This window comes from Perna viridis, chromosome 4, assembly GCF_037379345.1.
Source record: "Perna viridis isolate PV_CMFRI_1.1 ecotype Kerala chromosome 4, ASM3737934v1, whole genome shotgun sequence".
Lineage (NCBI taxonomy): Eukaryota > Metazoa > Mollusca > Bivalvia > Mytilida > Mytilidae > Perna > Perna viridis.
Genome location: NC_142448.1, coordinates 37,298,999 through 37,435,343, shown reverse-complemented (window position 1 = coordinate 37,435,343; position 136,345 = coordinate 37,298,999). Strand labels below are relative to the sequence as shown.

The window sequence follows — 136,345 nt, the reverse complement described above, 5'->3', positions numbered from 1 at the left end:
AATAGTGTCAGAGGAGAAAAGTTTTTAAAAATTGTTAATGATGACAACAGACTATGACTGATGCCGGGTGATGGCAATAGCTCACATGGCCTTCAGTCAGGTGAGCTTGAAATGACTAGCAATAAAAAAAAATCCAGCTCCAGATAGTTGATTAGCCATTCAAGCAGGATTGAGAGTTTAATACATGTACATGTATAATAATTTATTCAATATGGCCTTAAAGTAAGTGACTCTATGTTCTTTTTAAATCAAAATTTCCTCCCATTTAGAAGATTAGTTTGCTATACTCCCACACAAAAGACAAAGGCAAAAATAGTTCAGTTAAAATTTGATAAATTTTACACAATTTATATTGCATAAAACTTTTGCTTAAATAAACTTTGAGGAAAATTGGTATGAAATAAACAGAATTTGTTTGTAAATTTCATAGAATCAACATTTGAGCAATATTGATTATATTGTAAGGGATAAGACCTAAATATTGACATGAAAAAGTCTTACTTAAATATCTTATCAACAAATATTGGACTGGTTCAATGTATTGCAAAATCTCACTTTTTGGTGAAATTTTAAAATAATTGTGAGTATATATAAGATTTTTATATATAATCAAGTTATATATTTTCCAAGATATTGCATATATTCACACAAAACCTATTTGTAATGACGAACATTCATAGCAATGTTTCATCACTATTAAAAAAAAATAATTAAAATCAGAATAATTTTTTTTAGTCCAATAAGTCCATCAAAATGGAATGTTACCAAAATCTGATTTTAATATAAATTTGATGAGTTTATAAAAATTGATTGTGACTTACCCACACAGTTTGCATGTAAAAAAATCCACAGACTTGTATATCGTCAAAGTAGTTTCAACATCAACCTGAATAATGTAGAATATTTGACCTCATAGTTACACCACCTGCCTATTGTGTATCAAACATCTGTCCTTCTATCCCAATACACAATGGTCATTTAGGTCAGAGAAAAATAATTCAAAATCATATCAGAAATAAAAAATTATAAGAGGCAATAATTTCAACATACCTCCACACTCAAAAGTTAAAATAGTCTGGCACAGGAAATGGTTAATTACAGTGGCTGATACACATAAACTTTCGTTGATTCTTCCGCAGAAATCCGTCCACTTCCATGAGGTGTCAAGGAAATCTATAATAAACCATGGGATCAAATTACCATTTAAAACTGATAACTCCGCTAGCCTCCCATCCTCCCATCATCTTCAACATACTCCATACTAAGTTTGATGATGGAAGTAATTGCTTTTATATATTGATTTCCTGTGTAAAATTGTTGAAGTCAAAATCAGTAGAAAATTTTTCTGACGATAATTAGTGGTGGCCTCTTATTGAGTACTGACCCCAATCCTAGACAGAATCTCTTACACTTGACCAATTTTGATATACAACATCTTGGGCCTTGTACAAAGGGGCCACAAAAGGGTAAACCTGAAATACTTAACAATAAATTCAAGGGGAGTCAACCGTCTACACAAAGGTAGACAAATAATGCCTTGTATCCATTAATAAGGATGGCCCCTGAAAATTGATCGAACATCAAAAAGGCTAAAAGCATGTCACATTAACAATGAAAGTGTATGTGGATATAAAGTTCTTTATGATTCTTTAACAGTTATATAACTAGTGCTTCAATTATTAAAAGACCTCTTAAATTGTGCAACCTATCACCTGAAAGAAATATCAATTTATGAAAACAAAGAAGTGACAATTAAAAGCACGGCTAACAATTCATACATGTATGAATAAATTCAGTGTATGGGAAGTGCAATTAAACCATTTTTAATATTTTTTTCAGTTACTTCGATTTTACAGCAGATATTTGAATTATGGAGAACTTATGATGGAGAAAGCATAAGTGCTCTGTCAATTTCTCAATGACAATTCAAATTAGCATGGTCCAAACTACCACCTGGGACATGTATATAGCATGTAATACTGACAATTTTTCAATGTAGGACTACACAAAACCTTGCCTTTGTCAGTCAAAGTACTAACAGGATAATTTCCTTTGTCAGTCCAAATTTTGACAGGAACATTCCCTTTGTCAATCCAATCTCAGATAGGAATATTTCATCTGTCAGTTCTATTACTGACAGAACAGCATTCAGAAATAATTTTCTTTTGAGACTTGACAACATAGTACATTTTTCAGTTCCATTTGCTGACAGAACAGGAATTAAAAAGAAATAATTTCAAAAACTGCAATGAACATTTCCATTATCAGCACAGTTTCCAACAAATTCATAATGTAAACAGAATTTCTGTGTAACTGATAGGAATAGTTCCATTGACTAACTTATAAAAATATTTTTTGACAGAAATATGAACTTAATCAGAAAGGTACCAGAAAGCAGTATTATGAATGAACAAGGTAAAAGAGGTAATGACCACTTACAGGGATCAAATTAGAGGTGGAACAAGGTTTAACACCCTTAATATCTGACCTTCAACCTTTGAAATTTCATTGGCTTATGTCCAGGATCTTCAACCATTTTCATTAACACTTTTTGAGAACTTTTGATTTTACTAAGCGGACCATTTTTTTTCAAGCTTGGAAAAGACCAAAACTGTTCACTTTTTAGAGTAAATCTGAAGCACTCACTACCCTTCTGGGCCCCTTGACACAATGTTCTCAAGAGACCAGTATCATTATGATTACAAGAATAGCAGATTGGAACTAAAATAAACATAATATCAACCTATATATAACCACCTGTAAAAATCTCATTAATTCCCCCACAGAGCCTGTTATTCTGAGAGGTTCTAGTTATTGCCATGTAATTATGACGGGAATAATCCAAAGCTGTAGAAGATTTGTCAAAATAATCATTTTAATGGACATAATATTTATAATGGAAAAAAATCCTAAGAAAAAACATTTATGGAAGAGACTGATTTAGAACAAAATAGAGCATAGCATTGATAAATTGGTATCCTTTGCAAACTTTAATGTGTAATTCTTATGACTTATTAGAGTAATAACAGCAATTTTTTTCTCAGAAGTTGAGTCTGAGTAAGAAAATTGTCATGAAAAAAAGGGGGGAAAGAGGATTGGTTAAAACATGACTTGACAAAAAACTGATATTTCCTGCTAGTAATTAAAGGAATGATTCAAAATTAACAATCTGTAACCCAATCCTTATCAATTATTAATCTACCCAACTTAAACAAATAGAAGTAATGTCATTCATAATTTGAATTAATTTTGACCATATATATGAATTGTACAATATTAAGGTTTAAAATTGCATTCAGGCTCAACTACATCTGGATTCATGAATGAAACACTTCATCAATACTTCAGACTATGAATGAGTCAGTTATTAATTGATTAATAAGCTGTTAATGATGATGATGCATATTTTAATTACAATAATTATTTATAGAGTAATTCCCTACTTGAAGATAGCATAAGGGTATTATCATCATATTTCATGAGCCAAATTTTTATAATCATCATCTGTAATTAAGACTACATGAAATTTGAACCATCGTTACAAATTACCAGAATCTTGGTTCAAAGTCCTACCACAAGTGTATAGTCAAGGCAATGCATGAATCAGTAGACAAGATATGATGCCAATAGACAAAGCAAGGACAGAAGTACAGACATACAGACTGAAATGGAGATTCTAAAGCTCCACAACGGTTGGACAAAACGGAACAATTATTGGTTACATTCAGGTTATTTTCTGTAAAATAAACTTTCATTTTCTGTTTTAAGACTGACTGAAAGGAGATGAGTTAGAAGGCAAGGTGGTTTTCTGTTGTTTGGGTTAAATGTTTAAACCTCCTGCACTGCCAGTGCTGAGCAGAAGCAAGTTAACTACAGAATATCCCAGTTGTCCATCAATAACCCCGAGCAAAATCATTGCCTTTTACCTGCATTATGACTAAACAAGTACTATCTTCAAAAAATGATAGCCGACACGGTAAATTCTTGTTCTTTCTACTTATAATTTTCTACATTTCATTCAAGAAATAACATATGGAACACTATTTCAATACAGTTTTTTCAAACGCCACTAAGTTCTCAGTATTTGGCCAATTGGGAAACAGAACTGCGATCAGGTGACTAATGCCTTTCCATGGAAGAGCATTTTTAAGGTCAAAGGGTAAAAAGCAAAACTATACCGAATGCATCAGAAAAATTGGCATTGGTCTACAAGGACATCGTGGATCAGTTACCTGTCAACGACCTTGACCAAAATCCAGGACTTCATCTGCATTTTGGCTAAAAAATTGACATGGTCTGCTTTACATGAAACTAACCAAAACAATTAGAACCTGCCAAAACTTGAGAGTACGCAGTAAACAAATACAACTCCCAGAATGAGTCTTAGTCACTGAAATAGAGAGTTCAAGTGAACTGATGTGATACAAAATTGCAGCATAAATTTAAAAGTCACAGAAAGTTTAAGTAAGGAGATTGCTTGATTGATTGATGTGTAAACATCTTTATGGTAGATACTTTATAGTTAACCCAGCATTATACTACAAGAAGTCTACAGATTTACCTAGATTAGCTAGACCTTTTAAAATGTTAACAGAAGAAGCAACAACAAGCAGCAGGGAATGATTTTCTACCCAACAAAATATTTCCAGTCAACAAATGTCTGACTTAAGTTCGTATTTGTTACAGACAACGGCAGAGATTAGTAACTTCCAATCTAACAAGACCCTTACATGTCTGGACCTATATCACAATCATATGTTTGTCTAAAAGCTAAAAGACTGATTGTTTACTTAGTATAGTAACCACAAATCACTACGGTCCCCATTTTAGGCAGGTCAGCAGACCCTCCCTCTTTTATGAACTTCAGAATCTGCTGTGACAGTTGTGGCAATTCCAAGCATAAAAAAATCTAGCTTTAATATCACCATGAACTTCTATGAGCAAAATATCTGACAAAAACTGATCACTTCTGAAATGAATGATCAATTAAGACAGAACAATTCATCATACAAACACCTCAACCTACAAAATGGGAGGAATGACCCCTCATTTATATATATTTAACATTTTTGTCTGAAATAACCCAAACAATTTAGAGGAGGTAAGAGGAAGATGGATACTGGATGGTAATAAATAACCTTTAATTTACAGTAAATTAGTAGCACAATCGATGCCATAATGATTGCTATAGATCCTTTTAATATACAACATACCAGTACAAAGATTCCAAGTGAGAGCCAAATTTTATCAGTAAATAGAATTAGCCAGTAGATGCCTACCTCACTGAAGATAGAAGATTGAAGATGGAAAATTGCACAGCATTTTTTAATGTATATGTCTAGAAGTATTATGGTTTAGGGGCGAAAATCTTGAAAAGGCTGTCAACTAACTGGAGAATGATGTTTAGTATAGGGGCAAAACTTCCACACAAGGTTGGCAAAAAACTGGAGAATGATGTTTAGTATAGGGGCAAAACTTCCACACAAGGTTGGCAACAAACTGGAGAATGATGTTTAGTATAGGGGCAAAACTTCCACACAAGGTTGGCAACAAACTGAAGAATGATGTTTAGTATAGGGGCAAAACTTCCACACAAGGTTGGCAACAAACTGGAGAATGATGTTTAGAATAGGGGCAAAACTTCCACACAAGGTTGGCAACAAACTGGAAGATCAGGTTGGGAACAAAACGGAATATGTCCTGGTCTAGGGATGAAATATAAACAGAAATCTAGCAACCAACTTCAGGATGTCATGGTCTTTCAGGTGAAAGTTTGTGACTGGTATGAAGAATTGGACATCAAAATGAGGATTAGGCAGACTCAAGTCACCCATAGACAGATAACCAGAATTGACAGGAAGCTCAGAATTTCACCTGATAGTTTATTTCATGACATTTCTGCCGAAGGATTAAAGATTCATTAATTAGTAGAAAAGAATGGTAACCTCTAGCTTGGCTAACAAAGTCCAAAATTAATTTGGACCTGAGATCAAAGGTAGCCTTATTGGTCCATGGAAGATAAGAATATTCTCAGAATTAATTATATTTAACTTTTGTGGCACCAGGGCCTGGTTTACATACACAAATATTCAGACATTTAGATAAATTTTTCTATAATGCAATAGGGTATTGGTTTTACAGTATCTTAACAGAAGTGTACAAAGAATATGAGATTATCCACATTATAATAGAGGCTGTGATTGACAGGGATGGATGTTCTAATCCAAATGTCCCAATTCAAGGCCATAAAAATGCCTGGTAACCACCAAAGCTGGCCATTGCCCAAGTTCACCACCATGACCTATCTCTTTTATAAGAAAGTACCTATAAATTATCCTCATAAATTGCTGAGTTGACCAATGAGATGGCAATTCTCCAGATTTCAGCCTTTATTGTATCAAATCTTTATCATGAATGTAGATAATTTGTTATATATTACTTTTTCAAAGGTTTGAACTTAATGAATAGTCCCATCTTAACTATTAAACCACTCCAATATGCAGGTATAAGTTATAACAAGTCCATGTTCCTGGTGACTCAACTTTTCAATTTTGGCTCAAACTTTGAAATACATATAATTAACATTCCTTGAAGTCTGGAAAAAGTTTATTTTGCTAGCTACGAGGCTAATGAAATATAAACCTACAGGGTCATCAACCATTGAATGTCCTTGTACCTAAGCTCTTGCCAAAATAATTTTCAATTAAAAGTTAAATCCATTTTTTTTTGGTTAAAATAAAGCACAGTTATGAGAAAAAGCCCAGAGTCTACGGCCCTGACATTTCAAACCCAATACGAAATACAATCTAACAGATCCTGCTTTGTACTAGTCCAGCATGCTGAGCCAGATTTTTAATATGCCAGCACACAGAAGCCACAGCCCACAGCTAGGCAAGCCACCCCACTCAGACACATTATACTGACTCCTGACCAACCAGTCGTCACTCTATTACATGTACCTAAAATACTGCGCACTTGGTGGAGCATCAGTGACTACCTAATTCAAAAGACTTTGGTAAAACTCGGTTGGGGATCAAATCCAGGGGATCTCTGGTACTTGAAGCATGCAACCTTGAGACCAACATAGGAGGTTCTATTTTGGGCAACCTAGCTTATACTTAACTTTGTATACTGTAAACATATTAATTTTTGTGGTTTACTTATTAATGCATTTTGCAATGACTAATAGAAATGAACATCGGCAATTCCAATAAGGAAAATGAAGCTACATGTAGAACTAAACTTTCAAACCATATTGTACAATTCTCATATAGGTTGACAGATAGGTTTCTCTTCTTTTCCAGTACTTGCAATTGGCTTTTGTCAAAGGTTATTGGGTCAATGATTTGGAACTAATTTTTGGTTTGTATTTGAATCTATTTTTGCCTCTGTGATATAGATACAATTTCTTAGTTTAATGTTCATAATTTTGAATTTGTGCTCATTGATTTTATAATTCCTCCCGGTGCACCTGGTCTATGCTCCCAGTTTTTAGTGGAGTCCGAGTTGCTCATTTACTTTTGTTACTTTGTATGTATGATTTTAGTTACTTTATGTTCTTTGTTGTGAATGTCTGTTTTCCATGAAAATAATCAGACACAACATCTTTAATATTTAAATTTGGGCTATCGTTTAACAGGAACTTACAACAGTTGGTTCTGTAGCAAATTGACCACATTCATCTTGATGCAGAATACTGGTTCAAATCACTGGTCTCTTCTAAGGAAGCTCTTTTACCAGTTACCCAATGTTACTGCAACAATCTTCTCGGTGATTTTTTTCTTGCAACCACTGTTAAAGTTGTCAGGTTACACCTATCTGTTAAAAATCTCTGTTGTTATCTATACCTGTAAAATATATTGAAAATCTGCAACAGTTATTGAAAAAAAAAGGATCCTTTATCAGTAATAGATGTTTGGGTTATGGCTCATTACAGCGTAGAAGCCGGAAGTAAGGGTGTCAATGAGTGGTACAACTCATGTGGGAAAAGTTTTGTCTTGAGCTCAAATTATCTGCATCTAAATGGAGAAAAAAAAGCAACAAATTGCTCCAATCTGCTTTTTTTTATGAATCGGCATCAAATGATCACTGATAATTGCAAAAGCAATCAAGGCATGTGGGAATAGGTACATGTTCATTGATCTTCGCCATGGTTTTCTTTGGCAGCCTAAACTATTTTAACAGGTTGCTCTCCTCTGAACAAATTGAGTGACATACTGTCTGACCTATATATGATATATAAAAATAATTGGTCTATAATGAACCACATCCTGCAATAAAAATGTTTTTCTTCAACAACTTTACAGCAAATCAAATAGTTAACTTCACAGAATAAAATTGTTCCTCCCTTGATAGAATGACCAGAACCTGATGACACTTGTGTAGTTAACTGGACAATTAACAAGTAGATTTAAACTTTTTATCATTGCATAGGTACTTTAAACTAAATTTTGAAAGAAAGTTCAAATATCTTTGTCTGTTGTCTAGTTAATTTCCCAAGGTTGCTTACCAGATGATAGTCATTTAATCAAAGGGTATAACAACTCCATTCCCTGAAGTTAACAATATGATTCACTGTAAAGTTGTTAAAAAAAATACAATTTCATAGCTTTTTTTAATGCAATGAAAATCAGTATACTTATTGAAGCTAGGGCAATGTCCTATATTGTTACCTTTTTAATTATCTTCATATGAGAATCTTTGGATTTTTATCCTGCTGAGTTGTATATGAAAGTGTTAAAACATCTATTTTAAGTAACAGTGACCATGTTCTTCTGACTCAATAAATTCACCAGATGCATTTCAGCGTTACCCTGTCTTTTTAATGTTATTAAAATAAGTTTTAATTCATACTGGAAAATGCCATCACAAAAAATTCTCCAATGTTAAAATTCTACATGAAAATTCATTTCACAGTCACACAGTATAAAACATAAAGTTCTATCTGATACATATTCAGCAGGAATGGAATCAGTTATATATCATAAATTGCTTATCTTGTAAACAGTCAAGGGTCAACAGTTTCAGTTATGAAGAAATAATGACTGATGCAGAACTATTTTTGGATATAAATGGTGAAAAAATTAAGATTAATCATGGTATACTAAATCACACTTTAAATGGGGTGTGAGGGGTAACATATGATGAGTCAACCCCTTAAATTTGTTCCTAAGCGCATTTAATAAAATGTAATTCCAAAATCTGATTAGAGAGGATGGGTTGAAACACATTGTAAAATATTCATTTTAAAAGTAGCAAAATTACCATACAGTGAAATCTGTCCAAATGAAACCCCTTCTGGGCTTTCAAATTTGTATGGTATAGACAGGTATTTAGTTTCTCAAGGTTCAAACACCTTTATATTGATATAAGGGATTTTAAGAAGTGCCTGGAGAATAGACAGGTTTTGGGGCAATTCAAGGTTTGTTTAGGAAGGTTTCATTGTATGGAGTTCTGGAATACTCAGGTGTCATATTTTACAGATTCCACTTTTGGAATGGCTAAGTCTCATATTAAAATGATACTTTTAACCTACAAAAGATACTAGTCATGAAGGTCCAAACCTTTTGAAAGAGTAATCAAGGGAATCAATGTTATAGTGGTAATCAAAAGAATGTAATCCAGGGACAAAGACCAGACATGGAAAACAGACATACACAACAAAGAACATAGAGTAACTAAAATCATACATACATGTAGCATCAGCAAAATGTAGTCAAACAGTTCTTTTATTTAAAAGTTGGCTATGATAAAAATGTTGTCTATTGAAAAATAACATAAATTTTCCATGTGCATATTGTTTATTACACGAATTATATATTTACAGTATTTATCTCAAATTAATTTATTTTTAAGTAAAGACAACAGAACCTATTTTTACACTAATTAAAACATGCAATTGTCATAATTAGTATGCATTTCCTTAGACCATGTTTTGCGAACTTCATACAAAATAGGAATTGACACTTGTTTTAAAATTGGCCTACATAACCCATCTGTATCTATATGAAATGAACACATGGCATCAGGCCTTATATCTATAAAGATATGTGTTGTGGTGTTGACACTGCTTATTTCAGACTACATAATTTGACTCTAAACATGTCCCTTCTATATTTCATTTCAGACTACAGAATTTGACACCTAAACATGTCCCTTCCATATCTCTAAGGGCAACTACAAACGAAATTCTATATCTTAAAAGTCACCAACAAATGTAAACATAGCATCAGGCCTTTAGTCAGTTGTATTTTTTTAAGATATGTGTTGTGGTGTTGACATTACTAATTTCATACTATAGAAGCTGACACCCAATATGCCCCTTCTATATCTGGGCAACTACAAAAGAAATTCTATATCTTAAAACTCACCCACAAATGAAAACATGACATCAGGCATTGTAGATAGGTATTTGCTTAGAATTTGTGTGGTTGACACCATTAAGACTAGGAGTTGATGGATGTTAACATACAGCCTTTTGCTTGTCATGTTAGTAATGAATCATTAAATGTTTTATACTCCCAAAATAAACAGGTCAGTCTACACCCACTTGTCACAATACTTTGATCTTAACACCTTTCATTGGTGTTCCCTGTAGTCCTTTCATTTCTCAGGTAGCAGATTATATAAAACTGGTTATGGTAAAATATAGTATTGAATGTCAAATTACTAGGGTTTTATCTAGATATGGTTGAGAATTGCATGAAACTTGAGCATGGATTAAAAGTGAGGACAGCAATGAATATCTCTTGAAAACTTGACCCTAAAGAAACAACCCATCACTTGAAAATATCAAGAATGAACCTTAAAAAACTCTAGCCTAAAATTCATACTTTATGCACATAGAAATTGATCTTCCAGTTAACAAGTCTTTGAAGATATATGATAATCCATCAAAAAATGCCAACCGTCATGCATATGTACAACTGTTTCGGATGAAAACAATATAATCATGAATGGAGTACCATTCCAAATAAGAATCGTGCAGTAACCTAAAATATTAACCATGAACTGGCAGTTCATGAAAAACCAATCTACAAAACAAATCATTAGTTGAAATAAACCATCAGTAGACAAGTTGAAACTAGAAATAAACCATCAGTAGACAACTTGAAACTAGAAATACACCATCAGTGGACAACTTGAAACTGGAAATAAACCATCAGTAGACAACTTGAAACTAGAAATACACCATCAGTGGACAACTTGGAACTAGAAATAAACCATCAGTAGACAAGTTGAAACTGGAAATAAACCATCAGTAGACAAGTTGAAACTAGAAATAAACCAACAGTAGACCAGTTGGAACTAGAAATAAACCATCCGTAGACAAGTTGGAACTAGAAAAAAACCATCAGTAGACAAGTTGAAACTACAAATAAACCATCAGTAGACAACCTGAAACTAGAAATAAACCATTAGTAGACAACTTGAAACTAGAAATAAACCATCAGTAGACCAGTTGAAACTAGAAATAAACCATCAGTAGACAAGTTGAAACTAGAAATAAACCATCAGTAGACAACCTGAAACTAGAAATAAACCATTAGTAGACAACTTTAAACTAGAAATAAACCATCAGTAGACAAGTTTAAACTAGAAATAAACCATCAGTAGACAAGTTGGAACTAGAAATAAACCATCAGTAGACAAGTTAAAACTGGAAATAAACCATTAGTAGACAACTTTAAACTAGAAATAAACCATCAGTAGACAAGTTGGAACTAGAAAAAAACCATCAGTAGACAAGTTGAAACTAGAAATAAACCATCAGTAGACAAGTTGAAACTAGAAATAAACCATCAGTAGACAACTTGAAACTAGAAATAAACCATCAGTAGACCAGTTGAAACTAGAAATAAACCATCAGTAGACAAGTTGAAACTAGAAATAAACCATCAGTAGACAACCTGAAACTAGAAATAAACCATTAGTAGACAACTTTAAACTAGAAATAAACCATCAGTAGACAAGTTTAAACTAGAAATAAACCATCAGTAGACAAGTTGGAACTAGAAATAAACCATCAGCAGACAAGTTGAAACTGGAAATAAACCATCAGTAGACAAGTTGAAACTAGAAATAAACCATTAGTAGACAACTTTAAACTAGAAATAAACCATCAGTAGACAAGTTGGAACTAGAAAAAAACCATCAGTAGACAAGTTGAAACTAGAAATAAACCATCAGTAGACAACCTGAAACTAGAAATAATGTGAGAAAGCTTATAAGAAGTGCCACCAGGACTCTGGAGTCTGGATATGTAAATCTTAGTTTGGTTTCCTTTATTTGTAAATTATCACCATCTGATGTCTTACTTTCTTTAAAGTCTGATCAAATTGAGGAGTTGCACTTTAAATTTATGGATGGACAGAGTAGTGTTTGTTTTACACTCCAACCTTGGAAACTTTGGAAACTGTTTGATTGTGGGGGGGGGGGGTGTAATTTATAATTGCTATGTGGATACCAGACGGGTTACAGATTGAACAATGCTCCATACAGGAAAACAAAACAAAGCCAAAAATGAAGACAGGAAACAACAAACAAACATTACATACAGAAACCCATAAGTTAATCATTAAAGCAACTAGTTGAATGTGGAAATTTTCGTGTAGGGGAAAATTTTGCCAACTAAGGATCAAGAAATTTTAAAGAAAATAACCCCTATGTGAAAACTTCATCTTTGAATTTGGTATATAATTGCACACATCTAACAATGAAATTAACCCCCACAGAAAAAAAAAAAATCATGATTTCAACATGGACCGTTCAATTTATAAATCAAAAGAGTGACAAGCCATCCTCCGCATGATTTTTATGAAGGCCAGTTTCATTTGTTATTTATCAACTTGTATGAATGATGCACTAAGACAAGATAATTTCTGGATCCTTTAGACAGTTCAAAAGCTAGCTGCATGCATAAAGGGATGTGCTGAATATAATTGCTGTCAATTGATTTTCTAGCATTGGTAACGATTTTTGAAAATACAACTGAGGAAAGTACTATTTTGAACAGTGGCAAAACATTAATTGAACAATTAGGCAAATGTTTAATTATTTACTCACGTAATTACAAGTACTATTAGCTACTAAATTGATAATGCATTGATCCTGTGAATAGTAAAAAAAAATATCTTCTAAGAAACACGAGATATGCCTATACAAAATACATGTACATGTACTTTCAGTTTTACAGCTTTGCTAAATTAAGCACATCCTGACATGAAAAGTCATGCAGTCCCCCATTTTTCAGCATTTGTGCATATAGTTCATAATTAGGAAACAAAAATTCAGAAAACAACAGAAAATAAGCTTATCGCACAATGAAGACCAAAACTGTTATTACCCCTATAAGTATTTTTGATTTATTTGAAATATTGTAGAATTTGTACAAGGTTATGGCTAATGGGTTGGCAAAACTGATAGATGGGACAGGATAGAGAGATGAAAGGCTGGCAGTATATATGTAGCAAAAATAATAAAAAAAAAAAAAAACCCACCTTACTCAAAAGCACAAGATATTTGCTTTCATTTTACTTAATATGGTCTAGAATCAAAATATGTTTTCCTTGTCAAGTCAGCATCTATGGTAAGCATGGTTACAACCATATTCAAAAACTCGAAAGTAGAGAAACGTAAATGAAGCTATATGAAAAAGAAATTGAAAGAAGTAGACCCAGGGCAAGGGATACAGCTCTTACAAATCTTAGGAACATTCTTTTTCACATTTTACATCAGTCTCATGGAAGCATCAAAGTAACTTGGACTGATTTCATTCAGTTTCAAAGGAAAGCTTGAAAGGCTTTGGTAAATTGAACATGATACAAATATATCACTGATTTCAAGAGTTATGTCCCTTACCATAGGTCTACCTCCTGAAGTATAGAACTATTAAATCTACAGTAAATTGCAATGTCATTAAACCTGGTTGAGGTTGTGTTTAGGTCTACCAAGCCCAGGATACTACTTACTTAATTTCATAGGAATAGGATGTGTAAGGCTTAAAATAAGCATATACATTACAATTCATCATGACTTAGCTACATACCAGATACCACATCATTTTTCTCAGTAAGGAGTTCTTGGAAGATATCAATATTGCAGTCCTATATCATTTTTCACAAAGGTCTGTAAAAAGTACTATTTTTAATGCATATTTAACAAAGTTGCTTGATCTCCAACTAAGGGGGAGACTTCAATGGCCATTCAGGAGAAAATGTCCTTTTCATTTTAAATGCTAAATATAAGATGTTTGCAAAGGGAGATAATTCAACTAAGATGTTTGTATGTTGAGAGTCCAGGTGGGATGGGGGAAGGTTGGATCCCTATTAAACAAGAAGCTGAGGGTATAAATTTCTTCTTTGCTTTGTGGAATTCACTCTCATAAAATAAATTGTGTAACATTCATTTAGCAGAAAAATCTCAAATGAATTTCCAAAAGCTCAAAAACATCTTTGAGTACCGAATTTTGCAACCAAACTTCACCAAAATATTTGCGGGTATACCTTTTTAAATGACCCCTCTTACAGACCCCAAATATTGCTGCCCGGATGTTAAACCCCAACAAACAAACAAACAAACATCTTACAGACCTACTTCTTCTACTGTAACTCTACCTCTGTTTAAATGTATTTGTCTCCACGGTTGAAATCAAGGGTGATTCTTATGTTTTTAATATACTGTGAAAGTTTTTTTTAATTTGTTGGAAGCAATTTTTGTGGTTTAGAAAAAAATATGTCAGTTCATAGATTCTTGATTTCATGAATTGATAATTCTATCATGCAAAAAAATAGGAAATTACTTTTTCATTGCGAACCAAATTTCGTGTTTTATCAAACCCATGAAAAATTACAAACCTTGGTACCTCAGGAACAATAACTCTTTCAAAGTAAAATTAAATTCTAAAAGGTTTGCTTAATTTGACAAAACCTAGGAGGCTGAAGGCTAGCACTGTGTGTCCCCTAGTGATAATTTAGACATTTAATTTATTTATACTACTTGATTACTTGCCTTATAAACATTCTACCTATGTTTTAGCTTCACTAGGGATTTGTTGACATCACAAATATCTCGGCATATTTGTTTAGTATTAGAAGATATAAGCATAGCTGAGAAAATCATAAAGGTTACTTTCACTTTATCTATGTTCATCCACGCCCCCCCCCCTCCCCCCCCCTTAAAATCCCTTACAGCTAATATTATTAAGTCTATTTTCATAAGTTTTATGGTCGTTATCATGAACTCGTGGATTGTTATGGTGTATCCATCAGCACCATGAAAACTGATTTATTGAACGGGTCATAGTTTTCCTTTCCTCGTTTGTCTACCCCGGACTTGACTTTTTATGAGCAACTCGGCGGGTGTTTCTAGAAAAGCAGAGGACGCTTACCCTATCGGTGCACAAGGTCCATGCTCCCAGTTTTTAGTGGAGTCTGAGTTGCTCATTTACTTTTGTTACTTTGTATGTATGATTTTAGTTACTTTATGTTCTTTGTTGTGTATGTCTGTTTTCCATGTCTGGTTTTTGTCCCTGGATTACATTCTTTTGATTACCGCTATAACCTTGGTTCCCTTGATTACTTTCATGAATGTTCAACATCATGATTTTGTCTGATATCGAGGCAATCATTTTTAGTGGACAGGAACATTTGGTTACAAAGCTGTATTTTTCCATTCCTATGGAAAGATATCTAAGAAAAGAACTTCATGGAAATTTGCAACTAAAATGTACACCAGTGGCTAATTAAAACACATTTGTGGATGTGTTTGCTAAATGTGAATAATGAGCACAGTAAGAGGAAGTCAAGCTGTCTGTACCTGACATAAGCCTTGACTATTAAGGCAACTTAATTTACAAAATGTATACAATGTAATTGAATCTGGAATAGAGCACTAGCAGAGCTCGTGAAACAATGTCTGAATGGTCAGTAGGAAGACCTGATAAGCATATTTTGGGACGGTCATACTTCTGCTGCATCAGTTCACGTAGAACCAATGTATGACAGAATTAAAATACCTGTTACATTGTTTTAAAATCAACTTTGGATCTGACAGAACAATTCATTTTGTCATATTTCAGACTGACAGAACATTTCATTTTGTCAGACCTCAGACTGAGAGAACATTTAATTTTGTCAGACCTCAGACTGACAGCATTGGAAATGCTTTCTGCACTTTAAGCAGGAGAGACAAAATTCAAAGATAATTTTTACTGTCAAGGAATTATGTTTGCTAATCATATTTCCTCTTTTAAATTTTCTTTTAAAAATAATAAAAAAAATAATAAATTTGTAAAAAAAAAAATCAATTGAACATTTGATGTAATAAAAATACTGTTATACAGAAAAAGAAAAACATAAATAATAATTTAAGATTAATTTAATTAACTCGCCTGTAACCAATTTCTTCTTAAGATTAAAAAAAAAACTTGAGAAAAATACATGTTTAATTTTTAACTGACTCAACACTAAACAGATTCTGAGAAAACAGCTATGAATGAAAATGATATTTTACCTGATTTCAAAAAACAAACCCAGTCTTTCCCTGGCAATTCCCGTCTTTAACTCCTACATACAAACGACACAGGTAAATATCATGTACTAGTGACATAAATACTTAACATTCTTCCTTTTACAACATGAACTAAATTTTATCATTCATCCAGATATATAGAGAGAGAAATTTTTAGAGAGTTTTAATTGCTTTTATTGTTGACATTAAAATTAGAAATATAAATATTTTCAAAATATTACCTGGTCTCTGAAGTAATCAATTTAATTTTAATTAAGCTAGCAGAATATTTGAATGTGACTTAACCCTTTGATAAAGGTCACACTGTCCTACTGAGTGTTTGTTTAAGTTTGACCTTAAAGTGACATTTTAGGTAGCTCTATCATAAAAATTTACTTATGTAATACAATAAAACCTGGAGAAGGTGAAATGATTTCTGAACATTTTGGTAAACATTGCGTTGTTTATTTTTCAAAAAAGCATCATCCAACTAATAAATTAACAAAATGACCATAAACATTTTACCAAGCCAAAATGGAAGATAACTTTTTTGCAGTTGGACTATTTCAGTTTTAAAAAGCTTTTCAATGTGTAAATAATTTGCAGAATTTTACTTCTTTTTTTACCTTCAATAATTAAATCAAACCAAACTTTTCACTCAGAACAATTTTCCCTGATAAAAAGGATATGTAGGTCAAATTATCTCCCGTTGTTATTAAAATCAAAATGTCATGGAAACCTTGCTGTTTCATAAACATATAAACAGACTTTCAATAACTACAGCTCAGCATGGACATGGAGTAAAACCACAAATATGTGACGTGTGTATATGAATATTTTATTGGATAACTTCAATAGAAAATTGTTCAGTTTTGCATAGGTCCTCTCAAGCATAAATAGAAGAATAAAATAAGTAAAATTTTATCAATGGACGTCATATTTATCAATGAAATTTATGCAAAACATTGAAATATATGTGCAATATTTATGAATGAAATAATGGCTTCAAACTTTTCGCTTTTCGTTCCATTCACTGAGAAAATCATAGTGAGATTATTTTTCAAGATTATGTTTTGTCATCAAAGGACATGAATAGTCATTCAAAAATAGCCTTTATGGGCTACAAAAAATGTCTTTTCCTATGTCTATTTTCACAAGGATCTTGTGGTTTACCCAAAGACATTAAAAGGTAACAAAATCGCACATCATCTACCAATTTCTTTTGAGTTAAAATATAAAATTAAGAAGATCCATTCACAAGTATCTTATTACGGACAGACAGTAATTTTCCTTAAGGTATATTGGGGTCAGTTTCCCAGGCTATATTTCGGTGAAAAATGGAGAGATTTTCCTTCAATTTATATGTAAATAGTTATTTAAATGTACAATAAAGGGTTTTCATCAATGTAAAGAAATTTTATACCTCACAACCCAGACTGACCTCACAAGAACTAAAAAAAAAATTGTGAATGAAGTTTTCATATATATATATATCACAGATGTTAAAACCAGCCCATATTCTTAAAAAAATCCTGACAAAAAATAAGAAAATTAAAAGACTGTGTTTTCTCTCTTTCCATCTAATCTAAGATATGAAGTGACTTAAGAATCTTGAAATATCAACAAGTCCATACAGTTACATGCACAACACAGTGAAGAAGCCGAAAAATGTAACATTTCGAATAAAGTAAACAAGTGAACAGTATTAATACCCATAATGCATTGTAATAACCCAGTTTTGCAGTGATGCTTTCCTGTTAATTGTTTCTGCACTTTCCATTACTTTCATGTAGGATTACATGATGTTGTTGGTTCATTTGGAAACTCTTTAACCCCGATCAATAATCCAGGGTGATTTCCAACTTGATCTGGCAAAATTGCAAACAAAATATACCTCAACAAAAACATGCCGAAAACAATGCATAAACTTGAGTATATTTCAATATATTTTTCAAATGAATGTAGACAGGACACACCCAAAGGAATTCTATGAATGAAAATAACGAGGGTTGCAGACCCTGATATTTGACATAAAGCACTGCACCTTAACAATAAAACATGTGCACCACTGCTGCAACAAGTGCATTGAAATACCCTATAATTACATTGGGCAGGTATTGATTCAGTGGATTCACACTATTGTCATGTTATAATTGCTGTTAACCACCGAAAAGCAACTTTCAACCTCCTGAGTAAAAAACAACTGTTGCGGTCCAACAATCTTTTTTAAAATATAAACTGATGAAATTTATGGAATTTGCAAAACATCAACTCACTGATGATTCACCAGATCACTTATTACAACAATATTCATCATCAGGGATATTCTTACTTCAGTTCAATTTCAGTGACTAAATTTTGTTTAGATATAATGAAAATTAGAAAAATTGTGATACCCAACCCCCCTTCCATTCCAAACCAAGAAGAAACCAATCGTAAAAAAATCCTAAATCTAAAATTTACAATATCATGGAGATCCAAACAAATGTTCAGAAAAATGTAAAATACTTGTTTTTGGCCTTTTTTCAGTCGCTAATTCCAAAGAAGTTTTTGTCAACTTAAGTCCCCAAAATCTATTCCAGTCTGACCTTTGTGATATATATATAAATCTACAATATAATGGAGTTCATTACACTTATATTTGAGTTGTAGTTACATTCTATAAAATGCTTGCTTTGGGTCCATTTTTTGGCCCCTAATTCCAAAACAATTAAGGCCATCATCCTACTTTCTTTATGATTTGTTAAAAAAATTTATCAATATCCATCAACTTATCCCATGATAACTGTGTGTCAAAAGACAAGGACAACACAGGACATCAACCGCGCCATACCATTAAATGACCATAATGTTTATTGCGGTTGTACCACAATCACTCTCAAGAAACAGACGAGGAACAAAATTAACCCATAATATTTGGTTTATATAAAAATTATCTTAACCACAATGTCTCTGAAGCAACAAGATTAACTCATATGTCTAGAAATCTAAAACCTGGAGCAAACTATGATTCTGCCATATAAACAGTTTCAGACATAATTTTAAGATTTTATTTTATAATTACATCCTGCAGACAACAATGACAAAATTCCTTCAATTTTTTTTCCTTTTATTTGGAAATTTAGATTTAAATAATTTGCCATTTGCTGGTCATATTTAATTTAAAAGAGCACACTTACAGGAAAGAAAATATAATAACAAAAAGGGTATAAAATTATTGAATTAAATGTGATTTTTTTTTATATATATAACTATCATGCGAGTGACTGGGACACATATTTCAGTCAAAATTCTAAAAATTGACATATTTTTTAAAAAGTTTGACTTGTCTTAAATCCAGGCCTCCTACAATTCATTTAGAGTAAACCTTAATCTTCTAGAAATCTAAGCAACAACAAACAAGAGGCCCCCAGGAGCGTGAATCACCCACCTCATTCAATTTTGCCTTTCAAAGGCAATAAATTTAACAAGAAGTTGTCCAACAATTTTGACTCAAGAAGTCTTTGGTAGGGCTTATCATAAGGATTATTTCAACAAATGAAAGTGTCTTTTAATCTATCACTGTTTCCAAGATATTGACTGTAAACTTAAAAAAAAGTCATTTTTTCCCTTTCAAGGGCAATAACTCTTACAAGGAGTCAGGTCTCACTAACCATTTCTGGATCAAATGGCCATCCCTACTATGTAGTACCAAAAACACACTGAACCTAGAAATATGCATTGAAAGTGCATTATTTGTGTGTATTCTGAAAAAAGTAGTTAAAATAAAGCTGAGAATGTGTACTTTACAATCATATTTGTAATTTACTACAAAAGTGTATGAATATTGTTTACATGTGTGAGTAATTTGCCTCCATGCTGTCAGTTAGCAGAAAAGGTAAAAATGTTGATTTTCAGTATTTTTTATTCAAGTAAATTTTGTGAAGAATTTCTACGGTCATCGTACCATTAGAATAATGATTTTGAAAGCCTTATTTCCAACTTTCGCAATGGTACGTAACTTTCAGGTGTCCTTTGTCCTGGGAATTCACAGTGAAACATTGAAAATTACTTGTTCAACATGTAAAGTAATGGAAATTTTAGACGTGGTCTTAGACAAGGTTAGTGAGACTTCATCTGACAACTTTTATCCCTTAAGACTTTTGTAGTCCTAATAATAAGGATCATTTCAGCTATTGAAAGAATTTGGCTAAACCTAATGGTTTTGGAGTTAGTTATATGCGAAAAAAATCGTTTGACTCATACACTGTATGTTCTATTTTTAGTAATGACTGCCATGTTTCTTTGACGGATCAATAATCCCCACACCAGTTCTATGCAGGGTACACCAAGAAACATTCATACCAAGTTTGGTTCCAATTGATCGAATAATGTCAGAGGAGAAGATTTTTGAAAGAAATAACATTAAAAGTAGCAAAATCGTTGAAAAAGGGCAATAACTCCAACATGGCTTTACAGATAAAAACCAAAATTTGACAAGAGATTGATCTTATCATGCTGAACACTTTTACCCACGTCAGAATTTAGTTATACCAAATGGTTTTGGAGATATATGTGAAAAACTACAGTCTGACCCTATGTTCTGTTTTTAGTAACAGCTGCCATGTTTTTCGACAAATCAAAAATCCCCACCTCAGTTCTATGCAGAATACCGCAATGAACATTTATACCAAGTTTGGTTCTAATCAGTCAAGTAGTTTCAGTTTGTTTGTTTGTTTGTTGGGGTTTAACGTCCGAGCAGCAATATTTCAGCTATATTCGAGGAGAGTTTTGTATAATTGTTAATGATGACGACGAGGGACGCCAAATGATGGCAATAGCTCACATGGCCTTTGGCCAGGTGAGCTAAATATAATTTTCTGTGGCCTTATTCAGACAGATAATAACCAAAAAACAATTGAAGCATGAATTTAACAAACCCAAACAAAAATCTGCATTAAAAATAAACATTGCCAAAAAATGTATTTCAGAAAATTTAATGTAAAGCCACAATTTTAGTTTCCCATAGAGTCCAAATAACATGAAACCACTATTTCAGTTTCTCACCAAGTCATAATTGAGAATCACAAATAATTCACAAAGTATTCAGCAACAGTTCAAACTTTTGGCAAAAAAACAAATTCCTTTCATAAATTTTCAAATTAGGGTATAAAAATTCATTGGAATTCACATCTGCAATACAACTGATCCCATCAAACAAATTTGAAGCTGTGTATCATATGTTTCCTTAAAATTATTACAAAAACTACAAGTTGAATATAAATAGCTAAAGAAACACACTAAAAATAATAGATACGCTTAAAGTATGTCTTTCAGTAGAAGATACAGTGAATCCTGTCCAAGCCAAACTTTTGTTAGACTTTAAAATCGGTTTGGTTTAGACAGGTGTTTAGTTTACAATTGTTCAAAATAAATTTAGATTTATAAATATGCAAGGCAAATTTTTGGTTGTTCCCACCACAGGACTCGAACTTGCAGTGTTGAATAACCCATAGCAACATCATCTACACAAAGTCCAGCGCCCTAGAACACTTGACCTTCCCAGGGAGAACAAAATCAAGGTCACAACTTTATATACACGTTAATACTATCGTAAGGATATCTTAATCATAGTCTTTTAAGATTTATGGTTATGGTTTGAAAAAAAAAGGTGGAGCCTAAGACAGGTTTGAATGTAAAGGGACTTAAAAAAATGTGCTTGGTTTAGACAGGTTTCACTGTATTATAACACAACAAGAAAGGGTACTGTTAATTTGTAAATATTTAAGCAGAACTCCAGGTAAGAATCATGCAAAATGTGATTCATGGTTGAAGAGCCTACATGTTTTTATTCTAAAATGTTATAGTAAACAGAAATTAACAAGTGGCTTTTCATATAACCTATGCTCTTAGGAGAAAAAAGTTATCTAGAATGCACTGTAGAATTAAAAAAATAAGGGAGGCAACTCTGTAAATGACACTAAAATACAATAGAAACTGTTGGATTTTCAATGTGGATTATCTCCGAAGGGCAGACAGATTGGAATGAATAATTATAAATTTCATCATATAGACCTATAAAGCAACTTAATAACAAAAATAAAAGATGTATAGCCTTTTTTGGCATGTACCACATATAACAGAATTTGCATGAATCTTACAAAGACTGCTATTTAAACTCATTGGTTTTGCAAGATACTGGAAATTTGAACTTTTGGAAATTTAAATCTGTGGTTAGACCAGACCACAAAAACCACAAAAATTGAACCCCTACTTAAAGTAGTACAGTTCTTCCAAAGAATTATAGGTGTTAAATTTAAAAGGAGCAACTGTCAAGCAAGCCCCCATCTCCAATATCCCTATGAAATAAGATAGTAATATCTTTTTTGCATAAATTCAATTGTTCAGTTCACTCCCAATGGAAGTCCATCAGTTGACTGTCATTCATGAAAGTGATGTTCAACTCTATCATCCCCAGAAGTTTTATTACTGGCTGTAAATGAATTTTTCTTTTAAGCCTTGTACAACCTGACACAATAGCCTGACAGTTTGAATCTTGTGAAAGAAAAGCCATGACTTTTGACCTAGTGGTAATTAATACATGTACCATATATATATTTCTATTATTTATAGAAGGAGAAAACAGACTAATGAAGATAGATAGCATTAGGGCACCTAAAATAGGCAACATTGACACAACCACATTTCCCTTCACATGATCCATATATAATCAATCTTTTTGTGTAGTGGTGGCTAGCTTCTATTCACCTGTAGATGTGAATAATATGGTCATGTAGCTTGAGGGGCACCAAAACTATTTTGGGTCAGAATTTAATTTTTTACTAATAGTCTATTGTTTTTGTAACAGCAACATTTCTAAGTAACAAAGTAAAATATTTTAGGTTTTAGGAAATGAATTTACAATCATTTTTACAACGCATGCATTGCTAAGGATGCAAGTTAAATATTTTTTGTTACTTCAATAACCTTTACCTTTAGCCTTGTATGCATGGTGAACCCCATCAGTAGAGGTTCATTAGTAATATACAGTAAAACACATTTAAGGAGGTTGATCTAGGATAAGTGACACAACTCTTATAAATCATCGGAATGTTTGTATTCTGCAGTTTACATCAATGTCATGTAAACATCAAAGTAACTTGGACTGATTTCATTCTGTTTCAAATGGAAGCTTGATAGGTGAATTTGAATATGATACAAACATATCACCAATTACATGAGTTATGTCTCTTACTCCAGGTCTAATCTTTTAAAAAACCCCATTCAGGTCAATTCTAGTGTAATCTAAACCTGCATAATCCAAATATCTGCATTAACCATACAAAAGTTTCAGCCTGTAAGGATTTCAGTTAATACAGGTTTCACTTTATTTTGTAACTTCTTTTCCCAAATGCAAAATTAGTTTATTGTTTCTTTTCTCTTTTCCTCAAAAAATGAAATTTTTTATTATGTTTATAATTCTGGAAGAGTAATCAAGGGAACCAAGGTTATAGCGGTAATCAAAAGAATGCAATCCAGGGACAAAGACCAGATATGAAAAACAGGCATACACAACAAAGAACATAAAGCAACCAAAACCAAACATACAAAGCAACAAAAGCAAATAAGCAACTCGGACTCCATTAAAAACTGGGAGCATGGACCAGGTGCACTGGTAGAGTAAGTATCCTATGCTTTTCTAGAAACACCTGCTGAGTTGCTCATAAAAAGTTAAGTACAGGGTAATCGAAAGAGAAAATAAAAACTATGACACATTGAACAAATTAGTTTTTATAACGCAGATGGAAACACCAAAACGATCCATAAGTTCATGATAAGAACCATAAAACTTCTGTAGTGATGACTTCAATCTTGTTGCAAAATAACCCTGTTCCAGAAGCCTATTTGTTGGAATTCTAGCGTGATAAGAAAAATCCGCGTAGTTTCGGCAAACTCTGGCATAATGTATGAGTTGTGATATGAGCACTCCATACACAGGTGCTGAAGGGATTTTGCCACAGATGAAAGGAAATTTGACAATTCTGAATGAAAAGTCATCACGTTTGTCGCAAAGTTTGGTCAATAGTTTTCCTTTCCTGTCGATTTCTAAGTGTAGGTCAAAATATGAGGCTGACTTCACAGTGTCTGTACTATCCTTTATCTCAAGTTCTTTGGAGTAGAAATCATACATTTCAATAGAATAAAAATCTGGTTCTTGGCATATTTAAGTTTAACTGATCTAACAACAATGTTTCCACCATATTTTTACTCATAGCCTTTATGTCAGGTGGGAGGGGGGGGGGGAAACATAAAATATACAATGATTGGCCAAAACATGTCAAGAAGTATAGTTTAAAGATTTATTACTTCACTGAGGGGTTTACCAAAGCAATAAGATTAAAAGAGCACCCCAAAGAATATCTGTCAATCTGTCCTCAGATCATAAAAAAACAGTTTCAGTCTACAAAAAATACATAACCTGTCAGACCTAATGTTTGATTAAAAACTGATGTCTAAAACATAAAAAAATTACAAGGTCTGGAGCGATAAAATTGGACCACCTTATAATAGGCACCTAACAGACCAAATGACGGACAGACTGCAAAAAAAAAAGAATACTTTTTGACTTGATAAAGCCAATCATAGTATATTGTATGTTCCCCCCACCAGCTATGGACAAAATTTTGATGAAACATTGATTTCAGCTCAGTACAAACTCAAGAACAACATAACAATTCAGAATTCACTGATGCAAGTGTGAACTAAACCAAGGACAAACAAAATGTTTGTTTCCTGCTACCCTATCTACCCTTAGTTGTGCCTACTCTAAACATTTTATACCATTTTGGCTCAAGCACTATTTAAGTCTAGATAGTTTCCCAAATTAACTCAGTGTAGAATGAGTAAAGAAAATAAAATAATTTCTCTACCTACCCTATTTGTTTGTTGATGGTAGCAAGAAACAAGACTATTCTTTTTTTTGGCCTAAACATAACCAAGACAAACTCATTTGAATTGCAAAACACTTGGGTTATATGATGTAGATCATGCTTTCTAAACATACATCAATCTGTTGACTAATGGTACTAATATACAGTACCACGCTACAAGTGGTCCCCATATATCAAAATTAGGCCAAGCTTAGGTAATTCTTTGTTTCTTTGGTAAAGATCTGGTTGTTAATTTTCTGAAATTTCTGTTGTTTGGAAACAATAAAGACAAACTCAGCAGATATTTTACTGAGTATTAAGACTTTTTTTATGTGTGCATTTTTCAAAAGTCTTTTTTTAGGAAGAAATTAGTTCTCTATTGAAAGTTGTTGGTTGACTGAAATTATTAGTCTAAGCTTAATATTTTTGGAAGAATATGAACCTACTAGTAAATAAACAATAATGGCTACAGTTTTTGTTGAAGCAATTAAGTAGTACTCCAGCTAAGAACCATGCAAAATGTGATTCATGGGTTAAAAGCCTACATATTTTTATTTCTGATATTTTATTTGAATTACCATAGTAAACAGAAATAAATATTCAATTTTTCATATAACCTGTGTTCTTAGGAGATAAAATTTCAAAATTAAGGGCGATAACTCTGTAAATGACACTCAAATGCAATAGAATCTATTGCATTTTTAATGTTGATTATCTCCTGCAATTACACTGATACAAGTAACAATATGTATACATTTTAATATAAATGTGAGTAAGTTTTAATAAACATATAAACCATTCGTTTATTAATCTCAAATCATATATCATATAATAAATAAAATACAATACATAAATATATATAAAGAGTAACATTAAATGAATATTATATCCACAGTCAATTCCTGGTTAAATTCCACTCTGCCACAAAAGCAGGCAGATTTGAATGAATTATTACACATTTCATAGTATAGACCCATATAACAACTTAATTACAAAAATAAAAATAAGTAGCCTTATTTGGGGTGTATCACATTTTTCAGATTTTGCATGATCCTTACAAAGACAGTTACTTATTTTGTAAAAAAATTTTAAAATCATAATTGCAAAAGTAAATGCATGCAAAAAATTGTAATTTATGATAAAAGAAACTTTTTTCCAGATTAAGAGTGCAGCTGAGGTAATGCAAATATTTTACTTACCATTATATATAGCAGAATATAAAATGTCACTGAGCTATTTCTTCCTAGATGAACATAGTATAGTCAGTATACTCATAGACCCTCCTCCGTCCTGTAACAAATTATTTCAGAATTTTAACAATGTTTCATCACCATGTCGACATAACAATGCAAATTAGTTTGTAAATTATAAAGGAATTTTACAATTGTCACCTGAAATACCAAGTTGAGCAAGATGAATTGTTTTAAAGCACTCACGGACAATAGGAAAATAGGATGAATGTCTTTTTATGGTGCGGCTGATCTTTAATCTAGGTCAACCTATGTCAAACCAATAATTTGATGTGTGGGACTTGGGTTTTATAATAAACGCACATTCCATCTTTTGTTCACTTAAAGGTACCAGTTCATTCATAATCTATATGATAAAAAATTTGCGGCTATCATTTTTAAAAACCTTCAAATATTTGCTTATTAAGCAGTACATATATAATTATGTCACTAATTCTTTTGCCTACCAATGAAGTGGGGTATAAGCTTTATTACTGTTTGTTACACAAATATTTTAACGTAAATTATATTTGAATAATGCCGTAAGACTTTGGTCTACAAGAAACCCCCATAGGCCAAACCACAATTGCAACATATAACATTTTGCATAATTTTAAGACTTTGGTACACAGCTAGAAGATATTAACCTTATTTATTATTCAGTCAGCAATTTTATTATCAATAACTAAAGAATCCAAATAAAGATTAATTTCTTTTGACTAGATGCATATGTTAACAATTAAATTATATAGGGTATATTATCTATAAAATTGTGCAATTATCTATGTTCATGAAACAATTTTAACTAAACTGTATTTAATTGTTCAATTTAAAATTTGACAGTTTTGATTCCTTCATGGTTCATAAAAATTTAATTTCAAGAGTGTAGTCATTCCTCCATTATCTAAGATTTTGAGTCCTTCCTCAAAGGATGAAAAAGGACTAAAAATTTGGACTCTGGAGAATGGATTAATAAGCCAAATCAGAATTTAATGTCCATTTCATTATAAGGATACACTATTTTGTAAAGTTCTGAAGTATTTCAGGCCACAAAAAGTAAGACTTCAAAGTTTCCGAATATAGTAATACCTTAAGCATTTTTAAGAAAACAAAATTCTGAAAACAAAATTTTGACCTAAAAAATACACATGAACTACTTCCATTTCTATGTTTTACATACATTTCTTGTATTTTTAAGATTAGCTTAAAAGAAGACTTTACCAATATACAGGCATATGACATGCAGAAATACAGGGATAGGACATGCAGAAATATAGGGATAGGACATGAAGAAATACAGGGATATAACATGCAGAAATACAGGGATAGGACATGTAGAAATACAGGGATATAACATGCAGAAATACAGGGATAGGACATGTAGAAATACAGGGATAAGAAATGAAGAAATACAGGGATAGGACATGTAGAAATACAGGGATAGGACATGTAGAAATACAGGGATAGGAATGCAGAAATACAGGCAGAAATACAGGGATATGACATGCAGAAATACAGGGATAGGACATGCAGAAATACAGGGATATGACATGCAGAAATACAGGGATATGACTTGAGAAGTAGAGGAAATTGGTTAAATCAGAAGAATATTCGCAGAAAAACAAAAAAATCACAACAGTAAAGAACAGAAATCCGCAAATCCACCGATAAATCACATCCTTAAATATTTTTGATATATTTTACAAGTTGAGGGATGTCAAGTAAGTTCAATATGCAAACATAATATTTTAGTCTAATAAAGTGCAGATACTGAAACACATCTCTGAATATTGAAATTTACTGAAATTTTTTTAGTATCCTAGGCTTTGTAACCATAAACAATTATTAGAGAGAAAATTAATTTACATTATTGATGTTGCTTGTTTTTTTTTAAATTGCAATTTTTAAATTACGAAATATATTAATATGAATAAAAGTAATACTGAACAATTATAAATTAATACAACTAACCACAGCTGTCGTTAGAGACGGGTACTCATTGAGATGTTGCGCTCTGTCCATTACGAATGTTGTTAAAAAAATAGAGCCAAAATTTGTTGCGATAACTGAACGTAACGAATCATGTGACTAAAGTCATGACCTACAGTGCATGTATCAAAAGGTCAGTTAAACTATAAATATCCCTTACTATTTTATGAAATTCCGAACTTGGACAACATAATAATTGAACATGCATCAATTCATAATTACATGTGTGTGGTCCACATACTAATCAGGATTATAGAAAAGTCCAACCCTGCACATTGTAATTTGACACAACACAGAGCCTCATTTTATAATCCACATTCATTCAGCATTGACGTGGTGGTTTGAAATTGACCAAAGAATTTCTATAATATGGTCTAATCTACTAATCCACTTTTCTGGTTTATCATATTAGACTAAAGAATTTCTGTAAATGAAGACTCTCAAGAATGCTTTGTTTCCACCAAAAATATCTGTCATAGCGTCTTTTATAATCTGATTCCACTTATTTTTTGTCTAAATCCCTACTCAGCAATATAGCTATCTTTAATAAAGAAACTGACCTTACTATATAATAAATCCTAAAATTTCTTTCCTTAGCCTTAATTTTTTCCTTTGATGTAATGAAAATTTTTAGTTTTGCATAAGGGGAATTTGTTCCCAAGTAAGAATGTTATTTTATGTAAAATATTTTGGACCAAACTCAAGAATGACTTGAAGTTTCTTTGTTTTAAGCCTATGAACATAGATTTAGGGATTTTTCTTTTGATGTTTTTCCAATGTTTACATTTTAATCAGCTGTTTTTACAGTTGACTTGGGGATCAATGAGGTACAAGCGATGATACAACAATTAGAGTCACTGACCAGGACTCTCTGGAAATAAGTCCAACACAATGATGTAAGTTCAAGTAACAAAATTTGGAGAATTTTAATATTTAAACTTTATGAAGTACACTACATGTAGTGTATTCCAGTCAATTTATTTACTTTAAGAGTAAAGGAATTGAAAGGTAACAAGATTTTAGACTTTATGCGATGATTACCAACATCTGAAATGATTTTAATTTTCCAAGTGTGGAGAATAACTCCCAGTAGTTGATACAGAAATTCCAAAAAGAAAAAGAGGGGGGGGGGGTCGGAACAGTGATCACAGTTTTTTCTATGTAATCAACTATTTATTTTGTTGTAGCATAAAAGATGCAGCTGGCAGAACTGAAGACATTCTACTCTAGAGACAACCAATTAGAAATGAGTTCAATCTGCATTTGTTAATATAAATAATGGATTTATTTCCTCACCTAAAATGATGCACATTAACTTAATTACAACTATTCCATATGCATTTTTTACACAGAAAACACCCATGCACATTTATTAACAGAAAAAAATCTCAATTCAATATCATAAAATGACATTTACTCAACTTGATTCAAGGTGTGTTCCAATTCACTTTTACATGCAACATGCATGCCATAATGTAATACATACAAGGTAACCAGAGGGTATAAAACCATGGCAAATAATCACTTTTCCCATGAGTCAATGTCAAATGCATTATAGTTATCCTTGAAATGACTTGAATGCAAATATCAGTAATCCTCTTTTATCTCATTAATACAATGCATTGCATGGCATGGCATGTCAATTCAGAAATCATTGGGTGCGTTTATTTTTTTTCTGATTTTCTTGCAAGTTGCAATTATTCAATTTGTAGAAAGAAAACTTTTTCTGGGTTAAGTTTGGAAATTTTTATTTTGAGACTAATGCATATTTCAATTATTTAAAAAAACAATTACACAATTACAATCATTTCTAGAATGTTAATTTTTCAAGGGATTTTACCATATATGTATGAAATCATTTATCTGGATTGGCTACCATGGGAGTTAGGATACCCAGTGAGTGCCATACCAATTTAATTTTTTGTATATACTTGTACATTTTTTTAAACTTTAACTACCTACATACAAGTTGTTAGTTCTAATGCTGTAGATCAGAGGCTTCTGCTTGAAATACTTTAAAAGCATACAGAAATTTGCAATATTTATATGACTGGTATTTTTGAATAACAATTGGTTCTCAGGGAATTTTTCATGAAATCATTTAAAATCATTCAGGGAGTGAGGCATTACAACCAGTAAAAATTATTAGGGAGGTGATTTATTTTATTTTATTTATAGGGTAATAAAAATAGGTAATGAGGCAGTCATTAGCGCCCAGGTTTCATAGAAATTCTCATACTGAGATTTTCCTTTCTCAACTCTAATTTCCACCAATCAGATCACATGAAATCAAAGATTTGAGAAAATTCTCATATGAGATTCTTTTTTTTTTTTGTGAAACCCAGGCTAAACTTCATTCCTCAATTCTTTCCTCAATCCAAATTGCTGGAAATTGGCCCTAAACTTTTTAGGTGGGATGAAGATTTTTAGCATAATTTGAGGAAATTTTCAAGTTGAAATTTTTAATGATACACAGGCCAGGTAGGGTCTCAGAACCATCAAATACTATTGGTTTGCCATTAACTGGCACTATGTAACTTTCACCATGACTAAGCATAAGGGACAGAAAAGTTTAGCACTTCCTTTGAATTTCTGGGTTATTTTCTCTGGCGTTATTCTTCATAATCATCATGCCCTTTCAAATTATAATGATTATTAAACCATAATTTGTTTTTGTCCATTAAGGAAATATCCAGAAATGAGAGTCGTTCCTTCAGTAATTATGATACTTAGAACGGGAAGGATGCAATCATGCCCATGTGAAATACGATTCCATAATATGACGTAAGAGATTGTAGGAAGTGGTAGATAATTTGTGAATGTTACTGGATCCCTGTTCATATAATAGGCTCTATTGATTAATGATAAACTTCCTCCATAAAATTAACCTAATACACTTTGATAATGCATGGTCTTTGATTTTTGTTTTGAGTATAATTGAGAAATATAAGAAACAAGGTTTCATTAAGTTGAATTCACAGACTTTAATATAGTTAAAGAGAAAACACTATTGTTCGTTGGGTACCAATTTTTGCGGTTTTCGTGGATAGGCCAAACCACAAAATTTGGTTCCCAATGAAAAGGAGAATCCCATTGATGTGTATACTGAAAACCTCAAAACCACAAATTCAAGAATCTATGAACTTGTGTTTATTTCCAAATCCATGAAAATTGGTATCCACGAATTAAAGTACTTTCACAGTACTACAAAATTATGCAAAATTCCAAAATTTAACATGTACAGACATTTTACTAAATCCAAGAGCCCAATTCACTTGCTAAAACCTTAAAGAGGTGGTGTCACAAATCAACAAGAAAGGTTATCAGTTTTAACTATAAACGAAAATGGAAAATTTTCACTGAAAATCAGTCATATTTCATAACATTTTCTGTCAATTGTACTTGATCTAAAATATGATTACTGAGGTAGAAGTTATACCAAAACAATAAAAAAATAGCACCTTTTGCCAAGAGAATGAAATTGTTTAAAAACAGTTATGTGGCCAAAAGCCAACAGGGAAAAACCAGTGAATCAGAAAGGAGAGTCTGAATGCATGATTAACAAGTTGGATTTCACAACTTTATATCATACTTTGACCCTTTCTCACTACATTTGTACTTTTGTTTGGCAAAAACCATGACAATTCCTCTCTCAAATGTTTTATTGAAGATAGCTAAAAATCTTCATCCCACCTAAAAGTTAAGGGCCAAAACAGACCTGCAAACAACCTCTCAAATCATGTTCATCATTATTAATTGTAGGACTGTTTTTAGGGAGGGTTACTTTTTGCACAGATTATTCAAAGATAAGGTCAGACACACACAAGTATTTCTTTCTAACATTTAAGAGGCTGTCCATGTAAAAATCAGGCAGATTCTATAATATGAGTGGCACAGGGTAAATTCTATCCAACTATTTTTTTTTGTTTCAATGTAATGTACATGTACATACCATATGTATATCAAAAAGTATAATGTTTGTTTTGAATCAACAATGGATGGCTCAGACAATGATTCTAATGCTTTTATAGGGCATTAAAAAGACTATTATTAGGTTGTCTTCACGAAAAACTGTCATTTTTGTGACAACCCCTACTTCTGAATGAAATTTGTACATCTTGTAATTACGACTCTTCTTCCATATCAAATCTAAAAACATGAAGTTGCATGTGTTTTTATGCTCATACAGGATGCTGATATTCAACAGCAACCAAAATAGCTAACGATGTATGTCCTACCTATATAAAACCAAATTTAAAATAAATCCACCCATTTGGAGTCACGATTTTCTTAATACAAAATGAATCACAATCATTCCATGTAGTAAAAAATGGCAAATACCTATGAAGCAGGAAGTTAATATCAGAAAGCACCCATGTACTAGTATGCACCATCTACAGAAAGAGTATCAAGGGAACCAAGGTTATAGCAGTAATCAAAAGAATGTAATCCATGGACAAAGACCAGACATGAAAAACAGACATACACAACAAAGAGCATAAAGTAACTAAAATAAAACATACAAAGTAACAAAAATAAATGAGCAACTCAGACTACACTAAAAACTGGGAGCATGGACCAGGTACACTGGTAGGGTAAGTGTCCTCTGTTTTTCTAGAAACACCTGCAGAGTTGCTCATTAAAAAAGAAAGCCACACACCAAATTTCAAACCAATCCATCAATTGGCAGCTGCGATAACTGTTACAGAATTCAAAATAATAGAAAGGACAGACAGGCATTATTTATTGATTCCAATAAACCATCCACTTATTGAATGGAGGTATAGAAATGAAAAAGTCTAAAAGAAAAAGGGCCATAATTCTTGTACAGAAAATGTGAAATACTACAATTATAAAATTGGACTTTGATTTGATAGTTCAAAGAATTGTATTGAAAGATTATATCATTCAGAAAAAAAGACGTCAGGTTCTTAACAATGTAGGGGACACTATATACCTCTTATTTTTTTAGCTAGGGTACAAAAACAAAAAACAAAAAAAACATTATTTAACCATATACTTCAAATCTAAACAATATTAAGTTTTTTTTACCATTTCACTTTTCATGAGATTTTTTGTAAAAACTTTCATAACTTGATTTTTCAAAATTTTGCCTTTCAAAAATTCATTTCAAAAACTAAAAAAAAATCATATACAACATGACAATCATATACAGAAATTTTAAACATACCTGAAAGTAGAAAAATGTTCCCAATTCTCCAAAATGGTCTGGATCACAAATCCAATCATCCCAACAATCTCACAGTACAACTGAAATAATAGCAAATTAATTGGTAAGTCAATATAAATATGTAGTACATTCCAAGTGATCACCAATTACCCAGTGGTAGTAAGGATTTAATGATCATTAAAATGGTGTATAATTAGGGTAATTTTTACTTGCTACTTGAGGGTTATAGGAAAAGGAAGAATTAGTTTTATAAATTTCCAGTGGGAATGACGCAGTTCTGACCATACTGGTGTAATAAACGTTTGGTCTGAAATGAACTTATGTGAAAAAAAATTCTGGCAAATATTTACCATAGTATTTTGTGAGTTTATCTTCCTTCCTTGTTAAATACTTCATGTAGGGAACAGAATATTTTCTTTTTAACGGGAAGGGGGACCAGGATCTTTTGTTCAGTGACGACAAAAAAATGTTTTCCAGCTACGATTCAGGGTTAATTTTTTTTTTAAATAAACACTGCAAAAATAATGGATAAAATAGTGAATCATATTTTTTTTTTAATTTCTGTTCATTGCTTAGTAAAAAATATTTTGTTTGCCAAAAATGTAGAATAATTTTTTGTTGCTGGTGCCAATAAGACCAGTATCTACTGAAAAGACTTTTCAACAAAAATATTTATCAAATTGTCTAATAAACAAAAGTTTCAGGAGTAAAATCTGCCATATAAGGAAGTCAAATGCATTATTTGATCATATTTAATGAAAAAGATATATTTTAAACACAAAAAGGGTTTTGAAGCATTTATGGTAAGTGAACTTTTATTCAAACAAGATCTTTGTAGCTCACAATATGTGACTATATCGGTTAAGACCAGCATCCAGTTAAGTCTAAGACCTTCCTAACAGAAACTGCATTTATTTACACTGGCAGCCTCAATAACAAGTTCTGAATTGAAGAAAGTTGTAATCAGAAAAAATAAAATAATACTGATTCAAAAAGAACGTAATGAGAATTTCAATTTGAAAAAGTAAGATGATATTTATCTACTGTTAAACTCCTTTTAGCTGTCTGGGTTTCAAATTAGTGGTTGTCTGAGGTCCAGTCAAATTTTAACTTTGGACCTTTGAAATTTAATTTCGATCTTTTCAAATAAGGGTAAAAACAAAATTACACAACACTAATACTATTCATAATCAAGACAAGTCCAAAATAAATCTGGCGAAATATATACAACACCACTGGAGCAGCTAGTACCACAATTATGGTCCTGACTTGGTACAGGCATTTCAAATGAAATGACGAGTGAAATCTAGGTTTTACTGCATGCTAAACCTCCCTGTTCTATTGCTGCGTGACTATACCACTGGTGATTAAACAGCATTTGCATGCTATTATCATAATCGGTAAATCAGTGGTCACATCAGCACCAAAAAAAAAAAACAAATCGTTACGCATTATTTTAGAACCAAGGACTGATATCTAAAAAAGAATTCAGTAAGAGCAGAGTTAGAAATAGTACCCTGTCCACCAGCCCGAGGCTATTTTTTGGCAGGGCTGGCTAATTATAGCAAAAATTTATACAGCCATATAGTAAATATATTGAAAAATTGTATTCAGGACTAGTTAGAATTTAAGTGAGTTTCCTACCCTGGTAAGAGACCTTTTAAGATGCATTTCCTAATACCCCTGATGCAGGAGTCATTTTATTGTAGCCTCTGGTTTTCTTAAGGTGGTAGACCTAGGGTAAGGGACAGAACTCTTGAAATCAGTGATATGTTTGTATCATATTCAATTTCACCAAAGCCTCTCAAGCTTTTGTTTGAAGCTGAATAAAATCAATCCAAGTTAATTAGATGCTTACTTAAAATGGATGTAAAATGCTGCATACAAATGTTCCAATGATTTTTAAGAGTTGTGTCCCTTACCCTAGGTCTACCTCCTTAAATCAGATCTTTGACTTGAAACTTGCAAAAGTCCAGGAACATCCACCCTTAAAAGTAAATTCGAAGCCTGTGGCTATCTGTGACATTGTGTCTGTCTGCAGTAGCATTTTGTACATATTTCATTATAAGAGATGTATGAGAATTTATCAGAATGAAAATGGCAAAACAGGAAGTTGTCAATTTCTGTTACAGAAATTGACTCTATATAAACCATATGGTAACGCTTTGACAAAATATGCCAAGAATGAAAACAAATAACAGTTAACTGCAAGGTTATACTAAACGATGAACTGTGTATCCCTGACAAAATATAATAAAACATGAACAAACGAAAATGAAGAAAAGAAAGTACAGTAAAACTTGTCTTAACCAAACTCTGAATAAAATGAAATCCTGTCTAAATCACACCCAGAGTAAACTGAAATCCTGTCTAAATCACACCCTGAGTAAACCGAAATCCTGTCTAAATCACAACCTGAGTAAACTGAGATCCAGTCTAAATCCCACCCTGAGTAAACGGAAATCCTGTCTAAATCGTACCCTGAATAAACTGAATTCCTGTCTAAATCACACCCAGAGTAAAATGAAATCCTGTCTAATTCACACCCTGAGTAAACAGAAATCCTGTCTAAATCACACCCTGAGTAAACTGAGATCCAGTCTAAATCCCACCCTGAGTAAACCGAAATTCTGTCTAAATCACACCCTGAGTAAACTGAAATCTTGTCTAAATCACACCCTGAGTAAACTGAGATCCAGTCTAAATTCCACCCTGAGTAAACCGAAATCCTGTCTAAATCACACCCTGAGTAAACTGAGATCCAGTCTAAATCACACCCTGAGTAAACCGAAATTCTGTCTAAATCACACCCTGAGTAAACTGAAATCTTGTCTAAATCATACCCTGAGTAAACCGAAATCCAGTCTAAATCACACCCTGAGTAAATCGAAATCCTGTCTTAATCACACCCTGATGAAATTGAAATCCTGTCTAAATCGCAACATGAGTAAACTGAAATCCAGTCTAAATCCCACCCTGAGAAAATGGAAATCCTGTCTAAATCGCACCCTGAGTAAACGGAAATCCTGTCTAAATCACACCCTGAGTAAACCGAAATCCTGTCTAAATGGCACCCTGAGTAAACCAAAATCTTGTCTAAATAGCACCATGAGTACCGGTAAACTGAAATCCTGTCTAAATAGCACCCTGGGTAACCGAAATCCTGTCGAAACCACACCCTGAGTAAACTGAAATCTTGTCTAAATCGCACCCTGAGTAAACTGAAATCCTGTCTAAATGGCACCCTGAGTAAACTGAAATCTTGTCTTAATCGAACCCTGAGTAAACTGAAATGCTGCCTAAACCCCAAAGTCATAATTAATTGAAGCCCTGCCTAAACCCAAGCTCTGAATTAACTGAAGCCTTGTCTAATCTGAGCACTGAATTAATTGAAATCCTGTCTAACCTGTGCACACAAGTATGACAGCACTCTCTTTAAATATCTATGAAATTTGAATCTGTTTAAACCAAACACCTGTCTAAACTGAACACATTTTTCAGTCCCAAAGAGGTTTGATTTAGACAGGTCTTGCAGAAGATATTTTATTACTTCATCAAGAAAATAAAGAAGCATACCAGTTGGGTCAAATCAAATTTAAATGAGGGAAATAGGGAACCTAACAGAAGATGGCAATGGACAGGCAGAAGTGGCATACCTTTATCGTCACCCAAAATGTCATTTGGCATAATGGTGCATGTAAATGAGTAAACCACATGCAAGTGAACATGGTAAAAGTTGTTGTACTATATGTTTCTACTAATTCTAAGTTTCATGAAAAAAGAAATTGCCATCAATATTCACTGAACTGTAGGTCATACAATGTATAGAGAAAAGAGAGATCCTACTTGCATTTGTGTAATTGTTTCACTACCATATCAAATACTTGGGAAGTACTTTAATTCATGGGTACCAATATTTGTGGTTTGGGGAAAAACGATCTGTTCGTAGATTCTTGAATTTGTGGATTTGACAACTTTACAATACAAACGAATGGGAAATTTTCTTTTCCTTCGGAACCAAAATTCATAGTTAAACAAACCCACAGAAACCATGAAAATTGGTCCCCACTGAACAAAAATACATTCACAGTATATAATTACTATTGATTTCTTTTTGACATGATCACTATTTCTTTTTTGGAGCTTCATTCTTCTCTTTATTAGCTTCAATTGCTCTTATGGTGAACAATTTTTTTATCACAATTCCTCCGTCAAGAAGACCTATTGGTCGAAAATTTTGAAATATGTACCACAGTTTGCCTTTCTAATTTTTATGTTTTGTTTAAACATTATTTAATGTGATATTTACCTTTTCAATGTGATACCATTTCCCAAGTTGCTTTTGTATCTCATATATTTACACTTATCTTGCTTTAGAAAAAGTCTCCATTTCATTCCCCTATCTTACCTAACCCATCTTATCAAGTTACAAGGAGAATTTCCGTTTATTTTCAAACTTCCTTTCACAAACTCTACTATTCTTTAGTATCTAAGTGTAGGAGGCATCTAGCTATCGGAAAAAAGTTCTAATATTGATTCCAAAAAGAGCATGTTTACGACATTAGTCGTTAAAACATCTGAATCAGTATGATGTTTGATCTGAATCAATAATAGGAAATGTTACTTAGTTCAAACATCTCAATTTGACTTCATAGCTTTGTACTTTAGGATTTGCTTTACAACTTGGGAGTTATTCTCAAGTCGTATCAAGTCTGCACCTCAGATGCAGACATCATCTATATACTGCATGAATCAAATAAAGATGGATTAAAGACATAGAAAAATAGAAATTTAATAGTAGACATTGTTTAATATTTGTGTTCACACCAAGAAAATGTGATTGGAATATCAAGCTTGTTACCCTAAGCTTCAGGAACGAATAGATGCACTATAGAGTTGAATAAAATGAAGTTTAAGTGATCCATCCTTCCTAGATATTTATTCCTAAATTTCCCGCAAAGTCTTACATCCAGTTCAGAATTTAAGTTCAAAGGGATGAAAGATTAATATTAAGTTTCTTCACTTACTACTATATTTTTAATTCTAAGCATCACCTGATACCCTGTAACCAAAAATTCAAGGCACATACTTAAAACTAACAGGACAAACTAGATGTCTTGACCTAAGCCAATCACTGTTATAGATATGTCAGCACATTAATATCTCCAATATCCACTAAGCAAGATAAAAAACTACTTATGACAGTATTCACTGTTGAAAAATGGGAAAGTTAAATAGGTTGAAGTTCATATTATATTTTTTTTATCAAAATTGTCTAAAATAGGTTGTAAAATATTTATTTCTGTTAACCTTGGAACAGTTCATGTGGGAGATTCTTCCACTTTGAAATTGTATCATGCAGGATATTTTAACATTAAACCAAATTTATGAAATAAAAATTTAATCATTTAATATTTTTCACAGAACAAAATTTCTACCCAAAACTTCACACAAATCTTACAATACTGTTTATTTCATTAATTTTATTGGATACCCTCCCCACCTCCCCTCAAATGATGGAGGGTTAACATGTATGAATATCGTCAACAATATCGTGTATAAAATGGTTTATAACTGTGACAATCTGTTCAAATAGTGATTGTAACCTAAGGAAAAGTACTCATGGACGTACTTAAGTACTTGAAAAATAAAACACAGGGAAGAACCTACTTTCATTGATATATCAAATAACTTAAGTACTTGGGTTAACCAAAAGATGTAAAAATGTGTTGCTTGCAAAACCTAATGTATTATTATCAGTAAGGTATCTTTATCCTATCAAACTTTATCAAATCAAATTTATTCTTCAAAGTTGTAGGTTACATAAATTATGATAACATGATGGAAATATATTAGTACCTGTTTAAAGTATTAAGAGGGTGTCCAGGCAAAAACCAGGCAGAGTGTGACACATGACAAATTTTGTTTTCAAACATTTTTAACCAAATTCATAACACAAATGCGTCCTTTCTCAAAGTGCCCTAGATTAATCCTACAAGAAGGAATGACCCGGCCAGCGAAAGCTACATTTCATATAGCCTAGCTGGCTGAGTGGTCTAGGGCACTGGACTTAGTGCAGGCAGTATGAGTTCGAGTTCCGCGGAGGGAACAACCAAAATTTGACACTTCTAACATCGTTGCCAATTTTTCAGACCCTTCTATATACATTTTATATAAACATCACAAAAGAACAAAACATTCCATAAGATAAAATTTACCCTGTGCAACTCAAATCACAGGATCTGCCCGATTTTTACATGGAAATTCTCTTAAAACATGATTTATAAGAAATTTTGGCTGATAAACTAAGCAGAAAAGTTTAAATTTGATAAATTGATTGATAGATGATACATTTAAAATAGTTGCAAAATATTTTTATTTTTACATCCACATATTTTAATCTTTCAATAATTATTTTTCAAGTGCATAAGTAATACAGGCCTGAAATAAATGATGAAGTCTATTCTGTAATACATGTACTGACTTTTTGACCCATGAGTTAAGAAATAAGGTTTAACAAGATCCCAGTGGGAACCTAAAATAGAATACTAATTACCATGGAAAGTAAAAAAGTTGAATTCTATATATTGAACAACTGAAAGTGTCATACATTTTTTTTCTACTCTAATTTATTGAAGTATTTAAATATTGACCTATTTTCAATTTATCCTCCCTTACAGAGATAGAATAATACAAGGGGGTACTTTTATAATAAAAAGGGAGGTATATAAGAAATTAAAAGTCAAAGTTTAATTACCAGTAGCTGGTATTCATGGAGTAACCTTAAGTATTGTTTAAATTGATTATTGTGACAATTGTAGCACTAAGAGGCCACATTCTATCAAAATACCACTTGATAAAGAAAATAATTAAATTTTTCCTGTGTAATGAACCAAAAATATCAATAAATCTTGTAAAAAGTTTGTAAGTTTAATAATCAATTCTATTTCGATAATCAAATCATTTACATACTCACAGAAATTCTTTCCAAATCATTGACCTGTCAGAGAACCCAATACACAACACTGGGAGGCAATACACATCACAGATGATAGAAAATTACCTCAGGAATGTGTATTCAATTGTATTCTTTTTTCTTCTTACACATTCCATTTCCACATGGCTGAACAGCTTCCAAATAGTTCCTATCTATGTGTTTATTCAGATAAGGTTTACTAAACATTTAACATCTACCTAGGTCAAATAAATTACCCAATATAAACAATAGAACAGTTACTTTTAACTCTGTTAAAATGAACTTAACAGACCTGAACGTGAGAAAATTTTTAACTATTACTTATGAAATGGTTTTAACACTAAAAAGATTTCCTTCTCCTTCATTACAAAAGGGTGTGAAAATTTTATTAGATAATATTTTGCAACTATTACTTTAAAAGTGTTAAATACTAGTTGCCTTTTAATAAATATAGCTTGCTATGCATTATGCTGATCTAAAAAAGTGAGGGTGTCTAGATTACCAAGTCTGTAAAGGAGTGAGATTACTCTCCTATTTATTATTTATTATTATTATTATTATTAATAAACACAACCATAGACTTGTTTGTTCTGATTGTAATCCCTAGAAAAAGGCAGAAATTGAAACTATCAAGCAAAATCCAAACTGACCTCATTTTTGGACAAGCTTCAATCAAGCTGTATACTATAGTGTAAATCTATATATTTCTTTCATAGATAGGAAATTAGATAGTATTCAAACAATTTAAATTGTATTTTAGTCATACTAAATAGTTAGTGCAACATTCCTTTGTCAAAAAAGGATTTTAAAAGAAGAACAAATAAACCACACATTTAAAAATAATTTTTAATGGGATTTATTTCAAATTTAGTACTTCTAAAAATTTACAATGATACAGCTTTGGGAAGCAATAGGAAGTGATATTTGCATCTTCAGAGAGAAAACCGACCTCTTTCATGTTTAAATACAATAAATAAGATCTGTAAGAATTCCCTTTTGAAATTTTAATATCTATGTTGAGCTAAAAATTGTCTAACCAATTTTTTTCCCTTTTTGATACCATAAATATGCATTGCAGACTAAAAGAATCTCAACTTACTGAACTCAGATGTACAGATGAGGCTCAGAACCTCTGGGAAATGTGAGGCTCCCTGAGTTAGCTAAATCTTTTGTTATTAGGCCAAGTAAAAAAATATATGTGTTTCCTATTATCCTACCCATCCAATTTTTCCAGTTTAAAATGATGTACCCTGAATTTTTTTTGTTGCCTTTGTTTTAATTTTTAAAGCATTGTTAAAATCAGGATGTTTCTCCCAAAGACTCAATGTTAAAAAATTATAACAATAAAAAAGTCCACACTCGATGTTTGTTAATGGAAACATGCACATTTTTTTGTTTGGCCTTATTGTTTTGACATGGCAATATAGACACAATTTAGAAAATAACCTGGGCAAGTTCAAAGCAAGTGATACTCAGGCAACTTCAAAGCAAGTGATACCCAAGCAACTTCAAAGCAAGTAATACTAGGGCCACCTCAAAGCAAGTGATACCCGGGCCATTTCAAAGCAAGTAATACCCGGACAACTTCAAACCAAGTGATACCAGGACCACTTCCAAATAAGTGATACCTGGGCAACTTCAAAGCAAATGAAACCAGGGCAACTTCAAAGTAAGTGATACCCAGGCAACTTCAAAAAGACTGCTCAAATTGAAGTGCTGCAGTATGAGTGGCATGGACAAATGCAGAGAAGTCAGGTTAACACAACAATGTCAACTAATAGTACAATCTGAGAAAAACATATCAAAATAATAGCCACTACTTGAGGTAAGGATTCAGCACCAACTCCCCTTATTTTTTTTTTACAATTTTTTCCCTTTTTCATTATCCTGTGTTCCATATCTGGATACTAAACTGTAAAAGTATTAATTTTCGTTATATTCGCCATGAACAGAAAAGCATAAAAAAATTATTTTTAACACTTTTGAATGCTTATCATTTTCTGAAACCAAGAAAATTGATACCCGCAAATATGTTTACTTGACAGATCCCATGAAAATTAGTAAACACAAAAATTAATAGGTTTTACAGCATCACTTTTAATCAACATTACAAAAAAAATGAACTTGAACTGTATATAAACTGAAAACCTCTGAGGAAAATAAAAATTAAGTATGTTTATTTTTTTCTGGTTTTGTTGAAAATAAGTTATTATGGTCATTAAGAAGATATTTATGTTTTAACTACCTCTATATTAGCAACTGTAATTGGAAAAAATAAGACGGAATACTCATTATTTTACCAGAGGAGGATTGGACAGTTATGTACAGGTAAAAAATACAGCAGGGTTTATAAAAACAACAGTCCTAAAATGAACCTTTTAAAATGCCATTATCTGCCATCCTGACTATCTGGAAAATTTTATCATTCTGTAGAAAATTCTCAAGTTTAGGCAGATAAAATTGGAATCAGTCCACCAAAATGGCTACAATTTATGGTAGTACATTCTTTGATTGCAAAAACTGCTATAGATAGTCGAAAATAACCAAAATATACTTTTTGGTTGGAAATAAATAATTTACAGGGGGATCAATGATTGAAATGAAACCAAACACGAGAGCTGGACTCACCTACACACAACTGCCATCAAGTTGTCTTCTTTTTTCGTTTTTGGTAAATGGGTCAATCAGCTGTTACTCAAAAAACAAAAATACATGATCAATTGAACTCATCTCAATAATTCATATTACAATGATAGATTTTGTAAAGCAATATTGAGTTTCAGTTTTCATTTTTTATATAATTTGTATATATATCACTTTAAATGGGGTAAAATTCAGGGGAATAAATAAACTAGGGGGGTAACAATTTAATTGTTAAGTTGGGTAGTATCAAAGGATAATGAGGTAAAATTTAAAAAATAATTCTTGACACAAAATTAGATCCTAGCACACATGCCAATACAAACCAAATGGTTATTTCCTAAATTATTTCCAGTTTTATGTTATACATGTAGCATGAAGAAACATAATTTATCTAAATTAAGAACTGAGATTTTACTAATTACACATGTGCCACCTTTTTTCCAATATCAGAAGTCCCATAAGCATGAGGAAGCTTCCATTGAAGACAAACAGTACCAAACATTTTGTGTGTTATTTAGTATTGGAAATTGTTTGACATCTAAGGGATAAAAGAAAAAACTGAGGGACAGACAGACAGACAGACAGGTACATAAGTATACTACAACTAAAAGAAAATAGGACAAGTCATGGACTCACTTCAACTGAGAACTGAAAAGTAGGAAGAGTAATATTCTGGTGTGTTGGCAATTGGAATCAAGGGGAGGGTTTAAAAGTTTCGTAATTTTAAAGAAAACACTGTAAATTGATTGGGTGGGTCTCCCTTAGGCCAGTAAGAGCCTCCCCTTTTCTAAGTTAATGGATTGGCCACTGGCTCGAATGTACATGCCATATGCAATCTTTCCAAAGTAATAGGATCAATAGTCATGTGATACAGAGCTTTCAATAAATTGTCATCATTTCAAATTCTCAGGTTTTCAATTTTCTGAAAAGAAACAAGTTTTGCATTTAACGACATCTGAGGTATCAGGTATGCAATGAAAAACTAGGAGTTCAAATCTGGTAATGAATACAAGATCAAACTGATATGCAAGAATGTGTCTCCTGTAGCCATTAAATATAATAAATTTAAACCTATTCACAAAAGGAAAATACAGTGTCCTGGCATACCCCACATTAAAAGACTTGAAGTATCAGCCTGTTTAAAAATCAGGCAGTGGTTAATCACTAATACTTATCCATCACAAACTCATATACTTGTAGCTTAATAAGGTTAATAAGGGGGTCGCAGGGGGTTGGCATTTTTATTGGAAAATTTGTCATAATCAACAACAAAAAATGGTAGACAATGTCCTAGCATCCCCTTTTTTTGAGGAACCCTGGCTGGCACCCCTCCTTTTCAAAGTGTCTGGGTCTAACCCTGAACTATACCCTCTTGGTACATTGGCAGATCTAAAATTTGATAAAAAATGTGATAAGACAAAAGTCTTGAGGAAGTATAAATACAATAGCAGTGTAATATACACTGCCTTTTATATAATGTAAAATGCATATGGGCACCAATTTTGAATTACTGTGAAAGTACTTAAATTCGTGGATACCAATTTTCGTGGGTTAGGGAAGAAACACAAGTCCGTGGATTCTTGAATTCATGGTTTTGAGGCTTTCAGAATATACATCAATGGAAATCTCCTTTTCGATGGGAACCAAATTTTGTGGGTTGGCCCTCCCACGAAAACCACGAAGATTGGTACACCATAAACAATAGTCCCTTCACAGTAAATGTATCATTCTTTCTCCCATTCTAAGCTGGTGAATAAGAAGTTATTAAATCTCTACAAGAGTTTTCCAACCATTTAAATTTTCCAAGGTTTCTACAGATTTCTTTAAATAAAGAAATCTATTTTTCTAAGCCTTCTCTTGATTTAAATTACTTCTCCACTCTCTATAGTTACATTAAGATTATAACATGCTTGCTAAAGGTTGCATGTTGAAAATCTTAATTTTACTACTGTGAAAGTATTATTGTTCGTGGGGTACTAATTTATGTGGTTTCATGGGTAGGCTAAACCAGGAAATTTGGATACCAACGTAAAGAAGATTTCCATTTATGTGTATACTTAAAACGTCAAAACCATAAATTTGTGTTTCTTCCCTAATCCACGAAAACTGGTACCCACGAATAAAAGTACTTTCACAGTATCTTGAGCAGTTGGAGAAATGATCAAATCGACTAATTCCTGAAGGAAAATCCATATTTATTAAATAAAGCAAATATCTTGTATTAACCTGTTCCTTTTCCCAATACCAAAAAAGAAAAAAAAAATCCTTAAAAAACCAATTTCTCCACATTCTAAACCACTTGAACTTTTAAGAGGCTGTCCATGTTTAAATCAGGCAGATCTTATTATATGGGTGGCATAGGGTAAATTTTATCTCAAAGAATTTTTTGTTCCAATGTAATATTTATATCATTTACAATGAATATATCCAATAGTACTAAGATTTTATTAAATCAATAATGGATGGCTCAGAAAACATTTTTATGTTTCCTTAGAAAGCAACAAAATTTTGCACAAAATGAAGAGTTATTTCTCTTTTTCAATGAATTTCAGTGCTTTCTATGAAATTTATTTCTCCAAAACTGTTCCAGTTACTGGTAACCAAAAACCAACATTCAACTTTGAGAAAGGATGCATCTTGATATAAAATGGGTGAAAATTGTTTTAAACAAAATTTGACCTATGCCACCCACTGCCTGGTTTTTGCATGGACTCCTTCTTAATTATACAAAGTTCAAGAATAATCACTTTGATTTCTTACTTATATTCCCTTACAGTACAACTGTTAAATCTTGGACCAGCAAGACTGACATCACCTTTCTAACTTTTACCTTGTTAGGTGGTTTTGTGGTATCATTTTTGTCTAAGGTATGAAAGATCATGGGGTGATTATCCCACTAAGTCATCACAAAATTATAAAATTGGTACTAACAGCTTCTCTGCCAAGCATGTGGCATAAAGGACAAGAGAATGACCACTGATTTGTTTGAGTAAAAAAAAAAATAATGTGTCTTAGTGAGGTCAAATGCTTTCCTTTGGAATGTTGCTGACAAATAGAATACATGTGGTACTCAAATCGACATAAGATAAACATATATCACTGAAATAATTTCTCAGCTAACATCAAATATTTGCCCAAGTTTGAACCACAAAACATATTTCTCATCTTCATATGCAACAAGATTGCTATGCGTCATCCATCATAAAAAAAGTTTGAATTGCAAAAGCCTCATAACTCATGTAAAACTTAAAATTTATCAAATCAAAATTGCGGGGAATATATTCAACTACATATGTTGACTAACAATCCTACAAAATTTTAGCAAAACCTGTTAAATGGTTTCAGAGAAATTACGTCCACAAAGCGTTCCAGTAGTGAAGATTGTACAAATTCAACAAAGTCCCATAACTCCAGAAAAATATGTCAAGTCAAAATGGCCATGCAATATGACAACTATATATGGTGACTAACAATCCTACAAAATTTGAACATAATACATTAAAAGGTTTCAGAGGAGCTGCGTCCATGAAAGTGACTGGACGGCCACCAGTATTTCTGTCCCCTTACAGAAAGCAACATGGAACAAAAAAATATCAGCTAAAGGTCGAAACAACACCAGCCAACCAACCAACCAATCAATCAATCAATCTATCAATCAAACAAACAAACAAACTTCCACATTATCTAGAAGATTAATACACCCACATTGTACATTTAATATCTAATAAGCAGGCTTTTAAACTTTAACTTTTTAAAGTCTCATGAGTTTTGCCTAATTCTTACCAATACCTGTATCTGTGTTGAATAAATATTTTATTTCATCTCTTTAATCCTATTATTCTTTTCAACATTCTTAATCAATTTAAAAAGAAATGCATCTACTTGATCCATATATGGCATCACTGTAGAACAAAATTATTTTAAAAATGCCTGCAACAACAGGACTTTGTACACAAAAGCAGTTTAATATATAGTTTGAAATCTTATGACCTAAATTTGTATTTTCAAATAGATTTATGTAAAAAATTCTGAAAGAATTTTGTTTAAATCAATGTTAACTAAATTTGTCTGAGGGCCCAATATAAACTTACTTGCACAAAAGAAATACAATTAAAATCATAAGAACAGGTTTTAACATCTCTGGATGTTTTAAAGCAATACCTTTTTTCATTAAAAAACTTGCTGAATCAGCATTATTTATAGAAGCTTTCCAAACATAGGTCTATGTATATAGATGTAGTACTATCACTTGAAATGAAAATTATTCAAGATTTAACAACAATTTCTAAATATATAAATAATTAATTTTCAAGGTTTCAATAAAAGAATATGCATGTATGGCAGCAAGATCATGATTAGAACAAAAAAAATGGCATTTTTGATCCAGGGACGAAGACTAGACCAAGATTTAACAGACCATAAAAACACCAATTAATTATAAGAATATGTTCAACAATTACAGAATTAATGAGCAAACAAGATAAGACTAAAATTTGGGATTATGAACTAGGTGCACCGATAGGGCAAGAAATCTCTGCTTATCTTGACACATCCACAGAGTTGTTGATAATGTCAAATCAGAAGTCTGAAATAATGGATGAATTTGTCATACTGTATACTTGAAACGTTTACATTTCCCATTCTAGTGTACATACATCAATTAACATGCCTTCGCTGAGTGTTTTGCGTGTGCTAAAACTAACAATAAACATACAAAAGAAACATTCGTTAAAATGCACGATAGAAGCGTTCTTTTAAACCCATTATAGCAGTCATATAAATGCACGATAAAAGCGCTTGTTTAAAGTTTGTTTTAAAGTTGGAAGCATTTTTTATTTTTGTAATCTCATTATTTGCATTTTGTTATTATTTAAAATTTTTTACTATTAATTTTCAGTATTATTTATATATATTTTTTTATTTTCACTTTCTTCATCAATTGTAAGTATTATTATTTTTCCTCGTTTGTCTATTGTGCATTTAAATGCATCCTAAGATTGTTCATTTAAACATACGCTGGCCACATTCATTTATCATGCCTTTAAACACACTGCAGGATCATTCCTTTATACGCACAATAGCATTCATTTATCATGCGTTTGGTAAGCGTTTTGCATGCAATTAGTTATTGTGCGGGAAACCTAAATGACTAAAGGATTGTAACATTTAGTGTTTGTGCCATGCCTTTCATGAAAACTTTATTAATCTACTCAAATTAACAGAATCCATTGAGATCTGCATCATAGATTTAATCAACTATAGTGCTTCCAATAGCTAAACCATGTTTTTCGAGTTCAAACATCAAGAAAACAGCCCTTAGATGGACGTCACAGGGTAAAAGGCCGACCTAATACCAAATGGTGAAAGACTGTTGAAATTGAGATAAAAAATTTGAAATGACATTGGGCAAGCTGAGGTGTTGGCAAAGATTCATGCTGAATGGCAAAGTCTTGTGTTGACTTTATGCTCCAACAGGAGCAGACAGGATAGGTAGGATTTATTACAAGAACATATAAATGGACAGAATACCTCTTAGATTTGCACTGAAGTATGTTATTCTAAAGATACAACTTCAGTGTTCTAACTTACAGTGACATCACAGCAGAAAGGGCACAAGTCTCCATATTCAAGATATCCATTTTTGGCTTCAAAGTAACAAGTTATCCCTCATTTTTATAAATGCCACATACTATGCTACTATACAATGCCTGTATACACCAAATTTTAAGTTGCACTCCAGCAAAGAATCATGCAAAATGTGATTCATGGCTGGAAAGCCTACATATTTTTATCTTTTATATTTTGTTTAAAATGTTAAACTAAACAGAAATTAACATGTTGCTTTTCTTATAAATCCTGTATATAGGTTATAAAATCTAAAGAATGTACAGTAGAATACAATATCAAGGGAGTTAACTCTGTAAATGACACTAAAATACAATAGAAATTGTTAGATTTCCACTGTGGATTGTCTCCTAAGAGCAGACAGATTAGAATGAATTAGTATAATGCAACTTTATAAAAAAAATGAAAATAAGTAACTTTTTTTGGGGGTGTATCACATATTACAGAATTTGAATGATTATAACAAAGACTACTACTTAAGTCCTTTTTGCAGTTTTTTTTTTTTGACTGATTAAATTCATACAAGAGATATTTAATATGTAAAAGCAGGAGAATGTTTTGTCAAACTTGTGTAATAAATGTACTTCAAATATCTAAAGAATAAAACTGATTTGTTTTAAGATGACTTTCAGTAGAGTTGAATATTTCACAAGGGAGGAAAAAGGGGTATCCGCATGTGGAGAGGATGCTCTATTCTATTTAAAAAACAATGAAAAAACATATATATTTGACTTTTTTGCAATATTATGTACAAAGTAATAACTAGACTACATATTGCCAGCTTGCTCAGAATCATTATCAAGATCTCAGGTTACTAGGATTTGAAAATTCCATATAGAATTAATAAAAGTTGTTCTTGAAATTTTAAACTTCTTTAAAAAATCTTTTTAATTTTGCCAAATTAAGGACAAGTGCACTATTGCACACATAAAATGTATGCCTACCTATCATACACTTACCTATGGAAAGTTTTCACCTTGTAAAATATCTGCACCGTGTGGAGCCCTGTTCACTGTAATGTATATGAAATCATAAAGAGCCAACTTTTCACTGTAATACGGTAAAATATGCATACTGATTTCTTGTTCCATAAATTAACAGAAAAAAAAAGCAGAGAATTGAAAGACAGGGCTAATAATTAAAATTCCATGCAATTTTGACCTAGATAATGACTGACCTAGATTTAAAATGTTAAAATTTGGTTTCATTCATGTAAAATGCTATAGTAACATTCTTTTCCCAGAGGAAAAATGCATCTTTGTATAAAGCACTTCCTGTGCAGGAGATATTTTGTGAATTAGCTTGACAGATGGAATGTTTTATTGAAAACGTAACAGATTTAATCAATTGAAACACGAGTACACCAGTACACGTAAATTGATTTTTTTTGTTGTCATGCAAAGTACATTTAGTGGTGTAGTCAAATACCAGTACAAAATTTAAAACCTTTTAAAATGTACTATTAGTACATATTTCACTTTAAAAAAAAGACATGAAGAATTGAACAAATACCAGAAATCATTATAACATTTTCACAAGAAAAAGAAATACATGAAAAAATTGTATATGTTAAAACATCCAATTTTGGTGGATGACATCTTTTTCCTTTGCAAAATAGCAAATATCTGATTTCTTGGTGGCTTATCAGAACTGTAAACATCATCAAATAACACTTCACTTTAAAAATAGCCACAAACATTGATTTTTAACACAAATAGTTTACAAATGTACTGGTATGTACTTGACAGAAAGAAGCCATAAACAAATAAAAATCTAACTAGAAATACTGTTAGCAAGCTCACAAAGAGAATCCCCGCTTCAAATATGAAGTTAAATATATAAACTGTAGTTCAATTATTTCCCACTGAAATCTTCGGACAGAATCTATATTCCTTCATGCAAATCTAAGTACCAAACTTCCTACAAAATGTCATAAAATTCCCAGGAGCAGTTAAAGAGGAGTTGTGCTTAAGACATTATAACATGTAAAACCCTTACACCAGATTATGTCCCTTTGGAGTTCTACAAGAATAACCTTATTCCTTTGTGCACACCTACATATAATGGCCTACCTTCCTATACAATTTCATAAAATCGCTTGAGCAGTTTTAGCGGAGTTGTGCCTACACGGTTTAAACATAAAAAACCATTAAGTCAGATTATCTCCCTTAAAAGTTATCTGACAGTAACTATATTCCTTCATGCACATCTTCATATGATGCAAACTTTCCTACAATATCTCATTGAAATCCTTTTGGTGACAAAGTTTATACATGTAAACCCTTCAGTTATATTATCTCCCTTTAGAGTCCCTTTTTTCATGCACATGTACAAATGAAGCCCAACCTCAGTAATAAACTTCATAAAAATCCCTTCATGCTGACAAGGTTTAAACATGTAAAACCTTTAAGTTGGATTATCTCCCTTTGGAGTTCTCCAAAATTAACTATATTCCTTCGTGCAGATTGATATTCATATGATGCCCAACCTTCCTATAAAATTTCATCATAATATCTTAAGCAGTTTAGGAGGAGTTGCACTGACAAGGTTAAAACATGAAAAATCTTTAAGTCAGTTCATCTCCCTTTTGACCTTTTGAGTCCTCCAACAGTCAAAATATTCCTTCATGCACATCTACATATGATGCCAACAATCCTACAGAACTTCATCATAATTCCTTGAGTGGTTTAGGAGGAGATGCTGACAACATTTTAACATGTAAAACCCTTCAGTTATATTACATCTCTCTTGAGAGTCCTCTGACAGGAACTATATTCTTTCATCCACATCTACATACGATGCCCAATCTTCCTCAAAACTTCATCTTCATTGAAATCCCTTCAGTGGTTTTGGAGTTGAATTGACAAGAAATGTGGACAGACAGACGGACGGATGGACAAACAGACAGGTTGATTCCTATACACCTACCCCATACTTTTTTTCAAGCGTGTTCAACTGTAAGAATTAAACATAGTTCACATGATAATAATAACTCTCTTTCTTATAGCAATTACATTATTCAACTGGGAGTGAGATTATATTAATTACAAGTTTGTGTCCACTTCACTATCTTACACAGTATATACCCTGTACATAAAACCATGAATACTGCTACTAAGTGAGTTAAAAACAAACAGATAGTTACATAATGAACATCAGGATATCTGTCAAAAAAGATTTGGCCAAGACAAGCTGCCTCTCTAGATAACAGGAAGCAAACATCTCCTAGCAATCCCATGTGAATTAATAAAGTAAGCAGAAAACAACTTCATAAACAAGGCAACTATAAATTCCAAACCACCCTTACATTTTTAGTGTTCAGATCAGAAATTTTTTAAAGGGAGATAATTCAACTTAATTTTTTTTCATTAAATTTTTTGTGAATTTATTAATGCATGTTAAGAAATATTATGAGGGAACTCTAAATAAATTACCAATACAGAAGTTCTTTGTCAAACTAAAGAGTTTGATTAAAATGGAAAGTTGTACACTTGACTTCCCATTGTCTTTCACCATTTTGTACCCAGCTAGACTTCTTAAAATAAGGTTTCTGAAACAGTGTTATGTTGCTACAAAATAACAATCATCCATACAAAAGTTTTTTTGGTAGTTATCATAAATGTTGATCATTATGGCACTAGAGTATCCTTCTGAACCATAAGAGCTGACTTATTCACCTTGTCTGAGTTTTCAGTTTTCCTTTTTCATTGGCCCCGTGCAGGTACGGGTGTTAAAAGAATAGGCCTGCAGCAGCGCTAAGCTTGTCATAAAAGGCAACTAAATAGTGCTCAGAACCCTAGCGGGGTTCATTCTATCATCAATTTCATTTTCATCTTCTGAATATAGCTGAAATATTGCTGCTCAGACGTTAAACCCCAACAAACAAACAAACAAACCTTTTTCATTGCCCCTTGTGGGTTTGGGTGTGGAAAGAATAGGACCACAACAGCACTATGCTTGTTGTAAAGGTGACTAAATAGTGCTCAGAACACTGGCCAGCGGCTAGAGCACTCTGCCCAGATAGCAATTGGGTTGTGTGTTCCAGGTGGTAGGATTGGTTACCCCTGGCATGTTACATGCTGGGGTCGTCAGGCCACAATATTGAAAATCCTGACCTCAAACCCTATTGGTGCAACCTGTTGGGAAAGATGCCACATTCCTTTGTTAAAGAACTCTTCTGTGGTATTCTGTCAGAGAAGGAACCATTGTGTTCAACCTAAGACAAAAATTATGAAGACTTGGTGACTGTTTGTAGAAAAGCAGATGACTCTCCCTACCTGTGCATCTGGTCTATGTTCCCTGTTTTAAGTGGAGCCTTTGTGGCATGTGTCTTTTTTCCCTGTCTAATCATTATCCTTAGGTTATATTCTTTTTTGAATCCTGGTTCCCCTTGATTTCTGCTGAATGGTCAATTTAGAAAACCATGTCCACATTAAAGAAACAATTTTATATTTTCACACATGATATACTATGTCATAATAAATATATTTACTGCTTCTTGGGTGTGGACACTATTTCTTTCCCAGAAATAAGACTAAAGAGTGACCAAAAATCAAAATAAACACTTAATCCTTTTTTATGTAAAGAATTTTAAGAAATCCTTATGTTTGATTCAAGTCTCATTTGTATTATGTGAATGAGGAGTTGGCAAAATTTAAGCCATTTTAGAGATATCTCCCTTACTAAATATACTTTCCTTTAGTCGAAATTTTACATGCATTGCACATTTCCAGACATGATATAAAATGATTTTCTTTTTATAGCATGTTTATCTTGACAAATTATTTCCCAATTATATATACCTTTAAGGCAGCATGTGTCAATAAACCTGTATAGACATGTACATGTACAAAAAGACTATCCTGCATACAATCAAGTCTTAAAACTCAAAAGTAATTGCGAGAATTTAAACATTACAACCTTGTGTACATAGAGAAACAATATTGTAAGATGTAGATTATTTAGAGACTTACAAAATAATAAAGACTCCTTCATTGGATTAAAGAGGTGTTACAGTAAAATATATGTATACATTTTCAGACTTATACGGGAATATACGTTTTCAGCATACATAAGAACACGGACTTGTATCACACTGAGGAATTTGTGTTCATAGATAACACAATAAGGTATGTTTAGAGGCAGGAAGCACCGAGGAGTGATATAAGATATGCAATTGTTGTCAAATAATTCAGGTTGTTTTTTTTTTTTTTATATAGTTGTTATACATATAATTGTAGGTAATAAGTTGATCTAAAATTCAACTTGACAAGAATGCAAACCATAGAAAATTAGATCATTAATATCAAAATAAGTATTTTGTCATGAGAAATTCTTAACATCACATGACAGGGTCTTCATACATTGGAAGAATTTCCCGTCTTTGATTCATTCTGACATTATGCAAAAATTAGACCAATACATGTCTGGACTTGGGCACAATCATATATTTGTCAATGTCTTCAATATGTATATAAAAACTAAGCATTTTTTTAAAAATACAGCATAGGTTACTAATCCCATGCATAATGTCCAAATGATAGCATACAATGTACTGCTGAAAAAAAATGGCCAAATTCAACATGATAAAAATGTAGGAAAAATTAATCTAATTTCTCCATAATAGGAAAGAGTAATCAAGGCAACCGAGGTTATAGCGATAATCAAAAGAATGTTATCCAGGGACAAAGACATGGAAAACAGACATACACAACAAAGAACATAAAGTAACTAAAATCATACATACAAAGTAACAAAAGCAAATGAGCAACTCAGACTCCACTTAAAACTGAGATCATGGACCAGGTGCACCGGTATGGTAAGCGTTCTCTGCTTTTCTAGAAACACCCGCCGAATTGCTCATAAAAAGTCAAGTCCAGGGTAGACAAATGAGGAAAGGAAAACAATGACCCTTTGAATAAATCAGTTTTCATGGTGCAGATGGATACACCATAACGATCAATGAGTTCATGATGACCACCATAAAACTTCTGTAGCGATGACTTAAATCTCGTAGCAACATAACCCTGTTCCAGAAGCCTAGCGTGATACAAAAAGTCTGTGTAATTTCGGCAAGCTCTGGAATAACATATGAGTTGTGATATGAACACTCCTTATGCAGGTGCTGAAGGGATGTTGCAACAGATGAAAGGAAAGTTGACAATTCTGAATGAAAAGTCATCACGTTTGTCGTAAAGTTTGGTCAATAGTTTTCCTTTACCATTGATTTCTAAATGTAGGTAAGATATGAGGCTGACTTCACAGTGTCTGTAGTATCCTTTATTTCGAGTTCTTTGGGGTAGATGCGATTTATCAAATCCCCGAAATTAGGATTGTTTAAAGATAATATGTCATCTATATAGCAGAAACTGAGATTAAAGGATCTAGCTAAACGATATTCTTTCTTTCGGATCAGATCAGCTATAAAGTCAGCCTCATAAGAGTGAAGGAATAGGTCAGCAAGTAAAGGAGCACAATTTGTTCCCATTGGAATGCCGACCTTTTGTTGAAAAACACGTCCACCAAACTGGAAAACATGTTGTCGATTAAAAATTCCAGCATTTTGTAAATATCTTCCTCTGTATATTTGGAAGATTCGGAATTATTTCTTACAAAGTATGAGGAATCTCTACCAAGAACTATATATTTGTATCTAGGTGTACCATCTTTTTTGGAAAAAACAACAATGTATAATGTTTTTAGTCGGGATTTTAACTGAGTATGGGGAATAGAAGTATTCAGTGTTGAAAAATCATAGGTTTTAATGCTATTATATTCAGATAATAGTCTTGAACTGATTGTCTCCAAAAATTCTTTCGATTTTTTTTCAGGATCCACATTGAATTAATACCACTACGGGAGTAACAAGTGTTGTGGTAGGACTGCAGACCCTCTTTGACAGTTGTGAGTATAGAAGTTAAGAATTTTGAAAGAGGTTTGGTGGTACATTTTGCAGATCCAGCTATGAAATGTTGTTTGTATGGATTCTTGTGGAGTTTATGTATCCAGTACATAGATGGTAAATTACAATTATCGTCATTGGTAGAGAGACCAAAAGAGGATAGCACAGATTTATGGTTTTCCACAATCTCTTCTTTGGAGAGTCTGGTAGCAGTATAGGTCTTATCACTGCTATTATTTTGTACGTCTACCTCTGACAATAAACATTGGATGGAAAACATTTTGCAGACAAAACCATATGGTTTTGGGCTTTGTCTGCTGGTACGACAACATATTCGTCATGTATAGTAGGAGCTGCACATCTACAATATGTTAAATGTATATAATAACTAAGAAAAGTTTTTGAGTTACACCTGACACAAAGTGAGTACTCATTAATGTGACAGATGGATGTACGGACATAAGCAAACAGCAAAACAGACATAAGGGTGCACTATACAGTTACATTACGGCACACTATTTTGCACACCAAGTTACCCCCGTCAAATTTTGTAAAACTTAAAATCAAAAGTTGATATTTGGTGGATATATTGTTTAAATGCAATTAAGCATTTATACATAGACAGATGTAATATATGTAATGGTAAACAGGTGCAATTTAAATGAAGAATGGGATCTGGAATATTTCAGTCCCCTGCCGTATTAATGTAGGTTCTCTCCTCAGCATCAGATGGCTGATCTTCAAAATATCTTATTTTGCACAAACTTTTGGAACTAAAATTGTGAGAGAAAGAATCGAAAAGGGCTTTATTATTTTCATCCTTTTTCCACCTACTCCATGTATGCTTTCATCCTGTGGTAGTGTCTAAGTACCTGATATTTTATATATCATAGTTTTTGGCTGATAGTTTTGGAAAGGCATCCCAGATCTGACACTAATCACTAAATTACTCATAAATGACTTGAACCTCCATACAACAAGGATTTTAAAAATATGCACTTTTTATGACAAAACACTAGAAATTTCTGTGCAGACTGCCTCAAAACAGCTTTCTTTCAACAAAATGAGAACAAATTTTCAGAAATGACTTAACTGTACTGTAGTACCAAAAGGCTTAATTTTGGAGGAATAATCCAGCAGGGATCCAAGGATATGCACCCCCACCCCCACTAAAAAAGAGAAAAAAAAAATGCATGAAACTCTTTTTTTTTCTGAAATTCTATACCCAAAAATGTTCTTGTTTGCCTTAGTGTGGACTTTCATTCAATTAAAATTCTCCATAACCTAAAATTCTTGATCTGCCCCTGATAATTTAGATAGTTGTTATGATTGTTACCACATACAAGCAGTACCAGGTTCCTGCATCAACTGCCTTCCAATGGAAGATTATATTCACACCAAAGACTGACTTAGGTGTATGAGTACTTGAAGAGTCAGTCCAATTGATTTTCCTAAAACTGAACAAAGAAATAGAAATCAACAATTTAAAAACATAAATGCAACAAAAAAAGAATAGAATAAGATGTTGCATGCTACATTGTGCTTAGAATGTCTATGGTAAACAGGTAATAGATTAACAGCAAACTTGAAAAGGGGGGGGCATGTAACAAGTCATATCATGCAAAAGCAACATACCAAATATCAAAAACTTTCCTCAAAAAGAAAGGGAGAAATCTGTTACAAAAAATTTCCAAAATTATTTATCTAATTAATTAATAAACAGAATATATAATTTGTACCATTATTAACTGAGTATATCAGAGATTTTCACAAAACTGCCCATGTCTATCATTTTGGAGAAAATCTGCATCATTCAATAGGAATTGGGAAACATTGATATATTTTTTGAAAGTATTTAAGACTTGCTTATCTGACAACATTTCAAAACTAATAGTTTAATACAAAGTTGAAAAAGTTTTACACCTTAATAAATTATTTGAACATTATTTTTTAACAAAGTGGGAAACTTTCACTAGGGAAAACAGCCTAATATTTGGCAGTAATTAAAATCAAACAATATCTACTTGTATCTATCTGTATAAATGTATATATTTTATGGTTAATGCGTTGGTCCTGTTAGCACTGGTGGTTTATGATTCTAACGAAAATTGTAGCATGAACAAACTTTCAAAGATTACATAATGAAAAACAAAACTGAAATCATAGATTTATTTTTCCCATATTACTTAGAACTGTTTTTTTCCCAAAATGTAGTAACTGAATGCCAATCTTTACTACTGATTTTTGAAGTATGAACTGTAATGAATAGATCAACAGTATCCAACTTTACTCACATTTAAAAATTCTGTTGCGTTTCACCCTTTTCCCAAACTTTTAAAACCTGTCAGAAAGTGAATTGCATTTGCCTTCAAAAACTATTTAGACTGAGTATTTATCCCACACTGTAATTATTCTCAAATAAAGATTCGCAAAACTAGACACTTTTTTACCAATTTGAATTCTCATGCCAGTTTTACTTGGATAAAATCACTCCTCTTCACTTCCTGTTTAATAATCATAAAATATTAATGATAGGACAGAGATTTTGACTGATATTAAATGGGACATTCTTAAAACATTTAGTGTTTCTTGACACATCACTCCAAGAACTAAATTCCCTAAATGCTAATTTATTACTAAATACATCTTCGAAGGCCAAAAAGGAGTGCTTCAAATCTTTAGTTGATTTGAAGGCTAGATCTTAAATTTATTTTGCAGAAATAATAGAATATTATTGAGCTGGACAATTGCCAGAAACGTATTTACTGGTTATAAAGGAGATATTGATTGATGTTAAAGGAATTACAATAGGACTACTTTTTTGTATAGAGTTCAGAAATAGTAGGGAAAGTTCCAGGCATATACATGTACTGTTGACATACATGTACAAGTAAGGTATTTTGATCCTGAAGGACAAAAAAAAAAACAAAAAAGATCTGGCAATGGTGTAAAGCTCTTTTTTTCATATTGCATACACAAGTAAAAAACCCAACAGATGGACAGACATAAAGATTGTACAATGCCTTGTCTTTTCAATTTGGGAGCAATGGCTAGAATGGCAAGTATAGATAGATCATCCACTTTAGTCTACACATTTATAAAGTTACTTTAATACAGGACTTACAGTTATAGATGGCTGAACGCTTAGAATGTGTAGAATTTAAACAATCCTATTTGTCTACATTAGTAAACATACACAAATTTAAACAGGAACTGACTTGATTATTTATCTTTAAGCCCATTTGAGTGCATTTGTGGGGGGGGGGGGGTCTGGTCTGGGTGTTAGAACATTATTTAAGGGGTAAAACATGTAGCTTGGAACTCATACTCTGTTGTAGCTTCTTTACCATGTTTGCAATTTCTTTTTTCTTTTTTTTTTTTTTTTTTTTTGGGGGGGGGGGGGGGGGGGGGGGTTGGTGGTCTGAACGTAAGAATATTTTAAGGGGTTAAACATGTAGCTCTGATTTGCTACTTTACAAATATTTAGAGCCAATTTACTCAAAGATATAGTGTGGCAGGTTGCAATAATGTCCCTCAGTAAAACTGAGTAGGCACGCATGTATTGAGACAATAAAAAATTGGAAAAGCAGTGAACAAACTGCAATTAATTAACAAACATACTAAATCAGTTAGAAATGCTGTTGTATATTAGCAGTTTTATTTTATATATTTGTATAATTCTGCTCTGAGCTCTGAACTCTTTCTAACCAAGCGGATCCAAGGAAAAGACGCGTTACGAGTACACTTGGAACCCTAAATATTGAGAAACAATATTTTGCCAGGAAATCTTGATTTTTCATGAAATATTTTGGTGAAAAAGTGGAGTGCAATGCTTGGGAAAGAGTTATATTTATATAACTTTCAGGGCCTAATCCACACATAAAAGACAAGGAGAAGTGTTAGTAAATTCTGTTTGAAAAATAATAATATTGACATGTTTGTCTTATGTAATCTATTACACAAACTTCATAGTCAAAACCAAATGTGAAGTGCATGAGCACAAACATAAGAAGAAATTTTTGCTCATTTCCCCCTCTGGCTGGTTAGGTCCCATAATTAAGAGACTGGAGAATTAATTTGTTAACATTTTTCTTAATATCACATTTGATAGAGGCTCAAATGAGCAAAAATCTGTCTCTGCAGATAATATGTGCTTGTTGCATGCAGCATATATATATACATTCTATCAAGGATTTATATATAGCTCAATATTTAACTCCTTGATTCTATGCAGGCAAGTTAGAAAGCCCATTATATCAAAGGAAGAGCATGTCATTTGCACAAGAAGCATTTACATATGTAAGAGGGTGTTCATGGAAGACCCAGACCCCCAGAATGCCAGATCCAGGCAGATTGTGAGTGGGTGGCAATGGGTGGCGCATATCAAATTTTGAGTTAATCGCAATTATTTTCATCCATTTGATGTCACTAACTCATGCTTTCTAAAAAAAAATGGTATTGTTTTGTAATACACTGAAATAATAAACATGAAATATATACATAGATTTAAAATAAAGGGAAATAACTCTTTGATATTGATTGAAAAACCCAGCTCTTCCTGTCATCATTAAGAATGTTATATTAGGGATTTTATATTACACTCCCTGATTAGAACAAATGGTGGGATAAAATTTACCCACTGCCTCCCATTGTGCCACCCATAAAAAAAATCCTGATCTGCCTGGTTTCTACATGTAACATGGACAGTCTCAGTTATATTGCATGCTAACACTGGCTAAATAAATTTAAAATATTGTTTACCCGTTCTTCTATAAAATGTTAGCCTATAGACTTGTGTATCATGTTCATTTTGCATGATGACCATCGAGCTAAATTATAAGCCTCAGGACTCCATGTCCCTCGTGCCATCAAGTTCACAATTAGTGGGGAAAGGGAAGTAATCCAATATTTATTTCGATGCCCGTTGTGATTGGTTGAATAAATCAGACAGCCATTGACCGCAATAGAAGATAATACACTAACATTTATACGCTTAAATTTCAGGTTACAGCGTTAAAATATTAGTTTTGTAAGTATAACAGGTATTAATACAAAGTGTTCTTTACTTTTCAGACCGGTTCCCGATCATTTGTTTGAGCACTATTGAGAAACTCGGTGGTCGCATTTGCGCTGTAATCGAGACTCGATAGAATCAGAAACATGGTCGTTTTTTAGGAGAAAACTAATGTTTCAATTTAGTTTGTGATATTTTCAGGAGTTTTGACCAACGACACATGAGAAATTGGTAGAACCATGTTCCAATACGTACTGCCTCGCACGTTGTTGCTTGGTGAAAATCCAGAATGGCGGCAGATATTTAACCTTGACCCCGATTTATACTTAGATTTAACAGTAATATTAAGTTCCTTGACTGTCTGATTAGATATTTGCATATTGAAGTATGGTAAAGATTAAGAATTATATATGCACGTGTATACATGTATATGGAATAGTAGCTTTTTTCAATTCAAATTAAGAAACAGACATTTTTACATAAAATTTCTTGTGTATATATGTATACTGTATTTCTAATGTCCATATATAATTGCTAGGTATACAGTATTTCTAATGTCCATATAGAATTGCTAGGTATACGGTACATGAAACTCTTTCTCAACTCTAAAGCTTTCTGTCAGATTTGAAGGAGAACCTTGCTGATTATCTGACAAAAGTTATATATACATGCACAATGATATGTATATGTACACATTCATTATGGAATACCTTTACTTCTCTCCCTAATAATCAGATTTTTGTCCATTAACTATTAAAGTGTGGCACATGACCAAAAAGAAACAGATTTTTTTTATTATCCAAGTATTTATGCCAAGTAACCATTACAGTGTTAGGATATTGACAAGACAAACTTGCTTGAAATATTGTTTTGGAAAAGTGGTGGAAATATTTCCCCCACTTTTCTACCATTAGCAGTAAAAAAATATCTACATCTTAGATGCTACATAATAGATTTAATTATCTTGTAATTTGGGTGATTTTCTAGATATTTATTGGTTATATTTTCGGCAAAAAAGACCAAATGTAGAGAAAATGATGTGCCACTCATAGTCCAATTCTAACCAGAATGGTAATTGCTTACAAAAATGAAGCATTTTAGATATATATATATACACATACAAAAAAACACAGATTAATTGTAAAAATGATTATAGATTGAATAATCATTTTTACAATTTGTCTTTTTTTTTTGTTGTTTTTTGTTCTTTTCATAAACAATTTTAAAAAGGTCAAGGTTTCTTTTCAAAATAATTTCATTCATGCACATGTACAAAATCTGAGAAAGATGTCAGAATTTTATCTTGACAAACAAAAACAAAACATTCCTATCATATTGTAATTTCAATGAATAGTTCATTGAGTTTATGAATCTTTAAAGAAAAGATTCTTAAAAATCCAACTTTCAAATTATTTTGACTCCTTCCTATAGTACATATGAACCCTAGGAATTTTCAGAATGTCTCCATGTTAGTAAGCACTTTAGGAAAGCAAGTGCAGTAGAAAAATTATTTTTTAATAATTTTTTGAAAGATTTACAAAACCCAAACAGACTATAGTATTATATTTCCTTTTTTTTCAGTGTTGGAAGAGCTATTTGAATATCCAGGGACATACAATGTTACTAAATCATGTGACTTAGAATCAAATGTCAATATTGATCTCACTTAAATGACATCTGCTAATATTCATATTGAATTCTTGAAGCAACCTTCTTTTGCTCAGTAACATTACATGAATTTGTGTTTATATTTACAGCCAATATTCAAGTAACTATTCCAACACTCGAACAGGCATGTATAAACTTTGAAGTTACACAGATTGTTTCTAAGGTCTGTTGAGATATTATTCTGAAAATATATCTCGGAGTTTGTAAGCAATATATGCATTTTTTAAGAATTATTTTTTTTTCAAAATTAGTTATACTTGAGTAGACCTGTTGGCCCCTTTTTGCAGAAAGTGTTGTGTGAATCTTAATTAGGCTAATACAAATAAAAAGATAAAAAATTTCATGGGAATTCCAAATTTTCCCATTAGAAATAAATTGGTTTATAGTTTCACAATAAAAAAGGCTGAGGTAGTGTTGAAAAATGCAAACAATATTCTCTGATGTTCCAACTCCTGGAATCCTCGAAAAATAGTTTTTCATTCTTTATATAGCCGTATATATATTTGTTAAAAATAGTTCATTTTAGAGCCTTTATTTCCCTGAAAAAGATAATGTACCTTCATGTACTTACTTCAATCAAGTTGTGTATAGAAAAGTAATAAAAAAAAAATATTTTTAAGATTGCATGGCTAAAATTTAATCTGATAAGTGTTTCACTATATTTAGTTCACCTGAAATGCAGAATCACATTTTACATGTAATGAAGAAACATGATTTGCAACTTCATTTTTGATTTTAAAAAAATACATGTATTATACAGGTTTAAAAAATCATTTAAGTACATCAACACACACAACAAGGCACACTTAGGAGTAGTTTTGGTATTCCTTGCCATTAAATGTCATAATAAGTCCAGTTTAAAATGACATAAATATACCTTAAATGTAACTGCGTTAGGCACTGGCCAAATTTTAATATGATAATATATATTTTTACCTAAAATCTGAAATATAAAACTTTGATATTTTATATATGTACAGAGGTTCAACGACTTCTTGACTTCCATGTTAATCTTAATTTTCATAAACTTGTTAGATAGTCTAACAGGTTTAAAGTGGTGTCTTTCCTTTTACTAAGTAGTATTAGATGTGTGATTGCTTTCTACATAGTTATGTTGAAAGGGAGATAACTCAATGTTTAAAATTAAAATCGCAATTTCCCCATTACATGATACACTTAGTAGTACAAGCTTTTTTCATTTTATCTGTTTTAAAGAGTACATAAATGTAAACAAACAAAAAACTAAAAAAACAAAAAGTTTGACATGGATTAAAATATTGAAATCTTGGTTATGATTCCTTCCTTTGTAGTCATTGCAAACTGTGTTTGACTGAAAGCAATGTCAGACCAAATTTCATTCAGTCTGGCAGAAATTTTCAGATTTGTTGAACATAGTGGGGGCAAAATAAAAGAAAATACCATTTGATCAGACAGCTCATTGTCACTACATGTACATGTATGTCTGGTATTGTATAAACTTGAATACATCATGTGGAAAGGGCTTATGTAACTGTGGCACATCCCTTGGTAGAAAATGTTTGCATACACTATCACCATAAAATAAATATTAATAGTACAAATGAAGTTTTGATATTTGCTGCATGGATGGACCCAGAAATTTATGAAAAAAATTAAAGATTGAATCCAAAAACTTGTGAAGATTTTGGGGTTCCAAAACTTACTTATTTTGTTTCCCAAATTTTGCACAAAACAATCATGCCATCAGAAGGAGGATATACATGTGTAGCCTCCTGGTTTCGTTATGTACAGTCCCAAGGTTTACTATTGCAACAGTAGATGTATTCTAAAACTGGAACTTAATCCTTTATTTATAGCTGAAAACAAGTTTTTCTTGTTTTTTTTTCCAATCCAGTCATGATAATCTTGTATAAAGGGGAATAACTCAATATTATTTGTAGTAAATTCAATTGAATGAACGATTCAAAGACCAAGCTAAAATTGTCACTTCATAATTACCTATTGTTCAGATATGAAGGATTTTCGCACTGTGTCATGTGATAAAATGGACTACTGTTTATGATTTGCTTCATTTTGTTGTCTTTTTTTTTTCTCTCTCACTGATACTCTTAACAATAGTTGTTTGTAGAACCAGGATTTCAGGTTAGGACAGATATTAATTAGATGAGTTGACCAGTTGTTGGAGGCATGAAATTTGATGGAAAATCAACATGGAATATATGCATTCATGTGACTGAAGCTTCACATGGAATTCACTTTACAGATTTTCATGTGAATTGTCACAAAATATGTTTGCTGAATTCAGGTGAAAATTATAAAAGAATCCTTTCTTATGTGTATAATTTGTGTAAAATTTTGATCAAAAATATTTCCATTTTTAACCTTATTCTTGGGAGGGGGCACAGTCGGTGTTGTTGGGCTTATGCCTGGCATGCCTCCTTTTGAGAATGTGTCTGATTGTGGTACTTCTAAACTACTGTTTTGAATATACAAGTGGCCCATTTGGTAGTATTCCATTTTGAAAAATTGGAAAGTTTTGGGAGATGATCACTGCAGTCTTTCACTTGCTCTTCCAAAGACTTGAGATACATTTGCACAGTATTTCTTTGTAATACTAGAAACTTTTTTTATCTTTGGTTAACTTAATGGTTAAGTGCAAGTATTTGAAAGAATCGGGCAAAATATGAAAAATCAGAAACATGCATGTCAAAACACGACTGATCTGACAATGTAATATCACTCGAGAATATTTTCTCAGTTTGAATAGACAATTATTTGATCTCTGCATCACTGACTTTGTGCAGAAATTTTTCAATAGAATTTTAGAAAAATGAAGTTTTTGACAGAGTTATCTGCCCTTGAAATGTTCATTTTCAGTGCATTTCAGTGAAATTGTAACTTAATGGTCCAGCATGATATGGAAAACCTTGTCGAATTTCCTCGATACTGATGGTGCAAATTGTCAAATTACACTGTCAAAAGTTTATTCATACCATGTTTCACGGACAGTTAGTTACCAACAAGTATTTCTTTTATCTTGAATTAAGTAGTAGTCTTCGTAAGAATCATGCAAATTTTGTAATATGTAATACACCCCAAAAAATGCTACACATTTTTATTTTTTTTTTACTTTATAGGTCTTTATGAAGAAATGTATAATTATTCATTCCAATCTGTCTGCTCTTAATCCACATTGAAAATCCAACATTTTCTATTGTATTTTAGTGTCATTTATAGAGTTACATTTTGTGTCTCCCTTAATTTTGAATTCTACTGTGCATTCTTTGTAATATTTATTGCTTAAAAACAATATTTACTAGTATATGATAAGCCACATGTTAATTTCTGTTTACTATAACATTTTAAACAAAATATCAAAAATTAATATATGTAGAATTTCCAACCATGAATCACATTTTGCATGATTCTTATCAGGAGTGCTACTTAAGTCCTGTATCACTTTAATAGTGCCTAATTTCTAAAAGTAAAAATCTCATTTTGACCATACATGTACATGTAACTTTAAAATGTTCGAGGTCATTTCAATAAGCAATTATTGTCAATTGGGTCCAGCCCATGCTAATCTTATTCCTGTTTATAGAGAATTAATGACCCTGCTATACAATGCCCCATCCAAAACAAGCTGAAATTCAAAATAGGTACTGTACAGTGAAATCTCTCTTAATCAAACCACTTGTGGACTGAAAGATTTGTTCCATGAATGCATATGTACTGTTTACACAGGTTAAAAAGGTACTGAAACTAATACCAATGGACTTCAAAAGAAGTCTGGTTTGCACAGGTTACTAGGGTCCAGTTTTAAAACTATACAAAAGATGGTTTCAAGCAGGGCTATGAAACTGCCCTTTGAATCAACCATTGGTCAATATCCTTTCAGTTATGTACTTTTGTCTCTGACTATACTGCATGTATTTGTTGGTCTTCTTATGACATACTGACCATTACTAGCAACATCTGTAGTCTATGTATAGAGCCTCATGTTTCTATGAATTATCCTTGCAGACTGATAATTAGTACTCACAAAGTTTACCTAATGAAAAAAGGTTTTATATTGGGTTCAAATTAAGGAAGGTCTAAAGTCAGGGACCTTCAATTTCTGATCTTGGAAACATTTATCTAGGTCATTGACCTTCAAACCTATTATTGACACTTAAATGTGGGCTTCGATTTTTCCTCTAGTGGATATCTGATTTCAGATTTCGAAAGATCTAGGACTTTCCACTCTTTAGAAGTTAATTTTAATCCCAGGTTGTATTTTTGTCAAGATTCTGAGGGAACAAATAGTTGAAATATATTGGTGGAGATTGTAGAGGGCTATTAAGCTAGGGTTAAACATGCATAGAAAACACTGAAGATTCATGACCAAGTACAAATCCATTTAAGAATCATGAAAATAATGACAAAAAATTTAATTATATTGGTGGGGACTGTAGAGGGGTATTAAGCTATGGTCAAACATGAATAGAAAACACTGAAGATTCATGACCAAGTACAAATCCATTTAAGAATCATGAAAATAATGGAAAAAAAATTGCTACATCGATAATTTTTGTCAGCTTCCTTGACTACTTTTCAGAAAGTCACATATTGATGACAGTACTATCTCATGGTGGAAAAGTCAGTCAATATAGTTTCTCCCTTAGATTTGTTAGTCAGAGTAGAATGATTTGATCCCCATTCATACATGGTAATCCTTCCACATTGGGGGAGAGGGGGGGGGGGAGACTCCCACAAAATTAATTTGAAAAATTAGAATCTCCCACATAGAAATATTATGAGAGGTTTATGGTTAAAATTACAATATTACTATATTTTCTGTGAAAAATACTAATTAAATTTTTAATGCCAAACATTTGTTTTTATGTAAAATGGTTTAAAATCTCCCTCTTGAGACAGTGACAGGGGCAGAGTCTCCCACAGCTGTTCCAATTGTTAACAGGTATGCCAGTTCAACCAAATAGTTTTTCCCTGAACTTACCAGTCATAGGAGTTTTGGTATTTCCAACATCAAAGTTAATGTATTTGTTTTCTTTTTTCCTGTCCTTAAATCCCTATGACACTTTTAAGAAAGATGTTACAGATGACTCCTTTGTGGTTGACATACTTATCGTGTGTGTCCTTGGGTGGATTTTAACATGACATAAAATGAGTTGTACGAAAACAATTAGATTAAAGACCAAAAAAATATTTACATTTACCAGTATTGTATGGCAAAAGCTACATGCAACATAATACAGTTAATTCACATGACTTCTCATGACATTCCCAAAAGTGTAGCACACTCAAATTACATTGTAATAATTTTTAAATAAAAAAAGGTCTTGCCAAATGGTGTATAGCTGTAAGAACCTCTCTATAGACCCTGAAGCTAAGCAATTTTTCATCTCCAGTGAGGTTTTTTGTCTATCAGGAATCAAGCTAGCATTAGATTAAATCATGGTGCTGAAAAGCATATGATTGCTTTATTGACTTATATGTGAAGGACATAAGCTGCAGCAATAATGAAAGTTAGATGGATTATTGTTGATTGTTTTTAATGACTAGGGCTAGCAAGCCATGCTTTAGTTAGATAGGCAAAACAAAACAAAAAGCATCATAACTACTCAAGTCACTCTGATTCAAAACTACCATTTTAGTAGCAGTCTTTATCAAAATCAGACAGAAGGTGATTCATGCATATCAAAAACCCACCAAATTCATTTTATTTCTTGTTCAAAAACAGTTATTGTTCACATAACCAATTTTAGTTTTTCATTTGGTTGTTGCACTTTTGAGATATAAATTATGTGGATAGTACATTTTTGCAAGAGTTATTGTTCTTGATTCAGTTTGATTTTAGGGGGAGATGAATGTATGATATTCTAAAAAGTGCAGATCTGAATGCAGAAATGATTATTGCATGTGAATGTATAGCATATGTGAACTGAAAAAGCAATTTTACACCATGAGTCACTTTACCATTGGTAGTGTCTGAATTTTATGTGGACTTGTACTTAAATAAACACAAAAGGAAATATAAGTGAAAAATAAAAGTAGTCCATTAAAGATATTCAAACTTAAAATTTGGTTACTTCTACTACAGAAAAAGTACTGGAAAATTTCCTGCCTGAATTTTTACACTATAACCATTCAAAAAATATTTCAAGATAAGTAACAGATTTAAGGACATAGGGAGAGTTGTTTTTAGGATCTCACAAATGTATTTATACAGTTTCAATGATTAACATAAGATATGATGAATCACCCCATGCCTGTTTTTTTAGGCAGAACCTTATTTAACTTATATTTATTTTCTTTCAGTATTATCAGTTAACAAAATTATGGCTACAAATTGTTCCAACTTACACAATTGTTAGGCCTTATTTTGATAAGATTGTATATAATTGAAAAATGTATTACTTATATGTTATCATCAGATCCTCTAACATAGACTCTTTTGTTTATTTTTTGGCAGCCACATTGTTAGAGTCCTGTTTTAGAAAAAGTCTTGAATAAATTTTGCAAATTGCCCATTAAATTGATACCTTTAAATTACATTTCACTTAAGTACATCGGACAATACATAATCATTTTTTATCCATGCATTTTTGACATTCTCTTTTGCTTCTAATTGCAGCTGCACATAATGTGTCAATTGGAACTTGTCAGCAGTTTTTGCTATGCTCTTTTGTGTAACAAGAATAGCTGAGTAGTTCAAATTGTACAATGTATTTGAAATAAAGCCAGAGTTATCTCCTTTGTTTACTAGTCCCCTTTTTCATATATTTTCAGAATGATGAGAACAGGCCATGCAGGTGTAGGATCTAGACACCAGAATGGATTTTAATATCCCAAAGATCAAGAGAGTTGAAACAAAGGGTATTTTAATTACTGCATTTTATGATGTGATCCAGTTAGAAAATTAGGGCAAAAGCACACGTGTGTGGAATAAACAGATTTTTTTCCTTCTCTGCTAAATTAAAAAGGGGCAAATTTTGTTAAATTTATGTATAATACTTGTCAGTAAATATTAGTCTACTGTACATGTGTATTAACTACTTTGGGATCAGAATTTCAAAACAGTATTTTTATTTAAAAAAGGAAGAAATTCAGTACTTAAGTATTTATATCAAAGTCCTTGTTCAAGATTGGTGAACTGTTTTAGTTTTCTAAGATATTGTTGTAAATACTTTGATATTTGTTGTACCATATTTCAAAAAGAGAATAATGTCAACAATTTGCATTTCCAAGTTTTTACTAATTTTGAATAGATTGAATTGAAACATGAAATCAAAACAAATTGCATAAATAAATACAATTTAGCAGTGATTGTTAGCAGCATCCATAGGACAGCATAGCTCACTATCATTTTTATATTTCAGATAATTTACGAAATGTAGCCTTGAAAGGAAGAGATTCCCAGGATGTTCTTGATATTGCCCAGAGGTCATTCTTGGACCGAAATTTTAAAACAGGATGGGAGGTCACAGCAGTACACTTGGTGGAAAACAAAACATTGGAAGAAGCTTATAGGTGTTGTATTAGGGTGTTTTTCTTGTATATTTTGGAAATATAAGGCTAAAAAGTTCTGTAAAACGGAATCACCATAAAACTAGGCAAAATGTGACACCAAATTCACCAAATACCTAGACTAAAAAGTAACACCAAACTAACCACAAAGCAGAGATAAGAGGTCACACCAACTTCATCATAAAACAAGGCTGAAAAAATACTGCCAGTGACAAAATTCACTAAAAAAAATTTTGGCTGAAAAGTCATACCTGATTTTTTGGTACAAATTGATATAATTCAACAAAATATGATTTTCTGTTGATGGTGTTTCTTTTTTTTTTTTTTTAATTTAGACTTCAGTGACAAATTTCACCATAAATAATCTTGGCTGAAAAGTAACACCATGTTCACCATAAAACTAGGTTGAAAAAAAAACGCATCAATGACAAAATACACTAAAAAAATCTGGTTGAAAGGCATCACTAAATTCACTAAGGATTTACACTTGAAAGAAATACCAAAATCTAGGATAAAAAGGTCACCATTGACAAAATCACCATGTAATTATACCTTGTTTTTGATACAGTTGGAGAAGTACCAACAACAACACTGTTTCCTTTAAGTGTTAGTCCCTGTAAGAATCAGGCAGTGGTAGGAACATGGGATGGAAAAAACGTCATTTTGATAGTGTAATTTGACTATTTGCACCATCAGAATCAAGGAAAATGGACAAGGTTTTCCATATCATGCTGGACCAATGAGTTATAATTTCATTGCAATGCACTGGAAATAAACATTTCAAGAGCAGATAATTATGTCTAAAATCTCATTTTTCTAAGATTCTATTGAAAAATTTCCACGCAAAGCGAGTAATGCAGAGATCAAATAATGGTCTTTTTAAATAGAGAAAGTATCCTTGAGTGACCTTACAATGTCATTGGTGGAGTTTTGACATGCATGTTTCTGATTTTTACCATTTTGCCTGATTCTTACAAACACTTACACTTAACTTTGTATGTGGATGTATTTGTACTAAAAAAACACCAATGTTTCTTTACTGTACTTCAGAACAAAGAAAATTGAGATGAAAGAAGATGGACGACATGCTAGAGAGTTAACAGAACAATATGCTTATCTGAACATGAAAGACCAGAAGATATCACAAAAAGTGGCTCAAGATGGACTGAAAACTAGAGAGCTCAGTTGTAATTCATTAGGTAAAAACAGTTACCATTCAGGTAAAGTAATGGGTTATTGTATTTATGGCTACCACTGATACAAATTGACTAAGAAAGCACCAAGGCTATTTGGGGCTTGAAAACCAGTGATTCCCCATTTAATAAAATAATTAGGAGGTGGCAGGATGTCAACTACTTTAGACTTCTGTCACTTGATTGATACTTAACATCCAAAGAGTTAACATTTACCTACAAAGATTATTTACACCTACTTTGGGTATATAGTGATAAGGGTGTCCATCCTTCTTTCCTTCCATTTTACAGAGGGGTACTCATCTTGTATTCTTCACCACTCCGACAGCATTGCATGGAATTTAATGAAACTTTTACAGAATCTCTATTACATTTTCCCATTGTGCATCTCCTGTTTTAGAATTTACTCCAAATCAATTTGGAGGTCAATAGTTTCATGTTATCAAATGGGGAGTTGGGGTATGAAGTTTTTGAGCTTTCTAGTTTTTTGTTGGATTCTTGATTTCCTGGTTTCATACAACCCAGGATAACATCATTTTGGAGCTTTTTTTTTTATTCACAGAAGTTGCACAATGTAGGCTTAAACAAGAGCTTAGATTTAAAATTGATTAGGTACAAAGCTTAAGTTTCTTATTCACAAAAAGACCGTCTGTAACAGAAGAAAGCTCAATTTTATTTCCTGTGGATCATATATATCGAAAGTAAAATGTGTTTAAAGATACAGAGTTTCTTAAACCATAGTATCTCACAGATTGAAGCAAAAAATGAGATAGGTATGAATTTGTGATAGTAAAATTTCCTCTAAACCAAATAAACTATATAATACAAGTTGAGAACAGGCTTAAAAATCTGAAAGATCTTTACATAAATAAACCTAACAATTCACTTGCATCAATAGACAAAATTTTGTAGCCTAAGTAATTACCAGGACTTATTATCCAATTCGAAAAAAATTAACTTGAAAAACTGTTCTTCCATTTTGCTTTTTTGTTCTGAGAAATCCCTAACAAATCATAGTCAAATTTTGTCATGATTTCATGTAACACAGGCATGTTAAATTTCATTATAAAAGAAAATACTATTGTCAAACAATATTTTGACTCCATATCTGAAAAATTGCTTGATTATAAAATTGTTTTTGAGAAAGGGGAGCTAATTCAATATATTTTTTTCTGTTAGCCTTGCCATACCAAAGACTGATGTTCAAATTTTTGATATTTTAATGTATGAATTCTAGAATTATACCGCTTAAGTAGTTTTGTTAGTGCATAGAAGAATCTTTCTGAATGTCCATTTATCTGTCCACATATCTTGTAAGTGCTTCCAAAATTGCTCACTGGATTTTGATGAAATTTTGTAGGAAAGTTCGGCAGCATATGCAGATGTGCATGAGGGAAGAAACTACTGTGCTTTGCCTGCAGGGTATAATTCACTTAAGCATTTTGCATCCATTAAACCACTCAATAGTTATTTTTCGATACCTTTTAAGGATGAAATTTGAACTTACGGATTTATATGTTTTAAAAAGTCTTGTAAATTCTACTCCTACTAACCTGGCCCACGTTTCATAAAAAAATCTCAAACTGTGATTTTCCTCACTTCCTTCCTCAATTCAAATTATGACCAATCAGATCCCTTGAAATTGAAGATTTGAGGGAATTATCAACTTGAGATTTATTTATGACACCCAGACTCATTTAATGGAAATTTATGAAACTCTATTGGAAGGTTGTGTGTTATATGTAAATATGCATGAATGAAAATAACTAATGTCAGATCACTATTTGAGGAGATATTCAACTTAAAGATTTGACATGACTATAGTCACTTGAAGCTGGTGTGTTCTCTCGGTGAGCTTTCTAACAGTTTTTTTAGTTTTATAAGAAACATGTTAAAAACCCATTTTATTTCCTCATTGTATATTAATTAGATTTTTATTCAATAAGAATGTTAACAAAAACTATTCATTTTGTGTATAATTCATTTAAAGGAGTTAATTTGAGTGTCAAATCCCTGAAATATTTATTAGAATAAGAAGAAAGAAGAAATGATGAGAGTTAAAGCTTTATTTCTATTACTGAACATTCAAGTGATTTAAATGCAGTTCAACATCAGTTTTTTAAGTCTAAAACAGAAAATATCGTAGTGAGCCAGTGATTGAATATGATTTAATCAACTTCAGCATTTTGTGAGCACATAACTTTTGAATTACAGGACTGTGATTAAATTTATGTGAGAGATTTCCTGCCATTTTACATTTTTCAATTTTTCTACAGATTTCATTGGAAAAACGGATTCTCCTTCAGTCTTTTCTGATTAAAAACATTTCTCCACTATATGAGAAATAATTAAAACCAATCACAACTGAATTAGATTCTATATTTATCAAGCAATTGCATTAAACAGCTGTTTGTTTAAATCCTTTGATGTATACATTTTCTAGTGATTGTACACTAGCGGTTGCTTCAAGTTTTCCAACAGAAAGAGCATGCCTCGGTAGCTGTCTTTGAGAACTTATAGTCATATTCTTAAAATTTGACCTTTTCAGGTCATGAAGAGATTTTGATAAAGGCATTGATTTAGTTCTGTTATGTCTGACTGGGAAATCTAGTGTTGCTGATGAAAAGGGCTCATCTGTTCTTGTTAAAAACTCTTCATTTCCTTCTACAAAACCTGCATTGTCCCTGCCAGAAAAATCTTCAACTGTCCAGATTGGATTCTGATTGGTTGATCGATGTACTTCTTCATTTTCACTTCCTAATGATACATTATCACCATTTTCATTCAGATATTCAGTTCTGGTGACTGTTTCAGTTTCATCTTTGCTTGTGTTTTTTTTGTTGCAAGAGCAGCATGATATGCCCACACACTTGTATCGAAGGTGTAACACACAGTCACAGCAAGGAAGACACAACAGACAACTGCAAACATGAATCCCCAACTGTCTAAAGAGACTTTGGCAATCTTCAGGTCCTTCTGAACAACAGGCATCCGATTCTTTACTATTTTCGTCTTGTAAATTTTCGTTTGACCTAAAATATTTAAATAATTTGGCATTATTGACTTGAAATACTAATGCAACATCATATGTATCTTTAATTTTGTGTATAATGTTATAAATTTTAGGGCATGTGATATGTTTGTTGGGAACCAATTATCATGGTTTTCCTGGGTTTAACACAGGTTTGGATTCAGAATTGCATTCAATAGAATTTTCAATGTATGATGGAGGTTGTTAACTTTATGAATTTATGAATCTGGAAACAGTCCTTTTTCCCCTATTACTGATACAGTATTTCATTATTGACTCCTTTAAATTGTCATGCATACACAGATATATTTTTTAAAAGACTTTTCACGTCATTTTCACAGATATATTATCACAGATATACAGCACACGGTATTGCATTTGAAAATTTATTGTCATCAATCTTGATTTGATGATCTCTAATAACCATTTACAGGCTCAACTAAACTCAACCATTAAATATTGGATTTTGCACTTGTATGTACAAATTTGCCACTTATGGCTAATCTTGTGTAAATTTGTTTATGGTTTATACCAGACAAAGAAAGGATATTGAATTTGAGGCTTCAAGAACAGTAATAGTTCATGGTAATAAGCATCTGAACATAAAAAAATATCTAAAATGCTTCTGTTATACATGTATATGCAGTATTTAAAAATTCTTTGTAGTAATTGAATTTAGTCTCTTTTCCTTTGGCTTCCATTAGAGTGTCTCCATATCCTTGACACTTTTCATACATAATCCAAAACAGAATGCATGGTCATACCTGATTTTCCTCTACAAATTGATATGATTTAGCAAAATATAATAAACCTTACACTAGAACAAAAAATTCAGATTGGTAAAGTTTACCCTGTGCCACCCATATCATAGGATCTGCCTGATTTTTACTTGGGCAGTTCTTTTTACTGTTTATTGCTTCTCATTTTGTCAACTAAGACCTTTTTTAATCCTTTTAGAAGAGTAATATGAGCTAAATGTCAAGCAACATTTGTTACTCTTTTATACAACTTTTCTGTTTGATAAAAAAAATCTTTTACTATGGTATTGTTTTGTCTTCAAAATATTCTTAACATAATGTAATGATAACTGTGATATGTTTAAATTTCCTATAGTAACAAGTGCTTTTTACTTCCTGGTTTCATTTTGTTTTTTTCTGCAAGTAATTCTGACACCCCTCTTCAGTAGGGACATTGTTATATTACATTTTCTCACTGAAAAGATGAGAATATTTCTATTTTTAGCCGTGTGAGATTTCCTGATCTCACTTGCAGATGAGATTAGTACACGTAACATTTGTGACCTTACAATAAAACCTTTTATTTTGTATTGTAAATTCAAATGAATTTCAGCAAGCAGGGCAATCTGAATTTGGCATATTAATAACAATATAGATTTTTTAAAGTAGGAAAAAGAATATAACACTGCCAGAAATTGCAAAACTAGAAAATCTCAGACACACTCAGGAAAGGTTTTGATGTTCTTCGACCTTGGGTGTCTGAGATTTCTCTGTCTTGCACTCTCAGTAGTGTCAGAATCTTAATATCTAGCAGTGGCAGAGGGGGATGCAGGGGATTGGCACCTCCTCTTTTTATTGGAAAGATTGCCATTTCATGTGTTAAATTAACAAAAAATGGCAAATAATATCCTAGAACCCCTCTTTTAGCTCACTTGGCCGAAAGCCATGTGAGCTATTGCCATCACCTGGTGTCTGTTGTTGTTGTCGTCCGTTAACAATTTTTCAAAAATCTTCTCCTCTGGAAGCGGGATTATATGAAACTTTGAACATATGTTCCTTCGGGTCTCTTGCACAAAAGTTGTGTTTAGATTTTTGGTCCGTCGAAAAACATGGCCGCTGTTACTAAAATATGACATAGGGGTCAGACTAGTTTTTCACATATATCTCCAATACATTAGGTTTAGCCAAATTTTGTCATGGGTAAAAGTGTATAGCATGATGAGATCTATCTGTGGTCAAATTTTCATTTTAATCTATCAAGTCATTTAGGAGTAATTTCCCTTTTTGAGTTTTCTTGCTATTTTTAATGTTATTTCTTTCAAAAATCTTCTCCTCTGACACTACTTGACCAATTGGAACCAAACTTGGTATGAATGTTCCTTAGGGTATATTGCTCAAAAGTTGTGTTTAGTTTTTTGATCTGTCAAAAACATGGCTGCCATTACTAAAAATTGAACATAGGGATCAGACTGCAGTTTTTGGCATATATCTCCAAAACCATTAGGTTTAGCCAAATTCTGACATAGGGTAATAGTGTTCAGCATGAGGAGATCTATCTGAGGTCAAATTTTCATTTTGATCTGTTAAGCCATGTAATGGTCCTAATGATAAGTCCTGCCAAAGTCTTCTTGAGTCAAAATTATTAGACAACTTCCTGTTAAATTCATTGAAAGACAAAATTTAACCAGGTGAGTGATTCAGGCTTCTGGGAGTCCCTTGTTTCAGAGGAACCCGGGCTGGCATCCCTCCTTTTCAAAGTCTGGATCCGCCTCTGTCTTGTAGGTTAAAGTTTCTTCTTACTAAATCTTTACATGCAACATCATGTGTAGTGTGCATTTAGCTGGCTAATTTTTTTTGTCTGAAGGTTGTAATGGATGATAATGAAACTATAGTGTTTTACACAGTGAATAACATTTTGAAATATTGAGGAATCTCTCTGTTGTGCTTGCTCACAGTGTACAGTGGTAGATCCAGAAATTCGGAAGGGGCTGACTGGTCAAAAAAAGGCCTGCTGTTTTTTTATGTAATGCAGGATCCCCCTCAAATCACCCTATGGCTTGTGTTAGTATTGACAATACCATTCATCATGTAATAAAATTGCTTATCAGTTAAATGTTTTGTGATTTTCTAAAATTTAAGGGCGTGTAATTTTCTCTGATATTTTAATAAAAGTGATATTGAATAACTTGTCTAAACCAAGCCCAGGTTAAACAAAAAAACTGTTCAAACCAAACCCAGGTTAAATCTAAAACCTGTCTAAACCAAACCCAGGTTAAACCTAAATCCTGCCTAAACCAAACCCAGGTTAAACCTAAAACTCTGTCTAAACCAAACCCAAACTAAACCTAGAACATGTCTAAACCAATTTACACTAAACATAAAACCTTTCTAAATCAAAAAGTCATTTTAATCATGAACCTCTGTAAACAGAATGGCTTACTAAACAGAACATGCCCTTCAGTCCAGAAGGTGCTTTTTTATTTAGGTAAAATCTTCAATACTATGGAGAAAACAAGTACACATACATGTTCATATAACCTTTATGTTGCTACAGAAGTTTTATGTTCGTCATCATGATCTCGTGGATCGTTATGGTGTATCCATCTGCACCATGAAAACTGATTTATTCAACGGGTCATAGTTTTCCTTTCCTCGTTTGTCTACCCTGGACTTGACTTTTTATGAGCAACTCGGCGGGTGTTTCTAGAAAAGCAGAGGACGCTTACCCTACCAGTGCACTTGCTCCATGTTCCCAGTTTTTAGTGGAGTCTGAGTTGCTCATTTGCTTTTGTTACTTTGTATGTATGATTTTAGTTACTGTATGTTCTTTGTTGTGTATGTCTGTTTTCCATGTCTGGTCTTTGTCCCTGGATTACATTCTTTGATTACAGCTATAACCTTGGTTCCCTTGATAACTCCTTCATGTAGTGTTTTTTTTAGCTGAGGATTGACATGAAACCAGGGTTTAACAACTAAGGTCAAATTTAATACAATTACATGTACATGTAATCTGTACATGGCTTAAGTGTGACAATAATCTGGTCCTTACAAGGTCAATTAAATTGAAATATTGATATTTAGCTAAAACCTTTCAGAATGATAATAATTACATGTAAATCTTAAGTCTTACTTACATCTTTAAACAGAGCTTTCCATCCTTGTAAAACTCACAGTTACAATTCTTGCTAGCGTTAGTACAATTTATGAAGTACATGATGTGTACTTATAAAAACAAAAAAATGTGAAATGAATCATTTGATGGAGGAATTGACCACTTAAGTATTTCTCTTGTGAAAAACGTCACTACGGAAGTATTGTAAATTTTAACAGTATTAAATTTTGTCAATTTTTAAAAAAAGAATAAGGATCTATTTAATTTATAGATGATTTGACATTTTTGTAGGTTATTAAAAAGGAAAAGTTAAGTAGCTGTCTTCATAAGAATCATGCAAAGTCTGAAAAATGTGATACACACCAAAAAAGGCCACATATTTTTATTTTTGTAATTAAGTTGTTTTATGGGTCTATACTATGAAATGTGTAATTATTCATTCAAATCTGCCTGCTTTCAGGAGATAACCAACATTGAAAATCCAATAGATTCTATTGTATTTGAGTGTCATTTACAGAATTATCTCCCTTAATTTTGAAATCTACGGTGCATTCTATATAATTTTTATCTCCTAAGAACACAGTTTATATGAAAAACTGAATGATAATTTCTGTCTACAATGGCAATTCAAACAAAATATCAAAAATAAAAATATGTAGGCTTTTACCCACATTGAATCACATTTTGAATGATTCTTAGCTGGAGTGCTACTTAAATATTTATTACAATATTTCCTGTTTTTACCTTGTGTCAATTTATAATATTCAATATATTTTGATAAAGCTAAAATGAATTTTGAACTTGTTACCAGTATTTGTTAAGAAAATTCTTCCCTGACAACAAATAATGGATTTCATAATTTTGAATCTTGACCAAAAAGCTGGTTTTGACTTCTTTAGGGACTGCATCCAAACTCAACTCAGCAAGTTAGGGGAAGTGGGAATATAGAAATCATCTGTCATTCTGTCCTTCCATTGGCTTGTTCAAAAATATTGTAAACACATATTTTCCTTACTTACTCAAGAGATTTTGATAAAATTTTGATAAAATTTTATAAGATAAGCATCATAAGTCGATGTGCATAATGGAATATAGTTATTTTCTAATGCCTTCAGAGTTAGGTAAGCCATCTTAAGGATTTAGCTATTGGAAGCTGGAGGGATATTTTTTTTTGTGAACTTGCTCAAAGTTTTTTTTTTAACCATGTAATTATTTTACGAATGATTAAAGACCAATTCCTACTTCCATAGTTTAAATTCTTTCATTCATGAAAACTTTCTTCAAAAATGCAAATTTGTCATTGATTCTAGAAAAAAAAACACTAAGCGGTGGATCCATGACTTTTCAGATGGAGTTAACATCTTTGAAATCTTTGAGAATGACTGGGGTTGCCACAAATTTGTTCAAAATGCGAAAAATATTGTAAAGCAATGGTGAATACCTGCTAATCAAATTTTTCAATTTTCTTCTTGACTTTAGTGCATAAAGTATTTTATCTTATTACAAGCCAAACCATTGTAAAGGAAACAAATACATATTTGCATCATATCAAGAGGCAGATTCAAGAAGGGGGTGGGGTTGCAGGTGGCAACATAGAAAATAATCAGAAAACAACAAAGTTGAAAAACAATCCAGTAACTTTGTTATCTAGCTATGAAATATATGAATATAACGCTTTTTTCAAGAATATTTCTTGAGGAAAATTTGGGTACATGTGTTAGCCCTTCCTTTTTTATGAATCTGTAGATCTGCCACTGGATTTCTGCTATTTCAAGCATTTGTGATGTTTGCCAAGTATATGACTGATTTATAGCTGCAATAATTAAAGCTGGCATAAGAAATTTTTTACTTTATTGATGTGGAATTTTTCTAATAACTGCAAAAATTAATATTCTTAGCAAAAACTGAAAAAAAAAATGCAATGTTTAATGCTTGCAGTGGTTTCTGAATTTACAATAAAATGAATTTTTGGGTCGTTAAAATTATACTGAGTGTAAATCCAATTCAAATTTCTTATGATCTATTTTTAGAAAGAAAGGAAGTCATAAGTTTATGAAGATTAACTTATAAATGAACTATTCTCTCCCTTACATTTATAAGTTGTCAATTTTTAGTTTATCAATTACAAAAATGTTGTGCTTGTGCTTGTTAGCTGTCAATAAAATGTTTTGCTAAGGTACATTAGAAAAAAAACTACTAGAACACTCATGAAAAGGACAACCTTGTTTCACTTGGGTTTTAACATGTAAAACTCTCAAGTTGGATTATGAAGCATAAAAATAGTTTCTTTGTGCAAATCTATATTAAGTGATTAACCTTTTTGTTAAAATCCACTGAGTGTTTAAGGAGGAGTTTGTGAACAATCAGACTACCGATAACTGACTGTCTTGGTGATACACTCCTGAGCTTTATTTAAGGCAGGAAAACATGACTAAACTAGGAAATTTTCAGTGCAGTTTATCACATTAGTATCTCTTGGTCCTGCTAAAATAGTGACATCTTTAATGTCTGAAGAGATTCTAATCTGCATGTTACATCATAAAGTCTATTGCAATGGATACATGCACGAAACTTGTCTGAACCCAATCATAAATAATCCCAAAAGCTTGGCCTAACATATATAATATATAAAACAAATTATGTACTTTGAACCTCAGGGTTCAGTTTATTGAGGTTTTACTGTATTAAAGCCTCACTCAATGAGTGGATAATATATTGGAAACATTGTTCGATTCCATCACTATTATCTTGACTACTAATGGATGAATTATTTTTTTAATTGTGTGGCCTTATATAGATTGGGCATATGTTGTAAGAAATTCTGGTTGCTATCCAGTACATGTATCAACTTCCTTTATGAATGGAGTTTTGCAACTTCATGTTACTAAATGTAGTGGACCATCAATCTGTCCTTTAATCCACACAACCTTTGATACAAGTTATCTTTATGGAAAGCTCAAGTTGTTGTTTTTACATTATTTTTGGTTTCCATGTTATTGAATTTTAAACATCAAAAAAAGGGACAGGCAACCTACCCGAACAAAGCTGTTTATTATTAATTTCATTGTGTAGCATTCAGTCTTAACTAATGGCAGCTATTTTTGCAACCTGTATCTCTCTTGTTACTATGGTAACATATGTAATTTTGATATTTTAGGTAACAGTAAACAAGGGATTTATCTCTGTAAGCATGCTGATGTACAGTTACGTCTGTTTGACATGTCGGCGCAGGACAGCTGTCAACTCATGGTGTTTAAGGTATAAAGTTCAGTCTCAATATCATTTTTGTAAGGAGGAAATTTCTTTTGAGGTGTCAATCATAAATATTTCATCAGTATTTTATAAAGGTTTTAATTTGAAATTTGTTTGACCAAATGTGACAACTTTGCAGGGAAAGAACTTAACATTTCAATTTTCACCATATACTTATTTGCACTGTTTTTGTGCTTAGCATAACATGAATAAAATAGTTTCAGCAAAAATCAGTTAGCATACAGTAGTTAGTTTTACACTTTGATTGATGATTGATTGGTAGCATTGAAAAGTATCTTTTGTATAAGAATTCTTTTGTATTTTTACCTTATTGTTTTATGCTTAGATATTTCTCAGGATTTTACCATTTATTTTTTTTTGTTATTTGACAGATTGTATTGGGGAGGAGTAAAGTTATGAGTGTTCAGCCGACCATGTCGGTTGATCCTACCCCAAATTATGATTGTCACATTAGTCAGTTGAAGCCATCTCCTACAGATCTTCTCAGTCTCCAAGTCACTAGGTCACATGTAAGTCACATAACATAGGCAGATCCAAAAGGGGGTTGGGACAGGCCTTCTCTTATGCTGCAAATAAGTCAGTAAGTAGACCCAAACCTTGTTTTTTGGAATTTTTGTATCTGATACTGTATTAACTCTTCAGCCTTGAAGTCACTAGAACACATGTAAGTCATATGTGACAAATATTAATTTTTCTTGGGCTACATGTATGTTGTTCTTGCCATGGATACAAAAAAAAACAGGTAAAGTACTGTATGATACAATATTACTAGATTTATCTTTCTTTAGACAACAACAGAGTTCACGACAACAGAGTTCACTCTGTGATGCTATTTAAAATTTGATCAAATATTACTCAACATGTATGATTTCTACATGCTATTCAAATGGTTTAATTAATGTTTTGAACTTGTGAAAGCATGCTTTACATAGAAAGCCCTAGTAGTTAAATAGATATTTTCAGTTGATGAAATGATTTTTATGGTAAGGCCTGCAAAAGTCTCTATTGATTCCAAGTTTGAAGACTACTTCTTATTAGAGTTGCCTTTGAAAGGCCAGAAATGACATTATTGTCAATTTTTGTAAAAAAGTCTTTATTAATCCAAGTTTTAAGACTACTCTTTACTAGAGTTGCCTTTTAAAGACCAAAAATGACATTATTTTCAATTTTTATATAAAAAAAATAAAATTAAAAGGAATTGATTTTAGGTGTGTATAAGCTCAAACCAGAAATGAGCTTTATCCTGTCTGGACAAAATCTTGAGTAAATGAAAGGATCTCTGTGAAATTGTATCACACTGTGTCAGGCTTCGATTGACTAATAGGTGTAGTGACTGGAACCATTTAGGAATCAGAGTGGAGAAGGGGACCACAAACAAACATTTTCCTGGTTTTTAAGCAGTTGATACATGTATGTACCTGGCCACTCAATTTGAAATTTTTCAAGATACTGACAGATATTCAGGCTCTGTAGAACCTCTTTGGTTAAATTTCACTTTGATGTGTAATGATTTTATTAAACATTGATCACTTCAAGTTTGAATTTAATAATTACAGCATATTTCAAGACTACATTGTTTTTTTCTTTGTACTTCTATGTCTAAGAATCAGGCAAAATATGTACATAAGGTGTGGCACATAAAGAAACGAAATGAGATCTAAGTATTTTTACATCATAACGCCCAGAAATAACAATAAAAGTGTTTTTAAGTTTGCCTTCATTAAATTTGATTCATCAAGTTTAGTTGAAATGTACTATGAAAAATGGCAGGAAAATTTTCTTGCACTTTTTCCCTATATTAATATCTATGTCACAGATGCTTTGGGATAAATTTAAATAGCTTATCAGTTGTTTTCTAGATGTACTAAATATATTTTAGGCAAAAATTATGTGCCACTCATTGCCAGATTCTTGCACAGAATGGTACTTAAAGACTTTCTTATATATTTTTCAGCTGTACCTCTATGAGTATGATGATGACACATGTGAGCCAGTCCAAAGGCCACGCCAGTGTTTACCCTATGCCGTTATTACATACAGGAAGAGTAAAGAAGTAGCCCAGAATACCTCTGGGGGTATGTCATATAGCTACAACAGGCCTGCAAAACCATTGGAAGTTAAGGAAGCTAGTGATATCCATGGGCTTGGTAGTCGTAGCAAAACCGATACTTCCATGATTAAAGGTGCAACACGTCGACCTCTCACTAAACAAGAGAGGAGGGAGTTATTTGAAAGACAACATGCTGATGCATTAAGAAGACAAGCCTTGCAAGAGGCAAGGCCAATAGAAGCCAATACAGACCCTGCTAAAATATATGTTGCCAATACTGCATTTACAAAAACACAGACGCGTCATGACCCCAGAGTAAAACATGCTCCACCGTTTATACCTCCCCAGCCAGCTAGTATTGGAAGCCAGAAATCAGTAGTTCAAGGGGTTGACCCTCGCAGATTATCACAGGAAAAACAAACTCATGGGATGCGATATCAGAAACAATTATCTGTGAATATCCCACGTCAGCGACGTTTTTCTGGAAGTACAGGAAGTCCATCACCAGATGGTGACACTTCAATAAGTGATGCACTGACTGATCTCATCGTGAAAAACCAAATTAGGGTTGATGCATCTGGTCGACCTGTTCTTCCCCCTACTGTAAGAACTGAGGAAGAAAGGGTTCAATCAATTAACCAGAAATTTGCTGACGAAATTCAAAAACATTTACAAATGACTGGAGTTGTTGACTTGCCAAGACAACCATTGAGTGTAAGTTCTGAAAAATGCCAAGAACAGTTGGTTGAAGATTACACACCTCAACCAATGGAAATTGAACCAATGGAAATTGAACCAATGGAAACTGAATCAACAGGAAGTTATGACAACATTGAAAAAGGTGATGAGCTTGAATTCGACAGTAAAATATCTGAATTGTTGAATCAGGCTAGTATGAAACCTATGGACAATCTTTGCATTTCTGAATCCTCTAGCAGTGGGCAAGTAAATGTTCAATCTGAACTTGGAAAGCTTGGTACTGACATAAAGAAAAATGCAGTTGACGGAAATAAAAAGAAAATGGTTGAAATGAGTAGTACAGAAACTTCTACCAAAAAGCCTGAGATTGAAGATGAAGAAGATGACGATGATGATAAATTGGTTATAGCTGATATGGATATTGAAAGTAAGAAGGCTGAGGAAGTTGAAAAATTGAGAAAGATCAAAGAGAGTTCCCTTGAAAGAGATCTATTGACTTATGTTAGTAGGGATGACATCAAGAAAAAGGATACTGATAAAAGTGAAACAGATGAAAATGAAAGTAGGAATACTGAAGAGCCTATAAATATTGTTGTTGTCAAGGAAGAAACAATGAATAAGAATGAACAGTTGAAGATGAGGAGGGAAAAAATCCTCAAAGAAGTACAACATTTGTTAGAAAAATCAAAAGAAAAGTCATTTGATAGTGACACTGATTCTTCTAAAGATAACAATGCCAGCTCTCCATCAACAGGAGAAAAACAAATATCAGAAAGTAAACAAAGACAGCAAGAACCTTCTCCTGTAAAAATGCCTTTACCAATGCCACACACCAGTGAATATGAATTTGAAAGTCGGTTCAGTTCTGATTCTGAGGCTGAAAGTGATGATGGTCGATATGAACACCAAAGTACTCCAGTTTACCATAGACCTGTATCTAGACCAAATTTCCACGAAACCCCTGAGAAAGTGGATCCAAGAGGTCCATATGATGTTCAAACTAATCCCCAGATAGTACAGTCCAAGTCTGACACTTGGGTTCAGAAAGATTTGTTCAATGCGTATTCTGATAATAATGTTCCACCAAGTAGGCCATTGCCTCATGGTCACAATCAATGGCCTCAGCAACAATTGCCTCAAGGATATCCTTCTCAGAGTCTTGATCATCCTCAACATAATCAAGGTCATCAGCCATACATGCCTAGTCACATGAACCAACAACCACATCCTCATCAAGCTCCTCCTCCTCAACAGAACATGCAGTATCCTCCTCAGGTGCAAAATCCTCCCAACCCAGGAGCACCACCTCCACCTGGACCAGTGTTGAATTCTCCTTTTGAGCCACATCTATATCCTCCAAGAAATGATGGAGGAGGATATCCTTCATCTTTCCCTGCACAGTCAAGGTCAGACTCAGATGTGAGATATCAAAACCAATCACAACACTCTGGACCTCCCTATGTTCAAGACCAGGATTATAGACGAAGGCCAACTCCAATGGACTTTTTACATGTACAGAACTTGGACCATCGACAGCAGGCCTTGATTGATGTCAACCCTGAAACTGGAGATGTTGACTATCGTAGACTGAACCCTGTTAAACCTATTCAGAATCAATCTCAAATGGCAGAACAGTTTCCACAGTCTGGTAGGCAAGCACCTTATTTGCCTTCTTTGAATATTCCACCACCCATGCTCAACCAAAATAATGGCCCACCAGGTCCAAACCAGCAAGGAATGCTAAATCCTAACATGTTGAGTCCCACAGGAGCTGGGGCGAATTGGGGTAAATCTGACACAATTGGTCACACCTCACCATCAAAGGACAAAAAAATATCATATAAAGATTACAAAGCCAGGAGAAAAAATAGCCCTATCAGAGGTGAAGGGTCACAAGGGTCATTTGAAAATGCATTACAAACTGCAGATCTAGATGTCAGCAATCTTAAGAACATTTTGGAGACAGTTAATGTCGTATCAGCTCTTAGTCATGACTTTGCCGAAGGTGAAGAACCTACTCAATATATTGATGACATCACCAAGGGCAGTTCTCAGCCACCCATCAAGCACACAGGAAAACTGGCTTTTCTCAATGATGTTAAAGATGATGAGGGTCTTTTCAATTGCTATGGAGGTGAAAAAATTCCTGGCATTGGTGATCTAGCCCCACAAGCCATCACTACAGAGAAAATCAGCCTGTCTTCCATCCTTGGGACAAAGATAGACATGAAGAAATTTGAGGACACAGATTTGAGACAGGAACAGGACAGACCTGAAATTCTTGATGCACAAGGAAACCCCATAGAGGTAAGACCAAATTAATTTTCCGTCTGTGTAAAAATCAGGAAGTGGATGAAACATGGTATGGAATATAATCTTCCACTTTGACAATGTAATATGACTACAATTATTTGTATTATAAAAAGAAAGGAATACTCACAAGATATTCAACATTATATCGGTAAAATGAGTATAGTTTCATTGAAACACACTGGAAATTAACATTTCAAGGGCAGATAACTGTCAAAAACATCAATTTTCTAACATTACAATGAAAAATTTCAAAACACATCTAGTTATTGGTCGATCAAATAGTGGTCATTTCAAATAGAGAAGACTTCTTTGAATGATGCTTTATTGACAGATTGGTTGGTTTGACATACATGTTTCAGATTGACAGATCGGTTAGTTTGACAAATACATTTCAGATTGACAGATTGGTTGGTTTGACATACATGTTTCAGATTTGTTCCATTTTGCCTGATTCTTACAAAGACAATTTAAGGAGGTAGACCTAGGGTAAGGGACATAACTCTTGAAATCAGTGATATGTTTGTATCATATTCAATTTCACCAAAGTCTATCAAGCTTTTATTTGAAACAGAATGAAATCAATCCTTGTTACTTTGATGCTTACATGAGATTGATATAATATGCAGAATACAAACGTTCTTATGATTTACAAGAGTTCTGTCCCTTACCCTAGGTCTACCTCCTTAAAAAGTAGAAATATTCATGATGTTGTTACCATCTATACTTTTGGCCTTTGATGTTATTGCTAGATAATTACTGATGCATTTATAAATTTGTTTAAAAAATGTTTTATCTTTTAAAATTTCTGATGTTGTAATGTAGCACTGAAGTTTTTTTTATTCTATAAAATATCATTCTGTAGAAGTTTACTTATATTTTATTGTAAGCAATAAAAAAAGCAATAAATTTGAATTTTCAAAGAATAGTAAAGATATAAAGAGAATAATGTTTTGGAAATCATCTGATAAATTGCATTTAATTTGAGAGATTTGTTGCATGCTTTATTTTGCACATGTTAGCTTCAAAGATAATTTACATGCAATTTCATTTCTTATTGCATTCAGATATTAAATTTCTTGTACCCAATTTATTCCAATTTAGTAAGTATTTGTATTTTCTATCCCTGGTACAGGATTACCCCCCTTTGTGCATAGACATATAACACTTCTAAAATAGTGGTGCTGTCAACAACATCTATAATGTTCTGTCAAATTTAAAAAGTGTCATTTTTGCAAAATTTTGGTTAAGTTGTCACTATCAGATGAAAAAATAATTTAAATTTATACAAACCATATTAATTGCTAAGTAAGTGATAAATATATGGGACTGTGTGAGATCAGCTGTTGTAAATTGGGCAGATTTCAGATTTGTGTTTTTCATTTGCGGAGTTAAATTTTTTTTTTTCTTACACAATTTTATTTTTTTCAATTTGTTTGTTTCATTAAAATAATATGGTTTGTAACAGAGTCTCGTAATTTGGAATCACATGACATGTTTTTTTTTTGGTACTTGATCAATCAGAAATTATTTATTAATTGAAATTGACACAAACTTTTTGAGTAAATGTCTCATATTTTTTAGTTCAAAGCCTTTGGAATAAATTATTTTTTTTAACAATGATAAGTTACTCGTAGCCTAAAATTATCTTGGTGCTGGTATGATGTACAATATTGATTAGATGAAGTTATTATAAATACTGAAGTTGTAATCAACTTTTATTTCTTTTAGGAAAGGTATAAAATTTAACTTTATAAACTTATATTGAACTTGAAGTAATCATTGCAAAAAATGTATTACAAAAATTAACTGCATTGAATATGTCAACAATTTAAAGGTTTATAACAAATGTATCTACATTTATTAGAAATTTGTGGATATAGTGAATGGCTTGTATCAGTAGAAGCTTCTAATGTATTCTTGTTTTTGTACATTGTTGTTGCTTTTCAGAGAATTCATGGCAAATATCCTTGGGAGGAGTTGCATGTATGTAAACCATCACTTGTATTAAATTTGCTCAAAAATCTCATCAAATGTATCATTTAAGGAATGAGTTTTCACTTGGAAGTTTTCTATCATGTGATTTTTAGAAAAATCATATTAGTTCCTTCTTATATATTTAGCACCATTTCAGTGGTGTATGCTTGTAACTTCATTCAGCTGTGATATTTAATAATTGTTTATTATTTCACACAAATAAATAGTGAACCTTTAGGAAACACTGTATATAGAGAAGTGAAAATTCATTCCTTTGTTTTATTCTCTATCCTTAAGCTTGTTTGCTGATTTTCAACCCAGTAGATTGTAGAAAGCTTTATGGCTTGTGAGTTTTTCTTCTTCTTTTCATGAAGTAAGATGTCTGATGTAGAGCAATGTTATTTTTCTTGGGAGAACAATTTTTTAAAATTTTTATTTCAAAATGTGAAGCATGGACAAATTCATTTTTCGACCATGGGCGAATAAAATTATCAAATAGTCATTAGCTGTAGTGCAAGCCAAAAAAATGTTTTTTTCATGAAATTTTAGTTATCAATAGAACTGTAAAAGGGGTAGTTTTTGCAGGGTGCTACTTTTCATGGGTTTTAGGGGTCTGTCTAGAAATGCAAAAATAAATATATACTGTGAGCTAAAGCACCACTTAGCATCCAGTGAACTTGAATTGATGAAATTTTTTGTTTAACTTTTTTGCATCAAAATCGACAAATTTTACACCCACCAAAATAACATAGTATATGATAAAACATATGAAGAAATTCATGAATGTTTAAATCATACTCAGTAACTGGGATAAAAAAATTTAGGATGAAACATTTTCTATTTAGTATTTTAATAGGTCTTTTAAATTATTTGTTAAAATTTGTAATTTTAATGGGACATTTTCAGCTAGATTGCCCCCTCTAATCCCAACCACTGTATGGGTACTGGTTGTACAGGATCCAGTTTTTAGCTCACCTTGCCAAAGGCCTTTTGAGCTATTGCAATCACTTGGCGTCCATCGTCATTGTCGTCTGTCGTTGTTAACAATTTTTCAAAACTCTTCTCCTCTGAAACTTCTCAACCAATTGGAACCAAACTTGGTTTAAATGTTTCTTGGGGTATCCTGCATAGGACTGATGTGGGTATTATTGATCTATTAACAAACATGGCCACAATTACTACAAATAAAACATAATTTGTAGGTGTCAGACAGAAGTTTTCCCATAAATCTCCAAAACTGTCAAGTTAGGCCATATTTTTATGGGGTAAACGTGTTCAGCATTATGAGATCTATCTGTAGTCAAATTTTCGTTTTGATCTGTTGGGCCGTGTTAGAGTTTTTGCCCTTTTTCAACATTTTTTTCCTGTATTTTTAATATTATTTCTTTCAAAAATCTTCTCTTACTAGACTAATCAGAACCAAACTTGGTATTGCAAAGAACTGGTGTGAGGATTTTTGATTCATCGTGAATTTTTTTGCATTTATCTCCAAAGCCATTAGGTTTAGCCAAATTCTATCGATTGCTAAAATGATTCTCATTATAAGGCTTACAAAATTTACATTAGGTCAAAGTTGTCAGATGACTCCTTGTTAGAGTTATTGCCCTTGAAAGGCGAAAAATGATGTTTGTACAGTTTTCACCCAATATCTTCAAAAACTTTGATAGATAGAAAGAGTCTTTTTATGAAATGATCCTAATGATAAGGCCTGTAAAAGTGCTGAGATCAAAGTTGTCATACGACTCCTTGTTAGATTTATCGCCCTTGAAAGGTAAAATATGATTTTTTACCAGTTTCAGTCAATATCTTGAAAACTATAATAGACATGATGAAACTTTCAATTGATGAAATGATCCTTACAATAAGTCCTACCAAAGTCTTCTTGAGTCAAAATTGTTGGACAACTTCTTGTTAGAGTTATTGCCCTTGAAAGGCAAATATTTAACCAGGTGAGCAATTCAGGCTTCTGGGAGCCTCTTGTTTTTTACCGATTTCCTTTATTTTAAATAACCAAATTATTTTTTAAATAATGAATCATAAAAGAAATATTGCTTTGCATCAGTTTTTGGCCAACAAACGCTTGCTTACTCTGTTATGCAGCAGAGCCTAACAAAAGGGACTAAAACATGTTTCAGGGTACACCATAGGTTTTTGGTAAATGGTCACTTTAACTTTTATGAGTTTGAAATTTTTCACATTTTAGGATGCTAAACTGCAATGCACATATTTTGTGGTCCTATGTAATTTAAGCAAGTATTGTCGTAGAAAGCTGAAGCAGTAAAAGGTTGTAAATTTGTTACTTATAATTTTCTACATTTCATTAAAAGAAAATAATAACACATGAGATATGATTTCAATTTTCCAAATGTTCAAATACCATTAAGTTATCAGTTTTTGGCCAATCAGGAAATAGAATTACTATCAAGTTGTTTAGCTATAGTTTAGTTCCATTCTGTTACACGTTATCCCTTAATTCCATTCTTGATTATTAAGGTTGATCATACTTAATATTTCCAATAGACAGAGTTGACCTTGACTGATCATACTTTAAAATTTTAATGTAAAAAAATAGGTCACCAAACTTGATTTTGAGATAATTGAGCCTCCAAAAAGGCAATTATTGTGGATTCTGTAGGGAATTTACGATATTTTACTAACTACTTAAAAACTGGTTCATAGAATTTCTCGTAAATTTATATTAAGAACACAGAACTTACATTCTTTCATATTTCAAAAGGAAAATTGGGGGTCACTGAACTCTTTTTCTTGTAATATAAAGAAAACTATAATTCCCAATACATTTTCCGTCCAATTATCTCCCTTTTGAAAGTTTTTCCCAGCCCATTGTCTCCCATTGAAAGAGTATTTTTTCCCAAATATTGTTTGCAATTTAACCATTCTATGTTAAAAATTCTTTTAAATTAATTTAAACATATTATTTTTACATCATTTCAAATACTATTAGTTAATAGAAAATAAATATGTGTTTATGGTTTTGTAAGGTGACAGAAAAGAATGCTCTGTGAAATAGGTATGATCTACCTTAATTGTACAAAACCTTAACCTTTTTTATATACCATTACCTAAAAATTATCTTATACAGTAACATGCCATATTTAAGAATTGGCTATGATAAAAAATTTGTCTGTTGTAAAATAACATAAATTTTCCATGTGCATATTGTTTATTGCACAAAGTACAATAAACAAAATATGGAAAATTTATGTTATTTTTTAATAGACAAAATTTTTATCATGGCCAAAAACATATTTTTTGTCTTTAAACATGAGAGAAGTAGCTCTGAATTTAACTGAATAAGGGCATGTCAATATTTTTTTATCCATTGAGATATAACAAAATTATTTTAACCAATCAGATTGCAGTATTTATCTCAGATTAATTTATAATCATTTAAACGTTTCCATCTTTTCTTAATGTGGCTTCTTCTAAACTAGCATGCAGTTATTGAAACTTTTTGTAAGACCTTTTTCTATTATAGCTTGCTTATTTTGGGATTATTTTAAATTATAGAATAATTTCTTTTCTTAATTCTTGAACTATAGGACTGAAAATGTATGACCTTTACAGTACACTCAGGGATATTTGTTTCTCTAACACTGAAGTCTTAAGTTTTAAATCTGTGTTTGTCGGTGAAACACTGTATCAATCAGGTTTTTTTTTGTGAAATATCAGTGTTACATCCACCCAGCTGGGGTATCCTATATTCCGGTTGTTAATTTTATTTGGAGAATCATTGACCTCGGTGTAAAATTCCCCAGCACGGTGAAATTAATCATATTGATCTCCTACAACAATATGGACATTGGTATTGTTCCTGAAGGACCGGAGCTCCTGAGTCCCTGACCTTCAAAATTCATTGGGTATCCCTGAAAAATCACAATGGGGAGTCCAGGGGACTTATGAAAATTCTCAATTTAATTGCCAAAATCTACACTAGTAATACGAGTCAATTGTCAAATCCAAGCTGTCAGCACAATAAAACAGGGGTTGAGATGATAAGCATGTGGCATTAACAATTGACAAATATAACAAGAAAAGTTATTAAGAAAATGTAAAATAGATATCTACATTGATTAATACTTCATAAATGTACCATATTCAGTTATACATTATAAATAATTGAAGTCTATTTGATTACCAGACACACATCAAGTCTAAGGTTCGTCAAGGGATTGTTTTATATCGGAGTTCAAAATTGTTTAACAAAACTTATCATTAAAATAAAGATATATAGTTGGTGTTGGCTAGGTGGTATCTGGGTGTTATAGTGGGTGTAACACCAAGTTTCAGGTCGGATTTAAGTGTTAGAGAACAATTTCACTCAGAGTGTAGTGTATGCCTAAATGTTTACTAAGGTCAAAATGTAGCACAATATTTTTCTGCCATTTATTTCCACTGTAAGTAAAGATACAAGAAATCAAGTCATTGTCTCTTTAATGTTTTCATTGTACCAGTATATTTTTTTAAATCAGAAATAATAAATAATGAATATTCCTGTAATTGCTTTATAACTCATATATATCAAGATGAGATATAAGCTGCTTTTTGTATACTTAGAAAAATTGTGTAAAGTCATTAAAAGAACTTTTATTCTGAATTATACATATACGATTAATACATTTCTTCCTTACAAAAAATAGTTGAGGGTTTAATACAGTCACTATAAAATGTGTGAATGACAGACAATATATCGGACAAAAATTCAGTGGGTCAGACAAATTTTTTAGGTTTTTTTTTTTTTTTCATTATTAATGTGATAAATAATACAGGCACCCCTCTAATCCCAATAACTGAGATTCAGCCATTTTTATCTTCACCATTGGAGAGAGCTTTCTTCTCTTTTCCCCAATTGTTTTTGTAGAGTTATGGAACTTTAATACGAAAAAAAAAACAAACGAAAATGTTGATATGGGTTTAGAGCAGTTGTTTATTGTCAGTTTACCTATTAGATATAATTCAAAATTTGTTTGGTCTTTATTTTTTTTATGTTTGCATGTTAGTGAGTAGTGGTATTATTCAGCGCACAGATTTAGATTTATTTTCACCCTCCATGTTTACATTTCTACCACACCTTTCAAATCATGACATCGATTATAGCCATTTAAATACTTGTTAGGAAGAAATAATCTTTGGCCTCTTTTTGTAGGTCAACAAAAATGTTAGCCCAGCCCCAGCAGCTGCCCCCAGTCCTGTCAAGATGTCGCCCCCATCAAGAGGATCGTCACCAAGGGGTCGTAAAAAGACAAAAGTGAAAAAGGACATGATGGGATATGTAAAGAGGAAAAGAAGGAGGAGGAACAAAAATCTTGGTGATAATTCCTCTGACAAAACTGGTGAAACAGGCAGTGTTACTTCTTCTGACTGGAGGAGTGTGGATGATTTGGCAAAAGGAAGAGTTATGTCTCTTGAGGAAGTTGGACTTAACCATTGGACAGATGCTATTAGTCATCCTTCATTCCAACCCAGAGTTGTACTGAAAAGGGTTAGTTGTTTACTATTATGTTATTGAAAAATTATTTATTTACAGAAGTATTTTTAAATAAAACATTGACATAGTCTATAAAAATACAAATTCATTAAAAAATGTCACCTTGAATATCTTTCCTTTCCTTTAATATTGCTTTAAGCAGATATAGCACAATTTACTAATCTTATACAATCAATATAGCCCTAGGCTTATAATGCTTTAGCTTATACTTAGTTTCAAAGCTCAGAATTTGGTTTACCCAAGTAAAAAGCTGTATTTCGAATATGATGATTGATTGTAGTTGACCATTCTATGGTACAGATACACTACTGTCAACACAAATTTTGATTTCTTTACTCTCCACAGTGGAGATATTATGAGTGGAATCACAGTGTCTCCACTCTCCACAGTGGAGACAGCATTTCAAAAATTGTTTGTGGTTAACTACTCCTGTCTTTATACCCAGGTTTATTTAATGGATCCAGCAGCTACATTATTTAACATTTCTCAGTTATGGAAAGAAAAAGTAGTGAAAAGTAAAGAAAAAGAACAATTTTATCCCAGTTTTTACTTTGGTGAAGTCACAGTGGATTCACAGTGGAGAATATGAGTGACTGCACTGTGAAGAGTGGAGAAATTAAAATTTTGGTTGATGGTAGTGTATCAGATACAATTCAGAACAAAACATTATAAACTTTGTATTGGTCTGAAACACTGAACCAGACTTTTATTTTCCTACCTCACAGAGACAATTGAAGAAAAGTACAAAGTACACTGTGCCCAACAAGTTATCACTCTATATCCTATATGCCAGTTGCTAGGGTTTGACACTAACTTCATTTGTTTGGTGGTCAACAGTGTCACTTCAGAGGTAAAACATGTACTGTGAAAGTTCTTTAATTCGTGGATACCAGTTTCTGTGGATTAGGGAAGAAACACAAGTTTGTGGGTTCTTGAACTCGTGGTTTTGAAGTTGTCGTTGGTATGACTCACCTGGTGGTCAAACCCACAACCAACACACCCTAAGTGGGCAGGGTACCACAAGATCAATGAGGCTGTTCATTAAGGTCTATGGAAACATGGTAAAAGATTTTCATTGCAGTCAAACCTGCTATGCCGGTCACCTCAAATCACCATTCACCTTTACTTAACAGTTATTGTAAAACCTGGGATTATATGCTGGCATCAAAGTCTTTCTACATCACAATTTGTAATCTCGTTTCTAAGGTCACCTCTCTATAAAGGTCACTTTGAGTATTCCTCAGAGGTTACAGGTTTGAGTGTACTTCTTACTCTTGGCAAAGAAGGGAAATCCCAAAGAAGTACAGTCTTAGGTACAGGATAATTGGCACACAGAGTTCTGTACATAAAACAGGTTGAATGGGTCAGTTCAATAGAATAAATTCTAAATTCTATTCTACTAACTCATATATTGGTTGACTGAATTGAAATTTTTATTTTCCTTTTTTTCGCAAGTTTGAAGCTTGAAATCTTTTCTGTAAATTTTTTTTGTCATCTTTTTGTTTTAAATCAATACAGAATTTCAATACACAAAAACTTAGAACAGCATAAACAAGAAATCTTTCTTCATATAAACAAATAAAAATTTGGCAGTTGCAAACAATAGGTTGTTTTATAGTAAGACGACTACTGTTTTCATGGTTTTGTCAAACCATAAAGTCATATTCTCAAGAAAATATACACTTTTTATTGAAAATATACGTGCTCTAGTGAAATCCACAAAACAAAACTCCAACAGTGTTTTCCAAAAAAAAATCTTATGTGTATAATTCTTTGTAAGTTATGCATCATAATAGAACAAAATATTGTGAGGTCATAACTTGCAATCAATTTTACACTTAAGATATTTTGTAAAATTAGCAACAGGATCTTTCAAACATGATGATTGATAATAAAAATACCTTCACTGTATAGATCTTCATTGATTCATTTAAAATAATCATTATAATTTAGATCTATTTTAGATTTATTAGTTATTTAGCAAACAATGGAAATATTGTTGATTCTCAATGTTAAGTATCTCTTTTTAAGGAGAAAGCTGCAGAAGCTGGAGCAGCGAGGATAGCTGAAGATAATGGTCTGAAATGTCTGGATGAGGCGTTAGAATCACAACCAGATCATAAACAGACAAGGATTAGACAATGGGTGGAAACTTCACACAAAAAGATCAAATTAATCACACTAAAGAGGACTAAGGATGACGACACTGAGTCAGTAAAGAGTGGGAAATCCAGCATATTGGATGACGTTATTGACATAGATGGTCTTGTAGAGAAACAAATTGCCCAAGATATGGCAAAATCTGATGAAGCTATTTCCATTTCATCAAGTGAAATCCAAGTTATTCATCAGAAGCCTGGGCCAAAATGCAGCAAGAAACTTGTTCCACAGTCCATAGAAGTTTTACAACAGAGAAAGCCAGTACATGTTGCATCCTCAACAACTGTACAAAGTTCAACTATCTCTCAACCACAAAGCTTTCAAGTGACACCCTCATCACAAAGCAAACCTGTAGGAACAAATCCACCTTATCCATTGACACCAAATTACTCAGTGCCGCCACCTGGTGTCATACCCCCTTATCCTCCAGGAGGACATCAACAGAGGCCACCATACCCTGTCAACAGTCCATTACCTCCACCCCAAGGTGTACCTGTAGGAATTCATGGATCAACTCCTCCAATAGTATCACCATCTCAAGGACAAAGGTTTCAGTATCCACCTCCACCTGTTAGATCTTCATTCAGTCAACATTTGCTAGAAAATTTAGATTTTAGCAAACCTCCTCCAAATATTCCTCCTAAGCCTGTGCCACCTCCTGCTAACTCTGTTGCCCATGTGTCAACCTCATCGTCAGCATTACCAGTATCTGGTTTGCCTTTAATTCAGCAACCACCACTAAACTCTAGTCAGAACTTGCAGCCAACACCTGCTCCAAAACTTCAGCAACGTTTGCCAACTCCACAGATTCGCCCTATTGTTGCCCAAGCAGCATTTCTAGCAGGTCCAGCCAGCAGGTTTCAGCTGTATCCTCCAAGCTCTGATAGTCAGACAGTACCTTCATCTACAGATGTGACTCCAGTTACTGCAGCAGCTAACATTGAATTATCAGGAAACAAAAGGCCGTCTGACCTGGCTGATTGGTTTGCAGACAAACTAAATCCAAAGGCTGCAGATGCAACCATTGATGCATCCAATGCTAGTCAAACTGATTCAGGATCAATAAAGCCGAAACAAGGTACTTTATTTGAAGAACTTGAAAAAGTTAAAAAAAACAAATTGGAGTCCAAGGAACCATTTGTAGTTAAAAGGAAAAGCAGGTCAAGGTCAAGAGAGAGACCCCAAAAGAAAAAGAAGAATGAGACCAATGATATTTTTGATGATTCTGTGACTGAGTCAACATTTAGTAGATCAAGCAGATCTCCAAGTAGTCTAGCTAGTAGTAGAAAAAGATCTCCTGATTCCAAACACAGAAGACCCTATGACTCACCAGTTTACAGACGAAGAAGTTTCTCCCCTAGAAGAAGACGTTCATATTCTAGATCTTGGTCCAGATCCAGGTCAAGATCAGGCTCAAGGTCAACTTCACGATCGAAGAGGTCAACGTCTAGGTCTCGAAGAAGGACAAGATCACGTTCACGGTCACCATTCAGGAGATCAGGGTCAAGATCTAGGACTCGTTTTAGACGTTCACGGTCATCATCAAGATCACGCTTTAGAAGATCAAGATCTCTTTCTAGATCTAGATATAAAAGATTTAAGTCAAGATCTAGCTCAAGACAACGTTTTAGAAGATCAAGATCACGTTCAAGGTCAAGTTCAAGGCCAAGAAGAGCAAGAACTAGATCTCGCTCAAAATCACCAAGAAGATCATTTCCAAGACGATCTAGGTCAAAATCTATTGAAAAAAGACGTAGTTCAAGAGGTCATTCTGCTTCTGATGTCAAGACAACTGATTTTCAAAAGTTTCTTCCAAAATCTACCAAATCTATTTCATCCCCATCAGAAAAGAAAAAGCCAGACTTCACAAGAAAAATTTCCCCAGATAAAAAAGGAAGGAGAACCCCAGAAGCATACAGAATAAGAAAGAAAAGTAAATCTCCATTTACTGGGAAGGAAATATCACAGGAGGGATCTCCAAAACTTAAAGACACTACAGTAATTGACAAAGCCACATCTAAGGATAAAACTACAATAGCCAAAGTCAGCAGTGCTGATCTCAGAAAGAGTAATACATCTTTACTGAAAGAAGATAAGTCGAGAGAGGTGAAAACCTCTCTACCTAAGGAATCAACCAAGGCTTCATTACCTAAACAAAGTGTTGACAAAGACACTCCAAGTGAAGAAAAAAATGTTGAAGCACCAAATGAAGCTTCTCAGAAACAGGTAGAAAACCCAGTCCAAATAGTAATTGATGTGTCCCCAGAGCCTTTGTGCAGGCCATTTCTTAAAGGTCCTCTTCAAATTGCCGCAGAGAGCAAATGGACTAAATCTAACTTTACTGAGTATACAGTTGATCAAATAAAAGAAGAAGACCTCAAACTGCAAGAGGAACTGAGGAAGTTGGAAGAGCAAAAAAAACTCCTAGAGGAGCAAGATCAGAAAATACAGGAAGAAATGAGAATAAAAGAGGACAAACGAATACGGGATGAACTGAAAGAGTTAGAAAGGCAGAAGAAATTTGCCGAAGAGTTACTGGAACTTCAAAAACAAAAAGAGTTGGCTGAGGAGTTGGCTGAGCTAGAAAAACAAAAGCGACTTGCTGAGGAACTTATCGAGCTTGAAAGACAGAGGAAAATTGCTGAGGAATTAGTAGAGCTGGAAAGTAAAAATAAAACTGCAGAAGAAATGGAAGAACTAAATAAAAGGAAGAAGGAATTAGAGGAAGAAATCAGTAAACCCAGCACTATAGAAACTTTAGGTGATGGAGTTGATCAGAAAATATCAGATGAGTTGGACGAGCTTGCACACCAAAAAGAGGCATTACAGAAAGCTCTAGAGGCTCTTGAGTATGGGGAAATTGACTCAGAGGGATTGGAAGATGGGGAAATAGAAGATGACTCAGAAGAGGGGGAAGTGGATGAGGAAAGCTCGAACAGAAGTAAAGGAAAATCTGGTTCATTTATTGATCTTACTGGTGAGTCTCCGAAAAAAAGGTCAGGGTCAAAAGGAGAAAGGACACCTTCGAAAGAAAGAAAAAGAAAGAGGTCTTATTCCAAAGAGAGGAAGTCTGACTCAAGCAGGGATAAGAAACAATCTAGTACACAGGAAAGGAGAAGATCTCGGTCCCGAGAGAGGGTACATAGACAACGGCATTCTTCTATTGATGATTACTATGATGATTATGATTATGGCTATGAATATAACTCAAATACACGGGAAGGAAGAAGATCTCATGGAGAACCCAAAAGAAATCATGCCAAAGAGATTGGAAACATGTGGGGTGATATGATAGCCACTAAAGACAGCAGAGTTGAAAGGGTCAGAGGGGATCCTGAAGTGGAAAGTGGTGTCCAAACTAAGAAAAAGCTTGAGCCAGATGTGGAGGATGATTATGATGAAGATGAGGAGGTACGAAAATACCTTCAGGGTAACAAACCAAAATCTCTTGCTGCTAAAATCAGATGTAATGAGCTTATAACTGCATATGATTTGGATGCCGAATTGAAAAGAAGTAATACTAAAAATACTAGTAGACAAGAACTGGTAACCTTTTCTGACTGGTTGAAAATGGAATATAAAATAGAAGACGATTTAGAGGTTGCAAAATATAAAAAGTACATCAGCTGTGTAGATATTTACACAAGAATCGATGAACATAGCAAAAACAGACGTAAAACACTGAAAAAGAGATTAAGGGCAGAAATGGTCACAGCTCAAGAACTCTTGAAAAAAGAGGAACAAGAGAAACAAAGTAAAAAGAACCAGGGAGCTACCGGCCATAAAGTTGTTGAAAGTGAGGTTAAAGAGAAGATTGAAATTGGGAAAGATGGTGAGGAACACTTGGTTTGTGATGATGGAGTCAAAATGTCTTGGGAAATTGAGCGCCTTTCTCAGCCATTTACTGTACAAAAACAAACTCTTATTTCTGAGTTAGACATGATAAGATCTGCATTGAAAATGTCCTGGAAAGAAAAACCACTTGATTCAATGAAAGAAAAAACTGCTGATGGGGATTATGATAATGAATTCTTGATGAGACATGACCTCCAACAGTTAGAGGCTGAAATTTTAATGAGAATCAGCCACTTTGAGTTCTACGGAGTTCCCAACAGGAGAGTGCCAGAAGCTCTCCTCACCATGAAAGAAAAAATCAGTCATTTTTCTGAAGAAGGGTTATTTTTAGTAATGACAGCATCAATTTCTCACAAAGCATATCAAAATCTGTTATCTCTGAAGAAAAAAATAGAATCATTAGAAGAAAATGTTAACAAATTAGACCCGGATTTGCATCTCTACCAGTTGACTACAAATTTGGCTGAGATGGAAAGTTTACATCAGTCAAGAAAGGCAGTGATGTTGACCATTGCTGGCTATCTCACAAAAAAGAGATTTTCAAAATTGTCAACAAGAGTCAAGTACTATAAGAGATGCATTCAGTACATTCATGACTTGTGGAAGAAAGAGTCTATTTACCTAAATACAACAGTATCTGATGCTGAGGTTCATCTTAAATTAGGAGAAAGACTTTTGGTAAGACAAATTATTGTGAAACCTGTTTAAACCAAACCAGTTTCAGAGTAGATGTTTTTAAAGTTGGAGGGCACCTTTTGATTCTTGGGGGGGGGGGGGGGTTTGGTAGTTTTGGTTGGGCAGAATATTTATTTACAAAAAATTAACATATGCAAATTAGAAAATTCATTTTCAAATTCTATACTGCTAGAGTATTTATTTTCACTATACTGTACTGTCAGAAAATGTTTTTGTTTTTTTCTAGGAAGTGGAATATTTATTTCCAAGTTTTTCCATGCCAAGATACTTATTTACAAAAACAACCCCTTCAGAATCAAATTGTAATCCCCTTTAGAAAATTTGTGGTTGATTTAGATTCAACATTTCATGAAAAAATTGAAATGAAGTAACTTCAAACAGTATGTCTGGTTTAGACAGGTTTCTTAAGGAGGTAGACCTAGGGTAAGGGAAATATCTCTTGAAATCAGTGATATGTTCGTATCTTATTCAATTTCATCAAAGCCTTTCAAGCTTTCCTTTAAAAAACAGAATGAAATCAGTCCAAGTTACTTTGATGCTTACATGAGATTGATGTCAAATGCTGAATACAAACACTCCAATGATTTGTAAGACTTATGTCCCTTACCCTAGGTCTACCTCCTTAAATATGAGGTTTGGATAAGACAGGTTTCCATTTGAAATATAGTTAACCAAATATATGGGAAATGTAGTTAACCAAATATATGGGGAGGATGCCTATAATTTCTGAATGGTCATATTTTGATAATAAGGGATGGGAAGAACTTGCTAGACTTTATAACAAATAACATCACAATAAACTATAAGTAAACATGGACTCCTGTTTTCAGTTTTACAAATTTATACACAGTGTATTATACTGTATAGATAAATTCAATTATTTAATAGACATATTAAAAGAAAAAACAAATAAATAAAAAGTCATAAAACAACCACTTCATGACTTAGCAACTGGTTAATTTAGAAATGTCAGAGGCAATGTTGCCCCACAAAATATTGGGAAAAAATGTATTATGTTTCGCTTGAAATCAAAATTTTTCACAATTTTCCCTAAACAGTTAGAAGTTTTGCTCTTGCAACAATGATGCTTACATCCCTTAATTGTAAACCTTAGATATCCCCATGCAATGTAATCCCAAACAGAGGGGAGCTAGGAGTACCTTAGTTCTACCATAATGTAGCTCTTTTTTTCTTATACCATTTCAGCATGAACAAGAGGATGCAAAAAAGAAAGGTATTTTCGTCAATCCAGCGACTTTGACAGGAAGCTTGAAACAGGAATCAATAAAAAGTAGTCCTAGTAGCACCTTGGTTAATATTCAATGTAACGACAACATTAACAATTCTAAAATGATGTCAAGTGCTCCAGCTTCTGGGGGGAAAAGTGAATCTAGAGCTGCATCAAGTTTTTCTGTGGAAAATAAACCTAATCAGAATACTAACAGTAGGCCTAGTCTACAAAGTTACACTGGGGGCAACTTCTTAAGAAGTGTTCCCCAAGGTGCTTCTTATTCATATGGTGGAGGCAAATATGAGAAAAATACATCAGGTGGTGGTAGTGCTGGAGGTTACAGTCCGAGGGAATCAACTTCATATTCTTCTAGCAGTAGGGATGTTAAGGATGACAGGGTTTCAGGGTATCCATCAAATAGTAGTTCTAAAGATCAGAGAAGTTCAACTTCATATCCATCTAGTTATAGCTCAAAGGACAACAGGAGTTCAACTACATATACTTCAAATAGAACCAGTGTCAAAGATTCAAAGGGTTCAACATCGTATTTGTCAAGTACCAATATTCAAGATCAGAGGACTTTAACTTCATATAGTTCTGGTAAAGTAAACAATGAGAAATGTGCCTCGTCAAGTTATACAGGAAGCAGTCAGAGACCCATACAACCAGATCCACCTGTGCATCAACATGAACAGCTAAGTAGAACAGATCTTAAGAATGTGGAAACACAGGGCAAATACATCCCTTCACACACATCATCCAGTTCTTCAAGGTATGATGTGTGTTATTGTTAATCATTTTTCTTTTCTGTTTTTTTTTTTTTTTATATTTTAATGTAAACAAAATTTGAAAAATGATATTCAGATTTTGAATTCAAGGGATGAAGACAGGAAATGATAGAAACTGCAATATCAAACTACTTTATCAACTTAGAGACAAACAAAAATATTGTGGCATACAGAACTCAGCAAAAAAAATAAGATTAAGGATCAACTTGACTGATAGGGTAGAAATATAAATTTTGTGCCTAATTGTGACTTAAAGTAGGTCATACCTATTACACTAAGCATTCTTAAATGTCTCTTACAAAATCATACAGGCATATATATATTTCCAATGAACTTATAATGTTTAAAATGATGTAAAACCGTATGTTTAAATTCTTTAAAAAAAGAATTTTTGACCTAAAAAATTGTATCACTATTGTAAAATTACAAACATTAGTTGTACAAACAGAGCAATGGAAATTTTAGATTTTTTTAATATTAAAAGAAAAAAAAGATAGGTAAGGGAAGTAACACAAGTTCATGAATTCTTGAATTTGTGGTTTATGCAGTATACACATCAATGGAAATCTACTTTTTGTTGGGAACCAAATTTGGTGGTTTAGCAAACCCACGAAAACCACATAATTTTGGTACCCAATGAACAATGTACTTCCACAGTATGTTTTTTTTTTACATTTAAAATTCTAAGATATGTTCTTTCAATGTGATCTTCCAGAAAAACTAGGAAACTTTATCTACTTGAAAAATTAGATATGACCTGCCTTAAATGTGGTAATATTTGGAAACAAGTACTTACAATTTTTAAAAAAAGTGAACTAAGGTGATTTTTTTTAGAATAAACAGCTTGAAAGTTTAAAGATGAAAAGTAAGAGTATTTTTTCTTGAATAAATAGCTTGCTTTGTTGATCTACAAATTAATAGAATAGGTATTTTTTTTAAATGAAGTGTAGCATTGCAGTAGCATTTTATCAAACATTGAAATTAAAAAAAAAAAGATAGATTTGTAAAAATTGCAATGTTACTTATACATTTCTATGGATAACACAAAGTTGGGTTTAGATAAATGAAAAAAAAGATGAATAAAAAAATTACTTATTTCAGAAATTCAGCTGTTGTGTCTCAAAGCTCTGCACCTGGACAATCAGGTAACCTAAGACAGATAAACATTTCTTCTAATTCAACATTAGCTCAAGGTTACAAATATGGATCGCAGAAACAAGACACAAGTGAAAAACCAGGACATTCTGGAACATATCCGGTACAACCATTATTAAAAAGACAAGATTCAGATGATAAACCTTTTAGCTCAAACAGTTCAACAAGTGTCAGTAGCAGTTCTGGTTCACAGCAAGCTGGATTGAAAGGTCAAAGTTCAACTAGCATTACTGAGAGAAAAGTGCAATATAATCCAAGCTACAAGCGAGTTGACGGAGGAGATAGACTTGGAGACGAAGCTATAAAATCACCATATACTCTACCTCCTGCGAGGTACCTACAACAGTCCTCTCAAAGAGGGCCACAGTCAAGTTCTGTAGGGGCCCCAAAGGACCAGTCAAAATCTCAAACTGATAAGAAATTAGAATCAGACTTAATGACTGTCAAAAACAAACTCTTGAATTTATCTCAACAGTTACGACATGATGATAGTGTTAGAATGAGTGTTCAGTCAGTTCTCTTGTCTGTGACGGAGGCATTGAACTTGTTACGGGAAAAGTCCAGTAATCTGCCTAAAGTCAAGGAGATTATTCTGGAATGTTTGGCTAGATATAATGCTGTTAAGGAATTGATGGGTAAGTTGGTTATAAGGCCAAATAAAAATAATATGTGTGTATTCTATTACTCTTTTGAAATAAAATGGGGTAGGTTAGTAGGGATGTTTTTTTTTACTCTTTTTTTTAATTGAGCCTATGGGAGAAACATTCTGACTAAATAATGCATATTGACAAATTACCCCATAAATTAAAACTAAAAATAATAGGACAGGTAAGGTAATAGGAAACACACATCTTTTTTAATTTGGCCTAAATTTTATTGACATTTTTTTAATATATGACTGGAGTATTTTTAAAGGATCACATAAAATTTGAAGCAACAGTTTCTTAAGGGCTAATAAAACTTAAAATATGATGATTTAAAAAAGCTTCACAAAGTCGTTGTTGTGTTTTAGAGGCTAACGTGTAGACATAGCTCAACCTTTGCATCATCCAAAAGCAGATGAATTGGTGATTCATGCATCTCTTTTGTCCAAAAAATACATTTGTTGAAAACCATTCAGAATGCCAAATAGACAAGAATTGAGGATGTTCAAAACCTGAAAGTCAGTTAAAGTTGAATTAAATAGTATTTATTTACAACTGAGTATTAAGTAGAATTCTAATACTGTAAATGGGAAAATGCTTATGTCATCTTTTTTTTTTCGCAATTTTGCGATCAATCTATTTTTGCACAGTTTTAAATTTGTGATCTTTTCCCAAATTATAGTAGTAAGTTCTTCAAAAAAAATATTCTCTACAGTTTTATTTTCATGCTTCAACTCTTGCAAAAATAGCGAAAATCAAACTGCCACGAAAATTTCACAGTAACAGTATTTTCTGCTAAAATTTGACATCATTTCACTCTTCTCAGGTATTTGATTTTTGTACACATTATAAGCTTTTTCAATCCTAAACATAAAAAATGTGTGTTGCAATTTTCCTTGTGTAGGTTATAGTGCAACTATTTACTAATTGTATGTAAATGTAATTACTCTCTTCAAACAACTATATTTCCATATTTCCAGTCATAAATATATTTATAGTGTTAATAAGAAGTTAGTGCATGCCGACATTGCAATCAAACCTGAAAGCACAGGAACAACTAAGATTTCTTGGGTAACTTGCCCTTTTGGGCAACTGAAAACAAATCAAAATTTTACATAGAAGCATCATGAGGAAAAAATGCGTCGATTTTGGGACAAGTTAAAAAATAACTGCATCTTGTTAACTAGGCATCATATATAGGCAAAAATCTATTTCTGATACTGTATTTAAGTATTTTTACTCTTAAATTTTAGAAGGATAAGGAACCAAGCATTGCAAAATCAGGCCATAGAAGGAACCAAAGGGAAGATTGTGATCTCGCTTAGTTCTCTGATTATGGTAGCATTGGTGAAGATTAGATGAATGTTGATTTCTAGTCATGAAAGATTAAAGCATTCAAAATGAAGATGTGCCAAAACTTACTATACATTGAAGTGCCATTGTACTGCCTATCAAGGTATTCTTGTTGAATGCAGATGGATTTCAAGATGAAATCCCATGTGTACTGACAGGCAAGGCAGTTCAGCTTATCTGAAACCGAAGGATCTTGAATTCCAAAAAATTGTTGGATGGCAAAAATTTACCAATATAGAATGTCACACTTTTACCAAGTTTTTTCATGGCCATTTTTGTTTCTAAATTAAAAAAGTGTTTCTCTAATAACATAGGAAATTGAAGAATCTGAATTTTTGAAGGAGTGGGGGGAGGACATAATATTGACCCACCATACACAGCCCTATCTCTTGTGTGTTGATCTGAGCACATTTGTATTGAAATATATGTGAAACATGAATAAGTGTACAGTAACTGAACAGATCTGTACAAATATAATTGCAATCAGTCAAAGATCTGTAAATCTCTAGATCTTTTAAACCAATAACCAATGGTCACTTCTGTTTACGTCACATGACCGCTGATCAGTTTATTTTACACAGTGACTGTTGTGGTTTTCCATTTTTACACATATTTTCTATTTAGACATGAATTTAATTATTCTTTTTATACAATTTTTTCTTCATAATTAAATAAGAAAAAAAAATATTGGAGTAGTATTTTAAATTCAAAGAAAATTTGAGTATGGTATTATACAATTCATTCCATTGAATATTTTGAAATTTACATCATCAGACAATTTACATAACAAAACTGTGATCAGATAAGTCACCAGTCATTAGTTTGTCTGAGATGATTCAGTCGATGATCCGCCAAATACTTGCGCATGAAAATGAAAATTGATAATTATATGCTAAAACAAACATGGCTAGAAACGATAGATCACAAATAGCTCGAATTAGATGTGGAGTGTTCCCTCTGAAAACAGGAAAAGGTTGTTATAGGGGTGTGCCGGCTGATAAAGACTTCGTAAAATGTGTAACTTACGCCTAATAGAGAGTGAAAAACACTTTCTGTTACATTGCCCAAAGTACTCCAATGACACAGCAAATATGATCTCACTATTTGAAGGCCGAAACCAATGTGATTTGACCAAGCTACCAGATGACCAAAAACTAAAACTCCTACTCAGTTTTGAAAAGAAAGTACATTGTAAGCCTGTGAAGGCTGCCTGACTTTTTAAGTAATGCATTGTTTCATAATATGTCCAGGTAGCACTGTAATATTAAATGCATTTAATATGCCTTGGAAAAATTCTTTTGTTATTGAAATATTGTATGTATTACATGTAGCTCAACACTATAAGTGTCCATCTTTAAATCATTTATAAGTATCAGTAGCAGATCCAGGGGTTTGAAGACCCTCTTTTTGTTGAAAAAAATGTATATTTTTAGCAAAATTTAAGCAAAAATGTGAGTAGGTGATACTGGATCAGAGACATTCATCCCTTTTTTTCCTCCTTTTATAAAGTTCTAGATCCAATCCCGTCAGAATACTTTTGAATTTATGAAAATGTTAAACTTGATTGCTGTTCAATTTTCTGTTTGGGATATGGCTATAGCCTATGGAAGCTGTTTGGGATATGGCTATAGCCTATGGAAGCTGTTTGGGATATGGCTATAGGCTATGGAAGCTGTTTGGGATATGGCTATAGCCTATGGAAGCTTATCCCATTAAACATGTCTCTATAATGATTTGATGTTTTATGGTGCTTTGTACAAATGAGTATTGCTTACTGTATAGTGCTATTTATTGTACATAATATGTACATTTTTTTTAGTCCCATGCATTTACATTGTATTGCTGTCATTTATATTGATAGTTACAAGGATCAGTTTGTCATAAAACATTGAATGGTAGATCATACGTGTAACCTAATATTTCTGGTCTTTAGTTTTTTTATACTTTTTCCCAGATGTGTTTGAAGTATAATTTTAGAATTTAAATTCGCCTAATTTTATTCAGACATAATTTAGCCTTAATGTTGGCAATTTTTTTTACAAGATCCTGTATAGAATATATTGTAAGCATTTGTTTTTTTTTCTTTAACTTTTAAAAAAATGATCTATACAGTTCTTATAAATTTATTGTTAACTGTTATTTTGAAAAATTTACAATAGCTATTGCGTCTTGATAGAACATTTCCACACTAATTATCTCCCTTTGTAAGAAGCATTTGAGTACAAATATTTGTAATGTTGATATTTACCATTTATGACACAAATGTCATTTTAATACTTTTGAAAATTTATTTTTACATCGTATCAAACAAAATTGGCTCGCTGAAAATACATATTTCCGTATAAATTTACAAGATGTCTGAAGATGCTCCGTGTAATGGGCATGATCTCCTTTATCAATCTATAGTTTTACACTCCTTGGAACATTCATGTTTCCCATTTCAGCGTTTGAGTGTCGTTTATTGTGCATTTACACATTGTTTTGCATCGTTTAACATTCAAGTAGGAACATTCGTGTACAATGCACGCTAGGAGCGTTTGTTTAAAAGCAGGAAAGAAGCGTTTATTTATTTTTATTTTGTACATTCATTATTATCACTGTTATTTTTATGATTTTTGCTGTTATTTTTTGTATGTTTCTTCATTCTAATTTTGATTTTTACTTTCTTCATTAATATTTGTTAATATTATTATTTTTTTTCATCGTTTGTCTATTGTACATTTAAAATGCTAAGAACGTTCGTTTATCATGGGTTTAAATGCACAATAGGTTGTTAAGCATTTAGCATGCATTTAGGTATTGTGCATGCAGGAAACAAAAACGTCTCAAGGAGTGTAGCAAAAAAATATGCCTTCACCTATAAAAATGATTTAGTGTAAAGTGTCTAAATTGAACCTTTTTTGAGACTAAAGGTTTTGTTAAGTGATATCAGGTGGTCACAGGTGAAAATGTGTTGATGCTAAGATTTTTATTTTACATCTAGTTTCTCCAGGGTTGGTTTAAAGAGGTTCGTTTAAACAAATATAACTACTATATAATAAATTAATTTGAGATAAATACTGTAATCAGATTGGTTAAAATAATTTTGTTATATCTCAATGGATAAAAAAAAAATACTGACACATTCTTATTCAGTTGAATTCAGAGCTGCTTTTCTCATGTTTAAAGACAAAAATATGTTCTAAAATTAATTTATAAGAATTGGCTATGATAAAAATTTTGTCATAGCCAATTCTTAAATATCTGCTTTAAAGAGTAGACAACTCAGTAAATGGGATAATTCTATAGCTAGAAGGATCCTTTATACAACTTACGTTGGTGCATGCAGGTAGTAGTATTTGTTATTCTACAAGTCAGACTATATGTAAGGTTGTATTCACTGTAAATCCATGAATTAATATATACACATTTAGATGTAAGTATGATGTGCCTTTTAATGGTTATGCTACATTTTTTATATTTAAAAGGTACATTTTAAATACATAAATTACTATCATTTTTCTGAAATAGGCCCAACTATGTTTTGATGCATAAATATGCAGAAAAAAAAGCATCTTCAGTGTCCATTTGGTTAGGCCATGCTGGAAATAATTCATTGTCCCAAAAAGGTGATGAGTGTAAGAGCCAGTAACAATGAGCGAGATTTTTTATATGAGAGTGACCCAAATACCAAGAATTTTTTTTAGTTGGCCTTTTATGTAGACTTAATTATCAGTCTTTATAAAAATCAGACAGATGGTGATTCATGCATGTCAAAAAACCCACCGAATTCTGTTTTATTTCTTGTTCAGATACATTTGCTGACCTCATAATCAGTCTAAGTTTTTAATTTGGTTGTTGCACGTATGAGATAAAAATTATAAAGATTGTACATGAATTTGGAACTTTGAAAGAGTTATCCTTCTTGATTTGGTTTCATTTGGTTGATTTTAGTGGGAGATCAATGTATGATTTTATAACTTAAGTGCAGATCTGAATGCAGAAATGTCTATCGTTATGTGAAAGTATAGCATAGGTAGACTGAAAAAAACATCTTTAGTTTAGTGGGTTTTTCTATACCATGAATCACTTTGCCATTGGTAGTGTCTGAATTTTATGTAGACTGGTACTTAAAAAGCATCCTCTGATGAATTTTCATTCTCATGTTCATTTTGTTATTGCTTAGCTGTATATTTTGTTATATAATAAAGTTTGTTGTCATTTTGATGAAAAAAGAGGAATTGAATAAAACATGCAAAATGTCATACTTCGTTAAAACAACTGGAAAAGCTGATGAACCCTACCCCATCCGTGCACCTGGTCCATGCTCCCAGTTTTTATTGGAGTCCGAGTTGCTCATTTACTTTTGTTACTTTGTATGTATGATTTTAGTTACTGTATGTTCTTTGTTGTGTATGTCTGTTTTCCATGTCGGGTCTTTGTCCCTGGATTACATTCTTTTGATTACCGCTATTACCTTGGTTCCCTTGATTACTCTTGCACGTGGTCAGTGTTTTGATAACTTGTTAGCTCACCTGAACCAAAGGTCCATGTGAGCTTATGTCATAACTTGTCTGTTAACTTTAAAAAATCTGTCTGGTTTCTCATCTATACCACAATTCTGCGATTCTGATGCAGATATTTTTTGGTTACCATCTTCCTTGGAGTGATAGTTTCAACTTTTTTTATTTTATAATTTGGCCCGATTTTGAAAATCATTACCTGCGTTTTAAATTTATATTTCTTAAGATATTTTTAGTTACATGGATCGAAGGCAATTGTCTGATTTTACCTTTAATTGACTTTCAGATTGTGTGCTATTTTGTGTCCAAACCAGTTGTTGTGACCACAAGGAACTGTTACATGTAAACCCTATGCACAAGTGTGACATGTCCACAATTGCCCCAAGTGAACAGAGTTCGATAAGCTGCGGACACCGTGAAGCTCTTTATTTATTGTTTCCTTGGGATTTTTTTCTCTAAGTATGGGACATTTGAACATTTTATACTGAAAAAAATTGTATATGCATTGGCTTTTTAATGTGTGAGTTATGTTTCAGAAAGTGACTGAATATTTGGTGAAAATAACTGAACAAAGCTTTATAAATCACAAACTGTCATAATCGGTCTTTTCTGCTGGGTCGGATTTATCGTTCTCCTCGTGATCGATAAACTTATCGTTTAAGTTCTGATCGATCTCGGAATCGACATCGTGTTTGACGAACCGCCCACCATGTCTAACACCAATAATTGTCAAAAGTATAGCAAATAATACCAGAAGTGCACCGTATACAACGAGCTGGTGTATGAACATATCATATCCGTGATACTCATAAAGATATCCAATCACCCATAAGTAGATCACACCTCCTAAAGCACCGCCCATCAGAGCAAACGTGATAGCGAAACCAGTGAACTGCACGTGAAAATTTCCCCAACCAATACCTGTCGGAAATAGCTGAGAAAGGAAAAATCCCATTGGGCAAGTAAGGATCCATAGTGCTAAAGCATTGTCTCTTGCGAATATGTCTAGAAGTATTGCTGTGACAAGAGCGCCGCATGCTTCTATCATAATCAGAATTCGAACTGGTATAAATCTTCCCGCGAAAAGTCCCGTAAAACGACCAACGGAAAAGCTTATCCAAAAGACAGTATTGATTAATGATCCGGCTGTTCCCGAAAACCCATGTTTGTCAATAGAATAACTCCTGATGAACTTGCTGAAAAGACGTTCGCCACCAACAGCATTGAAGAAGTATAGAAATATCAGAGTGAATATCTGGATTCCAAACCATCGATTGCCACCTGCGCATGTTGCTGGGTCAAATATTTTCACCACCTTTTTCAGCTGCCCTTCGTGATGTTTTGGATTTCTAGATACAGGTTCGTAAAACATGTAGCGACCGTTAAATTGATATATGAAAAACACAACTGAAAGTAAGGCTACTATGATAGCTACAATCAGATATGCCCACTCTATTCTTGATTCTTTAATGAAAGCTTGGGTATTTTCGATCACTCTGGTGATATTATATGTAATCACACTAAAATTCATGGATGTTGTAGTGTGGTCCATTGTTGTATTAGAATTTAGAACATTGAAACCTGCAGGAACAGCCAGAAAAGGAGTTGCTATTTGAGGAACTATAAATGATCCCATACCGAAACCAAAATGTAGTATATGCATTGGACCTGTTGATTTTTCCTTCCATATGTTCAGGATAAGCTTCTGACCAGCTGAAAGAAAAAGAAAACTAATGGATTTTAAAACTAAATTTTGCCTCTTTTTCATTTCAATGCGGTAATTCTTAATCAGACAGTTCTACATTTCGAGAACATTTCTTTCAATATGGAAATTTAAAAAAAATGTTTGGAATCTCTTCGACTGATTCCTCATAGAAGCACCCCCTATTTACTGGTGAACAGCATTTGGACGTGAATTTTTTCAAGATGTGATAATACATTTTTCAGCATATACCATGTGTACATCATTTGTTTTCTAACTCTGTGATCAGCACATAAAAAGTACTTGCATGAATATATTACCATTTTCACTTAAAGGAAGTACATATTTTGTGTACTAGTAAATCCATTTGAGTAAAAGTGCAGACATCAAGAAACGAAGACCATGCACTTTAACACTAAAATGATGACCTATGAAAGTCACGTCCCTCTTTACTCTTGGGCGATACAAATGCAGAAATAGTCTTTTCGTCATATTAGAATAGAAATAATTCATGTTAGGAATGGTACAGTATTCATTTACATACGAGTTGACTTCTATATTTGCATTTTATACCTTGCTAACGCTAAGAATAATATAATTTAATATAAAAGCCCCGCCCATGTGTAAACGAGTGCTACACCATAACCCACGAATTATTTTTTTTAAAATGGTCGACATTGCAACGGGAATTAATTGAGCTCATCTACTTCCTGACCTATTCCTTCACTCTTATGAGGCTGACTTCATAGCTGATCTGATCCAAATGGAAGATCCTTTAATCTCAGTTTCGGTCATATTATCGTTAAACAATCCTAGTTTCAGGGATTTGATATATCACATGTACATGTACCCCGAAGAAATTGAGACAAAGGATACAACAGACACTGTGAAGTCAGCCTCATATCTTGACCTATACTTAGAGATTGATGGTAAAGGAAAACTATTAACCAAACTATACAACAAAGGCGATTACTTTTCATTCCATGTTGTCAACTGTCCTTTCTTCTGTTGCAACATCCCTTCAGCACCTGCGTATGGAGTTTTCACATCACAACTCATACGTTATGCCAGAACTTGCCGAAACTGCGCAGACTTTTTGTATCGCTCTAGACTTCTTACAATTAGGTTTCTGTTGCAACAAGATTGAATTTTCACTACATTAGTTCTATGGTTGTCATCATGAACTCGTAGATGGTCACGGTGTACTCATCTGCACCATGATAACTGATTTGTTCAGCGTGTCATAGTTTTCCGTTCCTCTTACGTCTGCCCTGGACTTGAGCTTTTATGGGCAACTCGGCGGGTATTTCTAGAAAAGCAGAGGACGCTTACCCTACCGGTGCACCTGGTCCATGCTCCCAGTTTTTAGTGGAATCCAAGTTGCTCATTAACTTTATTTGTTACTATGCATGTATTATTTTGTTTATTTTATGTTCTTTGTTGCCTATGTCTGTTTTTCATGTCTGCTTTTTGTCCCCGCATTACATACTTTTGATTTCCGCTAAAATCTTGGTTCCCTTGATTATTCTTAAACACACAAACAAAAAACAAACAAACAAGTATGATTTTTATAAAAGCAAACAAAAAATAAACAACAAGAAAAAGAAATAAAAAAAATCAAAAGGGTACAAATAAAAACAAACAAAACCCCAATACCAACAACAATTAAAATGCAAAAATGGAAGTGCAGACCTGTTGCGTCGTAGTGACGTCTCCATGTTCATATATGTTTTGATTATATTGCTTTCTATTTCAATTGCAATCAGAATCAACATGAGACGTAAGCTAATTTTATGTGCATTGATTCCTTACTCACCAATGTTTATGATTCCCTCAAAAGTTCCCCCCAAAATCAGCATCACAAACAGAACGTTTACACCCGGGGAGTATGGTGATATTACAGTTGCTATGGCAGCACCATCTAGACATATTGCTATCATCAGATCGCAGTATCTTTCTAATTTGTCTACCAATGGCCCTCCAATCAGAGAGCCAATGAAATAACCAGCACTTCTTCCCGAGATAGCACGAGACACCAGCTCATAATTAGATTTTGTTCTGATGATAAGATCTTTTTGGGTTGTTCCAGAAATTTCTGTATAGAGTCCCTAGAATGACATAAAGTATTTTACAATAAATAAATCGAATGCAGAAAACAGAACGACAGAAATAGAACACACACACGCAGTGGAATGGCACGCCAGTTTTGGAATATAATGTAAAATGACTAATTCAAAACACTAAACTACCCATCAAAGGAATCTATAAAAACATAAATATACTTGTATTCCACACTAGGATTTCATAAAAAAAAGAAAATAGAAAAGAAAAGAAAAGAAAAAGGAAATCACACGCACAATTTATAAGATTGTAAGGCGGGAGAGCTTCTCCAAGACGCACGAATTCAACCAAAGAAGGAGTTAAAACCTTTGACATATTTGTTGGTTTCAATTCTTTCGGTACAATTAATAAAGCTCAGGAAACACCCAGATGAACTGTTGAATTATTCATAGAACACGCTGGGCTGCTGTGTTGACTCTCTGGCCTACTCCCAGACCCAAAGTGGGTCCGAGAGCGTTTCCCCACTATAACTGTTTGGGAGTACGTCAACGTGTAGTAGAGTGACTGCGTTTTCCCTAAGCACGCATTATTTAAGGTAAATCGTTTATTCTCGAAATATCTGTCATATGACGTTAAACGTTATCAATCAATCCAATTTTTGAGTAATTTTATTTCTTTGTGTTCGCTCTTGCATAATTATTTGAAATTGTAACTACTGTTATTTGTGCATTTCTATATTCTTTGTGTGTAAATTAAAAAAAAAGAATGAGTGTATAATTTTCATATCATTTTCTTTCCCATACTTTTGACGAGAATGACGCACCATACATTGACTACAACGTAAATGGATAAAAGTACATTCTTGTATCTTTTTTTCTACATGTAAGATTCCATAATTGTTGCAATATCTGACAAAAATAAATTACATTTCCAATTAATTTTTGTACTGTAAAGTCTTAATTTATGCCAGAGTAAGTCAAAATAACAAAAGGAGGTCAAGTTGAACACTGTTTTTTTGTTTCCGTGCGTTTTCCGCCAAACGCTGATATATTTTATATATATATATATATATATATATATATATATATAGATTGTCTTGGTACTCGGATAATCTATTGGCTTTATCATGCTGTTATTATCTTATTGTGCTGAGGCAAATATTCAATTTAAGTACCTGTCTTTGTAAGAAGCATGCAAAATCTGAAAAATGTGATACACTCCCCAAAAAGGCTACTTATTTTTATTTTTGTAATTAAGTTGTTTTATGGGTCTATAATATGAAATGTATAATTATTCATTCAAATCTGCCTGCTCTTAGGAGATAATCAACATTGAAAATCCAATAGATTCCATTGAATTTTTGTGTAATTTACAGAGTTATCTCCCTTAATTTTGAAATCTACAGTGCATTCTACATAGTTTTTATCTCCCAAGAATACGGGTTATATGAAAAACTTAATGTTAATTTCTGTTTACTATGCCAATTCAAACAAAATATCAAAAATAAAAATATGTAGGCTTTTTACCTATGAATCACATTTTGCATGATTCTTAGCTGGAGTGCTACTAAAACGTACTACTCACAATCATCGTCCATGCTAAAATCAAGAATATAGTTTTCAGCACTTTTGCTGTTGTTGAATGATGGGATCTGCGTTTCCCCTTTTCTTGCGTTATGTGAATAGTCATCTTTCTGCAAAGCTAGATGGACTGTACTTATGTAAGGACTCGCACTTGTTGGTAAACTTTTAATTAAGTGCTTCTGTGTTTGATAAAGAAACTGCTTGACCAGGTTTAATCTAAATCTTTAGATAAATGAAATCGTAGTCTTGAGAAAGAGTAAAATTAATATACGACTAACTGTATTTTTACACTGTATTTATATGCTTTCACGAATACGTAAAATCATCCAAAATATAAAGAAATCTATGTTACTACATAGAAATATTTAAACGTTTATGTTCACATAAAATCGAATATTTTTCTTTTATAACATATTCATTGAATGCCCAGTGTAGACAATCATTACAAATGTGGTGAACGAGAAAAGATTTTAGCAGTCCCGTCGTCCGATTCCAAAATTTATGGCTTGACAATTTTCAGTTTTAGAAGATTTATTTAAAAAAAGACAGAAAACGAATTTTCTCAAAATAAATAACAAAACGGATATTAAAAGTGTGACGAATAGGTCGAAAGAAAATAAGTAGCAAAATCCGAAAAATATGATACACCCCCAAAAAGACTACATATTTCTATTTTTGTAATTAAATTGTTTTGTGGGTCTATATTGTGAGATTTGTAATTATTCATTCTGACTGCTCTTAGGAGATAATCAACACTGAAAATCCAATAGATTCTATTGTATTTGAGTGTCATTTACAGAGTTATCTCCCTTAATTTTGAAATCTACAGTGCATTCTATATAATTTTTATCTCCCAAGAAAATGGGTTATAGGAAAAACCACATGTTACTTTCTGTTAACTATGTTATTTCAAACAAAATATCAAAAATAAAAATATGTAGGCTTTACGACCATGCATCACATTTTGCATGATTCTTATGTGGAGTGCTACATAAATACTTAAACCTCGACTAGTTACTTTGGGATACTGGAACATGTTAATGCTCGCGTTTTCATCATAAGCAAAATGCTCATCAATGACTTGTTTTTGAAAAAATGACTGAATTATACTTACGAAGTAAAGAATCATATGAAATAAAAATACAAGTACCTATAATCACGATAGTGTCGACTTTATCTTTTTACAATAAGACAGATTAAGTTACTCTGTTTGTTCGTGACAATGAATATTTGTCTGTCTCAAATTGAATACAAATCAAGACAGGGGCGTAGCTAGGCCTGTTTTAGTTGTACGCAAAATAACGGCGAGGTGGGGTGGGGGGGGGGTTTGGGGTCGTTCAAGGCTCCCAGTGAGTCCGGCAAGGCAAAGCCCTGAGGGAAACTCCTGAATTTTAACGATATTGAAGCCAGTTTTTCAGAGCCTATACTACGTTCATGTTATGCATATGTGATAAATAACCTTTATTTCATCTTTAAAATGTGTGTTTTTATTTTTGTTACTTTTCCCGAAAGTACGCAACTGCGTATTTGCGTATAGGCAGCTACGCCCCTGCAAGATTACAGAAAGTACATTTTTACCTGACATATGTTTAACATGATCGGGATATAATGCATTTTTCCCTGACCCGAAACAAGAGTATGTAGAATAACTTAATTTAAACGCATGTTTGATTATCATCTAAACAATTTGTGGAAGGTTAATGAGTAATCAAGGAAACCAAGATTCTAGTGGAAATCATAAGAATGCAATCCAGAGACAAAGACCAGACATGGAAAACAGACAAACACATCAAAGAACATAAACTAACTAAAATAACACATACAAAGCAACAAAAGTAAATGAGCAACTCGCACCGAGGACTGGGAGCATGGACCAGATGCACCGGTAGGGTAATAATATATGCACCGAGGCCAGGTGTTCTTTTTAATACATTTATAAAATTTCAAGGTTAGATACACATTTCTATTGTGTTTCATGTAAACAAGAAATAATTTATTTTGATTTGTAACACGTTTTCTGTTACTATGATGTCATTAACGTCGATTTGTCCGCATTCCAAGAACAACATTCACAATAAATGCGTTTTGATTCCGAATCAATTATTAATATTTGGACTGTCAATCATTAAGGATTAAATTATAAGAAATGTTTCTATTTTTGAACAGTTTATTTCGTATAGCCAGTTAAAAAATTAAAAACATTCCTTCGATTTAATCAAAATATAATTAAAACCCATTACAGAAGAAGTTTCCAAACTCTCTAATGGTATATAAATAAATCCAAACCATTGTTAATACACATTTTGAAAACTTCATTGAAATGTGAAAACACAAGCACTATCTTTGAAAAAAAGGCAGCCGTCGCATATTCTGGCTTATTTGTCAATACCCAAATCTAATTCAGATTTTATTTGGTGAACAGTTCGATCACTTCACTATGTTTCCTATTTCAATTATTTAATAAGTTATCTGTTTCTATTTTTTTAATATATAAAAGATGAGTGATTGAAAATATTCCGGACAATTGAGCCTTACATTTTACGGTTGCTATCACATTTGTCTAATGTAAGCTTAGAAAGGCTCCTTGGATTCGTTGAGAATATTCTTATATTAATCCTTCCGTCATGGAGCTCACGTTGTCTCCTTTTCCTTTCTCCTTTTTCAACATTTACATTCGAATACAAAATTAGAAATTATAATAGGAAACATGTCAAAAGGTGTTTTTCACAAATGAAATATTTTTAAATTCTAACAAATCATTAAACATCTTTTGAGAAAGGATTGTGATAGGGGGTTCGGAAGGGGTCAGAGACCTCATTTCAACATTCATTCCTTTTTCAATATTCATTTCCTCATTCCCCATTTTAGGTCGCACAGAGTTGGGAATGGTCGCAATCATCTCGGGAGGGATCAGAGATCTCATTTCAAAAAGGAAAAAGGAGACAACTTGAGCTCCATTAATCCGTCTCCCATTTTTATGTAATTATCATAAATTTAAAAAATTTATTCTAAAGATAATTTTTTCAAGCTTTATCGATACTCAACATCCGATTTTGTTTCCAAAATGTATACACATGAAAAAAAGTAATGGAAACTTTTTTAAAGAATTTTATCAAAAAGGCTGATAAATCCACCAAAACTTCAAGACAAAAAAATATAAATGTGGAAATTTGAAAAGCTTTTTGAATGGGCAGCTATTTAACAGTCACGTGAAATTTTGACACATGTTGAATGTTACCGAGTATGTCTGTAAGTGTTTTTTTTACGGAATATAATGTTACTTTTCTAAAACATAACGTTTCATATTTTTATTAAACATGAATTTGATTTCATTCACGCTACTGAACAGCTGATACACACCGGAATGTTACGTGTGTTTGTTTACATGATTGTTTGTTTGTTTGTTTGTTTGTTTGTTGGGGTTTAAAGCAGTAATATTTCAGCTATATTCAGACGATGTACATGAAATGGATGACATAATGAACATGAAATGATGAAATGAAAAAAAAAAGGATGGGACACAAGGATAATAGAGTCGACAAATTTTGAATGCCACTAGAAAAAGGGGGGATGGGTAAGGTCGTGCAATTTAGCCTCCTGTGGCGGAGTGCAAAGATTCCTACTCCTATCGAATACCACAGCAGGGTTCTTTAACGTGGCAGCGAGGAACGTGACATCTTTCCCAACATGGTGCACCACTATGGTTAGCGGTCAGGTTTTCCGTATTATAGCCTGACAACCCCAGCATGTAACATGCCAGGGGTACCCCATTCCACCACCTGGGGCACACATCCCAGTTGCTCTGTGGGCAGAGCGCCTAGCCCCCGGCTAGGTTTCTGAGCACTATTTAGTCGTCTTTTACAAGCTTAGCGCTGCTGCAGGCCTATTCTTTTAACACCCGGACCTGCACGGGTTATTTACATGATTGAGGTGGACAGTAATTTACATACATGTACACACACAAAACCCTGCCCAATAAGTCGCATGCCGCTCATATAGCAATCGAAAATCGACCACAGTTGTGGTCTCAAGGCCTGTTAAGGACGTAATAGTAGAATTTTGGATTCATACGCCTATTACATAAAACGTACAACTGTTAGTTATAATTATAAGTAGATGTTCCATCTTTTGTTTTTAATAGAATGATACAAAGCCATGCTAATACAATGTATGCATAAGCAATAATAAACTCATGTAGTAATACTATATATGTAATGATAATTTAATATGATTTGTTATTAACCAACTACCCAGAATACGTTAAACTATGTCAAAAACTGACCAATTGATATGAATTCAAAACGGGAATCTATACGGGACCAATATGAAAAAAGAGAGCCAATATGGATCAAACCAGGGCCAATATGGCTTCATAACTTCCGGTCGTTTGACACCGCCAGCAGACGGACATTTTCCAAGCAAACTAGAATGGAAACGAATAGTGAAAAATGCAATAAACCAAACTCACGATTCCGATTGGAATAACAGAGTTTCAGATCATGAAGATTTTTCTCGCTTTAAACAGATATACAATTTAATCTCAGTCGCTAGAGTATGGTCTTATTTTTCAAACTGTATGGAACTGAAGAATGCATTTTTCATCGCCTAACTGATCTCATCTACACCAAAAAGACACATTCAGCCTTGCAAATTATGTACTATTACATCTCCTTTACTCGACATTAGGTGGGATTTACTAATCGAGAATCTTCCCTTCCGCATGAACTCTATATCGAATTGAGTGAGTGCGATGACGAGTCACTGTACTGCATAATGCTTATTTCAATTTGACCCTGTAATAGGTTTCGGTCAATCATATTGGCCTCGACAGTCGTATTGGCCCTCGGTGATGCCTTGGGACCAATACGACCGCCTCGACCAATATGACAGACCTCAAACCTATAACTGGGCCAATATGAAATTACATATTTATTAACATATTACATGCTTTATGATTGGTTGGTTTACTTTGAACAAACCTGGTACCTGACGTCATTAACGTCGATTAATCCGATTCAAATTATCCAAAACAAAATAATGCTTTTATAATGAGTGAATTATTAATGTTTGGACTTAAATTATAAGGGATGTTTATAATTTTAGACAGATTATACTCAATAACCTGGTTATGGTTTTTTATGAACCTGGCTATTTCGTGTGACTTGTTAAAAAATAAAAAAAAAAAAACATTCCTTAAATAATACCCATCTTAATGTTATTCATAATTCCAGCAAACTTTTCAGTAAACTGTCCCATGTTCATTATACGAAACATAAGATATTGAACGCCTAAGATTGTATATGTCTATCATCATAGACGCATGTCTATATTATAGCAAATATTGATGTTTTGAATGTCTTCGAGATATTTTTGATGAATTTCTTGCGTTTTTCCACTCTTAATCATACTAGTCATAGGCGGGTCCAAGGTGCACCTGCAACCCCCTCCCTTTAAATTTTGGTTGATTACATAGCAAAAAAACAAAAAACAAAAAAAACAAAAAAAACAAACAAACTGGAAATCACTTGATGACTCCTCCTTAAGCCAATCAACGCTCGTTTTTTTTCAAATTTCTTTATTCGCCACTGCTGGCAAACGAAATCATAGAGGTACTTTGACGAGCGAATGTAATGTTATTTACATTTCACGTGTTTCTTGTTATTACAGTTTGTTGTTACGTAAAGCAAGAGAAAAACGTTGTTTTTTCATGAATTATGAATGTTTTTGGACACATGTTTCGGATTTTTATTCATTTTGTAAGTGGCTGATTCAATTTAAAAAACTGACAAAATCGGGAAACTTAACTGCAGTTCGAATCATAAAAGTACACAAATTTCCACTCTTTATCATACTGGTCATTGGCGGGACAAGGTGACCTGCAACATCCTCCTTTTAAATGTTGGCTGATTATGTAGCAATAGCTCTATTTTTTTTTTAATTTCATAAATGTTTATTTTTTTTTCAATTAAATACAAATAATATGCTGTATCCTGCTAATTTCCGACTTATTATTTTTAGTCGAAGCGATAGCTTAAAAAGCCATGATTGTTTAAGATAGTTACATCGTTGTAACAAATATTATCTTTAAAAAAGATGGCCGACGCAGATTCTTGCTTTGTTTATACCAATACGGATTAAGATTTTATTGGTGAACTGTGTGATCACGTAGCTAGTATTTCAATTATCTTATTGGTTCAACAAGTTTACTATTTCCAATTGTACAATATTAAAAAAAATTATTCAATATATAAAAGTGATCGAAAATATTCCAGACACCAACGCCCCCAATGGAGCCTTAATTTTCACGGTTGCTACCACAGTTGTCCATTGAAATGTGATATTGTAAGCTTTCGGTTAGGTTGCCATGTTTTAGCATCATGGATGTCACGTGATGTCAAAGCGAACTCAATACCGACTACGTCAGAAAAAGAAGGTAACCAATTAAAATACAAAAGAAAGTTAAGTGTAAATTAACTTGCAGTTGTTTTATTTTGGTTTAGTAACGATGCACATACCAGTACTGTCTAATTGGAAAATAACCTTTCTGCATTATATTCTACTGACATAATCTTGCTTCAAAAAAAAGACATATTTTTTTCAAAATTGTTCAAGCCAGTAGTCGAATTATTAGAATGCATGTATTTCAAAAAGAAGACAGTGTTTGCCATAGTTTCCATATCTGTATATTGGACACGATATTATCAATTAAGTGAATGCATAAAAATAGCTGATACTTTTTTTATCATTTACCAATGAGCTTTTAGAGCGTATACAAAAATAGTCCTACACAAGTTTTAGAAGTCTTACACAGGTTTTTGTGCACTTGTGTTCTGTTGCTGTGGAAAAAGTGCACATCAAATCTGCAAAAGCGAGCTAGTTTTTGGCAAACATGTTTTCTCTAGTCCTTCATAAAATAGTAACTGTATCTTACTGAATTTAATATTTTTACGAGTTTTGCATGAAAACCCCCTTTTTGTGAAATGTAGGGGATTTCCCATTCTTTTTTACCTCATTGTCTTCTAGGAGCCGGTGTCGCACTGTAGGGTAATTAACTCAACATGATATGTTCAGGGCTATTAGTGTAAACATGCAGTTTTTAGGCAATGCATAGTCTCCTTCAGGTTAAACTTACGGTAGAAGCTCCATAACACATTGAACTTAGTGAAATTAGCAGTAGGGCTTATGGAAAGTGACATTAGTGGTTTGAAGCCTATATTGATTGTTGCTTTTTTTCTCTGGTTTCTTTGCCTGGTCTTTGTATCATTACTTTCGAATCCCGTTTATTGCTTTATCAGTTGTTTTAAGGTGGTTGCTCCTCAACGACAGGCACATGGTGTACCGGTAAAAAGTATTGAAACACACACTGATTTCAAACCTTTTATTCAGAAATCAGCCAACCAGAAAAAGACGATTTTGCATAATGACTTCCTTCAATACTGCCACTATTTTGAAATACGTCTTTTGTACCTGAGCGGAGATAGACATCGTCCCTTTGTTGTAGTGATAACACAATAGTGACCCCAGAAGCCGACAGATCCCAAGATGAATCATCATAATCAGTGAACATTGTCGAGACCTCTTTGTCGTTATGGACAAGATGAAAATTCCCAATACCGCCATTACTGGGATACAGCGTACACGAAAAAGCATACAGGCCAGAAATAGGTGCATTAAATATTCCACTGTGGTTATTATATCCGCTTCCAATATTAGTCTCAACGACATTGAACACCATTACTTTGTGATAACCAATAGCCTCGTTCTGTTTGATGTAGGCATAAAATCCAACCTTCCTATTTGAGTTATCGTTCCCAATCAGAAGTCGCCCTGAAAAAAAAGCAAATTAAATTCAATTACTTCTTATTTATGTGAATAGTACTCCACATAAGAATCATGCAAAATGTGATTCATGGGTAAAAAGCCTACATGTTTTTATTTTTGATATTTTGTTTAAAATGTCATACTAAACAGAAAGTAATATGCGGTTTTATATACAACCCATGTTCATAGGAGATAAAAATTATACAGAATGCACTGTAGATTTCAAAATTAAGGGAGATAACTCTGTAAATGACACTCAAATACAATAGAATCTATTGGTTTTTCAATGTTTATTATCTCCTAAGAGCAGGCAGATATGAATGAATAATTACACATTTCACAATATAGACCCATAAGACAACTTAATTACAAAAATAAAAATATGTAGCCTTTTTTTGGGGTGTACAACATTTTTCAGATTTTGCATGCTTCTTACAAAGACTGCTACTTGAAACCAGGCCCTGATACCCCAGATATTTTGTAAAATTCAAGAATATGTTTGTTACGATTGAGTGTGTTTTTCATTTTGGTGTTTGAGTTTTAATTGTCAAATCACATTGCTTGCTTACACAAACTTTTTTAATGGAACTTGATACTAAATAGATGCATAAAATGATGCAACGATTTTGCTTTGTACTGATAATGCATTTAAAAGATATATACTAAAATGCTTACATTCTATAACACCAAAGACGGCAGTTATTTAACATTGTTGTAATTTATAGCACCAGATCAAACGATTATTTAATGTAGTCTTACATATAAAACTGTTTTCCTCCAAATATTACCACGTTTGAAGAAATTCGTACATGTAGCATCAAATTATATTCATATCAAAGAAACACTTGGGTCACTTACTTTCGTTTCCATTTTTTGAAGATCTGTTTGTAACCGTATTTTCTGTGTGAAAAAATAAAAGAAATAAATAGAATAATAGTTACTTTAAATTTTGATATCAACAATACCATGTGGAATATCTTGATGAGCGGGTCAGTGTCAAAAGTTGTATTGATATTTACCTGTGTTTTCTTTCTGTTCTAGATCAATATAGGGCATAGAATCGTCATTACTGTTTTTAAGAGTAATCCCAAAAATTTGAATAAAATGGCGAAATTGGGTTACCGATAAATAGAATGATAGTTAGCTACGATTTGATACTAACACGTTATTCGAGATACCGGTATTCTACATGGTACATGGTATGTAAGTCTCGTCACGCGACAATCGTGGTTTCATGGGAATTTGTCCTAATCTATCAATTGAGTGCTTTGAAAATTGTCATTTACAGAGCGTTGAGATCAGTACAAAAAAGCACATCATCTTCCTGTGCAAAAATACCGATAAAGATGACAAAAATATATATTTCCTCATGACTAAGGTATTAGGAAAAGCAATAACAATTGAAAGTGCATTGTAACAAAAAGTTTCGAGATCCTGGAAGTAAACAAGAAGTACAGATCGGTCTTCGGATTTCAATATCTTCATGATCAGGAATTCCAGTAAAAAATTGAAACAAGAAAGAGACTTACAAACCTACTTGTCAGTAAAATTAAAATTAATTTTAATCAGCTACCTGTATCAATAAAAAATGGATTTCTTGAACTTACTTTTTAGTCACTCAATTGTTCTTATCAAAAAGGAATCAAGGGAACCAAGGTTATAGCGGTAATCAAAAGAATGTAATCCAGGGACAAAGACCAGACATGGAATACAGACACACACAACAAAGAACATAAAGTAACTAAAATCATACATACAAAGTAACAAAAGCAAATGAGGAACTCGGACTCCACTAAAAACTGGGAACATGGACCAGGTGCACCGGTAGGGTAAGCGTCCTCACCTTTTCTAGAAACACCCGCCGAGTTGCTCATAAAAAGTCAGTCCGGAGTAGGCAAAGGAAAGGTATATAAACCCTACAGAAGTTATAAATACCATTATCATTATACAGCTCCCTCCTATCAACTCTCTGCGATTTTTCATTGCTGTTAACACCACTATTCTCCTTGTCAGCTACATAATTTTGTCGGTAAGTGGACATCCAAGAAATAGTTTCAGGTATTTTTTTGGTTAGTTTTTCAACATATTCAACCTTAGATTTTAGTACTGATATTTCATTGCTTTGCTGGTGGATGGTCTTTGTAAGTTCGGTTATTTCCTCTCGCTGCAGTTTCGTCTTTTTGCTGTTATGTCGGACAATATCGGAAAATTCATTTATCAGTTTTTGTTTGGTCACCATATTTTCCCTTTGCTCATGAACAGTTTTGCTTAGCGAATCAATTTTCTTCTGCTGAGTCTCCAATAACTCCTCCATCCGAGAAATTCTCTCCGTATCACTAAGCGACTCTATGAGTTCACACAAAGTTAAAACAGCACAAATAATAACCAGACAATATCTCGCCATGTTTGCACTATATACGTAGTATTTATTGTACGATAATTCTTATCAACTGAAACAAGTCCTAAATTATAAAAGGAAGAAGGAACCTTATAATTCGTGACTTAACGTAAGATAGTGAAATAATAGAAATATTCCCGATGTCATAAGACCAAATGCAGGACAGCACATCACATTTAAATAGAAACACAGGAAAGAATATGATTTCATTACAAGGCATTTTATTGACGTAATCCTACAGCAGGGGACATTACTCCTTGAAATAAGGGATGTGTTTATATTTAGGTTACAGACCACCAATTCAACCAATGAGCATTTGGAACGTACGCAAAAATAGTCCTACGCAGAAATTACCCCTGTTCCTCATAGTGCTGTGAAAAAAGTTCTCATCTCATTTAAAAAATTTAAACAGTTTCTGAAAGGAAAAACATTTCTGTACATTTTATAGGTGCATTTTGCTTCTTGTGATGTGAAGCCTAATCTCCATAATGATTTCTAAATATACCCCTATCTTGTGAAAACACTGGGATTTCCCATGCTTTTCATAGACACTTCACTTCCGGTGACCAGTACTGCACTGCAAGTCTGCTAACCCCACATGCCATTCTGAGGATTGTGAGCTGACATATGTAGAATCATGCTGATATATAGTCCTCTGCAGGTTAAAGTTAAGGTAAAGTCCAGAGAAGCCATTGAATATTGTGAAATTAGCATAGAAGCCTATGGGAAGTGGAATTAGTGGTTTTTAGCCTTATATCTATATTCAATTTAACCAAAGCCTGTCAAGCGTTCATTTGAAACAGAATAAAACAAATCTTAGTTACTGTAAAAACAACCACAAAAATGGTGCTGTCAGCGAGCAAACGTCATCATACAAAGCTGATATGTTTCATTTCTCTTACATTGTATCATGCGCATATGATGGTGCATTTCCTGTATTTCCAAATGGTACAGAATTGACAATTTTCAAGATGGGAATACATTGTATTAAAATAAAATCTACCCACGAGTCATCATTCTTTGTTTGTACAACTTCATTCAAATTGGTTTAGTCTGGACCTCAATTTTATAATTAAATTGTTCTTACTTAAACTCCTATCGCTGAAGTGGTTCAAGACAAAGTACATTCAATAAACACGTGGGTCCCTCTTAAATGACCCGTATAAATCATTCTGAGACTAGATATCTGAATTCATACCAATCAATGGAGATAAATGCTTTCGCAAATTGTCGATTTATAACACGTCTTGAATGGTATAAATTTCCAACTTTGCCCCATTGTCCCGATCTCCGTTCCCCCACTTAAAAAATTACGATCGTCCCGTGGAATCCCCATTGCATTTGTCTTGTCAAATTTGCGCATTTTTCAAATTATTTATTTTTATTTTGAACTTCTTTTACATTTACACTGTAATTTTTTTTTATTAAATTTAAAATATACTTATTTTTTCATATCAATAAATACTAAAAAATCTAATTTTCTCGTCCTCCCCATTCCAAAACCCAATACCCCAATACACTATCCCCATCCCCATCCCATTTCCCCATATACGATAGAATGGGAAGATTCCCCTATGTAAGGACTGCAGTAATTAACAATATACTCTATTAAAGAATCGTTTATTCCTCATTGTGCAATTCTTATTATATAAAAATTCAGTTATACTCGCTAGACTTTTTCATTACGTCATTGCTACCGAAGACAATGCATCGATATCAGAAATAATTGAGGTACTTTTATCATCGCCATACTCCACCAAAATACGAGTTCTTTCAACTTCCTTTTCAATAGTATGGTATATAAACATTTGGTAATGTGTAACAGATTGTATGCTTTTATCATAAAATTTGCTTCTGCATTGAAAGGCTTGCAAGACCAAAAATATTTTTGCCAAAAAATAGTTAATGACAAATCCTTGGCAGAATGTGACTTCTGCTCGTTTCATTGCCAGTTTGTTGTTTCCGTGCGGACAATTTAGGAGAGTGTGGCCTTCAAAGTTTTTGTCTACTGCTCCGAAAATTAATTGAGTTGGATCACTTTAAGACGAACAATTTATGTTGATAAAAAAGCATTTACAAAATTAATATTACACGTGGCGAAAACCTGGCAAGAAAAAGCAGATCGGAAAGGGTACTTTAGAACATTGTCAGACCAAGCGGTGAGCGAATCTCGAGAGTTTAATGAATTGAGAACACATATTTCATATACAATTTATTTTTTAAAACTTGTTATTAGAAATTAAGTTATTACCAGTCCTTTCAAGAATTAGCAAGCACAGTCAAACCATTTTATATAAAATTATCCTTTAAGTGTCTTATGTGACCAGGATTTTGCTTTCCCTTGTAAAATCACTGAAGTAGCAGTCTTTACACAGATCAGACAGGAAGGTATTCAAGCATATAAAAAACTCACTGAATTTACTTTTATTTTTTATTCAGAATCAGATACAGACCACTTAACCAGTCTTGGTTTTTCATTTGGAGGTTGCGCTTTTGAGATAAAATTTATATAGATTGTACATGAAATTAGCACTTTGCAAAGTTATCGTTCTTGATTTGCAGTGGTTTGATTGGTTTAGAGGGAGATAAATAGAAGCTTTTCTCAAAAGCGCAAATTTGAATACAATATTGATTATTGTAATGTAAAAATATAGCATATGTAAACTGAAAGATCGTTTGTTCGATGGGTTTTTCTACATCATGAATCACTTTATCATTGGCAAGATCTGGATTTTATTTGGTCTGGTACTTAAGGCAGGTTTCACAGTAAGTTCTCACAAAACACTTTGGCATTTTATTAGTAAATCGATTATCTCAAAATTTTCAGGGTAGATAGATCTCTCTGAGCCAAAAAGCAATCAATGTCTCTGATTTTTCCTATCTTTAGGTTTAAACAAAAATATATGGTGATACCCTTATGTTCTTTTTTTAGAAATAGTAACCATGTTTTTTTTGTCGAGGGACCATAAAGGATACAATTTTGGGGGAAGACATGCCAAGGATGATTACACTGTATCACCAAGTTTTATCAAATCTGTTTAGTGGTTTCAAAGGAGAGGATTTTTAAAGAAGGTTAACGACGGACACCAAGTGATGACAAAAGCTCACATGGCCTTTTAGGCCAGGGGAGCTAAAAACTAAATAGTCAGGATTAACTTATACATGTACATATAAATACCATTCCTCAAAACTAGTTCAGTTTTTCTTTGATCCATTGCACTGTTAGTGACATTCCCATCATTAGTGTCCTCGTCACTGAGGAGACGATTTCTTTCCTTCGCAATATCTTAGAAAGCCGTAATAGCGTATTAAAATTTTGACCACTTCTTTCTAACACAATAATTTTAGTTTTCAAAATAGGTATTTCATTGTTTCTGTCGTGGCATCAATATTTCATCAGTCCTGGAAAACTGATGCAAACAATGAACTGTTGTATTACATTTAACAGAATAAAAAAAAACGAAAGATAAACTTTGAATCGCGAAACCAGTCTTCGCCATTTTTTGAGTCGTCTTATGTTAATTTCATAAAGCTTATCTTGATCAATTACATACATGTAAAAATGGAAGTTTCCACTTTATAATGGATTAAGTTCTTGGTTATGAAAGGTGACTAAATTTTGACTAAGGGTTTTCTGGCTACAACAGGGCATACTAATAGAGAAACGCAAGTTTCGTTCGAATAACCTAAATATACGTGACGACAAATAAAAGCATAATTTGTGAACATGATCGAGACAATAAATACCCCGTACATGGACCGTACATCCATGTAATTAAAAAACATAAATATCGGTGCCATCAGCAAGCAAGCTTTTCCTCAGATCTTTAAGTTACAAGACTCATATTTGTAATTCGTTGCGTACATAGTTGTCTCATTTCACGCATATACATGTAACTGCAAAAGGCATTATGACATGCCTTAATGGTGCATACCCTATACCTTCAAATTGCATCTAACTCACAATTTATCTTGCAGTTGCTATGGTTGAAATATAAAAATAAAAAGCTAGCCACGAGTTGTCTTTCTTTGTCTGTACATTCAAATGGGTTAAGCCTGAATACTTCAACTTCATCGCTGAGCATTTTGAACTGGTCGTTGGAGGAGTTAAGGACAGAGTACCTTCACTTTACATGTAATTATATCTTCAATGATATTGGAAGATCAGCTTGAAACTGAATACACCAAAGATACCCGGATATATTTCAATCAATGGAAATAAATGCAAATTGTTTATTTATTACCTGGGATTGCAATTCCATGCCATATAATCTATTAAAGGATCGTTTATTCCTCATTGTGGACTTCTGATTGTATAAAATGCTCAGGTGTACTCGCCTGACTTCTTCATTACGTCATCGCTACCGAAGACAATGCATCGATATCAGAAAAAAATCGATGTACTTTTATCGTCGCCATATTTCAGAATGCGTAAAAGAACTTCTGTCAATTTCCTTTTCAATAGTTTAGCAGTTATATGTAAAAAATGTATGACATTGTCACAAAACGGGAACATATGGTTTCTGTACTGAAGAGCTTGCAGTTTAAGTTCTGCTTAAGCACATTTTATTTGTTGATAGAGGGCGAAGGAATAAAGTCATGGCTTGGAAGCACTGAGAGCCTGTTTAGTCTTATAGAAAGTCACGTTTTTCAGAACTTCCCGTACAAAAAATATTTTCGTATCTTCTTTACTAAAATCGTATGTTATAACGTCTTTAATAATTATTTAAATTCAGATCCTTTTTTCCGTTTCTGACATGTCATAAGAGTAAGCCTTCTGGCTTTAGCCTGAAAGTCCGAAGGACGAACACTAAGTAATACCGATCTCAAAGATGTTAGAACTGTCAAGCAAATTTTTGGTCGTTTCCTCCGTGGTACTCGAATTCGTACCGCTGTGACATCTATGGCAAAACCGCCTGCATTAAGTCCAGCGCCCTAGACCATTATATATTTCAATAGAGCAGTGTAGCGAATAGAGTCGTCACATTCTGAGACGTTGTGTAATAGTGATTTGTTGGTCTACACACGTACACAAGTAAGATCATACTATTGAAATCATTTCCACTATGCAATGATGATACACAAAGATCAAGGTACAAATACTTCCCACACTTCCATTTGATACTTCAAAAATTTATATATACTTGCAAAAAAATTAAAACAAACAAGCGTATAAAGGGAAAATAGGATGGTACACTGGTGATTGATGATGCGAGAGTCTGCTAAAGACGTTTTGGCTGTCTTTTGAAATACTCTTAATTTAATAATTATTTGATAAATTCACACAATAGTCTATACTAAAAGATATAGCTTTGATCTCGAAAACATATTTTCTGTATAAGAAAATATGATTACAAAAGAAAAAATAAGCTGACAAATCATGGACAGAATATGGCTTCTATTTGTTTCAGCTAGTTTGCCACGGATCGCCTTAAGTCTTTTAATTGCAGTATTATTGTACTTATATTGTACTTACAACGCGAATTGCATAAACAGTTGTGCGAATATAAAAAAAAAACGCATAGAATGTTACCATGCTTATTTTCTTTAAAAATAAAATATTTGCTATACCGAATTTCGCGAATAATTACTGATCTTGAAATAAGTGAAAATAAATACGCCGCTTAAGTTAGTGCAGTTGTAGTGATTTTTGTAATCTGTTGTGTTTTGTCAGTCTTAATCTTTTTCTTTTTGTTCCAGTGTATGAATACACTGTTTCTTTTTGAATATTTGTCGTTGCATTCTGCTCCATTTTCAGGAGTAGGAACACAGAAAAACAAAATTTGTTTATTTCAATTTGCAAGGTTTAAAGTGTGATGTACCTCATGAGTATCCAATCATTGGTCACTGGGGAGTGGGGGGGGGGGTCAATACAACCTTTTCACACTGGCTAAATGGTCGCAAGGATAACTTGAGGAAAGAACCTATTTCTAAATGTCCGTAAGGGTATTATACTCCTTATTCACGATCTCGAGGGATGTAATGCATAAAATATTGTGATCGAACAAAACATTCAGTGGGCTCCAAAACAACAAAAAGAATCGAAAACGTATTCGGACAAAATATGTAGATATTTTCGACTCGCCAATGGAATCAACAACTAAGCACACCTGGATCTGTTTTTTTTTCACTCAGTAACGCCATTTACTGTGAAAGTTCTTTTTTGTCGAATTCGTGGGTAACATTTTCGCAGTTTGGGGGAAAATGCCCTGTTCTTACATTCTTCACTTTGTGAATTTGACAACTCTCTCATATAAACAAAAGGAATATTTTTCTTCTTTGGAAACCAAATTTCGTGATTTACCAAATCCACGAAATCCATGAAAATTGGTACCTCCTGGGAACTATGACAAGCGTAGTTTAATTAGGCCTCTTCTTAATCTTATATATATATATAAGGGTCTGAAAAATTCCCAACGACGTTAGAACTGTCGCTTTAGCCTGAAAATCCGAAGAGCGAACACCAAGTAATACCGGTCTCACGAATTAGCGACAAGAAAGGTCGAGAAGCGTCAAGAAGTGACGAAAACAATCAAGATGTCTAGAAAAAGCGACAAGAGGAGAATAAAGCGACTACAAGATACTTGCAAAAAAAATAAACAAAACTAGTGTACAAAGGTAAAATAGGATGGTGCACTGGTGATTGATGACACGAGAGTCTGCTAATTTAAAGACGGTTTGGCTGTCCTTTGAAATAATCTTAATTTAATAATTATTTGATAAATTCACACAATAGTCTATACTAAAAGATATAGCTTTGATCTCGAAAACATATTTTCTTTATAAAAAAATAAGCTGACAGATCATTGACAGAATATGGCTTCTGTTTGTTTCAGCTAGTTCGCCACGGATCGCCTTAAGCCTTCGGTGAATTGTCGATGTTTTTATTTGTCCACTGCTCGGAATTGTTTGTTGAAGCAAACCACTTATGAACAAATTATCCACAGGACACAATTTCTTTTTTTTTAAGATTTCGTAAGCTTTTGTTACATAAGAGCGTCTATTTATAGTAACACGGGATGACATAGCTACAACAAAAAAACCGAGTGGAAAGGGACTTTAATTTTAAGTAGCACTCCAGCTAAGAATCATGCAAAATATGATTCATGGGCAAAAAGCCTACATGTTTTTATTTTTGATATTTTGTTCGAATTGCCATAGTAAACAGAGACTAAAATTAAGTTTTTCATATAACCCGTGTTCTTAGGAAATAAAAATTATATAGAATGCACTGTACATTTCAAAATTAAGGGAGACAACTCTATAAATGACACTCAAATACAATAGAATCTATTCGATTTTCAGTGTTGATCATCTCCTAAGAGCAGGCAGATTTGAATAAATAATTACATATTTGTTAATACAGACCCATAAAACAACCGGGCCTAATCTAGACATCGGTGACACGGAGAAATTTCAGTAGATTATGTTTGAAAAAAAACAATATTGAAATTTTGGCTATGTAATCTATGCAAAAACTCCCTTGGCAATGACAAATGACAGAAAAGGGCTTTGCCAGTTAAAAATTAGCAAGTACACTTTAAAAGTGATCACGAAACAAAACATCTTTCTTCCTATGTTTTTGGTTCTACATGTTCATGTAATGCTGCTGCTTTTATCAGCGCAGCGCATCAAGTTAATACAAGAACTGAAGCATAAGTGTGTTAGCGCCTTTGAATTTTATGATACTGCAAATTTAGATAATTAATCTATGATAAACCAGTTAAAACGGTTGTACAAGTCTGACTCCCGGTGTGGTGAATACTCTTGTAGAACTTGAGTACACTGGCAGAGGCATTTCCCCATGCTGGTTAAATACAAAACAAAAATATCATTCATATTAATATCAGAACTTCCGGCATGAATGCGATATACTTAGTCATTGATATGAAATAGTTCAGTCTTTATGAGTTAATTATTTGCCTGTTAAATCAAATTAGACTCTATGAGATGATAAACTAAAATTATTAATATCTTTCTCATAATAATAAGGTACGAGTATAATACTGCCGCTCGATGTACTTCACGCTGAGGGTTACAGTTGGCAGAGTTCCGAATGTACTAATGTACATTTTGTGTTAATCGAACCCAAATGCTGAACCTTTGGCGTTTGTAAAAGTTTGGAACAATTTCTGCATGACTGTCGCTGTTTACACGTTTCTACAACACATACAAAGTTATTCCATGTAACTCTTCACTATCTTAAATTTCTGATAAAGACATCAATGAGGATACAAGGGCGTAGCTAGGCCTGTTTTAGTTGTACGCATAATTACGGCGAGGAGTCTTGGGGGGGGGGTCGCTCAAGGCCCCCAGTGAATCCGGCAAGGCAAAGCCCTGAGGGAAACTCCTGAATTTTAACGATTTTGGAGCCATTTTTTCAGATCCTATACTACGTTCGTGGTATGCATATGTGATAAATTTTGGGATATGGAAAAGTACAAAATTTCCGGAATTGATGGTTTTGATATCGTGAATTACTTTATGGTGTATATTGGAGTATCATTATGTATTGAAAAGGATTTGTCATTGCATAAAACCTTAATTTCATCTTTAAAATGTGTGTTTTTATTTTTGCTACTTTTTCCGAAAGTACGCAACTGCGTATTTGCATATAGGCAGCTACGCCCCTGGGAAAACATTTCAAATACTCTTAGTCACCTCTAATAAAAACTCGTTTATTTATACAGTGCATACATATTTGCCATTTAGACCCTACAAATGGTTGAGATGATACCACGCGCAGAAAAACCAAACAAACAAACGATGCTCTTTTAGTCTACATACGCCATACTTTACATATCTATAGTCTTTTCAATTTTTATCTTTCTCTTTAAATATCAGGCCCTTTAAGAATCAGGCAGTAGGTGAAACATGGTATGAAAAAAAACACCATCATTTTGATAGTGTAATTCGACTATTTGCACAATCAAAATCCAGGAAAGCAGACAAGATTTTCCATATCATGACCCATGGCCCATTGAGTTACAATTTCATTGAAATGTAATGACAATGAATATTTCAAGGGCAGATATTCCTAAGATTCTATTGAAAAAATTCTGAACGAATCCAGTAATGCAGAGATCAAATAATGTTTTTTTTTTCAGAAATAGAAAGCATCCTTGAGTGAAATCATATTGTCAGATCGGTGGAGTTTTGTCGTGCATGTTTCTGATTTTTTTTTCAATTTTACCTAGTTCTCACAAATACTTACACTTAATCAACTTAACGAAGAACAAAAACTCCTGCGAAGTGCCATGTCATGAACAATCTACATATCATTTGTCTCAAAAGTGCAACAACCGAATTTCAAACTAAGACTGGTTACATGGCCTGTAACTGTTTCTGAGACGAAAATAAATGCAAGTACATGTTTTTGTCTTTTTTTTTGGTCTTTCAGCCACATTTTTATCCCAACATTATGCCCAGTAGAAACACAGAAACTTGTATGATTGGTGGATATTAAAAATGATATCCCCCCCCCCAAAAAAAAGAAAAAAAAAAAAACAATAATAAAAATGAACGAACAGTACGGAACCAAAGTTATCGAACATGAAAGCTAACAGCCCATATACGTGTATTTGATGGGACACTTTAAGGCTAAAGGCGGACTACTGTAAATTGATCTTTGAAAAAGTAATCCCCTTTTTGAGCCTCAATTTACGGACAGAAAGGCAGCTTGGTATAGTAGTTTTTATTTCAAAATTTAAAAGCTATATGGGTGTATTCTAAATAACAACATTGTGTTAGATTTGGGAAAATTTCATCCGGATCTATTTTTAGATTTTAGTGGAAGCGGAGACCCCTATACACAAATAGCATCGTCAATAATAACGGTCTTGTAACCAGTATCAAACGATTTTGAATCCACATCGTTCTTACTTATCTTTTTTAATGATAACCTGTCGCCTAGTAAAATGTCATACTAACACCTAAATGCACCATAAACCTTGGATGGCTCAAAACCGACCCTACTGGCACCACCTCTTCTAAACTAATAATTCTGAAAACCTAACGCATAGTTCATTCAACCAAATACACTTTCAGACAAGTGGGACTCTATTACCGACCTTAAGAAAACCATCTCCACAAACTTGACTGTTTATTTTCAAAACCTGACGTGTAGTGGATCACCTACTGTACATGTAATTAAGATACACACTGTTTTAATCAGCGGACTGGTGTTTGTTCTAAGCATTAGATTGACGGCTACGACAGACTGTCACGTTAAAGCCTTGCGTTTTTCTGGTAAATAGGGAATATAAATCTAATTAAGGAGAAGCTTTATATCTATTTTGTCGACATAAAACTGTATCGTTCGCGCATTCATAGCCGATACTAA

General features: G+C 32.9%; 4 protein-coding genes across 6 annotated transcripts; 1 reads left to right on the top strand and 3 right to left on the bottom strand.

The window, feature by feature from the left end:
- The first annotated feature begins 60,894 nt into the window (after positions 1-60,894).
- LOC148619965 (uncharacterized) lies at positions 60,895-110,180 on the top strand. Of its 3 annotated transcripts, XM_088580416.1 has the most exons (13): positions 60,895-61,001; positions 69,426-69,512; positions 70,016-70,166; positions 71,214-71,362; positions 81,394-81,494; positions 81,881-82,018; positions 83,464-86,565; positions 88,519-88,554; positions 93,713-94,048; positions 96,086-100,747; positions 101,972-102,768; positions 103,886-104,574; positions 105,837-110,180. In XM_088580416.1, the coding sequence occupies exons 2-13, from the start codon at positions 69,470-69,472 to the stop codon at positions 105,842-105,844; spliced, it is 10,212 nt and encodes a 3,403-aa protein (XP_088436542.1). In that variant the 5' UTR covers positions 60,895-61,001; positions 69,426-69,469; the 3' UTR covers positions 105,845-110,180. The 3 variants fall into 3 exon arrangements, with proteins under 3 accessions (XP_088436542.1, XP_088436543.1, XP_088436544.1); XM_088580417.1 differs by lacking the exon at positions 88,519-88,554; XM_088580418.1 differs by lacking the exons at positions 60,895-61,001; positions 69,426-69,512; positions 70,016-70,166; ... (1 more) ...; positions 81,394-81,494; positions 81,881-82,018 and adding an exon at positions 82,772-82,919.
- On the bottom strand, positions 73,405-78,413 carry LOC148619966 (uncharacterized). Its single transcript, XM_088580415.1, has 2 exons — positions 78,259-78,413; positions 73,405-74,388 (listed from the first exon to the last, which is right to left on the bottom strand). Exons 1-2 carry the CDS (start codon positions 78,336-78,338, stop codon positions 73,755-73,757), a joined length of 714 nt encoding a protein of 237 aa, XP_088436541.1. The 5' UTR covers positions 78,339-78,413; the 3' UTR covers positions 73,405-73,754.
- A 646-nt stretch (positions 110,181-110,826) lies between the features above and the next one.
- Positions 110,827-116,245, bottom strand: LOC148619964 (sodium-dependent glucose transporter 1B-like). Its single transcript, XM_088576973.1, has 3 exons — positions 115,786-116,245; positions 113,957-114,248; positions 110,827-112,151 (listed from the first exon to the last, which is right to left on the bottom strand). The coding sequence occupies exons 1-3, from the start codon at positions 115,888-115,890 to the stop codon at positions 111,022-111,024; spliced, it is 1,527 nt and encodes a 508-aa protein (XP_088433099.1). The 5' UTR covers positions 115,891-116,245; the 3' UTR covers positions 110,827-111,021.
- A 6,902-nt stretch (positions 116,246-123,147) lies between these two features.
- LOC148619963 (uncharacterized) lies at positions 123,148-126,065 on the bottom strand. Its single transcript, XM_088580414.1, has 3 exons — positions 125,541-126,065; positions 124,464-124,505; positions 123,148-123,611 (listed from the first exon to the last, which is right to left on the bottom strand). Exons 1-3 carry the CDS (start codon positions 126,007-126,009, stop codon positions 123,163-123,165), a joined length of 960 nt encoding a protein of 319 aa, XP_088436540.1. The 5' UTR covers positions 126,010-126,065; the 3' UTR covers positions 123,148-123,162.
- Positions 126,066-136,345: the final 10,280 nt, after the last annotated feature.

Coding starts and splice junctions, on each gene's coding strand:
- LOC148619965 (XM_088580416.1), top strand. CDS start 69,470: ATGGATTTTAATATCCCAAAGATCAAGAGAGTTGAAACAAAGG. Junction 94,049..96,085: donor CCAGAGTTGTACTGAAAAGG/GTTAGTTGTTTA, acceptor TCTCTTTTTAAG/GAGAAAGCTGCAGAAGCTGG. Junction 102,769..103,885: donor ACATCATCCAGTTCTTCAAG/GTATGATGTGTG, acceptor TACTTATTTCAG/AAATTCAGCTGTTGTGTCTC.
- LOC148619966 (XM_088580415.1), bottom strand. CDS start 78,338: ATGTACTTCATAAATTGTACTAACGCTAGCAAGAATTGTAACTGTGAG. Junction 74,389..78,258: donor GGAAAGCTCTGTTTAAAGAT/GTAAGTAAGACT, acceptor TAAATATTTTAG/GTCAAACGAAAATTTACAAG.
- LOC148619964 (XM_088576973.1), bottom strand. CDS start 115,890: ATGACTATTCACATAACGCAAGAAAAGGGGAAACGCAGATCCCATCAT. Junction 114,249..115,785: donor TTTTAGCATGGACGATGATT/GTGAGTAGTACG, acceptor ATGTCATTCTAG/GGACTCTATACAGAAATTTC. Junction 112,152..113,956: donor TGAGGGAATCATAAACATTG/GTGAGTAAGGAA, acceptor TTTTTCTTTCAG/CTGGTCAGAAGCTTATCCTG.
- LOC148619963 (XM_088580414.1), bottom strand. CDS start 126,009: ATGGCGAGATATTGTCTGGTTATTATTTGTGCTGTTTTAACTTTGTGT. Junction 124,506..125,540: donor GGAGCTGTATAATGATAATG/GTATTTATAACT, acceptor TTTTTCACACAG/AAAATACGGTTACAAACAGA. Junction 123,612..124,463: donor TTCAAAAAATGGAAACGAAA/GTAAGTGACCCA, acceptor CTTTTTTTTCAG/GGCGACTTCTGATTGGGAAC.